General features: G+C 46.0%; 1 protein-coding gene across 1 annotated transcript; it reads left to right on the top strand.

The window, feature by feature from the left end:
* Positions 1–45,647: 45,647 nt before the first annotated feature.
* On the top strand, positions 45,648–111,630 carry LOC147960960 (uncharacterized). The gene is made up of 4 exons (XM_087533602.1): positions 45,648–45,870; positions 45,962–46,093; positions 108,096–108,574; positions 111,306–111,630. The coding sequence occupies exons 1-4, from the start codon at positions 45,648–45,650 to the stop codon at positions 111,489–111,491; spliced, it is 1,020 nt and encodes a 339-aa protein (XP_087389728.1). The 3' UTR covers positions 111,492–111,630.
* Positions 111,631–144,179: the final 32,549 nt, after the last annotated feature.

The following is a 144,179-nucleotide window of genomic DNA, read 5'->3' as shown; positions in this document are numbered from 1 at the left end:
CGCTATGAGGACGCTGCGGAAGACACTGATCCCGACTACACAACCCCTAGTGGCGTCGGGGATGACACCACTGATGGTGCCGCCGGGGATGCCACCACTAATGATAGCAGCACACGCATAGATGGCAGCCAAATGAAGAGGCAACGGAAGGACCGGTGTCCGAACGTGCTCGGCACTGTCAAGGAGGAATTTACTGAAGTATCCTCTAGTGGGCATTGAACGGCGCCCAAAGAATTAGTCAGCGGGTACGCAGGACAACTCAGGTGCATTCTCCAGAGCACCGTCTCGATCAACACCGAGAACCTAAGGCATCGTGACCGAGGGAATTTGCGCAACCTCCTCTTCACGAAGTTGCACAAACGATACAAGTTCCCCGATGACTTCGCAAACACACGCCTCTCAGGGAATAGTGCCGCCCTCACGAAGATGAGCACGACCCTAGCTACTTGGAGAGCCGCGGTGAAGAGAAGGATTCTAAGAGGTGATAGTTATGAGAAGATCAAGGAGACAAATCCTTCGATCAGCGAAGCTGACTACCTGGAGTTCAAGATCAAGTGCGAGAGCAACGCATCAGCAGAATCAAGTCAGTGGGGGAAAGATATGCGGGACTTGAAATTAGGGGTCCACAAACTCGGTCCCAGCGGTTACAGAGTGGCAGAACCTATATGGGACAAGGAGGACACGGAGCGTGCCGAGCAAGGCCTGTCGCCCCTCTTCGATAAATACCGTGACAAGCAGACCAGGAACTATGTCAGGGCCCGGTACAAGGTGGACCCGGTAACAAAGGAGCTTACCACGGATCCGAAGACCAAGGCGCTTGAGCTTGTTCTGGTAAGGAATACACCCCCGCGTAATTAGCTCCATATGGTTGCATTTTAATTAATGAAGCCAAATTTCTAAATGGTTCATGTTCCTTCCGCAGGAAACTGAAACCAGTAGCGCTGGGTTGTCTCAGAGCTCCCATTGGGACACCACTTTAAATAGGGCACTAAACGTAATGAAACACAAGGATAAGTTTAGTAAGCCATCATCAGCTGGTCGTGTGGCCGGCAAAGGCTTGTCCACGAAATGGTCAGAATATTATAACACTGGGTGAAAGGAGAGAAAGACCAGCTCGGAAAGCCAGGAGTGCGAGGTTCAAGAACTCAAGGCAAAGTGGCGCGGATTCCTAAGATAGTCGAAGAGCAAGTGCGAGACCAACTGGGAGCGACGATCACCGCCATTATGCCTACCTTGCTTGAGGGGCTGCAGGCGTGGATTGCGGGTGGCCAACAGGGGCTGCCCCCGATTCCCAGCTTCACGAGCAGCAACTCGCACAACGCACCGGCGCCATTGGTGTTTCCGGCGGAGGCGACGTTGGTGTCTCCGGCGCTGGCGCCGGCATTGGAGCTTAATGCACCCGGGTGTGGGAAGAATACGCTGGCCGGCACCTCGGCAGCAAGTGGCCCCTCCGTCACTTGCACGCCCGCCGTTGGCGGTGCCTCGACATTAGCTAAGCTCGACACCATCACGGTAACTAAGCCTCGGTCGATGACTTCATCTCCTTGCCTTTGACTGGGCATCCTTGACGCCCTACATGTTTTCGCAGGGCACCGCCGATGTTCCATGCACTCTCCTGCACTTCGTGGACGGCGAGTTGATCGATGTTGCCAAGGCCAGAATCATTCAACCGGGCAACCGTGTGTTCCACGGTAATCCGATGCCACCCACCGTGTATAGGGTTCAACTGGTTCGGGTGCTGCGGGGCTGCGATGACTTGTTACCACCGTATCGACCCCTTGGGGCCGACGAAGATGATGTGAGGACCCTTAGCGCCTGCATAAGCTGGTCCATGCTTCAGCCGAAGAGCCAGATTCGTTTGGGGGCGGGGGACACCACCCCACAGACAACACCGCCGGTCGTGCCGGCGCCAAGCCATGGCAAGACCGCCACAACGCTACCGCGGTCAGCTGATCTGGGCTTGCATATGGCACAAGATCCGGATGACGACGACAGTACATTTACCAACATCGATAAGTACTTCAACGAACATGGGTACGGTGATGAATTCTTCGGGCCTCCTTCTCAAGAACCCAACCCTGCAAAAGACGATCGCGATCTAGCTGGCACTACAAAAAAATACACTTCTGTGATGATACGTGTTTGTCATAGTAGGTCGCTTTTTTGTCATGCATGTACATCCATGACAAATTTATGATAGAATGAAGATAGTCATACTTGTGCTGTCGTAGAAGTGTTCCATGACATTACCAAAATTATCATCACGGAAGTGTCCACTTCCATGACGATAAATCGCGTGTCACAGAAGTGCTTTCGTCAAGGGTGACCGACACGTGGCATCCACCATAACGGAACGCCGTTAAGCTATCGGGTCGGGTTTTGGATCCGATAACCCGTTAACAGCCCCGACCAATGGGAAATTTCCACGTGTAAAATTCTTATTGGCCGGACGAAACACGTGTCAGCTCGTCAGTGGGTCAGATCGGCGCCTATGATACGTTGACACGTGGCACGGCCCAACAGAGGCCCATTCCTGTGAAAAGGCCGGCCCGTTTGACTTGGTCAAAAGGTGGCGGGCTGGCCCATCTAAAGCATGTTAACGGCGTATTCGCATATAGCCCATTTACAGCCCGCTAACCCAAGGCCCGTTACGCCCTATCCGAATTAGGCCCAGTAGCGTCATCTGGGCCACCCAATATGATTCCAGCCTGTTTTCACTTCTGGCCCATGTATGGCCCATGACGTCTTTCGGCCCAGATGAGGCCCTATGTAACTCTTGACCTATTAACGGCCTGTGGTGAAACTGGCCCGTAATGAACAATGTATCACTTTACACCCATTAATGGCCCGTGGCGAAACTGGCCCGTAATGAACAGTGTATCACTTTATACCCATTAACGGCCCATTATTCCGTTGGGCCATTTCCAGCCCATGTTATCTTTCGGCCTTCTCAGAGCCCATTTATTCTTGGGCTCATTTCCAGCATTCATTTACTTACGGCTAGTTACTGTCATTTTCTGCTTGTGGGCCAAATTCAGCCCGTGGTTACAGTCGGCCCGTTTGTGGTCTGTTAATACGTTGGGCCGTTTTCATAGCGTCATCAAATACGGCCTATTAACGATGGCCCGTTATGGTCAGCCCATAAACGGACGATTCCAACTCTAGCCCGTTTACGGCCATAATGCGGCCTGTTATTGGCCCATGTTTGGCCATCGATGATACTGCCCGTATAAGGCCCATTGATGGTACGGCCCGTAGAAGGCCCATTGTTTCTACAGCCCGAAAAGGCCCACTGTTTCTACGGCCCGTAGGAGGCCCAGTGTCACTACAGTAAATATTAGCCCATGGTTATTGTGGCCTAGTTTTAAAAAATAGGTTATTGCAGCCACTAGCAAACCGCGGAAAAAGAACTGCAATGACTAGAAGCAAACAAATAAACAAGACAACAAGGAAATAAATAAGCAAGCAACTTACGCTAGGCTATCACGGCTATCAAACATATTACATCCACTGGGCATCAAAGTTCGCCACTGGTGCAAATAAACGCGCCGACAAAAGAAAATACAAAACTAAGAGCACTTCAGAAGGCACTAGGCTTCGCTAGGTCGCCCCCCCAAACAGCTGAAGAAGATGAGTAGACCTCAATTGTGTCAACGATAGATGCATCAACACTAGATTTAAGGCATCATGGTGCGCACGGCAGTCCTCTGACATCTTCATTGCATCTTTGACTTCAAGTCGGAGCTGAGCTGAAGCAAACCTTTCCGCTTTAAGTTGAGACTGAAGAAGTCGAACTGATTGAGGCAGTGACTGCACAGAGGTCGTCTCACACCTGCTGGTGAGTAGCTTCAATTCACTGTCTTCATCAAGACAGGACCTTGGGTGAGTAGCTCTATGCGCTCTGGTGAGTAGCTCTATGCGCTCTGGTGGACCAGAGCGCATAGAGAAATACTATTCTTTCCGGTCTCTCCATATGTGGCTCACATGCATTTCGAAACTAAAGTAGGAACATTTAGCTAACCAATTAAACGTCTCTCAGTTTTACTAATATCAGCAATAATATCAGATATGAATTTGTACAACTAAGATTGTTTAGCTCGATGGGTGGAGCAGTGCTATTACGACATGAACCACGTAGGCTGATTGTGGTCATCATAAAATGGGGAAAACATAAGCATGATGAGTACAGTGTTGACCGTGGCAGTGGGATGGCAGATCTGAAGCTGCAAACCACGCAAAGGGTAGTTAGCAACTGATGTTTGCTTTGAAATAACAACTAAGATTTGGTATGGACAAGAAAGTACGGTCAACAAGTGACAAAGAAATGCAATTATGCTGTCTCTCTATATGTCGCGACATGCATTTGGAAACTCAAGTGGGACCTTTAGCTAACCAATTAAATGTGTCGGTTAACTAATATCAGTATCATATCACAATCATATTTGAACAACTAAGCTTTCGAATATTGTGTGTTGTGTTGTTTAGCTTGAAGGGTGGAGTAATGCTAGTACGACAGAAAGCACCTACGCAGATCATAGTAGAGTAGATAAAAGGGGAAAACCCTAAGCATCAAGAGAAAAATTAGGAAAGTGGAACTAGCTGGACCAGTGGGTGGCACACATGCTTTTCGAAACGAATATAGGAACATTAGGTGACCAATTAAACGTTCTTTGTTTTAGTGATATGAGCATCATATCAGATTCGTATTTCAACACGTAAGCTTTGGGTTGAGGTCTTGAGTAGCAGTGCTAGCATGACACGAAGCACCTACGATGATGGCAGTGAATATAAAGGGGGGAAACCATAAGCTTTACGAGTATAGTGCCCGTGCCATGGCGGATCTGAAGGTGCAAACCGAACAAAGCTACTTCGCAACCAATGTTTGCTTTCAACTAGCCACTACGATTTGGTACAGACAAGAAAAGTACAGTAAACAAATTACGATCTATTTTCTGGGTGAGATCAATAACTTAAGCACATATGGAAGAGTACCACCTCTCTTGCGACGCCGTGTAGGCCTATGCTGATACGTTGAGGGTGGTGCGGGTGCGATGGCTGTCGGTGGCGGGGAAGAAGACTTTAGATGGCAGACGGCCGGGTCGGGGGATATATCCTGTTGCCGTGGACGAGTCGGTCGTAGGAGAGGCAACGAAAAGGTGGACGACGGCGCCGATGAAGCGAGAGGAGGCGATGAAAGGATGCTGGTCCAGCACCGTGGATGAGAGACGTCCATCTCTTGCAGTGGACGATGGGGTAGGGGTAGCGGCTCCGGCAAGGTGGAGGATGGGGTGGCGGACGGAGGAGGCTGGCCGCAATGCGGAGGTTGTCGTGCCGCCGACGGTGTATGAATGGGGAAATGGAGGGGAGGGGGGATCTCAAACTTTGGGACGGGCTTCTCTGAAATGGGGGAAAGTTACGAACTTATCCCCCGTTTAAAATTTCGGACATCGCGTCGGTTGGGGATAGGACGGTAATCTCGCATCTCCCAAATATTTGCCGGTAACTATTTCGGGCGAGGAGAGGGTGTTTTGCCTCCCACGGTTGGCTCCCACGATGTATGAACGGGGTTGACAGGTAGGGCGGTTGTGTCACATTTGATGGAAGTTACACATCTGCCCCTATTTAAAATATTAGCCTACATTGATTTCGGGCGAGGAGAGGGTGTTTTGCCGCCCACGGTTGGCGCCCATGGTGTATGAACGGGGCTGACGGGTAGGGCGGTTGTGTCACATCTGATCGAAGTTACACATCTGCCCCTATTTAAAATATAAGCCTACACCAATTTCGGACAAGGAGAGGGTGTTTTGCCGCCCACCGTGTATGAATGGGGAAATGGAGGAAGAGACACATGTCTTTCGGACGAGCTTGAATCAAATGTGTTTTGCCGCCCATGTTTGGCGCCCACCGTGTCTGAATGGGCTCAGAGGCCGTCATGTCACGTCTGATTGAAGTTACTAGTCTACCTCTATCGACAGCAGTGTAAATCTTGTCGATAAGGATGTCAAGTGTCAGGGGTAGATAGTAATTTCCATCTCGCAAACACTTGGTTCGAGCAGCCCACAAATTATAGTGGGTGTTTAGCCGCTTCGTTCAAAACTTGGGACAATTAGCATTCACGTTTGCCCTGGGACCTGGCAAACTAAATTGAAATCCAATTTGTATTCGATTATGAATATCCATAGATAATTATATGTTTTGTTATTTATTTCTTCAAAACCACAACAAAGATTTATTCCACCTTTATATATGATTATGATTTAGAAATGTCGTGATCTTCGAATTCAGTAGGTTGGATACACTCTGAGTCAAACAGTTATTTCATCCAATAAAATATGCTCACACGACAAACAGTTCACCTTATGGCAATCATACAAGTTTTGAGGATTACCTCGCCTAAAAAATTCGGATCATTACAACACATGGACAACATAGGGGGTCTTGCAACATAATCCATTCAGAGACATGACACAACATGCAAGTACAATAATCTAATGAAAATTTCAACTGGTATCTAAAGAAGAACCGGGATTATCTTGGGCTTCAGATAGCAGAAACAACAGGACCTCCTCCATCTTCAAATGCAACATTCTTACTTCCTCCAATTCTTGGGTTGCTTGCATAATGCGTGCCGCTAATTCCGTAATTTCCAGCCTCAAGATAAATATTACCTCATTCATGGCAGCCACACCATCTCTTTCTGCCTCTAGTAGAGCCTCAAGCACTATAATATCTGTGCTCAGACTGCTCTCTGGCACTGTTTCGTCTGAACTGGTACCATCTGGTAACATGGATGGCGCACTGCTTCCACAAATAGATTCTGGGGTTGTACATTGTGTCCTAGTGTGAACGGCATCCTGAAAGGTTTCCGCTGGACATCAGTAAGAGATAGTTATCGTATGATCCAGGCAGTAAGCTTACATGGTAAACGACGGACGAATTATTGCCGAGCATGGCAAACTATATTTAAATGGTTCAAAGCAGCATCAGCCGAAAAGAAATTAAAATGGTGAGATGAAACTAGGGATGTAAGTGGCAAATAAACGAAATCCGCCAGTCCCATCTAGTTAGTTTTTGCTACCTCCCTAGTTCATTTCCCTCAAAAAAACAAAAACTCTTTTGAACTATCATACCACTAGTGGACTTTAATCGGGATTAAACCGGACCCAGTTGACATCCCTAGTTGAAAGGCAGTGTACAACCGCTATATTTAAGTTGCCAAGGCATCTAAGCAGTTGAAATAATCTGAGAAAGCACTTAACAGTGTGGCCTCATATAAACTATGAAGACAGTCTTGTGATGAAATTGAGAGGAAAAGTTAAGGACTCAAATGAAATAGGCATGCATTTATTTACGATAGTACAGTAGGCACTGCTGACATATTGGCCAACTCAGGTATAGCGTAACAACAAATAAGCATTCGAATCAAGCAATACAGCAAAGCAGACAAACTGAACTATTTGTAATTCGGTAGGATTACACGTTGAGGGCACAAGCCAAGAAAGCAGCCCACTCGCATTACATTTCACATGTACTAAAACACACTGGCTTACCATATGTTGCTGTGAAGCCTAGCTGCTGTTGCAATGTTCTTTGAAGATATTGTCAGCATCCCGTGGTTGCAAATCTAGTTGTTGTAGTTCATTCTGCACCATCTATTTAGGTAAAATTAATTTTAATCGCATGCACTGGTCCGAATTGATCATCAATGGTTCATCTAAACTAATGAAAGAAGGGTGTGTGCATACACGACAATACTCCCTCCGATTCTTTTTACTTTGCGTATAACTTTTTCTTAGTTTTCTCGTATTAGTCTGCGTGTTGCTGATTCCTAGCGCTGGTTTCCTTTGTGCCCCACCCCATCCACCTCTGCCCTAATTAATTGGCAAATTAGTCCAGAAAAATTAAACCAGTTCCCTCCTTGGTATGCGGGTCAACAGTTATGCGCGGAGTATATAGAATCGGAGGGAGTATATCTGCTTCCCTCTATTTTTATGCTTGTTCGAGGTGCCATCCCCAAAAGAACAAATATTTTCCTTGGGGTTGGCAGCTCCATAATTAATAGAAGCATCAAATTAGTCATGCAACTTGGGAAGATCAAGAACACACAAACAAGTAATGAACAAAGGCTCGGAGCAGTGATGTAATAGCTAGCATCAGAAAATGTAGGGTAAAACGAACAAAAAGCAGCAGAACCACATGCTAGTTTGCTGATGTGTAATTAAGCATAGAGAACATTAAGCAGTCTGATGGAACCACTAGGTGGCATCAGAACAAAACTAAAGCATATTAACTATATGTGCACTGGTATGTAATTTAGCACATGTAACATGTTCACTGCCAGAAGTATGGCCCTACAGGTGCAAGCAGAATAACGCGTCTCATGAAAAAATGAATGATGCCCTGAAGAAATTCAAAGGTGCGGTGCTTATGCTAGGAAAGTGAACGTAGGCGCCGGCCGTTGGATAATAGTACCTGATTCTCGACGGCGTATGGGTATCGTTGTCATACTTTATAGCTAAGGATCATCGATGGTGCTCGTGTTGCGGTTGAGTTTGGGCCAGCTATCACCGTCGCTGAAGTGGCTCCGGTGCTACGGTTGTGGCGCCTGTCGACATATAAGAAAGCTCATCTGTGGTAAGTGAACAGTTGCACGATAAAGAGAAAAACCAAAGGAGTACAAATTGAAATAACCTGATGAGGCTGCGGCATCAGTAAAGCAGGGCCAGTGGAGTTGAATATGGCGTCCGTGGAGCAGGTCCGGTGCAGTGGACGAAGGCTTCGGCGGGCGCGTTATACAGTGCTTTCAGTGAGGCAGATTTGTTGCGAAGGACGAGGGCTTGTATGAAGGGCTAGCGAAGGGGCGGACGAGGGAGTCAGTGAAGGGCCTACGCTGTGGTGGACGAGGGTGCCGGTTAAGCAGATCCGGTGCGGTGGACCATGATGGTGGTCAAGGAGATCTGGAGCGGTGGACAAGCCAATCGCTGAAGCGGCTCCGGTGAAGTGGTGAGTTGGCAGTTGGGGGTTCCAAGGTGCGGAAGGTAGATCCGGCGGGGTGTGAGCTCCACCGCTGCGGCGGAGGACTAGACTCGGCGGCTTGCCATGGTTCGGGGGGGGGGGGTCGGGGAGGGGAAGGGGAGGGGCTCTGGGGAAGAATGTTGGGGGCAAAGAGGGGAAAACAATGGAGTTACCAAAGCAGCCCTTTTCCGTTCATGTGGCAGGGGTAAAACAGGAATATCACAGGGCTAAACTTCCGGGCGCGTGATATTTCGATGTGAGCAGGAAGTTTGAAAGCTTTTGGCGCCTAAAATTATAAGTATTCTGCTCTCATACGGCCTACTATGATATCATGGCCGACAATTTGTTTGTTTTGCACGCAAAAAAATGTGCATGTTTTGAAAATCAATGTCTCCAACTCGAAACTTAGATTGTCCATTCAATTCAAATATGGATCATTGAGCTACTACAAGCAAATACCATCATACGGTCCAATTCAAATGAAATTCCAAATGTGTTTATCCTAAATATGATGACAAAAGCAAAAATGTGTATGTGTATGAATAAAGTGGATGATTATAAAGTTTGAACATGCCCGTATATGTATATCTCTAGGTTTGATATATGAATTTGAAATCACGAAATCCCGGCTTGAAAATGTACCTCCGTTTAAATGAATTACAAAAGCTAATGATGGAGTCGAATTCCAAAATTCCAATCTTAGGTTTGTAATTCTGGTACATCAAGGTATATCACGCATGTTCAAAAGTATCATTATCTCATAGTACAAACTGTGAAACAAATTGATCAACCATGAGTGCACAATATCTCAATTACACTAAAGTCCCTCAAATATAGACACCTCACTCTTTATCTGAAGTCAACCCCCCCCCACCACACACACACACACACAGAAGTCGTTCTCTCCCCCAAACACGAACACACGAGCACATTAACACCCCTCTCTTGTAAAGTATGGACCCCGACATAGGTCTCTATTACTTTGTCTCTCGGGCATGCACACATCTCTTCCCTCACTCTCTAGGTCTCCCGCTATCTCTCTTACCCAAGCACATGCACTATGTAGAGTGTATATTTCCCATACACACAAAACGTCGCCCCCAAACGTCTATCTCCCTAGTTATGTGGTTCTCGCGCACTCACTTCACACACCACCCCCACTACAAACAAGCACACTTTGTATCCTTGTGCACCACTCTCCTCTTTCTATCTCTTCCACATGCGGACCCGCCCCAACTCCTTCCCTGTATACATATATGTCGTGACTCTTTGCATAGCTCCCTAATGTATAATCGTTCTCGATTTCACACATTGTTCTCCACACCATCTATTCTAGCTCTCTCATGAAGTCCCTATCACACACACGATGACTCACTTCCCTTGCATCTCCGTTCATAGGCCAATTTCGGACAACATCAACATTGTCTCCCTATCTATACGCCGTTTATGGACACAAACGACCCCTCTCGCCCCCTCTCTTCCTCTCTCTCTCTCACCCCTCTGCCTCTCCCCCACACACACTCGATGTCTCTTCCAAATAGTCTGCTCCCCCCGCCCGCACCCATGCTATGTCGCTACTACACATGTCACACCATTCCCCCTTCCCTTATACTAGGTTTACATCATCAGTGGTCTCTCTACTCCACATACACTCTCTCCCTCTCACACACAAACGCGTGCACAAACACACACAGACACGCACAAACACCCATTTACCTGGATCCTCATCTCTCCTCATGTCTGCATGTGTATCTCACACACTCACTCTCTAATTATGTATATGTGTCTCCACGTTACACAACACAAAGCCCCATGTACATGTCTCTCTCTATCCTCCACACACATAGACACAAAGAATCTATTATCATTGCCTCAGTCTCTAACATATCACACACGCACTCTCTCTCTCTCTCTCTCTCTCTCTCTCGCAAACATGCTCAACATGGGTTTCCCCGTGAATAACTTACCATCTATTCATGAACAGTCATGGCAGTACGGCGAACACGAGACGTGAAAAAGAATAAATCTACACGTGCTTAGACCACCTAGTATGACTACTAGGACTAGAGCAAGCCAAAAAGCGCGCCGCCGTCACCCCCTTCTTGTCGGCGACGGGAAAATCTTCATTTTACACAGTCGAGAAGTCATTGTGCTAAGGCCCCACATGCCGAGGCGTTGAATAGAATGTAGATGCTAGTTTACGGAAGCAAGTATCGATAATACGTCTGTATCTCCATACTTATAATTCTTCTCTTATAAAAAACCGAGTTGGTGATGATGGTACGTGTGCCATCTTGCAATATAGACCGTCCGATCTATATCTGACGGATGGAAATTAAACTAAAAGATACCTGCACCCCTCTCCACATTTGCAGACAAGGCCTTCCCTCATTCATCCTCATCTCCAACAAACCTAATTGTTGAGCAATTAAGAAAGGAAGCCTCTGGAACAAACTGGCCTGGTGGCCGCTGCCGGCATCGTCAATCCCCATGCCTCCGCTCAGTTCGACCACCAACCACCACCACACCCCACTCCTCTTTACCTTATCTCATATTTCTCAAGATATCATTAGTTTTTACACATGGGATTACTCCCGCAAGGGTCAATCACAACAAGTGTTTTATAAAAAATGCATCTTGATGTTCCGTGCAATGCACGGATCTTGCTAGTACTCCTACACAAGACTAAGTTGGTGATGCTGGTGTGTCTGCCATCCGTCGTTTTTGACCATTAGATCTACATCTAACGATTGTGAGGTAAGTTGTTGCCTTTTCTCACCAACATCCCACTTGTCTACCAATTTGCAGAAAAACCTATAATTAGTATCTTAAAACCAACCACATCCCTCCCTGACCTCACCAAAACAGCCCAAGGAATATATTCTAATTGAAACATAATATATCTCTAGTGACATATGTATATCAAAATTAGAGTGTTTCGTACCAAGTTTGAGAATAAGTATTATTCTAATTATGATTCGTTGCAACAGACATGAACATTGCTAGTATTTCCAACCATGCATTTCTTTTCCTAGTATTCCATAGTTTCGAGTTTTCCATCAAGATATTAGTCACTCATGGTTGATATTTACTTTCAATCATGTACACATATGCACTATGTAACTAGCCTTGCTTATTGGCTTCCAAAGCTTAACTTTCACTCCTACCTACAATATGTAGAGTATTTAACAAAAAACTACCACTTTCAACCAGCCCTAGGAGGAATCTATTGTACAAAAAATAGCAAAAACATACCCAAAATTTCTTAATCCACGCCAAAAACTACCTAGTACTCCTACCGATTAGGTTCATTTAAACCCATTTATGACAGGGTTGGCCCACATGTCCGTGCTGACGAGGCAGCTTAAACCAACACATTTTGTTTGACCGTTGACACGAGGGACCCACATCTGACCTTCTATCCTGTTATTCCCCCTCAAATCATTATTTTTCCTGAACATTACTTCAAACAGTACTGATGCATGTTCGTCGGTGGCGCCGGTGATGAGCGAGTTGGCCGCCCCTCCGCCGGACAGGCCGGACGCTGCGCTGGCCTCCACACGGGTTGGCAGGCTGGCCCGAGCATGACTCATGAGCGAGCAAGCCGCCGCGCTGGACTTCACTCAAGCCAGATGGCTGGCCTTAGCGCGGCGCGCGCGAGCAAGCCGCTGCACTGCCTTGTCAATCTAGCTAGCAAACCTTGCAGACAAGCAGCTGGACGGAGCTATCTTGGTTAGCTAGCGGCCGCGAGCGCCGGACGGAGCTGGCATCCGGGCTGCCGCAACATGGGCTCCGCACCGCCGGCGGTTTTGACCTCGCCTTCTGCCGGTGATAGTAGCTGCGTCCCATGGCCGAGGATGACTAGGTGGACGGGCCGGAGGTAGGAGGTCACTCGAGGATTTTTGTTGGTAAGAGCATGTGCAATGGTTGATAAGGTAGTCTTATCTTAAGTCTGCCACGTATGCAAGTGGTAGTAGTTTCTTGGCATTTTAGTGGTTTCTTGCATTATTAGAGCAAGTACAATAGAGCTGAGTCAGCGGGCTATAAGAAATAAAATACTACTACATGTTGGCTATAAGATGGGCTGTAGATGACATGGCACTGGCTTATAGCCAGCAACTGGCTATACTATTAACCATGCTCTTAGTGGTTTCTTGTAAGGAACAATGTACGTACTACTAGCGACAAAAGGCGATTCTAGGTTGCGTTGTACTCAAACGAGTACTATTAGTGGTCGCGGGAGTGCATACCTCGTTTTGTGGGTTCGATCCCGGCCGAACGCATGGCGGCCTTTTTTTAAAAATAGTACTACTACACTTCGCTGCGAGCCAATATTTTACACGGGTAGTTTGGTTTTTGAAGTCACACGGACGTGCGGCCCCACAATCTGGGTGCACTGGACAGCCTAGCCACGTGAACGGGTTTTCCTTCCCAGCATCCCGTGGCTCGCGTGCTCGCCCTAGCCGCACCTCTCTTGCAGCTTCCAGCTAGTAGCATATTTAAACTAGCGCCTCCCACTTAATCCCGAGGAGCCGGAAAAGCCTGGTGGGGCATTGGGAACTGTGCAATATGGCTTTGTACGTAAAGTGCTCTACTACTACTCTGTAGCTTGTGGCTTTGCATGCATGGACTTCACTCCATTATCGGCTCTACTATAAAAGAAATTCCTCTTGCCGTGTTTTTTTTGAAACGGAGGCAAAAGCTTTGCTTCATCTCATTCATAAAGAAGGAACTACTAACAAAGTTCGATGAGATCCATTACACCTCCACAAATGGAAGCGAAAAGCCTAGTCTCGCTGTATCAAATAACTCAAATGTTCTGCCCCCGCAGTAACCATTGCTGATAAACAGGCTGCTAGTGTGTGTGTGAGAGGAGCGGCTGAGTAGGCCAGCTACATGAGAGCAGCGGCTGAATAGAGCACCGAGAGTACCCACTAGGGCACTACGCATGTGTACTTCCCCTGCATTGATAGTATAGCGATGGTTCTAGAGAACAGTAGTACCCTCCACTTCCTACTATAGCTCCTTGGCCCTGAGACTCAAGAGTTCAAAACTGGTGCACTATACTAGACTATACTAGAAGTACAGTACATCGCACTACTAGTTGAGAAAAGTAGTACTAGTACTGCTACAGTACGAGTACGTACTCCTCCGTCACATAATGTAAGACGTTTTTTGACACTAGTTGGCGTGTACAAAAAATGGCAAAAACATACCAAAAATTTCTTAATCCACGCCAAAAACTACTACCTAGTGCCAAAAATTTCTTACTAGTGCTATTATTTACAGTATAATGCAATCCCATAACGTTCCATAATCCCTTTCTTTCAAAAAAAAATCACTTCTGGAGAGAAGATTGCTATATCCACGCGAGCTTCTCATAGGCCAGCGCCACCGCATGCAGTCATGTGAGAGAGAGGGAGACATCCATGCAGCATGCAGAGAGAGAACGCGGGCGGACAGCCAATGGGCTGCATGGGGCATTTATAGCTGCTAACTCCTCCCATCCATGCGCCAAGGGTATTTCCGTCCAGAAAGCATGCAGCGAGCCCCTGCCTTGTTATCCGGGTCTGCTCTTATGCGCAGAGTAAAAAGAATCGGAGGGAGTACTAGTAGTAAATAATAGCCTCACCCCTTCGCTGAGGAATGATCTATAGTTGGAAGGGACGAGGCCCTGCGGTTACTATGCTCTTATCTCCTCCTCGCCAGTTCCCCTCCCCCCGAAGAGAAGGCAGTTCATCGCTGCTCCCATGGATTTGCCAGGCGGTTCTCCTCCTCATCGGGGCTGGGAGACCTTGGATGACGATCCTGTGGGAGAAATCGCACGCCGCTCCGACATCCTCAACGCCGCAAGACTCGGTGCTTCCTGCACCAACTTTTTCAAGACGCTGCTTAAACAGGCCATGCTTGTTGGTCTTCCATGCATCCTCGAGGAGAAGGTTCTTCTATGGGACAATCCTTCGAACAGACCACCGCTCCCTGGCCATGGTTGCACGTTGATTCTGCTAGAGTTGCCGACGTTGAGAGGTAGTCGGATTTTGTCCGATGAGCAGGTCAGTAATGGAGTTTGATCATGTAGTACATAGTTATTCCATTTCCATCCCGTAATTTCTCCGCTGCCCACCATCTTATATATAGGTCTGGGTCGGTGCCAATGAAGATTGGCTTTTATACCTCCGACTGGATACCACCATCATTTTTCACAACATCCACAACAATGCGGCCATTCCGGTAGACCCATTCTCCACCACTGGAATCGGCCTTCCGGACTGGCTGGGCAAGAATACGTATGATGATGCCTACATGAGATTGAAGAAGATAGCAATTGCGGACCCGCCGACAAAGCAACGCGGCTACGATGATTACTATCTCATCCTGGTGTTCGACATAAGGATTGCCATCAATGCAGGAGGCAGTAACGACAAAGGCTGGCGCATGTTGGCGGCGGCATATTTGTACCCCTACATGTTCGAAGACGCTGTGCGCCATCTAGGCCGCATCTTCGCGGTGACAAGCCAGGGGACTTGTTTCATATGGTTGACATCCTACGGTACGGGAGATTACAAACGGAATACACAAACCATCATTTGCATCCCTAACGGTACTCCATTATTTTGCATGGACCAGTCATCCCCCGATCAAAATAAGATCGCCGATCCTGGATGTGCATTTGCATCCGCGATTCGATCTAACCTGGAACCTTGTAGCTGACTTTGGCATATTGGGATCAACTATCTTAGCAGTCGTTACCCATGGTACCACTGATGTGCAACATGGTCACATAATCTACCACGATCGGATAGTCACCATCTACCCAGGTATTCCATTTTTTAACCCTCTTGCCTTCTCTTTCATTGTTGTACTAGTAGTATACTTTGTAGTACTAGTAGGAGTACTTTTTACCTTGGAGGACGCGTATAGCTAGCTAGGCCCTTGAAGACTTGAACCCACTAGCTGCCACCATTTTTTTCCAGGTCTTACTATCTCATCCATGTAGCCAAGAGTGGCTATATATAATAAGCCGGTTATTTTACCTCCTCTATACCGGAGTAGTACTATTTGCTGCACAGTATTACTGACCGCCACATTTGAGCACAACATTATTATGCATGGACCTTGACTATGTACGTCACCATGTGTCTAGATCTGGGATGCCGCGTGTACCAGATGAACGGCGCCGAGTTTGACCCCCGTGATGCTACATGGGTGCCGAGGAACACTCTTGGAGAGTACTCGCTTTTCATCGGGGACAGCTACCCCATTGTGAAGCGGATGCCACCTTCCATGCACGACACGGAAGGCCTGCCGTTCATGAAGCATGGTTGTGTCTTCAGTGCGCACTGCCGGATGAACGACATGCTGGGACACGCTATCCCTGATTTATGCCGCTTCAGCTTGGATGAGTCTCCATCGTGTGGAACCGGACTAGAAAGCTGCGACAATGATTCCCGTTGCCCACCGCTATGGATTGTGCCATCCATGAAGAACACCTGGGACTGGAACCTGGAGGAGGACATGTAGCCCATCTATAACGTGTAAATGGAGTATGGTAATTGTGAACGGTAGCGCCGTGAATATATATAGACTAGTCGTGCACAAATTTATCACATGAGTTGGAGATGAACTTGTGTGGCATACTGGCATTTGTCCTTTAGAATTTATTACTAGTAAATGTGTTATGTGTACGTGCAACTTGTGTGGTTGTTGCACGGGCTCCAACACGCTCTTTGAGAAAAAAAGGTGGCACAGCTTTGGATATACGTGGCGTGGCGGCATCATACAGTAGCATCGTTCTCTATAGTTGTACTAGTACACTCCTACTAGGACGACAACTCCAATAAAACCTTGCGCTTGGCTCTTTGCCTCTTCGGGAGGTTCAACAGTTCGTACTCGTGTGAACCTTGCACTTGGCTCTTCGCCTCTTCGGAAGGTCCAACAATGATGATACTACAGTACATTATGCTTCTGGCAATCTGACACCGATTGAACTGCTGCACGTCCACCGCGAGGGCGAGGGCAAGGGAGAGGGAGAGGGAGAGGGAGAGGGAGAGGGAGAGGGCGATGTAGTCAAAACCCTCTCCTCGTCCTGCGAACCACCGCGCGTGTGGGCGAGGGAGAGGCGTAGTCAGCAAGCTTCTCCTCGTTCGGTGAGTTGACGGGACACATCAAAGCAGTACTAGTACTAGTAGTAGTAGTCCATAATGCGTCCTTTCCGATTAATATGGCTTAATTTGAAACGAGAAAAATACACTGGCGGTCAACGTATGTAACAGTACACTCTTTACGGTCACTATATATAGTTTTGCGGCGATTATGCGATCACTAGCTCATCGTAGAGCACCGTATTGCTCCCTACTGACCGGCCACATAGTCGACGTGGAACTTTGTTGACTGGTTAAATTGTCACCTGGTTTCTGGGTCCCACCTGTCAGTTGGCAGAGCAAAGAAATCAGTTAAACAAAACTTTACGCAGGTGCGACACGAGTCCAACCCTTGCGCGCGAACCGCCCTGGCTGTGTATGTGAGTGCACGGACGTGTCCTCCCTCGGTCTTCCAACAAAGAGTGTACTACATGATGTACATCTACACTTCCAATGTGTTTAGCCTTTAATCTAAATCGATATTGATTGACTAATGCACCAACTTGTGCTGTAGGTATAGGCTACATGTCTATCCTTAATTACAGCATGCAACGGCCTTCATTTAATCTTCTTATCTCAATGGTCGCATGCACACATAAGTCTGCTACTTTTGGGCGTTAATTATGCCCTGGTCAATGTGTAAATCTCTAAATGTACAGTCTTTCATGGACGTAGGGAGTAGGTTGAGCACTTGAGCGTGAGCGTGTGTGTTGCGTCGTGTGCTGTGTGCCGCATGGGTGCGTGAGTGTTGCGTGCGTCCATGTGTACGTGCGAGTGTTGCATGCTGCATGCATGCATGGGGCTTACTCCCTCCCATTGACATGTTCATATTTCCAACTTCCTCTGTTCCCTCCATATGGTGATACTCCCTCTGTTCCCAAATAGTACGGAGTAAAAGCCTCCCTCTGTTCCCAAATACGAAGTATTTGTCTTTCTATAGATTTCAACAAGTGACTAGGTACGGAGAAAAATGAGTGAAGTGAGCGTAGAGGCATAGGGATACTGTAGAAAGGAAGTCCTCACGGTCCATTTATTCCCCATCTCGGTCAGAGAGAACTATTCAACTAGTCTCTTCTTCTTCCTCCTCTCTTCCCCATCGTCGGCCGCACACCATTTACCCCCGCTCACTGCTCGCCCGCCCGTGCCATCTTCCTTGGTAGCTCGCGCGTACCATATCCCCCCGCTCACTGCTCGGCCACACGAGGAGAAGCTTCTTCGCTCGCCCGCCCGAATCCACTTCCCCACTGGCTCGCAGGCACCGAAAACCCCAATGGCAGAACCGACTGACACGCAGAGCGGCGATTGGAATTCCCTCCCCGATGTTCTCTTGGAGCAGATCTGTAGTCGCATGGACCTACTCAGCACCGTCCGTCTGGCCGCATGCTCGGTGTCTTTGTACCGTCTACTCATCTGCAACCGGCCGACTCTTTTCAAGACACCCTGCTTGCTGATGCTCGATCCTCGTAGGTGGCCCGGACAGGGACTTAACGATCCTACGGAGGTTGCCGTGGTGCCCCTCGACATGCTACCACTACCCGTCCACCTGTCCTTCATGCGCGGCCACTACTGGGTGGGCATGAAGGCCAACTGGATCGTCCTCATCCACCACACCGGTAGTCCGTGGCGTCTCGTGGATATCTATACCCAGCGAGAGATCACCCTTCCATCATTGGATACCGCCGCCATCAAGCCTCGCGGCCCGCCGGACACTCCTGCCTACTACGCACGAGACACGTCAAGCTTTTGGCTCGACCTCTGTTTGCAGAAAGTTTTAATCTGCGAAGTGCCCACACCATCAGAAGACTACATGGATTACAAGCTCATAACCTTGTTCAACAAGGGATTAGTCTATCTGGAATCCGGTCGCCATACATGGTTATGGCTCATCATCAATCCTGTTGAGGAAACATTTCTGTCTGATGCTATAGTGCACGATGGCATCGTTTACGCGGTCGACGCACAGATTGGCTACCTATATTGGTGGAATCTATCGTCGTGTAATTGTTCTATCTCATCTCATCTTTACCTTATGAATACGACTGCCTGTTCATTTGTTACAAATTTAGAATGCATAGCATGTCTATAACCACATCATTGCTATATGTTCCTCTCATTTCCTAGAATTTTATGACCACACATGTTATTGTTATAGTTGATATGAGAACAATTGGCAGCTAATGATTGTTAGAATACATATTATGAGCATAACATCATGATTGCTATATGTTACTCTCGTTTACAAGATTTTTATAACAACGCATGTTATTTCTTAGAGTTGATATGAGAACAGTAGTAATAAGTGCTATGGTAGAATATGAGTAGGCACTATCATAGCTGTTTTCCTCTCATTGTTACATGATGTTTGAACCATGACATATTGCTAGAATATGAAAGCCATTGGCTTATTTTTTTAACTTGGGGTATGATTATGACCACAGCATTGCAATTATGTGTCTATGATATGTGTCACTATTATAATAATCTTAATTCCACACATACTCTGAACATGATTTTTTATTTTTGTCCTTTTGGTCTCCAATTTGAATTGTTGCAGCAGACGCAAATGCGCTGGCCTTCATGATTCCAGGACCTGGAATCATACCAGCCGATGGGTGGTGGTTTATCGCTCGTTTAGCTGACGGCGGTCATTTGATGATCATTCGCACGTACCAAATTGACCAAACCATTACATCAAACCACATGCAGTACAATGCGTGGGGCATTCGTGACATTGATGGCTATGGCTGCTTCGTGTTCGAGAAAGATCCCAGCTCTGTTGGGCCAGGCGTATTCAACTGGAGGTGGGTTTACAGCCTCGGCAACCACTCCTTGTTCCTCGGGCTCAATTATCCAATCATCCAACCAATCATCGATCATATCACCGGCGATGATTACTGTGCTATGTAACTTCCATTCATGAGGGGGGCTGTGTTTACACATCATACCATGGGTTTCATGAATCACCATATCCAGAGATTTTTCGACACAGCTTTTTGCCAGATAATCTTCAGTGTGTGAAAGGCATCAAGCTTCCATGCGATGGATGGCTTTTGCAAACCCGACATGCGGTAATGTGGTTCATGCCGACAGCAAATATGCACAACTTGATTCGTGCTGATATCTAGATTGAGCCATGTATTCCTCTTTTGTTGGATATTATGTACTGTTGTTAGTTTGAATCACTCCTCTAGTTTGAAGGATAGATACCTTCCTGGGATCAAGTGCATCCTAACTCACCTGTGTAGGATGTACTGATAATGATGATGGAGATGCTGTGCAGAAGCCATATATATCAGTTAGGCTTCAAGTGCGTACTTGTTAGTTAAACCTATGTATAAATTGTGACACTAAATACGACTAGTAAGTAGTACAGTAGCAGTACTAGTATATGTTGGTCAAATTATTCATCATGTCCACACATTGAATTGACGTGACAACACGCTGCGCGTGAGGTGACACAAGAATCTCGGCGGCGTGTTCGGGTATTCTGGACTTCAGATTTGGAGTACCACTTATCTTTCGAAATCTTTCATCATTCACTTAAAACAGTCAATTGATCATACATTGAGTACCATATAACTGGAATTACCGATGCAAGCAAAGAAGGATTGGCCCGTGCTGCCGGCTGGCGTCAAGTTCGATCCCACGGATCAGGAGCTGATCGAGCACCTTGAGGCCAAAGTGAGTGCTGACAGCACGAGATTTTAGTCTCTCATCGATTTGTTCATACCAACCATCGACAATGAGCACGACATATGTTACACCCAACCTGAGAAACTTCCAGGTAAGACACCGATCGGCCGTCTACTTGCACAAACATATTCCTTTGTTTATAGCTCTATTTTTCTTTTTAGACGCAGACCTGGTGAAGCAATTACAATTTGACAGTTAATAAAAAGTGAAACAAGTGACTGCAACATGCCAAAGATGTTATGAAAATGCCAACTAGGTACACTAAAACATGTATTCCACAATACTGCAGGTATCACACTGAGTGGCCTAAGGAAGCATTTCTTCCAGCGCAATTCCAAGGCGTTCAAAAGGGGCGCGTGGACACGTCGCAAGATACAGTCAGAGTACGGCATGCACGCGATGTCGCACAAGACCGGCAATACCTTGGCGGTGATGGTCAACGGCCGGCAGACGGGCAGCAAAAAAGGTTCTGGTGCTGCACACCAACAAGAACTTCGACCAGCAGAGGACCAACTGGGTGATGCACCAGTGCCACCTCGGGGATCTGGAGCAAGAGAAGGAGCGGGAGCTGGTCCTGTGCAAGATTTTCTACCAGACGAACACTAGGGCCAGGAGTAAAAAGATTATAAGTTAGTTTGGTATTTGTAGTTGTACTACCTTGTCGTCCGCAAGTTGGTATTGTTGTTAACGATCTTTTGGTATGAACTTGCATTTGCTTCCAACCATCATGCCGAGGGTCGACGTGGATATAAAGCTGAATCATTTGTTTCGAAACGAATTTTTAGGCACCTGATTTTTATTTGATGGGTAGCATAAGCACCCGCCGTTCGAATTCCCAGTTCTCCAATTTTTTCGAAACAAGTGCATGCACCTATTATCATGATAAAAAAACAATATCCGTGCTGCATCCCAGTTATCAGTCTGTACTTGTAGAATTCTCTCGTTTATTGAGCACGTATATTGTTTTTTCAGGTCGAGCAAGTTTCAACTGGGCTGTAGATTGCCCAGGGTTGTTTTGTTTTTAACAGGCCCAGCCCATGACGACAACAGGGCACAAAGATCCAGCAGGTATCTACTGGCCTCTGGCCCGCCAACATTAGTTATATTTTGTCTTACAACATCCGCTGGCAGTTTTTTTACTGAATCAAACACACAGCCCAGTTCTATTTTCCTCTTGAAACACATGTCCTACATCCGTTTTCTAATCTCTACCTATAGTTTTACTAGTTCATATACACGTATCATTATATTGAGAACACATAAAATTCCCTCTTCATATTTACATCCTTATTTTTGTTGTTTTTTCCCACCCAGCGCTGATTTTTTTACCACTGGTTTTCCCTTAAACTAACTAAATTGTCCCACGTCTTATTTGCTTACAAAAACAAAACGATTTTTTGGCAAATCAATAAGTTCTTAAAAAATGTTTATCATTTCGGGATTACAACAGTTCGGACTCCAACGAAATATGCAAAATAAGGTTGGACTTTTTGACCGTGGTCCTGGGTAGAAAATGGGCTGTAATAAATTACTTAAGAATTAGCAAATGGGCTGCAAATTATAAAAAATAGCAAATGGGCTTTATGTTGTCTGCCACAGATTTGGAGGCTGACTTGTGGGCCTACTAAGTTCATGCGTACACAAGGTTTCTCAAAAAAGAAACTTAGTCAACAATCGACTCTACCATCGTCAGACCGTTAGATGTCAATCTAACGGTAATCGTGCTTCTTCAGTCTCTGATCTTCCTGCCCCAGCCGCCCAAACCAGCGCCATCAGAACCGCCTGCTCCAGCCTCCCGTGGCCGGCAGTGCTGCCGGGAAGGCCTCACAGCCCCATCACACTCGCATCCCTGGCCTGTCTATCCCTCTACTCACCCACACCTCCTGTTATTTTCCGGCAACGGCAGCCGAACCAGTCAACCCTTGTACTCTCCTCCGCGTGGGCAGCCACTGCCGTGTCTTCCCCGGCTCCGTGCCGTTCCCTTCGTAGGCCTCGCCGTCGTCCACCGCCCTGGTGCTCTCGGCGCGGCGTGGTCAACGATCTCCATCCAACGGCCGTAGTGCTTCTTCAACCTCTGGTCTTCTTGGCCCAGCCGTCCAAAGCAGCGTCGGTTGTGCCGCATGCTCCTGCCTCCCGTGGCCGGCTGTGCTGCCACGGAGGCCTCACCGTCCCCATACTACTCCCACCACTGGCCAGGCCATCCCTCCACTCACCCACTCCCCCTGTTATTCTGTGGCAACGGCAGCCTCACACCGCAGCCAAACCAGTGAACCGTCATACTCCTCTCCGCGTGGGCATCCACTGTCGCGTCTTCCCTGGCTCCGCGTCGTCCCCTTCCTAGGCCTCGCCGTCATCCACCGCCGTGGTGCTCTCGGCGCAGCGTGGTCAATGTGGTCAACGACCAACTTCCATCGGAAGAGTACTGTACATGGAGAGGCTGACAGCTCGCTCCACGGCAGCCGCAAGGAAGTGCCTCCTTATTACGCGCAAAATAATTATTCCTCCACCTGACAGCAGGGATCCACCGGACGAGCCACCAGTATTTCGTGGAAAAAACTTTTCCCCCTGACTGCTGGGACCCATCGGACGGGCCACCGTATTTCGCGAAAAAATGTTTGCCCCTGACTGCTGGGACCCACCGGATGGACCACCGTATTTCGCGAAAAAAACGTCCCCCCTGCTGTTAGCTCGAACCCACCGGAAGTGCCTCCTTATTACGCACAGAAAAATGAATACTCCCCCTGCTAGCTGGGACCCAACATGGTGGGAGGCTGACTTGTGGGCCTACTAAGTTGACGAGGATGGAGGGCTTTGTCAACTTAGTCAATATGAACGATTCTAGCTCCAGTAACCGTACGATGTCCATCCAACGGCCGTAGTGCTTCTTCAACCTATGGTCTTCTTGCTCTAGCCGCCCAAAGCTGCGCCGGTCGTGCCGCGTGCTCCTGCCTCTCGTGGCCGCTGTGATGTCGTGGAGGCCTCACCGCCCCCTACTACTCCCACCGCTGGCCCATGCTATCCCTCTACTCACCCACACCCCCTATTATTCTATGGCGACGGCAACTTCACGCCGCAGCCGAACCAGTGAACCCTCGTACTCCTCTCCGCGTGGGCATCCACTGCCGTGTCTTCCCCGGCTCCGCGTCGTCCCCTTCCTAAGCCTCGCCGTCGTACACCGCCTTGGTGCTCTCAGCGCGGCGTGGTCAATGTGGTCAACGACCGAGTTCCATCGGACGAGTACTATATGTGGAGAGGCTGACAGCTGGGTCCACGGCCACAACCCAGTTTTTTGTGATTTGCCAAGTAAGTCACTTTGTCAGGCCTGTTGGGCTGCAAATCTTTCAAGACAAGGAGAGCTTCATTCGGCTGGCCGAGAAAATGGCCCATTAGTAATGAGAAATGGGCTGTACATTTTTAAAACACATCAAACCGACAATTAGTTTAAAATATCTTGTTTTTCATTTCGATATTTTAAATTACATTAATTTTTATCCATGGAGAATTTGTTGGATTTTATATTGATATACATTTATTTTTAAAATCAGTTTGAATGTGAGTCAAAATTTCGGGATTAAAAACAGTTCGGACCGCATCAAAATATGCAAAATTTCGTTAATTTTTTAACCATGGCCACAATATGGGCTGTAATGCTAACAAAAAGAATATGTGCTCCAAAAAACCTTAAGAATTAGCAAATGCACTGTAAATTATTAGAAATAATGGCAGATGGGTTGTATGCTATTTTCCACAGATTTGAGGCTTTCCTAAAAAAAGGTTGACGCATAAGCAGTGACTGTTGGATGTCCATCGAACGGCCGTCGTGCTTCTTCAATCTCTGCTCTTCCTGCTCCAGCCGCTCAAACAAGCGCCGGGAGGACTGCCTGCTCCCTCCTTCCCGCGGTCGGCTGTGCTGCCGCACAGGCCTCACTGCCCCACCGTACTCCCATCGCTGGCCTAGCCATCCCTCTACTCACCCACACCTGCTGTTATTCTCCGGCGACGGCAAACGAACCAGTAAACCTTCGTACAGTCATACTCCCCTCCACGTGGGAAACAACTGCCGAGTCTTCCCTGCCTTCGTGTCGTTCCCTTCCTAGGCCTCGCCGTCGTCCACCGCCCTGGTGCTCTCGGCGTGGCCTGGTCAATGTGGTCAACGACCGACATGCATCTGAAGTGGACTGTACATGGAGAGGCCGACAGCTGGGTCCATGGCCGCACGCAAGGAAATGCCTCCTTATTACACGCAAAATAATAATTCCTCCACCTGACATCAGGGACCCACCGAAAGGGCCTCTATATTTCGTTAAAAAAATGTTACCGCTGCTGACAGCTCGGACCCACCAGCTATATCTTCGCACGCAAGGAAGTGCCTCCTTATTACGCTCAAAAAATGAATACCCACCTGCTAGCTGGGACCCACCTTGGTGGGAGGCTGACTTGTGGGCCTACTAAGTTGACGGGGATGAAGGGCTTCTTCAACTTAATATGCACGATTCTAGCTCCAGTGACCATACGATGTCCATCCAACGGCCGTAGTGCTTCTTCAACCTCTGGTCTTCTTGCTCCAGCCGCCCAAACCAGCGCCGGTCGTGCCCCGTGCTCCTGCCTTCCGTGGCCGGCTGCATTGCGCGGAGGTCTCACCGCCCCATACTACTCCCACCGCTGGCCAGGCCATCCCTCTACTCACCCACACCCCCTGTTATTCTGCGGCGACGGCAGCCTCACACCGCAGCGAACCAGTGAACCCTCGTACTCCTCTAGACGTGGGCATCCACAGCCGCGTCTTCCCCGGCTCCGCGTCGTTCCTTTCCTAGGCCTCGCCGTCGTCCACCGCCCTGGTGCGCTCGGCGCGGCGTGGTCAAGGAACGGCTTCCATCGGACGTGGACTGTACGTGGAGAGGCTGACAGCTGGGTCCACGGCCGCAGCAAGGAAGTGCCTCCTTATTACGTGAAAAATAATTATTCCTCCACCTGACAGCGGGGACCCAATGGACGGGCCACCATATTTCGCCCCCCTGACTGCTGGGACCCACCAGCTACATCTTCAGACGCAAGGAAGTGCTTGACAGTCGGGACCCACCTGGTCAAAGCATACATAGCATTGTCATTCTGGTCGCGAACGTGTACGTACATATATACTGGTCGATGTAGAGGCGCGCACGTGTCATAGTAGAGGCGCGCACGTAGCATGTACACGTACATACAGCGGCCAGGGTGCAAGAAAGAAAATATGGCCACATATGTGTACATACAGGCGGGTTCTCGAACGCCTACTCGCGCATACGTACGGCCAGGGCTCGTGTACATGGCTGGGTCAGAACAGAGAAATAGCGTCGTCGTCGTGTTCATGGAGAGGCAACGGAATGCGTCGTGTTCAAGGGGAGGCAACGAAATGCGTCGTGTTCATGGGAAGGCAACGGAATGCGTCGTGTTCATCGGGAGGGCTTGGACGGAACAGGCGATGGAAACGAGGCCTGGCGTACCGCAGAACGGAGGAAACGGCCTTGTGTTCGGCCGGCCAACTTCGAAACAGGATCCTGTTCATCGGGAGGGGTCTGGCGTACTGCAAAACGGAGGAAACGGACCTCCTACGGTCGAAACGGGGGTCCTGTTGATCGGGAGGGGTGTGGCGTACCGCAGAACGGACGAAACAGACTTGTGTTGGAGCGCTATGGTCGAAATGGGGTCCTATTCATCGGGAGGGGTGTGGCGTACCGCAAAATGGGACTCCACGGGATACTGTTCATCTCCACCGTCGACCTCCTCGAGCCTCCACGGGCTCCTGTTCATCCAGCCTCCACGGGCTCCTGTTCATCCAGCCTCCACCACGCGCTACTCCACCAGCTACTGTTCAACCACCCCTCCACCGTCTACTGTTCATCCAGCCCTCCACACCACGGGGTCCTGTTCAGCCACCCCTCCACGGGCACCCCTCCACCGTCTACTGTTCATCCAGCCCGCCACACCACGGGGTCCTGTTCAACCACCCCTCCACCGTCTACTGTTCATCCAGCCCTCCACACCACGGGGTCCTATGCATCCACCCCTCCACGGGCACCCCTCCACCGTCTACTATTTATCCAGCCCTCCACCACACCACGGGGTCCTGTTCATCCAAAGGCAACGACACCGCTCACTGTTCATCCAACCCCCCCCCACCCCCGCAACGCTCACTGTTCATCCCATCGATCGACTTCAGTTAGCAGCAGTAGCGAAGGAATCGCTCGATCGGGTTCAGTTAACAGCCATCGATCGATCTCTCGGGTTCAGTAACACGTATCCTGCAGTGCAATCGCTCGCATTCAGTTAGAGCCCAACGCCTCGCTCGGGTCCAGTTAGAGCCAACGCCTCACACACACGCGCGCGTACGTGTACGAGAGAAACGCGCATTTCTCGGCCCCCGACCTCCCACCGTAACCGGGAACTCCCCGAAATTTTCCTCCCCCTTTCTTCTACCACGGTTTTTTTCGTCATGGACAGCCCAAAGAATGTCATGCAGCTGCGTCTCCGGCCCGCCCGGGACGAAAAGCCCATTTTCTGTCATGATTTTTTGTCATAGAAGTAGGATCCCACCACATCTATGATGATACCAGGTTTTGTCACAATTATCGTCATAGAAGTGTCATATGTATGACAGAAAAAAATTTCGTTCGGCCCAAAATGTCACGGATGTGTCTTTTTTTTGTAGTGTGGTACCGCGGAGAAACCCAATTGCAATAGGCATCGTCTGGCGTTCAGTTCCCAGGAGACGCCTCCAGCTGCCGCCTTCACCAAGCCTTAGATAGCCGAGGTGCGAAATATTATCAGCCCCAACACACTCAAGAAGGTGGTCTCTGAGCAGAACTCGATCCCATTACAGCAGAAGAAGCAGAAGGGACAGAAAAGAAAAAATAACAAGGGTGCAAGCCAGCCGGCACCGAGTACGATCCATGCTCAGGACGGGCCACCTTCACCTAAGGATATCTCGAGGAGGGTGCATGTGGCGGGTAGGCCGATGCTACCGACTAATCTGCTCAATGCTGCAACCGGTGCTATGCGGAGTCTGCATGACAGTGTTCTTTCTATGGAGAAGCGGCGTCTCTCCGAGAATGATGTGGCATACCTAGTTTTCGTGGCCAAGGTGCCAGAGGGAAAGGGCTTTGTCGATAGCACCATCGGGGGTATGATCGTCCTGTGGTTTGATGACATCTTCGCTATGTTTAACCTTCATCTACTACAGTACACCTTCATTCGGCTATTTTCGCTCAATATGGAGATGCAGATCATTAGAGACAAGACCCCAGACATCATGATAGTCGACCCCTTCTACATGCGTGCCAAGATCTTGGGCAGCGCTGGGGACCGGCAAGTCACGAGTTCATACCTCAAAGGCGTCATTCAGGCGAACCCAGATAAGGATAACTTCCTCGTGCCTTACGTCCCCGAGTAAGCCATCCCCTCACCACCCCGTAACATATATTTTTCTAGATTTTGATCATTCTTTTATTTTTCTAACATTCCATGTTTTGTGCAGTGGCACACATTGCACACTCATCCTCTTAAGCCCGAAATATTCCATGGCCACGTATTTCAACTCGGACCATCAGTCGAAGAAAGACTACACAAATATCAAGAAAGTTCTTGATGATGCTCTCCCCGGCTACGCCAAATCTGGAGGCCCCTTTAGGAGGCCAATTTGTAGGTACGACAAGCACGTGTTCACCCACATAATGACGTTCACCTGCGTCAAGCAGCCGCCTGGCAGTCAGAAGGATGCCTACTACGCCCTCCATCACATGCGGGCGATCATACGAGACCATAATCACCTTCTTCTACCAACTAATCTCAAAGATTGGGCCGCACGCTTGTCGGCAATCCAGGACGCGGACATCAGACGAGAATTCTTTCGCATCCAGTCGGAGTTTGCGGAAATCATCTATCTAGATGTCCTTCGTTCCTCGGGGCAGTTCTACCTCAAATATCAACCGTCCAACAGTGAAATAGAAACAACGCTACAAATGCAGGCTGACAACGATCGCGATTTCATGACCATCACGAAAGACGGCGGCTTCATCCATGCTCCGGTCCCTGAGTCAAGTCGAAAGTAATGATTCTATGTAGTTCTGAAATATCAATTAGCTCATGTTGTAATTAAACTTTAATGAACTTGTGTGTATCTTTAGTTTGGACAGTCGTTCAACTTATATGTAATCGATGCTATTTATTAGTAGGACCATGAATCGTGCTATTAATGTGTTGCTTTTCTCCTCCGATCCTTTTGTTGCATACTTATATACTGCTTATATATTGTCTGTGAATTGCTACTAAGGTTTTGTTTGTCTAGTGCATAGAGTTGCCGTCGTATGTCGTGTACAAGGGTAAGGTTCCCGGAATCTACGGTGACTGGGAGGAGTGTCGGAGACAGGTTCACTGTTTCAGCGGTAACAATTACAAAGGGTACACCACTAGGGCAGAGGCGGAAGCTAGATACGCGCGCTATCTAGCGGGAGAGAGGAGGGAGCGGAGGAGGAACCGGATGAAGACCAGTTTCATCGCGATGATGCTCATCGTGACCGCAGCTCTCTTCTATGTGATGGTAGTTTAGATGATCGATATCGACTTTGTAATGTGATGACAAACTCGGCTAATATATATGATGAACTTTGCTAATGTCTCGAGACCTAAACTTGGCTAATGTTTGAGCTTTGTTCGCCATTTCGAATTTGGAGACTAATATGATGAATTCTATTGTGTGATGTTTATATTCTGTGCTATGTAACGTATTTTGTAACCTGTGCAAATACCAGAAAAGCAAAAAATAATAATTCCTAATATTCATAGAGTGGCGCACCATATTGAGCATTAGTGGCGCACCAAGGCTAAATACCATTGGTGCATTATGGGGCATAGTAATGGCACACTTAGGGGCATACGTGAAGGTAAATATGGCCCCCTAGGAGGCATAGTAATGGCGCACTGTTGGAGATAGTAATGGCGCACTACGTGGTGCCCCACTATTATCTGAGATACTAATGGCGCACCAGAGGTGCGGCAGTACTATTTGTTACTAGTGGTGTGTTAATAGTGGTGCACCTATAGTGCGCCATTAATAGCAAAAATAGGTGCGCCACTAACAACCTTTTTTCTAGTAGTGTCGCGATGTAGCTCCCTGTTTATTTTGATATGTTCCTAGAGAAAAACTAAGTTGAAAGATGTTAGTAGCAATGATGCGTATTGGATCCGTGATCTGAGGATTATCCTCATTGCTGCACAGACGAATTATGTCCTTGATGCACCGCTAGGTGACAGACCGATTGCAGGAGCAGATGCAGACGTTATGAACGTTTGGCGAGCTCGCTATGATGACTACTTGATAGTTTAGTGCACCATTGTGGCTTAGAACAGGGACTATAAAAATGTTTTGAATGCCACGGAGCATATAAGATGTTCCAAGAGCTCAAATTTGTATTTCAGACTCATGCCCGAGTCGAGAAGTATGAGACCTCTGACAAAGTGTTTTTCCTACAAGATGGAGGAGAATAGCTCAACCAGTCAGCATGTGCTCAGAATGTCTGAGTACTACAATCACTTGAATCAAGTGGGAGTTAATCTTCCAGATAAGATAGTGACTGGCAGAGTTCTCTGGTCACTATCACCAAGTTACTAGAACTTCGTGATGAACTATAATATGCAAGGGATAACGGAAACGATTCCCAAGATCTTCGTGATGCTGAAATCGACGAAGGTAGAAATCAAGAAAAGCATCAAGTGTTGATGGTTGACAAGACCACTAGTTTTAAGAAAAGGGCAAAGGGGAGAAGGGGAACTTCAAGAAGAACGGCAAGTAAGTTGCTGATCAAGTGAAGAAGCCCAAGTCTAGACTAAGCCTGAGACTAAGTGCTTCTACTGCAAAGGGACTGGTCATTAGAAAGCAGAACTGCCCCAAGTATTTGGCGGATAAGAAGGATGGCAAAGTGAAAAAATGTATATTTGATATACATGTTATTGATGTGTACTTTACTAGTGTTTATAGCAACCCCTCAGTATTTCATACTAGTTCAGTTACTAAGATTAGTAACTCGAAACGGGAGTTGCAGAATGAACAAAGACTAGTTAAGGGTGAAGTGACGATGTGTGTTGGATGTGGTTCCAAGATTGATATGATCATCATCGCACACTCCCTATACTTTCGGGATTAGTGTTGAACCTAAATAAATGTTATTTGGTGTTTGCGTTAAGCATGAATATGATTTGATCATGTTTATTGCAATACATTTATTCATTTAAATTTAGAGAATAATTGTTGTTCTGTTTACATGAATAAAACCTTAAATGGTCATACACCCAAGGTGAATGGTTTATTGAATCTCGATCGTAGTGATACACATATTCATAATATAGAAGCCAAAACATGAAAAGTTAACAATGATAGTGCAACTTATTTGTGGCACTGCCATTTAGGTCATATTGGTGTAAAGCGCAAGAACAAACTCCATGCTGATGGGCTTTTGGAATCACTTGATTATGAATCATTTGATGCTTGCGAACCATGCCTCGTGGGCAATATGGCTAAAACTCCGTTCTCCGGAACAATGGAGCAAGCAACTGACTTATTGGAAATAATACATACTGATGTATGTAATCCGATGAGTGTTGAGGCTCGCGGCGGGTATCGTTATTTTCCGATCTTCACAGATGACTTGAGCAGATATGGGTATATCTACTTGATGAAACATACGTCTGAAACATTTGAAAAGTTCAAAGAATTTCAGAGTGAAGTGTAAAATCATCATAATAAGAAAAATAAAGTTTATGCGATCTGATCATGGAGAAGAATATTTGAGTTAGGAGTTTGATCTTCATTTGAAACAATGCGGAACAGTTTCGCAACTGACACCACCTGGAACACCACAACGTAATGGTGTGTCCGAACGTCATAATCGTACTTTATTAGATATGGTGCAATCTATGATGTCTCCTACCGATTTATCACTGTCGTTTTGGGGTTAGGAATTAGAGACAGCTGCATTCACGTTAAATAGGGCACCATCCAAATCCGTTGAGACGACACCATATGAACTCTGGTTTAGCAAGAAACCTAAGCTGTCGTTTCTTAAAGTTTAGGGCTATGCTGCTTATGTGAAAACGTTTCAACCTGATAAGCTCGAACCCAAATTGGAGAAATGCGTCTTCATAAGATAGCCAAAGGAAACTGCTGGGTACACCTTCTATCACAGATCCGAAGGCAAGATATTCGTTGCTAAGAATGGATACTTTCTAGAGAAGAAGTTTCTCTCGAAAGAAGTGGAGTGGGAGGAATGTAGAACTTGATGAGGTAATTGTACGTTCTCTCGAATTGGAAAGTAGTTCATCACAGAAATCAGTCCCAGTGATTCCTACACCAATTAGTGAGGAAGCTAATGATGATGATCATGTAACTCCAGATCAAGTTACTACCGAACCTCGTAGGTCAACCAGAGTGAGATCCGCACTAGAGTGGTATGGTAATGCTGTTTTGAATATCATGTTACTTGACCATGACGAACCTACGAACTATGAGGAAGTGATGATGAGCCCAGATTCCACGAAATGGCTTGAGGCCATGAAATTTGAGATGGGATCCATGTATGAGAACAAAGTATGGACTTTGATTGACTTGCCCGATGATCGGTGAGTCATTAAGAATAAATGGATCTTCAAGAGGAAGATGGACGCTGATAGTAGTGTTACTATCTACAAAGCTCGAATTGTCACAAAAATGTTCTCGACAAGTTTAAGGTATTGACTACGATGAGATTTTCTCACTCATATTGATGCTTAAAAGTCTGTCCGGATCAAGTTAGCAGTTGCCGCATTTTATGAAATCTGGCAAATGGATGTCAAAACTGTATTCCTTAATGGACTTCTTAAAAGAAGAGTTGTATATGATGCACCCAGAAGCTTTTGTCGGTCCTAAAGGTACTAACAAAGTGATCAAGCTCCAGCGATCCATCTATGGACTGGTGCAAGCATCTCGGAGTTGGAATATATGCTTTGATAAAGTGATCAAAGCATATGGTTTTATACAGACTTGCAGTGAAGCCTGTATTTACAAGAAAGTGAGTGGGAGCACTACAACATTTCTGATAAGTATATGTGAATGACATATTGTTGGTCGGAAATAATGTAGAATTTTCTAGAAAGCATAAAGGAGTGTTTGAAAGGAGTTTTTCAAAAAAAGACCTCGATGAAGCTGCTTACACATTGAGCGTCAAGATCTATAGAGATAGATCAAGATGCTTGATAAGTTTTTTCAATGAGTACATACCTTGACAAGATTTCGAAGTAGTTCAAAATGGAACAGTCAAAGAAGGAGTTCTTGCCTGTGTTGCAAGGTGTGAAGTTGAGTAAAGACTCAAAACCCGACCACAGCAAAAAATAGAAAGAGAATGAAAAGTCATTCCCTATGCCTCAGTCATAGGTTCTATAAAGTATGCTATGTTGTTTACCATTCCTATTGTATACTTTAGCATCTTTCTGGCAAGGGAGTACAATAGTGATCTAGGAGAAGATCACTGGACAGCGGTCAAAATTATCCTTAGGGGACTAAGGAAATATTTCTCGGTTATGGAGGTGATAAAAGAGTTCATCGTAAAGAGTTGCATCGATGCAAGCTTTTTACATTGATCTAGATGACTCTAAGTCTCGATCTGGATACATATTTAAAGTGGGAGCAATTAGCTCGAGAAGCTCCGTGCAGAGCATTGTAGACATAGAAATTTGCGAAATACATACGGATCTGAATGTTGTAGACCCATAGACTAAACTTCTCTCACAAGCAAAACATGATCACTCTTTGGGTGTTAATCACATAGCGATGTGAACTAGATTATTGACTCTAGTAAACCATTTGGATATTAGTCACATGGAGATGTGAACTAATCACATAAAGATGTGAACTAGATTATTGACTCTAGTGCAAGTGGGAGACTGAAGGAAATATGCCCTAGAGGCAATAATAAAGTTATTATTTATTTCCTTACTTCAAGATAAATGTTTATTTCATGCGACATTGTATTAACCGGAAACATAATACATGTGTGAATACATAGGAAAAACAGAGTGTCACTAGTGTGCCTGTACTTAACTAGCTCGTTGGTCAAAGATGGTTACGTTTCCTAACCATAGACATGAGTTGTCATTTGATAAACGGGATCACATCATTAGGAGAATGATGTGATTGACTTGACCCATTCCGTTATCTTAGCACGATGATCGTTTAGTTTGTTGCTACTACTTTCTTCATGACTTATACATGTTCCTATAACTATGAGATTATGCAACTCCTGAGTACCGAAGGAACACTTTGTGTGCTAGCAAACGTCACAACATAACTGGGTGATTATAAAGGTGCTCTACAGGTGTCTCCGATGGTGCTTGTTGAGTTGGCATAGATCGAGATTAGGATTTTTCACTCCGATTGTCGGAGAGGTATCACCGGGCCCTCTTGGTAATGCACATCACTATAAGCCTTGCAAGCATTGTGACTAATGAGTTAGTTGCGGGATGATGCATTACGGAAACGAGTAAAGAGACTTGCCGGTAACAAGATTGAGCTTGGTATTGAGATACCGACGATCGAATCTCGGGCAAGTAACATACCGTTGACAAAGGGAACAACATATGTTGTTATGCGGTTTGACTCGTAAAGATCTTTGTAGAATATGTAGGAACCAATATGAGCATCCAGGTTTCGCTATTGATTATTGACCGAAGACGTGTCTCAGTCATGTCTACATAGTTCTCGAACCCGTAGGGTCCGCACTCTTAAAGTTCTGTGACGATCGGTATTATGAGTTTTTGTATTTTGATGTACCGAAGGTAGTTCGGAGTCCCGGATATGATCACGGACATGACGAGGAGTGTCGAAATGGTCGAGACGTAAAGATCGATATATTGGATGACTATGTTCGGACACCAGAAGTGTTTCGGGAGGTTTCAGACATATAGCGGAGAACCGGGGGATTATTGGAACCCCCCGAGGGATGTAATGGGCCTATTGGGCCTTAGTGGAGAAGAGGAGGGGCGGCCAGGGCAGGCCGCGCGCCCCCTCCCCCTCTAGTCTGAATTGGACAAGGAGGGGGCGCCCCCCTTTCCTTCCTCCTCTCTCCTTCCCTTTCCCCTTCTCCTAATCATAATAGGAAAGCAGGAGTCCTACTCCCCGGGAGTAGGACTCCCTGCTTGGCACGCCCTCCTCCTCGCAGGCCGCCTCCCCCTAGCTCCATTATATACGAGGGCAGGGGCACCCCAAAGACAGACAAGTTGATCATTGATCCCTTAACCGTGTGCGGTGCCCCCTCCACCATAATCCACCTCGATCATATCATATCTGTGCTTAGGCGAAACCCTGTGTCGGTAGCAACATCATCACCATCATCACGCCGTCGTGTTGAAGGAACTCTCCCATGAAGCTCTGCTGGATCGGAGTTCGTGGGACGTTATCGAGCTGAACGTGTGCTGAACTTGGAGGTGCCGTGCGTTCGGTACTTGGATCAGTCGGATCGTGAAGACTTACGACTACATCAACCATGTTCTCATAATGCTTCCTCTTACGGTCTACGAGGGTATGTGGAAGATACTCTTCCCTCTCGTTGCTATGCATCACCATGATCTTTCGTGTGCATAGGAAAATTTTGAAATTACTACGTTCCCCAACACCACCATCCTTAGTTTTGCTAGAATTCTTCGACTCCCTTTTATTGCTCGTCCCCAAGTGTTGTTCTTTACTGGTACTATCTCCAGAAGTTGCCTTCTTTCGATCGTCGGGTGCCCTCAACTTTGAACCAAACGGGAGATCTCCTTTCTCATCCCGTTGTCTAGGAGTTGAACCGTATAGGTCCAAGTGCCCCAGCCGGCCACAAGAGAAGCATGTGAGGAATGTTTTCATATTGTATATCATATGGATCTTGTTTCTTTCTCTTGGCCGACTCAATCACAATCCTCCTAAGAGGTTTGTTCACATCCACTGTCACCCTCGCCCACAGGTAGTGAGGGAGTCCTGGATTAGGGGGTGTTCGGGTAGCCGGACTATACCTTCAGCCGGACTCCAGGACTATGAAGATACAAGATTGAAGACTTCGTCCCGTGTCCGTATGGGACTTTCCTTGGCGTGGAAGGCAAGCTTGGCGATGCGGATATTCAAGATCTCCTACCATTGTAACCGACTTTGTGTAACCCTAAGCCTCTCTGGTGTCTATATAAACCGGAGGGTTTTAGTCCGTAGGACAACTTCATCATACAACAATCATACCATAGGCTAGCTTTTAGGGTTTAGCCTCCTTGATCTCGTGGTAGATCTACTCTTGTACTATCCATACCATCAATATTAATCAAGCAGGACGTAGGGTTTTACCTCCATCAAGAGGGCCCGAACCTGGGTAAAACATCGTGTTCCTTGCCTCCTGTTACCATCCGGCCTAGACGCACTGTCTCGATGGGCATGATATAGCTCTGCCGCCGAACAGCGCCTTGGAGGCCGCACACGCATCGCTTCCAACCATTGATTCGGAGCCTACTGCGCCGATCGAGGATCAGCGGTTGGACGCTGCCTCAGGGGCTGCGATCTCAGAGGCGATCGAGCCGAACTCCAACCCCGCACTCCGCATGGCCCGTGACTCCGAGGAGCCGGATTCGTCTCTGAACTCCAAGCCCCCCGTGCCCCTGCCGATTGAATCCGATTGGGCGCCGATAATGGAGTTCACCGCCGCGGACATCTTTCAACACTCGCCCTTCGGCGACATCCTGAATTCTCTAAAGTCTCTCTCTTTATCAGGAGAGCCCTGGCCGGACTACGGTCAGCAAGGTTGGGATACGGATGATGAAGAAATTCAAAACCCACCCACCACCCACTTTGTAGCCACTGTCGACGACTTAACCGACATGCTTGACTTCGACTCCGAAGACATCGGCGGCATGGACGACGATGCAGGAGACGAACAAGAACCAGCACCTGTAGGGCGCTGGAAGGCCACCTCGTCATATGACATATATATGGTGGACACTCCAAAGGATGGATATGGCGATGGAACAGCGGGGGACGATACCTCTAAGAAACAGCCCAAGCGCTGGCGTCAGCGGCGCCGCTCTAAATCCCGCCAAAGCAAAAATGCTGATTCGGCACGGGAGATAATACTACTCCAGATAGCGCCGAAGAACACCCCCTCCAGCAAGATTCAGCACAGGAGGACAGAGAAGCCAGCCCTCATGAGAGGGCGGCAGACCAAGAGGTTGAGGACGATAATTATACGCCCCCCTCCGAAGACGAGGCAAGCCTCGACGACGACGAGTTCGTCGTGCCAGAGGATCTCGCCGAACAAGAGCGTTTTAAATGCAGGCTTATGGCCACGACAAGCAGCCTCAAGAAAAAGCAGCAACAGCTTAGAGCTGATCAGGATTTGCTAGCTGACAGATGGACTGAAGTCCTTGCGGCCAAAGAGTATGAACTCGAACGCCCCTCCAAGAGTTACCCAAAGCGCAGGCTGCTACCCTGACTAGAGGAGGAAGCACCTACATCACCAGCGCATGACATGGCCGACCGGCCACCTCGTGGCCGCGACAGAGAGGCCTCTTGGCCCTCCACTCAAGCCATGCCTCGACACCGCGCCAAGCATACTAAGGCACGGGAAAATGCGCCCGACCTGCGCGACATACTGGAGGACAAGGCAAGGCAAACAAGATCGATCTACGGATCGCGCAGGCGCCCCACGGCACATGACGGTGATCGTCACGCCGGATGCAATAAATCCGGCCAGGCCAAACTCAAGAGACGAAGCTCCTTCGAGCTGCGTCGTGATATAGCCCAATACAGAGGTGCCGCACACCCACTATGCTTCACAGATGAAGTAATGGGTCATAAAATCCCTGAGGGCTTCAAACCCGTAACCATCAAATCGTACGATGGCACAACAGATCCTGCGGTATGGATCAAGGATTATCTCCTTCATATCCACATGGCCCGCGGTGATGATCTACACGCCATCAAATACTCCCACTCAAACTTAAGGGACCGGCCCGGCATTGGCTTAACAGCTTGCCAGCAGACTCAATCGGTTCTTGGGAGGACCTGGAAGCCGCATTCCTTGACAACTTCCAGGGAACTTATGTGCGACCACCGGACGCCGATGACCTAAGCCACATAATTCAGCAGCCAAAGGAATCGGCCAGGCAATTCTAGACACGGTTCCTAACAAAGAAAAACCAGATAGTCGACTGTCCGGACGCAGAGGCCTTAGCGGCCTTCAAGCATAATATCCGTGACGAGTGGCTTGCCCGGCACCTGGGACAGGAAAAGCCGAAATCTATGGCAGCCCTCACGACACTCATGACCCACTTTTGCGCGGGAGAAGGCAGCTGGCTAGCTCGCAGCAACAATTTAAGCAAGAACCCTGGTAATTCGAATACCAAGGACAAAAGCGACCGGTCGTGTCAGAACAAAAAAAAGCACCGCGTTAGCAGCGACAGCAACGAGGATACGGCAGTTAATGCCGGATTCCGAGGCTACAAATCCGGTCAACGGAAAAAGCCATTCAAAAGAAATACTCAGGGCCCGTCTAGTTTGGACCGAATACTCGACCGCTTGTGCCAGATACATGGCACCCCTGAAAAGCCAGCCAATCACACCAACAGGGATTGTTGGGTGTTCAAGCAGGCAGGCAAGTTAAGAGCCGAAAACAAAGACAAGGGGCTGTATAGCGACAACGAGGAGGAGCCCAGGCCGCCGAACAGCGGTGGACAGAAGGGATTTCCCCCGCAAGTGCGGACGGTGAACATGATATACGCAACCCACATCCCCAAGAGGGAGCGGAAGCGTGCGTTACGGGACGTATATGCGATGGAGCCAGTCGCCCCAAAGTTCAACCCATGGTCCTCCTGCCCGATCACCTTTGATTGAAGGGACCACCCCACTAGCATCCGTCACGGTGGCTTCACCGCATTGGTTCTAGACCCAATCATTGACGGATTTCATCTCACAAGAGTCCTCATGGACGGCAGCAGCAGCCTGAACCTGCTTTACCAGGATACAATGCGAAAAATGGGCATAGATCCCTCGAGGATCAAGCCCACCAAAACGACCTTTAAAGGCGTCATACCAGGTGTAGAAGCCAACTGTACAGGCTCAGTCACACTGGAAGTGGTCTTCGTATCTCCGGATAACTTCTGAAGCGAGGAGTTAATCTTTGACATAGTCCCGTTCCGTAGTGGCTATCACGCACTGCTCGGGCGAACCGCATTCGCAAAATTCAACGCGGTACCGCACTATGCATACCTCAAGCTCAAGATGCCAGGCCCTAGAGGAGTAATCACAGTCAACAGGAACACTGAATGCTCCCTCTGAACGGAGGAGCACACGGCAGCGCTCGTAGCAGAAGTACAAAGTAGCCTCTCTAGGCAGTTCTCCAGTTCGGCCTTCAAAAAGCCGGACACTGTCAAGCGCGCCCAGAGTACCCTACAACAAGACCGCCTGGCACGTTCTGAGCTAGCATAGCAATGCGGCCCCAACCCTAGCCCTCGCGATATAGCGAAACCAGTGCTTCGCGTACATAACTACGCTCTTGAAATACCATGGGCACAGGGGAAGGGGCACTATCACGGCATGCCCGAAATACGGCTTAAACCGCACCAGGGGCTGCCGGATTCTTTTTTTTTCTTTTTTTCTCTTACTCTCAGGACTCCATACTTCGGATGACCCGTTCGGCAATTCAACTGCCGCACAAATGATGCAAGATCCAGGAAAGAAAACAAGCCACGCCGCATTATGGAACTCCCAGGTGGTCTCTATTGCGAGCAGTATACCTATTTTTAATACAATTCCGCGGCCTGCCCCTGGCCAGGACATGTTAAATAGTCCAATTTCTTTTGTTTATCGCACTATTTGTATCGTTCCGCTTTCATAGCAGCCTTTCTATAAACAATGCATAGCTTTTTGTCTATTTTTTGCATTACCCTCTGTTTATATATATGTTTATCAATAACATGTTGCATCCGTACACTGTGGTACGGCAAAAATACGCCAGGGGCTTCAGTACCCATCAATATGGCGTGAGAAGTCCGTACACTTTCGCAAGTGCGGCACCCTGAACTTATAGCACTATATGCATCGGCTCCGAATCATGATTTGGGTCAATAGTTGGGTTTGCCCGGCTCCTATGTTTTGGTGCCTTACGTTCCGCTATATCGGCTAAGGTAGCACTAGGAGAACTACTGCGATTGTGCCCCAGTTGAGCTGGGCTGAGCACCTCAGTAGAGAAAGCTAAAACTGACCGTCATGATGAGGCGAGAGACCGGTCGCTGTTCGAGAGGTTTTTCGAGTCCTTAAAGACTTATGCCGCTTCGAGCGAGGAACCGGCTTTGTCCGGCCAAGGCGTGGATAGCGCCCCGAACTCGGTCTTCCGAATACTAGGGGCTTTGCCGAAATTTAAAATTATAGAGTTCTATGGCTAAGTGAGAGTGTTCAAGCATTATAGTCTGATTGCCTTATTCGTTGTGCTGAGCGCCTCCCTCGACGGACCCAATCATGGGAAAAAGAGCGCTCAGGTTTATCTCGAACACCCCAGCACTAGTGGCATGGGGGCAGAAGCCGACGACTGGCCATCTCTCAATTTTTTGATAAACGGCCGCACAGAAAGTAATATTTTAAATTCAAGCATTGCTTAGCGCATATGAACAAGTTTTCAGTGCACAGGATAACACGAGCGAGTTCATTCAAAAATTACACCCTTGGTGCATTCATCCGCCATAAGGCGGGCACCGGCCAGAACATCCTTGTAATAGTTCTCGGGCTTGCGATGCTCCTTCCCCGGCGGCGGCCCGTCCCTCACAAGCTTCTCACCGTCCAGCTTACCCCAGTGCACCTTTGCACGGGCAATGGCCCTACGGGCACCTTCGATGCAGACGGAGCGCTTGATGACCTCGAGCCTTGGACAAGCCTCCACCAGCCGCCGCACCAGTCTGAAGTAGCTCCCAGACAGGGCCTCTCCAGGCCACAGCTGAACTATGAAGCCCTTCAAGGCCTGCTCGGCTGCCTTGTGGAGCTCGACCAGCTGCTTCAGCTGGTCGCTCAAGGGCACAGGGTGTCCGGCCTCAGCGTACTGAGACCAGAACACCTTCTCCGTCGAGCTGCCTTCCTCGGCTCGGTAGAATGCGGCGGCATCGGATACGCTGCAGGGAAGATCTGCGAATGCCCCTGGAGAGCTCCGGATTCGGGTAAGTAACAAGTAGTTTACTTTTATATGTCTGCTTTGCATAGAGAATGCCTTACCCGCAGCTATCTTTTTCACCGCATCCAATTCCTGGAGGGCCTTCTGGGCTTTGGCCTTGGCAGATTTGGCAGTTTGAAGGGCCGCAGCAAGCTCGGACGCTCGCGTCTTTGAGTCGAGCTCCAAACTCTCATGTTTTTTCATGAGAGCCTGAAGCTCTTGCTGCACCCCACCGACCTGCGCCTCAAATTTCTCCCGCTCGGTGCGCTCGGTGGCCGCTCTCTTCTTGGCCTCGGACAGCGCCTGCTTGAGGGTCGCCACCTCAGTTGTGGCCCCTACAATAAGCAGTATACTCCTGTTATTTTTTGCGATTGCATCTTCTTATAGGCATTTTTTCTATAAGGTATCTCTTACCTTCTTTCTCCTCGAGCTGTCTTTTGGCAAGGCCAAGCTCTTGCTCGGTCCGCTCGAGGCCCTGCTTCAGGGCACCCACCTCCGCAGTCAGTGCGGCGGTGGCCAGCAGCGAAGCCTGCATACGTATATTGACTCCTTTTTAGTTAGACTCCCGCGATATTTAATAGATCCTCTATTCGGCTTTTCTTTCCGAACACCAAACAGAGCATCAGGGGCTACTGTCTATGCGGTAATATTTTTACATATTTCTACTTACCTCGAAGCCTGTTAGAAGGCTAGCACAAGCTTCAGTAAGTCTGCTTTTGGCGTACTGAACCTTCTGGACCACCGTACTCATGATGGTACGGTGCTCCTCGTCGATGGAGGCGCCCTTAAGCACCTCCAGCAGATTGTCCGGCGCCTCTGGTTGGACGGAGGACGCCAGCTCAATAGGCTTGCTCCTCTTGGCAGGAGTTCGCCTGCCGCGGTCCGGAACCGTTGATGATTCCGGCGCGGTGTCTGGCTTAAAGCCAGACTTGGAGCCCTGGGGGTCTTGTCCCCTTTACTCCTGGAGTCCGGGAGGTCGCCTCGCGGTTCCTCCTGGACCACCTCCTCTTGCCCCGGAGCTTGTCGCGACGCCACTTCAGCGTCATCCGCAGCACAGGGGAGGCAGCGGGCGAAACTGAATTCACGTCCGATGAATCCAGGGAGCCGCTCGACGACTCGTCGAGCCCGTCCTTGGGCGGGCTGCATGATTATATTCGACATTAGGGAAAGCTGCGCAACAAAAGGAATATCATGAGTTACTCTGGTATCCGAACACTTATGATTTCGCCGGACGCTTGGCCTTGTCCGGCCACTCCTCTTCGTCCTCATCGGCGTCGGGGGCGTAGTCCGGTGGAGGGGTTTTCCTCTTCTTGGACCCTTCAGCCTCCCCTACTAGGGCGCCCTTCCTCTTCTTTCCTCCCCCCGCTGGAGGGGGAGAGGTCTCTTCTTCCTCCTCCTCGTCTTCACGGGAGGAGTGCGTCTCGGACTCATCGGACGACGAGTCCGACACCACCATATGTCGGGAACTCTTTCGAGTCCCCGTGGCCTTCTTCTCCGGCACCACATAAGGTGCCGGAACCAGCAGCTTCACTAGGAGAGCAGGGGCTGGGTCTTCGGGCAAGGGAGCCGGACAGTTAATCAGTCCGGACTTCGCCTGCCAATCGTGTCAAAGGTGAGGGAGTTTAGATCCCACATAGAGTCAAACTATGAAGAAGACTTAACATCCTGTAAAAGATGAAAATATTTTACCTTGCCAGCAGGACGCTGCGAGCTGAATCCGCGGTCTTCGGAGGCGGATGTGGGAGCCTCGGCGCCTTTGGTTAGCCCCTTCCAGACATCTTCGTACGTCGTGTCGAAGAGCCTGCTCAGAGTTCGGTGCTGCGCCGGGTTGAACTCCCACAAATTGAAGTCCCGTTCTTGACACGGAAGGATCCGGCGGACAAGCATGACCTGGACTACGTTGACAAACTTGAGCTCCTTGTTCACCAGGGACTGGATGCATTTTTGCAGTCCAGTCACCTCTTCTTCGTCGCCCCATGACAAGCCCGTCTCCTTCCAGGACGTGAGCCGCGTAGGGGGTCCAGATCGGAATTCAGGGGCTGCGATCCACTTCGGATCACGTGGCTCGGTGATGTAAAAACACCCTGACTGCCACCCCTTCAAGGTCTCCACAAAGGAGCCCTCGAGCCATAGGACGTTGGCTATTTTTCCCGCCATGGCAGCTCCACACTCCGCCTGGTTGCCGCGCACCACCTTTGGCTTGACGTTGAAGGTCTTGAGCCAGAGGCCGAAATGGGGGCGGATGCAGAGGAAAGCCTCGCACACGACGATAAACGCCGAGATATTGAGGATGAAGTTCGGGGCCAGATCGTGGAAATCTAGGCCATAGTAGAACATGAGCCCGCGGACATATGGGTGGAGAGGAAAACCCAGTCCGCGGAGGAAGTGGGGAAGAAATACTACCCTCTCATGGGGCCTTGGGGTGGGGAGAAGCTGCCCCTCCTCAGGAAGCCGGTGCGCGATGTCTTTGGACAGGTATCCGGCCTTCCTTAGCCTTTTGACATGGCCCTCTGTGACGGAGGAGACCATCCACTTGCCTCCCGCTCCGGACATTGTTGGAGAAGGTTGAGGTAGGAAGTGCGGGCTTGGGCGCTGGAGCTCGGGTGCGCAGAAGATGGATAGGCAAAGGAGGAAGAAGGCATAGGTAAAAAGGTGGATCCTTATCCCCTTATATGAGCGGATGCGACTATGCGTCCCCACCAGCCTAGTAAAACTCGCTTGCGTCCCAAGCGCCATGATAAATGGCGCGGTTGGGTTACCCACGTCCGTATTGATGAGAATCCCGTAAATGGGGGACACAATCTCTGCTTTGACAAGACGTGCCAAGGAAACTGCCTCGCAAAACACGCTGAGGTGGAAAAGTGAAAATGATTCAAATAAAGGCTTGGCCGTAGTGTGATGTCACGCTACGGAATATGTCAACAGATTAGATTTGTGTTAATATTATTCTCTCTGTGGCAATACATGGAAACTTATTTTGCAGAGCCGGACACTACTCTTGGTGTTTACAAAGTTTTATGAAGAATTTGGAGGAGGAACCCGCCTTGCAATGCCGAAGACAATCTACACGCGGGACTCGTCGTCATTGAAGCCTGGTTCAGGGGCTACTGAGGGAGTCCTGGATTAGGGGGTGTTCGGGTAGCCGGACTATAGCTTCAGCCGGACTCTAGGACTATGAAGATACAAGATTGAAGACTTCGTCCCGTGTCCGGATGGGACTTTCCTTGGCGTGGAAGGCAAGCTTGGCGATGCGGATATCCAAGATCTCCTACCATTGTAACCGACTTTGTGTAACCCTAACCCTCTCCGGTGTCTATATAAACCGGAGGGTTTTAGTCCATAGGACAACTTCATCATACAACAATCATACCATAGGCTAGCTTTTAGGGTTTAGCCTCCTTGATCTCGTGGTAGATCTACTCTTGTACTATCCATATCATCAATATTAATCAAGCAGGACGTAGGGTTTTACCTCCATCAAGAGGGCCCAAACCTGGGTAAAACATCATGTTCCTTGCCTCCTGTTACCATCCGGCCTAGACGCACAGTTCGGGACACCCTACCCGAGATCCGCCGGTTTTGACACCGACAGGTAGCCTCCAATATGATCAAAGTGTACTGACGATGCATCTTTATCAATCTGTGTTGCAATTACCTTTCCCTAGGCATCATCACGCAAATTGTATGGCAGATTCATTATCCTAGCCCACAACTGGAGCTGATCAAAACTTGCTTCATCCGGCCGCATACAGTCCACAAATTCAGATAGGATCACTGCATGTTTACTGACATGCCACGACGACCCGTTCCAAATCTGATCATGATCACGTTGGGACTCGAATTTAGCCACAAACTTGTTTTCCCCAATGGAGCGGAATTGCAATCAACGAGGATTTCCCCATGCCGGACGGAGAGCATTGGTTATGGTTTGAATATGGAGCAGATTACGGCAAAGTACCTTCCCAGCCAATAGCCACTTCTCCGACGCACCCTTCTCTCTGTCATCAATGACTTGAGGTGTTGTCTCCTCATATTTTATACCAATCTTTCCTAGAGCCTCCTAAAGCCGAGCCCTAGCTTTTCCTGGCGAGTCAGGAGTCGCCGTCCCCTTGCCATGGTCAGATGATGCCATCTTCCCTCGTAACACGTTGTGCTCCACCGATCAGATCGACGAGCGCTGAAAGTTTCCACTCGAGCCCTAATCGCCGCTGCCGCCAAGGAGGGGGTTTAGGGTTTCGGGGAATCGGGCCAGCTACTTGGGACGCACCACTGCCCACATAAGTGTATTTTGCTAACTAGCTTCAGCCTCGAGAAGTGATGCACCTTTCTTGTGTTTTTATTTTTCTTTTGTTTGTCGAAAAATCCTTGTATATGCTGCTTGTAGTTGGGTGTGACCGTGTGAGCTATGGGCATGCATCTTATGGTGATTTTATATTAGAGGAAAAATACAAGTATTTATACATAAATAAATGAAAAAAATATTTTTCTTGCACACATAAAACCGTAATGCAATTACGCGTGTGGATCGTGTTACTCTCTCATAGTCTAGGTTTTTAGGCTGCTCATCATCTTGGCTTCGGCGACAATGACGACGTTGAATAAAGATTCTTTGGATCCATCCCTGACGAGGCCTTCAGTCCTATGGATGGGGGTGAATTTGGCAAACAGTCTGTTCAAGCAAGTATGGCATGGCGGCGGCGACATCAACATTGGTGGATCTGTGTCCTCGGGCTCCGCCGTTGCAATGGCGTTTGCTCTAGCGTCACCGCGGAGCTTGGGAGGTAGTCCAGGAGCAGATGCAGACTGTGGTCTGCATCGGCGACATTTGGAATACGATACATGTGTTTGGTTCGTGGTTCGTGGATGGTAGGTATGGTCTCCTGCTTCGGCGAATGGCAGATCTGGAGTTCGACGGCGTGTCCGGGGTGTTGCCCCGGTCTGATTCGTTCAACGACAATGGCTTCACTTTTGGTGAGCTACCTTGGAGGTTTGAAATGCTACATATCAGTGATGGATCCGCGTCGAGCTGGGGTAAGGAGGTGATCCGCCATTTATTTCTTCGGTGGCTGCTATGGTGGTGCCGAAGCCAGGTGACGGGTGTTGGTGTGGAGCTCAGAGATGTTCTGCTATCTTTCCAGTTTTGTTATGTTGGTCCATATGTGACTTGTACTTTTATATTTATAATATGAATGAGACACGTATTACCATGCAAAACAAATTATGTGCAACCATCGAGTTTGCAAACAATGATACAGTAAAATAAAAAGGAAGATAGAAATTAATAAATTACACACATATCGGGACACCACACACATCTAATCCTTCTGTACTGTTAAGTTGGTGCACTTGCAGTTACATGTGATGTGTAGTACAAGCAGTTGCACGTCGAGGCAAGCATGCAACTATATTGCACGATTTGTAATAAAGAAACAATACACTCCCATGTAGGAAAGAAAAAACAAACGAAAACCAAACACATAAGTGAAAAGGAAGAAAGAAAAATAATAGAAAATTGCAGTTACAGTCACATTGAAGCACATGTAGTTGCACTTGGGGGACGACGGGTCGGAGCATGACACTTGCAGTTGCGTCTCTAGTGGTAGACATGCAACTGCCCTTCCCCTTGATAAGAAATACTTGAGGTCGCATGGCTAGTCACAAACATGCAACTGCCCCTCGCAACTGCCTGTCCCCGACAAAACACCACAAAGTTGTTGTTGGGGCTGACAGCTTGCAGTTGCATGCTTAGTGGCAGAAATGCAACTGACCCGTCCCCCGATAAAACACCATAGACATGTTGGGAAACGTAGCATGCAATTTCAGAAATATTCCTACGCTCACGCAAGATCTATCTAGGAGATGCATAGCAATGAGAGGGGGAGAGTGTGTCCACGTACCCTCATAGACCGAAAGCGGAAGCGTTTGACAACATGGTTGATGTAGTCGAACTTCTTCTAGCTCCAACCGATCAAGTACCGAACGGACGACACCTTCGAGTTCTTGATCTAGCAAGGTGTCGAGGTACTAGATGAGTTCCGTCAGCACGACGGCATGGTGGCGGTGATGGTGAAGTCATCATCACAGGGCTTCGCCTAAGCACGGCGAGAATATGACCGGGGTGTAAACTGTGGAGGGGGGCACCGCACACGGCTAACAGTTGATGTAGTGTCGTTGTGAGGTGCCCCTCCTCACATATATATAGGTGGGAGGGGAGGGGAGCAGCCAGGGTGCCCTAGGGATTGGCCACCACCCCCTAGGGGCCCTGCCATGCGCTGCGCCCCTTTCCTTTTATACGGAAGGGGGAAGGAAAGAGGGGAGAGGGGTAAGGAAGGGGGAATCCTATTCCCTCTTTTTCCTTTCCTCCTCCCCTTTCCCTATCCACTTAGGCCGGCCTGCTATGGGAGCACACCAGCCCCTTATGGCTGGTGCATTCCCTCTCTTGGCCCATAAGGCCCATAACTTTTGTCGGGGGCACCCGAAACACCCTTCGGTGACCCGATAAGTACCCTATACACTCCAGAACACTTCCGGTGTCCGAATACCATTGTCTTATATATATATATATATACACTAGCAAATATGCCCGTGCGTTGCAACGGAAAAAAGATACATCAAGGTAGCCCAGTAGAAAATATGCCCGTGTGTTGCAACGAAAAAAAAGATACATCTTACCACAATAAGCATGGCCTAAACCACATAGAGGGCGTCAAGGTAGCCTAGCCGGAGACACCGTGCCGGCATCTAGGGGAACACAACTCCTGAAAACCTGAGCGGATAGAGTTAGTCACAAGGCCGCATACAACGAAGGTGAGAGGATTCTCCATAAAATAAAATGATGAATTTACACCAGTGGAAGGCTTTGTGGAGGACAAACGGCGTCGGTCGGGAATGTCGGTCGACATCAGGGTTTACTCAGAGAGAGGCAAAGAGAGACAACGGCGTAAGAAGAAATTTGAGGTAGAAAGAGCATGCATGTTGTGTATGTGAAATGCTTGTGTTTGTGCCTTGCTCAAATCATGCAAAATAGCCATTAGCAAAATAATACGTGTGTTGCAAAGGATTAAAAAAATAGAGATTAGTCATAGTTATTGCTCCGCGAGTTTTCTACCGCTTCGCCTGGTTGACAACGTGATGCAACTGGATATGGGTATGCTAGCACAGTAATGCACACCAAGATGGTCGTCCTTGGCATCGTCGTTCTTGGATGCCCCGACATCTGGGCTCCTCGGCCACAACATCTACCAGCCCATATCAAGGTGAGCCAACGCCGAAACGCCATTGGAACACCTCTACTTTGCTGGATCGCGTCGCCTCCTTAATGGCTAAAGGACAACAACGTTTGCACCATATGTACTCACATTGAAAATTTTAGCTAGTTCCTTCCTACCTCCGTGTCCACTTCATCAGAACAGCACCATATGTAAGAACCACCTCAAGCATCAACCATCTGAGCCAAGTGTGCATGTACGTCTTGGACGATGAATTGAATGGAGAAGATTGGACGTACGCCAACCCATCTGATTGTCGCGTGTATCTGCATAGGAAGAAAAATATTGCACTCGGCTTCGCCAAGTTGAGGAGACGAAAGCAATCAAGAGACGAAAGCTTTCTCTGCGTCGCCGCATCATCACCATGGCAGCTTGGCGTCTCTCCTCGACGTGGCGGCGACAGTGCTGGTTACGCTCCTTTTTCTTAAGCCACTCTTACACAACAGCCCCAACTTGATCCTCTCCGGCATCAACTTCACCGCCATGGCTAGGCTAATCGACGTTTGTGGCGCTGCCAAGCTGTTGAAGGTAGACAAGCTGATTTGCTAGCGTTCATCGCTGCATTATTTGGTGTGCTCCTCGTTTCCACCAAGATCTGTCTGCCGTGGCTGTCGGGGTCTCACTATTCAAGATCATGTCCATGTGAGGGAAAACAACTTGGAAATTATAGTATGTAGGGAAAGAAGACTCCTATGGCGATCGGCTTGGCTCGACGATTTGAATTCTAGATCGTTTCGTGGGAGTTCCTTTTCGTGCCCTATTGGGTTTCCTGTTTGTGTGCCAGTTTTTTTTGAGACAATGTTCCTGCGCCAGCTATTGGCAAAAGCTTAAAGAAGAAACAACATAGGCTAAGGCCCAGGTGCCAATAGGCCCAATTAGCATGCGACATAAGGCACGATCGATCGAACACGAGGGTGGCACGATCGAGCGAACGTCAGGGGTGGAGTGCGGGTTGATCATTATAAATTTCAGGGACTTTTTCTTAAAAACTCGGTGACGATGAACCTGGAGACTCAATCCATGCTTTATTATTAGGGAGACATATATATATATATGTGTGTGTGTGTGTGTGTATCAATCTTTACCTCTTGACCATTTCGAGAATCCTCGTCATGTCCGTGATGTCATCTAGGAATCCAAACAACATTCGGTCACCAAATCACATAACTCATATAATATTATATCGTCATCAAACGTTAAGCGTGCGGACCCTCGAGTTCGAGAACTATGTAGACATGACCGAGACACCTCTCTGGTCAATAACCAATAGCGGAACCTAGATGCTCATATTGGTTCCTACATATTCTATGAACATCTTTATTGGTTGAACCGTTATGACAACATACGTTATTCCATTTGTCCATCGGTATGTTACTTGCCCGAGATTCGATCGTCGGTTGTAGCGACCCGACCTCAGATGGTCAAGTCTCTGTGCTTCAGTGTCATCCCTGGATCGGTAATGCGGACACACACAGTACTCGAGGATTTATAACAGAGTAGCAATCACACATTTATTACATCGAAAAGTCTAAAAGAGAACTTATTACAATAATATGGCTTAAGGCCATCTAATGCGATAACAGCGGAAGGCTTGGAAGATAAGGTGAGTCCATCAACTCCAACGGCATAGCTGAGCTGCACGGCAACGACCTAACGAACCTTACTCCTCGTCTGAAAAGTCTGCAACATAATACGTTGCAGCCCGAAATCGGGTCAGCACATGGAATATGCTGGCATTATAACACAGTAGAGCAGAAACAGAATAATACTATCACTACATGCATATATGCCTGGTGGAAAGCTGTATGGTTATAGTTTTTGCGAAAAGCCAATTTTTCCCTACAACAAAGGAATAGATTTTAATTTAACTATCATGGTGGTTGAAACATCATTGAGAAGGTAACCCCAACTCAATCCCAATTAAAGTGATTAACAACCCAACAGTATTAATTAAACATGGTGAGATACATGTGATAACCCAAGTACTAGATACTCAAGAATTGTCCATAACCAGGGACACGGCTAACCATGATTAGATTGTACACTCCGTAGAGGTTTGCACACTTTTCCCCACAAGACTCGATCGCCTCCGTTGGATTTCTCGCACTACATGGTGTTTGAGAAACGGATGACTGTGACACAATCTTTCAGAAACGTTAACTCTCTACTCCGGGTAGACCATACCAAACCTACAAAACCCACTACCTACTGATCTACCTCTTCAAGAGCTTCACGTAACTTACTCAACTATGCTAGAGCCCATAATAGCTTGTGGCTGCACACGGAAGTTTCTAGCATGAATCATCTCAGTTCCCTTTGAGCCTGGGTGGCGGCCCATAGGAAGATCACATGGGTACCCCGGGATTTCCAAAAAATACAGACAACACTGGGTTCCCCAGGTGCCTCAATCCACCCAGTTGTTTGATTAAGTTGCCACCTTAAGTTGAACCATTAATTAACAATCTCACATCTGACATGAATTTCACTCAAACCCAAACCACGTCTACGAGCATAGCATAGCAATATAAGCAATACGTAGAAGTAACTCCCAAGGGTTTGAATATAACAGGGCAATAGGTTCTACTTCAGCAACTACTTCCCAACCCACAAGTTAATGACATCCTAATCATGCAATGTTTGAGGATTGGAACTAATGCATAAAAACTGGGTAATAATGGGATATGATCAAAGTGTTACTTGCCTTGCTGACGATCCGCGAACCCTAGAGACTCGTAGTAACACGCTTCGCACTCCGGAAATTCTATCGCAAGCAAGCAATAACATACATAAGTAACAAGCAACGAAGCACAAGCAAAACTCAAATAAGAGAGGTTGACTAGAAAGTTCAACTTAAGAACACCGGTACGCAAAAACAATCAAATCAAACGAAGCAACGAAAGTCAAACAGCGAAAGAAAACCACTTCGTTTACTAATTTGAACTTAGGTCAAATTTTACAGTAGCAAAAACTTGTTTGAGTTGATTAACTGGAAAGAGGGTTTCGAGACGAAACTCCAGGCACTTGAATCGCCTGATTCCGATAAACGAGCGGAAAGATAAACAGAAATTAAGATCAGATCAGAAATCGCGATCAGAAAAATCGCAGAATAAATCCGAGAAAAAGAAAAACGACGAACAGATTAACGAATGAACGTTCGTTATTTGGATCTAAACGAAGAACGCGTTCGTTAAAACGAATGAACGAGCGAACGCTCGCTAAATAAATAAACCTGAGAAAAACTGATCTATTTAAAAAAACGAAAACTAGGGTTTTGAGAAAAAATAAACCGAACGGGTTTTTTTTAAGAAAAACTGGCGGTTGGATCCGGCGGCTACCTCCGGCGAGGGCTTGAGCGGCGGGGCGGTGGGGTGCGGCGGTGGCGCGGGCGGCGGGCGGCGGCGTCGGCGGGGCTCGGCTGTGGCGAGAGGCGCGGCGCGACTCGGGGCGGGGTGCGGGAGGCGGCGATGGTGGCGGTGGGGGGGTCGGGCGGCGCGTATATAAAGGGGGCGGGTGGGCGGCTTGGAGGAGGGGGCAAGGCGGCGGCGACGGAGTTTGGCTCGGACTCATCGTCCGACTCAGCCGCGGCGGCGGCGCGCAGGAGGCCGCCGCGGCGGCTCGGGCCGGCCTGGCTCGGCTGGGCCCTAGGCCTAGCCGGGCGCGGGATTTTTTTAATACCGCCGACAGAAGAAATATCCTAGAAAAATAAAAAAAATCTAAAAATTCCAAAACAAATTTTCACCGTCTAAATAAAATATTTAGGACGGGTTGAACATTTTCTTGGCCCTAAAATGAAATTTTGAAAACATGCAATTTTTCTAATGCAAATAAAATCCGAATAAAACCAAATAAAATCCAATAAATGATTTTAATATTTTTCCTCCGATATTTCAATTATTTTGGAGAAGTCATATTATCTCCACTCATTTGATTTAATATGAAATATTTCTCGGAGATAAAAATTATTAAAATCAAGTCCTCGTTTCATTATTTGATAAAAATCAAATATGAAAACTGGAAAATCCCCAACTCTCTCAGTGGGTCCTTGAGTTGCTTAGGATTCGAGGATTGCGGAACGGAAATGCAGTAAATCATGATATGCATGGATGATCTATGTATAACATTCCAAATTGAAAATTTGGGATGTTACAAACCTACCCCCTTAAGATGAATCTCGCCCTCGAGATTCGGGTTGGCTAGAAAATAGGTATGGGTGGTCCTTGTGGAGATCATCCTCTCGTTCCCAGGTAGCTTCATCCTCGGTATGATGGCTCCACTGAACTTTGCAAAACTTGATAACCTTACTGCGGGTGACTCTGCTGGCAAACTCAAGAATCTTAACTGGCTTCTCCTCGTAAGTCAAATCACTGTCCAGCTGAATAGCCTCCAAGGGTATTGTATCTCTTAATGGTATATACGCCATCTCAACATGACACTTCTTCAGCTGTGAAACGTGGAACACATTGTGGACTCCTGAAAATCCCTCAGGTAACTCCAACTTGTAGGTAACTTCTCCCATCCGTTCCAAAATGCGATACGGTCCTACAAATCTCGGGGCTAACTTTCCTTTAACTCCAAAACGTTTCACTCCTCGCAAGGGTGATACTCGCAGATATGCTCTATCTCCAATTTCGTAGGTTACCTCCTTGCGTTTTGAGTCTGCATAACTCTTCTGCCTGGACTGAGCAATCTTCAGTCGGTCTCGGATCAATTTTACCTTCTCCTCAGATTCTTTAATCAAGTCTGGTCCAAACAACTGTCGGTCTCCTACCTCATCCCACCTCAATGGTGTTCTGCACCTGCGTCCATCCAGGGCTTCAAACGGTGCCATCTTCAAACTGGCTTGGTAGCTATTATTGTATGAGAACTCTGCATACGGCAAATTGTCATCCCAACTAGATCCATAATCTAGCGCACAGGCTCTCAACATGTCCTCCAAAATTTGATTGACTCTCTCAGTCTGTCCATCTGTCTACAGGTGAAACATTGTACTGAACTCCAATCTCATTCCCATAGTCTGGTGTAACTGATGCCAAAACTTTGAAGTAAATTGTGTTCCTCGATCCGATACGATGGTCCTCGGAACTCCATGCAGACATACGATCCTGGACATATAGATCTTGGCCAACTTTGCACTTGTATAGGTGGTTTTCACTGGGATGAAGTGAGCTACTTTGGTCAAACTATCAACTACTACCCATATGGAATCATATCCTGCTATAGTCCTGGGTAATCCGGTGATAAAGTCCATGCCAAGTTTATCCCACTTCCATTCGGGTATCGGTATAGGCTATAACAGTCCTGCTGGCTTCTGATGTTCTGCCTTAACTCTCTGACATACATCACATACGGCTACATACTCGGCAATATCCTTCTTCATACCAGTCCATCAGAAACGTTCCTTCAAATCCAAATACATCTTGGTGTTTCTGGGTGTATCGAGTATGGTGAGTCATGGGCCTCTTGAAGTATTAACTTCCTGATCTCCTGGTTATTGGGCACATAAACTCGGTCCTCAAACCATAGGGTATCGTGCTCATCTTCACGAAAACCTTTGGCCTTTCCTTTGCCCATCTTCTCCTTTATCTCGGCAATCTCTTTATCATCTTTCTGAGCTTCCCGAATCTTGTCCAGCAATGTCGACTGAACCTCCATTGTGGCAATGAACCTCCTAGGTACAATCTCTAATCGAAGTTCCATGATGTCCTTTGCTAATTCCTTCGGCAGTCCCTTACTTTCAAGGATATTAGCATAACTCTTCCGACTCAATGCGTCTGCTACGACATTGGCCTTTCCTGTATGATAGTGTAGCTTCATGTCATAATCCTTTATAAGCTCCAACCATCTCCTCTGCCTAAGGTTCAGCTCCTTTTGGGTGAAGATGTACTTAAAACTCTTGTGATTCGTGTACACATCACAACGGTTTCCAATAAGGTAATGTCTCCAAGTCTTCAATGCATGCACTACGGCTTCAAGCTCCAAATCATGCGTAGCATAATTCAACTCATGAGGTTTTAGTTGTCGTGAGCCATACGAAACAACTCTTCCATCCTGCATAAGCACAAATCCAAGTCCTAAGCGAGAGGCGTCGCAATACACTTGGAACTCCTTATGTATATCTGGCAGTACTAGCACTGGGGCTGTAGTCAAACGTTTCTTCAACTCCTGGAAACTTGCTTCACAATCTTCTGTCCATTTAAACTTGGTATCCTTCTTCAACAGTTCAGTCATTTGTTTTGCAATCTTGGAGAAATTCTCAATGAATCTCCGGTAGTATCCTACGAGTCCAAGAAAACTGCGGATCTCGCTAACTGAGATGGGTGCCAACCATTCAGTGACTGACTGAACCTTGCTGGGGTCTACTGCTATACCTTCTCCTGATATAACATGTCCAAGGAATCCGACTTCCTTAAGCCAAAACTCGCATTTGCTAAACTTAGCATACAACTGGTGTTCCCTGAGCTTCTCGAGAACTAAACGAAAATGCTCTTTGTGCTCCTCCTCGTTCTTTGAGTATACCATGATATCATCAATAAACACCACAACGAACTTGTCCAAATACTCCATGAACACCTTGTTCATCATGCTCGTGAAATAGGCAGGGGCGTTAGTCAGTCCAAACGACATGACCGTGTACTCGTATAATCCATATTGCATTGTGAACGCCGTCTTTGGTATGTCCTTCTCTCGTATCTTCAACTGATGATACCCTGATCGTAAATCGATCTTTGGTAACACTTTAGCTCCTTGCAACTGATCAAACAGATCGTTGATCATCGGTAGTGGGTACTTGTTCTTTATCGTCACTTCATTCAAGGCTCGATAATCAACAACCATCCTTAGGGATTTATCCTTCTTCTCAACCAAAAGTACTAGGGCTCCCCAAGGTGATGAACTTCTTCGGATGTATCCTTTCTCCAATAACTCCTTGATATGTTTCTTAATTTCTTCCAGATCATTTGCGGGCATCCGATAGGGTCTCTTGAATATTGGTCCTGTACCTGGCAACAGCTCTATCAGAAACTCAATGTCTCTGTCCGGTGGCATGCCTGGTAACTCATCTGGGAAAACATCCGGGTAATCCTTTACTACCGGCACTTCCTCCTGACCAACTCCCGTAAGGGCATTCACATGGCTCCTTTTTGGCACATGCCTAGACACATACTTAATCCTTTTTCCCTCTGGGGTGGTGAGATAAATCAACTTACTCGCACAGTAAATGCTTCCTCCATACTTTGACATCCATTCCATACCCAATATCACATCCAATCCTTGCGACTCCAAGATAATTAGGTCGGACGGAAACACATGTGTGCCCATGGTTAAGGGTATCTGGTCACACCATCGGCTAGCCATATATTCTGCTCCGGGTGAACTCACTAAAAGAGGGGTCCTAAGGGTTTGGGTTGGTAGTTTAAACTTATCCACGAATCCCCTTGATATGTATGAATGCAATGCACCAGTATCAAAAAGAACAAGAGCGGTAAATGACTTAACCAAAAACTTACCTATTACCGCGTCCGGCTGCTCTTCAACCTCCTCCACGTTAACGTGGTTCACTTGTCCTTTGTTGAATGGATTGGGCTTCTTCCCAGCGCTTCCATTTCCGTTTCCATTCCTTCCTTCAGGGCAATCATTGGCATAGTGCCCTGTCTTCCCGCACTTAAAACAAGTAACCTGACTTAAGTCTCTTTTGGCGGGAGTGGACGGGTTGGAGCGGTTCTGATTGCTGTTAGCTCCGTTCCCATTCCCATTCTTAGCACCACTGTGGTTATGTGATCCTCATCCAGTGTGAGTGTGACCGCCATGGTTGTGAACAAGTCCTCCCGAGTTCGGGGTTAGGCGAGGCTTCTGCTGAGCTCCTGAGTTATACTTCCCTTGTCCATACTTTCTCTTGCGGCTCTCAATCTGCTGTTGTTTCCCTTCAATCATAAGAGCCTTATCTACCAACTCATGGTAGTTGTTGAAGGTTGCTACCATCAACTGCATGCTCATCTCATCATTCAGCCCTTCCATAAACTTCTCCTGCTTCGCGGCATCTGTGGCCACATCATCAGGGGCATAGTGTGATAACTTGCTAAACTCATCCACGTACTGAGCCACAGTACGGTTCCCCTGGCGTAGGTTGCGGAGCTGCCGCTTCTTCATCTATATAGCTCCAGTTGAGACATGGGCGGTGCGGAAAGCTTGCTGAAACTGGTCCCAACTGATGTTGGCTACAGGAAAAGTGGCTGTGTAATTCTCCCACCATGAGGCTGCTGGTCCATCCAATTGATGTGCGGCAAAGCGCACCCTCTCAGCAGCTGTGCAACCTGCGGTGGTCAACTCCCTTCCAATACGGCATAGCCAATCATCAGCAACTATAGGCTTGGTGCTATTGGAAAATACCAGCGGCTGTAACCTTAGAAAATGGGCTAGGTTGTCCATTGGCGGTGGGTTGTTGTTGTTGTTGTTGCCCTGGTTTTGAACTAGCAATTGCATCAAGGCATTCTGCTGCTGGATCAACTGGGTGAGCTCCGGCGGAAAGGCAAAACCGGTGTCACGTCTCAGAGGCATCTGATGGGTTTAGATGGAAGAGATTAGAATAGAAAAGGGGTCTAATGAGAAAGCACTACCCATATGCACATGAGACAAACACAATCATTTCACTCAATCAATCAAGCAAGGGCATACAAATGGTCTAGAACTATCGCAAAAGTGCTCACTACTACTACATACATGGGGAAAATACTACTAATAGTTGGTGGTCATCTAGAAATTTTGATCGGTGGAAGACTCCATGATGTCCGCTCCTGCTTCGTCTTCAAAGTCATCATCACTAGGGTCGGAGTCGGTGTCGTCGATGATGATGTAGTTGTCCGGGCAAGTGGAATCGTCGTCTTCTACTCCCGGTGCTGGTCCTCCCACGAATACTCCGATCTTCTTGACTAGGTCGTCATTCTTCTCCAGTAGGGTCTTGATTTCCTTCTCATATCCATTGCGGGTAAACTTGAGTTCTTCCTCTAGCTCGATGATCCTAGTCTTCGCCTTCTTCAAGTCCATCATGTCCGCACACATCTGGTTCTCCTGACGTCGAATTTGCTGGTTTAACTCCTGGATGAAAGCTGCAATGGATCTATCCTTCTTAGTGCTGATTACTTCCCATTGCTCGTCTCGGCGCCCACATATTTGGTAGATAGTGTCCTGAAGATCCCCGTGATACACTTCTCCAATGCATCCCATGGTGATGTGAGCTGCCATACTCTTTCCTAAACTCCAGGTTGGTATGTCGAAGGAAAATTCTATGGGTTTAGAGGTTGGCGAGAACGTACTTCCTGGAACTTGTACTTGAATCATCCAGCGCTCTTCTTCTGGTAAAGTGGCGTTGTACGTCCCGGTGAAGCTTGGTATTCCAATGTTCAAGTACCTAGTGACTTCCTTCAAGTGGCGTCCAAAAGGTGTGTCTTCATCCGGTTGTGCAAACTTGTTCTTCATCTCCGTCATCCTAAAGAGTAGAAAATGGAGAGGAGTCAGAAATGAGAAGAGAAGTGTGACCTAGGGTTTATCTTAGTGGTCGCGTCCTACACTCAGCGTGTGCTCTGATACCATCTTGTAGCGACCCGACCTCAGATGGTCAAGTCTCTGTGCTTCTGTGTCATCCCTGGATCAGTAATGCTGACACACACAGTACTCGAGGATTTATAACAGAGTAGCAATCACACACTTATTACATTGAAAAGTCTAAAAGAGAACTTATTACAATAATGTGGCTTAAGGCCATCTAATGCGATAACAGCGGAAGGCTTGGAAGATAAGGTGAGTCCATCAACTCCAACGGCATAGCTGAGCTGCACGACAATGACCTAACGAACCTTACTCCTCGTCTGAAAAGTCTGCAACATAATACGTTGCAGCCCGAAATCGGGCCAGCACATGAAATATGCTGGCAATATAACACAGTAGAGCAGAAACAGAATAATACTATCACTACATGCATATATGGCTAGTGAAAAGTTGTATGGTTATAGTTTTTGCGAAAAGCCAATTTTTCCCTACAACAAAGGAATAGATTTTAATTTAACTATCATGGTGGTTGAAACATCATTGAGAAGGTAACCCCAACTCAATCCCAATTAAAGTGATTAACAACCCAACAGTATTAATTAAACATGGTGAGATACATGTGATAACCCAAGTACTAGATACTCAAGAATTGTCCATAACCGGGGACACGGCTAACCATGATTAGATTGTACACTCTGCAGAGCTTTGCGCACTTTTCCCCACAAGAATCGATCGCCTCCGTTGGATTTCTCGCACTACATGGTGTTTGAGAAACGGATGACCGAGACACAGTCTTTCAGAAACGTTAACTCTCTACTCCGGGTAGACCATACCAAACCTACAAAACCCACTACCTGCTGATCTACCTCTTCAAGAGCTTCACGTAACTTACTCAACTATGCTAGAGCCCAAAATAGCTGGTGGCTGCACACGGAAGTTTCTAGCATGAATCATCTCGGTTCCCTTTGAGCCTGGGTGGCGGTCCATAGGAAGATCACACGGGTACCCCGGGATTTCCAAAAAATACAGAAAACACTGGGTTCCCCAGGTACCTCAGTCCACCCAATTGTTTGATTAAGTTGCCACCTTAAGTTGAACCAATAATTAACAATCTCACATCTGACATGAATTTCACTCAAACCCAAACCACGTCTACGAGCATAGCACAGCAATATAAGCAATACGTAGAAGTAACTCCCAAGGGTTTGAATATAACAGGGCAATAGTTTCTACCTCAGCAACTACTTCCCAACCCACAAGTTAATGACATCCTAATCATGCAATGTTTGAGGATTGGAACTAATGCATAAAAACTGGGTAATAATGGGATATGATCAAAGTGTTACTTGTCTTGCTGACGATCCGTGAATCCTAGAGACTCGTAGTAACACGCTTCGCACTCTAGGGATTCTATCGCAAGCAAGCAATAACATACATAAGTAAAAAGCAATGAAGCACAAGCAAAACTCAAATAAGAGAGGTTGACCAGAAAGTTCAACTTAAGAACTCCGGTACGCAAAAAGAATCAAATCAAACGAAGCAACTAAAGTCAGACGGCGAAAGAAAACCACTTTGTTTACTAATTTGAACTTAGGTCAAATTTAAAGTAGCAAAAACTTGTTTGAGTTGATTAATCAGAAAGAGGATTTCGAGACGAAACTCTAGGCGCTTGAATCGCCTGATTTCGATAAACGAGCGAAAAGATAAACAGAAATTAAGATCGGATCAGAAAACGCTATCAGAAAAATCATGGAATAAATCCGAGAAAAAGAAAAATGACGAACAGATTAACGAATGAACGTTTGTTATCTGGATCTAAACAAAGAACGCGTTCGTTAAAATGAACGAACGAGCGAACGCTCGCTAAATAAATAAACCGGAGAAAAACCGATCTATTTAAAAAAATGAAAACTAGGGTTTTGAGAAAAAAATAAAACTGAACGGGTTTTTTTAAAGAAAAACCGGCGGTTGGATCCGGCGGCTACCTCCGGCGAGGGCTTGAGCGGTGGGGCGGCAGCTCGCGGGGCGGTGGGGTGCGGCGGCGGCGCGGGCGGCGGCGGCGCGCTGCAGCGGTGACGGCGGGGCTCGGCGGCGATGGGAGGCGCGGCGCGGCTCGGGGCGGGGTGCGGGAGGCAGCGATGGTGGCGGTGGGGGGGCTCGGGCGGCGCGTATATAAAGGGGGCGGGGTGGGCGGCTTGGAGGAGGGGGCAAGGTGGCGGCGACGGAGTCCGGCTCGGTGGCGGCGGCGGCACGCGCAGGAGGCCGCGGCGGCGGCTCGGGCCGGCCTTGCTCGGCTGGGCCCTAGGCCCAGTCGGGCGCGGGATTTTTTTTAATACCGCCGACAGAAGAAAATTCCTAGAAAAATAAAAAAATCTAAAAATGCCAAAACAAATTTTCACCGTCTAAATAAAATATTTAGGACGGGTTGAACATTTTCTTGGCCCTAAAATGAAATTTTGTAAACATGCAGTTTTTCTAATGCAAATAAAATCCGAATAAAACCAAATAAAATCCAATAAATGATTTTAATATTTTTCCTCCGATATTTCAATTATTTTGGAGAAGTCATATTATCTCCACTCATTTGATTTAGTATGAAATATTTCTCGGAGAGAAAAATTATTAAAATCAAATCCTCGTTTCATTATTTGATAAAAATCAAATATGAAAACTGGAAAATCCCCAACTCTCTCCGTGGGTCCTTGAGTTGCTTAGGATTTCGAGGATTGCGCAACGGAAATGCAATAAATCATGATATGCATGGATGATCTATGTATAACATTCCATATTGAAAATTTGGGCTGTTACATCGGTATCTTAATACCTAGTTCAATCTCGTTACTGGCAAGTCTCTTTACTCGTTCTGTAATACATCATCCTGTAACTGACTCATTAGTCACTTTGCTTGCAAGGCTTATTATGATGTGCATTACCAATAGGGCCTAGAGATACCTCTCCGATACTTGGAGTGACAAATCCTCATCTCGATCTATGCCAACCCAACAAACACCTTCGGGGATACCTGTAGAGCATGTTTGTAATCACCCAGTTATGTTGTGACGTTTGATAGCACACAAGCTTTTCCTCCGGTATCCGGGAGTTGCATAATGTCTTAGTCGAAGGAATATGTATTTGACATGAAGAAAGCAATAGCAATAAAACTGAACGATCAATATGCTAAGCTAACGGATGGGTCTTGCCCATCACATCATTCTCCTAATGATTTGATCCTGTTATCAAATGACAACTCATGTCCATGGTTAGGAAACTGATGACCCACAAGTATAGGGGGTCTATCGTAGCCTTTTCGATAAGTAAGAGTGTCGAACCCAACGAGGAGCAGTAGGAAATGATAAGAAGTTTTTAGTAAGGTATTCTCTGCAAGCACTGAAATTATCGGTAACAAATAGTTTTGTGATAAGGTAATTTGTAACGAGTAGCAAGTAATAAAGCAAATAAGGTGCAGCAAGATGGCCCAATCCTTGTTGTAGCAAAGCACAAGCCTGGACAAACTCTTATATGAAGTAAAGCGCTCCCAAGGACACATGGGAATTATCGTCAAGCTAGTTTTCATCACGTTCATATGATTCACGTTCGGTACTTTGATAATTTGTTATGTGGGTGGACCGGAGCTTGGGTGTTGTCCTTACTTGGACAAGCATCCCACTTATGATTAACTCCTATTGCAAGCATCCGCAACTACAACAGAAGTATTAAGGTATACCTAACCATAGCATGAAACATATGGATCCAAATCAGCCCCTTACGAAGCAATGCATAAACTAGGGTTTAAGCTTCTGTCACTCTAGCAACCCATCATCTACTTATTGATACGTCTCCAACGTATCTATAATTTTTGATTGTTCCATGCTATTATATTATCAACCTTGGATGTTTTATATGCATTTATATGCTATTTTATATGATTTTTGGGACTAACCTATTAACCCAGAGCCCGGTGCCAGTTTCTGTTTTTACCTTGTTTTAGAGTATCGCAGAAAAGGAAAATCAAATGGAGTCCAATTGACATGAAACTTCACGGAACTTATTTTTGGAAGGAAAGCAACCCGGGAGACTTGGAGTCCACGTAAGGGAAGCAACGAGGAATCCACGAGGCAGGGGGGCGCGCCCACCCCCCTGGGCGCACCCTCCCCCCTCGTGGGCCCCTCGTGCCCCCCCTGACGTACTTCTTCCGCCTATATATCTCCATATACCCTAAAACGATCAGGGAGCACAATAGATTGGGAGTTCCGCCGCCAGAAGCCTCCGTAGCCACCGAAAACCAATCTAGACCCGTTTCGGCACCCTGCCGGAGGGGGCAATCCCTCTCCGGTGGCCATCTTCATCATCCCGGTGCTCGCCATGATGAGGAGGGAGTAGTTCTCCCTCGGGGCTGAGGGTCTGTTCTAAAACAGCTGTGTGGATTAAAAACCGGATTAACTTGCCAAGTTAAACCGGCCTTTGGGGGCTATGCTGCAGAAAGTTATCTAATTTTTTCAAGATGAGTCTTATCTATTATTGGCGACACGCCATTGCAAGGATCAATGATGGTATGCTTGAAGTGTTACAAAGACCCGTTTTGTGATTAATAATCATAAAACGGCCCTTGGGGGCTACTTGGGATAGTGTTTCAGCTATAAATCAATATACAAAGGGAGAAGAATTTACCTCATATCGCTCTTTCATCAAGTTTACCAAACTGGCTTCATAATCCTGGTTTGAATGCAGACGGTTCAAGAAGCCGGAATGAAGCTCATCAGTGTTAAGATGAGCATAGTTTGATAAGTCGCTGCTCCATTTACCTTTATTCCTAGCAATTTGCTCTTCTTTGGCACTATGCTGAGCTAAAATAACGGGATGGCCAGGAGAGCTTTGACCTATTCCAGTAATAATAACGTCATCACCTTGGCCTTCAGGATTTTTGGTGGATGATGATGGAATTTCAGTGTCTTTCATCGGACTGGCCCGGTTTGGTTCTGCCGTTTTTGTATCGGGTGCGGCAGGCTCAGCATCTGTTGGTTCGTCGGTATGTTGGCCTTCAAGGGGCGGATCATCAAAAGTAGTTTCAGGATGGGGGCCTTCCGGTTCACCAGTCTGTTCCGGTTCACCTCTTGGTTCTTCTTCTTCGGCGACAGGGTCTTCTGGCGGATTGGTGACCCGAGCTTTCTTACTGGGTTTGGCTTTGGCCCTGAAAACAGAATAAAAAAGGATTAACATCCTATTCAAAGGATGTAGGGCGCGTTGAAAGGAAAGGTTTTTACAACTCACCCGGCCACAGTTTTCAAAGGGGGGAATTGAGTTGCTGTCGATTCACCAGAAGAGGAAGGAGGTGTCACCTGATAATTTGAATCGGATGGATTAAGAGGCTGTCTGAAATAACCTGCCTTGGGGTAAGAATGGTCAGAAGTAGGAGAGACCTCAGACCGGCGCTTCTGAACCGGAGTGTCAGGTAAACTGGTTGAAGTGACCTGTTGGCCACTGTGCCGAGTTGTCCGACGAGCTTCATGCTGTTGAGTCTTCAAAATAAATGTTGGATCCAAGTGAGCAAGAGGATGAGAAAAGCTTACTTTCCGGATTGCTTGGCGACTTTTTTGTGTTAGCATAGAGTCTGAACCGGAGGAAAGGGTAATTACCTCTGCGTCATCAGCTTGACTAGCTTCTGCATCCTCCTGAGGAAGATCATTGTTAACAAGATGCATAAAAAGAGAGCCAAGTGAGTCAAGTTCTACCTCAACTTCTGGATCATCGGTATCATCATCAAGCTCCATATTAATCCGGTCAGCCGTTTTCCGCTTTGACGTTCGTTTTAAGGCTTTGGTCTTTGGGCGGGATGGCTTGACCGCTTTGTCTCCAGTTGGCTTTGCCGCTTTCTCTATGGATTTCCGTTCCCAGAAGGGGCCATCACCCTATATATATATAAAGAAGAAGGGTTACAGATTTTATAAGTTAAAGATATTAGAGATGAAGAGGAAGTGTAATGCTTACAGCAGGCAGTTTGTTCTTGGCATAGAAGGGACTCAGACCGGTTTGACTACAGACTAGTTCCGATTCATTCAGAATCTTCTTTACACCTTCAGTAACTTCTTCTTCAGATAATTGGATGTTGCAATGGCGTTGAGGGTCGTCAACTTCACCGGTATATTCACACATTAAACCAGGACGCCGGCTTAGCGGCAAGATACTCTAGGATATCCAATAGCGCACAAAATCCACGCCTGTTAAACCGTTTTCCATAAAGGCCTGGAGCTTGGCGAGTTGAGGAGCGTATTTCACCCTTTCTGAAGAGCTCAGGCGTTGTGGCATTGGGTGAGTATTGGATAGTCTGTGATCACGAAAGCTGGGGAGGAGATTTTCATCCTCAGGCGAAGTGTCTCTGCAATAAAACCATGTTTGGTTCCATTCCTTTGGGTGACTATGATGTTTTTCATGAGGAAATTCTACTTCTTTCTGCTTCTGAATCGAGACACCACCAAGTTCTGTGTTCAGGCCATTTACAAACTTTGTGCGCCGGTTTAAGTGAAAGAAATCCTGGAACAGTTCTGCAGTTGGTTCTTCTTGTAAATATACTTCACAGAAGACCTGGAAGTTTCATAAGTTGGAAACTGAGTTGGGACCAATATCTTGTGGATGCAGTTGGAAGCTGGCAAGCACATCTCGATAAAACTTTAACCCTGGCGGTTTGAAACCACGGCCTATATGGTCAACAAAGACCACCACCTCGCCCTGCCTTGGGGTTGGAGGATTTTCTGTTCCTGGTACTCGCCATTTGATCTCAGTTTTCTTAGGTAGAGAGCCGATGCCAACCATCTCATTCAATTGAGCCTCAGTAACCCGGGAACGAGCCCAGTTGCAGGCAGTGAATTGTTTGGCCATTGCAAAGCAAACAAACTGAAAATGAAAGGCCGGTTTATAAATTACGCATGATTATATACAAGAGACAAGGGAGTAAGAAACATACTGATATGTGAAATGGTACAACCCGGAGACTAATGCAATAAGAGAAAAAGGGTATACTAGCATAGGATTGCTCTGACACTGTTAAACCGGAGCATAATTATGAAGGTAAAATGCTCCTCCGGTTTATCAGAGGGCTAATGGCATAGACTGTTTATACAAGGTCAAACCGCCTATATTGGTGCGAGGAGAAACGGATCTCACAGGAACATAGAAACAGATCTCATAGTGACATATAAAACATTCGGATCTAAGATAAGACAGAAAAGCAAAAATAATTGGATCTTGAAGGGGTGCAGAACTGAAGCAATTTATGATAGACTAGATCAGTTCTTTGTGCATAAGGATTTGTGATGACCATGGTAGGTTAGCTACGGCAAGAGATACGTCAAGCATGAAGTGTTCATCTACATACTAAAGGAAGAACAGGGAAGAACAGCACTGAGAACTTCGGAAGAACTGCGAAGAACGTCGAAACCCTAGAACAGATCTGTGGCAAAAAAAAGCAGAGAACTTACTAGAGCTGGTGAGGAAGCGGAAAGGCGCCGCAGTATTCTGGTGCGTTCAGGGTGATGCAGCGGCTAGGGTCGGAGCAGAGGCGATGGTCGACGGTGGCGGCGGAGCTCCAGAGGCTGAGCGGCGCAAGGAAGACGACACAAAGAGGCACGGGGGAGGGGGGGAAGGTGAAAATGACCCCTCGGCCCTATTTATAAGGTGAAGTGATAAAACGGCAAGCACGGGAATCGGGGAGCCCAAAAAATGGATAAGTTAATAAAGGTGTCGCCTCGATGACTGAATATATATTAAATGAAGGTAATCTCCGACATCAACGAATGGATGACATCAGGGCGGTTTGTCATAATTTTGAAATATGATGTCATGGCTGTTTACAAGATCAAAGTGAAGATAGGAGAGAAGATTTTTTCTAAGTATGGAAGATTGACATGAACAAGTTCAAACCAATCTGGGGCCTAATGTTGGGGATATTACTACTGGAGGTAAACCGGCCTTATGTAGCCAGATTGACTCTTTGAAGATTAGAAGCCCATGAAAATGTGAGGATAATGGCACTTTAAGGAAGGCCCAAGGCCCAAATGCGGGTTATAGCCTGTAAATGTAAACCGACCTAGTCAAATAACTTGTATGATTAGATAGAGAGAATAGAGACCGAACCAGACACGTTTATGATCCGGCTTCGGGGCTCTGTAGTCCGGTGGGCCTCAACCTATGTATATAAGGGGACGACCCGGCCACGGTTTAAGGACAGACAACAACAACTTGAGAGCTAGACAAAGCGGATTCACTCCCTGGCCTTCGAAACCCTAGCAATACAAATCACAACTAGACGTAGGCTTTTACCTTCCTCGAAGGGGCCGAACTAGTATAAAATTCCCCGTGTCCCTTGTCCGGTTTAACCCCTTAAGCTAACCCATAGCAATGGCTCCACGACTAAGTCCTTTCATGAGGACATCTGCCGTGACAAATCCACGACAGCATCCATAGTACGAAAGTACTGTGCGATGGAAAGTGCCTGGAAAACCGAAATAAACTTCTGGGATAATCCGGCCCTGAATACAAACCCATTCCGAAACAAAAGGGTGCATTATCACAATACACCCGGGTCAACTTCCAAAAAGCAAAAACCCTCTACAGGGTATGGAACCGTACTGGAGGGATGTCTCAACGGACCCTGCAAAATTCACAGTACAGCGGATACAATACCAACGCACAGCCTTAGAGCATGTTGTATACTCCGGCAGGTGGCCAAAAGTGGTGAGGATCTACTTCTCCCAAATACCACAGAGCACCATCCCGTGGATAACAATATGGTGTTAACGGTCTTTGAGACCTTCGCGTCAAATAATAGATGCAAGCAAACACTTCGCATCATGGCCGAAATCTGCCACATAGCAGCAATAAATCCATGGAGTGACACGGCTATTACCTTCAATGCCAGTGACGAACCTAAATTCCGAACAGCCTGAGCACCAGCCGCACTAGTCCTCAGTTCAATCGTGGACGGCTTTCGACTCACCAAAGTACTCATGGACGGCGGCAGCGGATTAAACCTCATCTATGAGGAAACTCTTCAAAAGATGGAAATAGACTGGAACCGCATTGAGCAAAGTAGCACAACCTTTAGAGGAATCATCCCCAGTCGAGAAGCACGCTGTGCTAGGAAAATCACACTAGATGTGGTATTCGGCACGCCGGATAATTACAGGTCCGAAGAAATTACAATCCAAGTGGCCCCGTTCAGTAGTGGTTATCACGCTCTTTTAGGACGGGAGGCATTCACAATCTTCCAAGCCATGCCTCATTACGGGTACATGAAGCTCAAAATGCCCGGGCCCAACGGAATAATCACTCTTGCCAGCGATCCGGACACAACACTCCGCGCCGAAAACAAAACAGCCGCATTGGCCCTCGAGGCATTATCCGAAGCCCTCTCGGCCGAGGAATTAACCACGCTACGCTCCATAGTGGACAGGGACAACGTGATACTCGACAAGAGATCCATGTCCACCTCTTTTAAACCAGCGGATGAAATAGTCAAATTCCATGTCCACCCAACGGACCCTACAAAAACAGCCTCCATCGGGGCACAGCTAAGCCTCACTGTGGACGCCGCACTACGAGAGTTCCTGCGCGAGAACTGGGACATATTCGCCTGGCGTCCCTCAGACATGCCAGGAATCCCACGCAGGCTGGCCGAGCATAGCCTCAATATCCTAAAGGGATTCAAGCCGTTCAAGCAAGGTCTTCGGCGTTTCTCTGAACCTAAGAGACAGGCCATGGGAGAGGAACTGGCCAAGTTATTGGAGGCCGGATTCATCAAAGAAATAAAACACCCGGACTGGCTAGCAAACCTGGTGATGGTACCAAAGAAGGACAAATCCTGGCGCCTTTGTGTCGATTTCAAAGACTTCAATAAATCTTGCCCAAAGGATCCCTTCCCCCTCCCACGCATCGATCAAATCATTGATGCTACCGCAGGACACGAGTCATTGTGTTTCCTTGACGCATACTACGGTTACCACCAAATCAAGATGGCGGAGTCCGACCAAGCCACAACGGCATTCATCACACCATACGGTCCCTTCTGTTTTAACACAATGCCTTTTGGGCTCAAGAACGCCGGCGCAACATATCAGCGCATGATTCAGACATGCCTGGAGAAACAAATCAGCAAAACACTAGAGGCATACGTAGACGATGTGGTTGTTAAAACCAAACACGTTGACTCTTTGATAGATGACTTGAGGCTCACATTCGACAACCTCCGAACATATGACATCAAGCTCAATCTGGAAAAATGCGTTTTCTCGGCGTACCAGCCGGAAAGCTCCTGGGTTTCATTGTCTCCAGTAGAGGTATCGAAGCTAATCCGTCCAAAATCCGAGCTTTGTCACAGTTGGCTACACCAAAAGACCTCAAACAAATCCAGAAGTTAACTGGATGCGTGGCGGCTCTAAGCCGCTTTATCTCCCGCTTAGGAGAAAAGGCTTTACTCCTTTATCACCTTCTTCGGCGCACCGAACACTTCGAGTGGACGGACGCTGCCACAGCCGGATTGTAATAAATAAAGGCCATTTTGGCAACCAACCCAATCCTGGCCGCACCAAACATTGGCGAACCAATGCTGTTGTACATTGCGGCAACTCATCAAGTTGTAAGAGCGGTGCTCGTCGTCGAACAAGAGGCTGTCGGACATAAATTCCCTCTTCAAAAGCCGGTATATTATGTATCCACTGTCCTCACTCCATGCAAATCATGGTACCCACATTATCAAAAGATAGCCTATGCGGTATTCATGGTGTCCCAGAAGCTACGACACTACTTTCAAGAGTGTTCGATTACGGTAGCCTCGGAAGTGCCACTTAATGATATTATAAACAACCGCGACGCTACGGGCCGGATTGCCAAATGGGCCATTGAGCTCCTCCCGTTCGACATAACATACAAACCTCGACGAGCCATTAAATCACAAGTTTTGGCCGACTTCGTCGCCGAATGGACGGAGGCCGAACTCCCTAAAGAGTACGACGCATACTCCAACTGGATCATGCACTTCGACGGCTCTAAAATGCTGGCCGGTCTAGGGGCTGACGTCATCCTGACATCCCCAACCGGGGATACCGGTCAGTACGTACTGCAAATATTGTATACAGACTCCAACAATGCAGCCGAATACGAAGCTCTGTTGCATGGTCTTCGGATGGCAGTCTCCATGGGCATTCAACGCCTGGAGGTGCATGGGGATTCAAACCTCGCAATATCCCAAATAAATGGAGACTTTGACGCCAAGGATCCGAAAATGGCGGCGTATCGAAACACTGTCCTAAAAATGTCAGCTCTGTTCGAGGGGCTCGAATTTCACCATGTGGCTCGGGAAAACAATCAGGCGGCGGATGTCCTCGCCCGCATCGGCGCAAAACGCGATACGGTCCCCCAACATATTTTTGGAAAGGCTGTTCAAGCCATCCGTAGTATGGGAAGGAGACACCGGTAACAATAGTCCGGACCCGGCCAAAATTCCCGATACCGAATACTCTGACACAATCGGAGGCTCTGCCACCGAAATAACACCTTCAGCCAACGTAATAATGGCCATTATTGCCCCGTGGACAGAACCATTCCTGGCCTACCTAACTAGATAGGAACTTCCGGAGGACCAAAATGAGGCACGCTGCATAGTGCGGCGATCCAAGGCCTACAGGGTCCATGAGGGAGAATTGTACAAAAAAAGCACTACCGGAGTCCTTCAAAGGTGCATCTCCGAAGAGGAGGGGCGGAATCTTTTGGCAGAAATTCACGCCGAACTCGGCGGTCATCACGCCACAACCCGGGCCCTTGTAAGCAAGGCCTTCCGCACAGGATTCTATTGGCCAACAGCCCGGGCAGACGCACATGACTTGGTCCAACGTTGCGCCGGTTGCCAGCTCTTTGCAAATCAAAGCCACATGCCACCCACCGCTCTCCAAACAATCCCCATTACATGGCCCTTTGCGGTCTGGGGGCTTGACATGGTTGGACCCCTTGAAGGGGGAACCCACAAGAAAAAATACTTACTAGTCATGGTGGATAAATTCACCAAATGGATAGAGGCCAAACCTGTTAAAACAGCCAAATCCGGACCAGTGATAGACTTCATATCCGGGGTTGTACACCGTTATGGCGTCCCCCACAGCATCATCACTGACAATGGCACGAACTTCACGGCCGACGAGGTAAAACTCTGGTGCAGCAAAATGGGCATCAAGCTCGATTATGCTTCAGTCTATCTCCCACAAACCAATGGTCAAGTCGAGCGAGCAAACGGTCTTATAATGAGCGGAATTAAACCCAGATTAGTGCGTTCCTTAACGGAGTCTGACACGCACTGGGTAGAGGAGCTCTACTCCGTACTCTGGGGGCTGCGGACCACGATGAATCGTAGTACCGGATATACACCGTTCTTTATGGTGTACGGTGCAGAGGCAGTCTTGCCCTATGATATAATTCATGACTCACCTCGAGTGCGCATGTACGAAGAAAGATAAGCCGAACTCGATCGGCATGACAGTCTGGACACCTTGGAGGAGGAGCGCGATGTAGCCAAAGCTCATTCCGCATTTTATCAGCAACAGGCTCGCAGATACCAAAGCAGAGAAGTACGGGCCAAAACTTATAACGTTGGCGAACTAGTTCTACGCCTGTCGGACAAGAAAAAGAACAAGCTCGAGCCCAAATGGGAAGGTCCCTTAATTATCGACCAAGTTCTGACCGGTGGAGCATACCGACTGCGGGATGCATCGACTAGTCGACTCGAGCCGAACCCATGGAACGCGGCCAGGCTCCGAAGATTCTACGCCTAGCACCGGACTCTATGTAAGTCCCCTCCCTTTGTCCATTTTCTGCATATACATTATCTATCTCTTTCTTTCTTTCTCATTTATCTAGGCCTTCAAGGGTCACCTTTTGCCTCGCTTGTACATTACAGATGCTCTAGCCGCACTCTTCATACATGGGGGCTTCTCTCACAGAAGCTTAAATTATTTATCTAGGCCTCACGCCCAACACATGTGTTATACTTCCGCATGTAGCTTTTTTCACCATTATATGCATCGATATGACTTAAGTTTTGGCCAAGATGGGTTGCCTGGCTCTTGTATTTATGCCCTATGTTCCCGTTAATTTGGCTAGGGCATAAGGGGAGCACCTCTGCGATTGTTACTGCCGGGTCAGCCAGATGTGTACCTGAGACTGGATGAAGCCGAAAGCTAGCGTTCTTAAGGGAATATTCGGTCGGTGAACAAAAGATGATTTTTATTTTCCATATCTGCCCCCAGATGCTTTTTCTGCGTTTCTTATCACAGTCCGGACATGCACTTTAGGGCATGCTTACCCAGGGAAAGGAACCCTTAACGGAACTATTCTCCTTGGAAGATGTTTCTTACTACCCATGTAATATAACATAACTAGTTGGGCACTTGTCTGATAAAGCACTAATGACCCCTACGCCTGGTCTCGACGCATACCCCGGTTTTATATAACTGAGCGGGTATTCGGATTCACTCCGGACTATCGGGCCTGGAGGTTGAAGCGAAAAAGTCCGCAATGACAAATGATCTACAATCTGGCTAGAAGGCATTGTACATGTCACTTTAATTACATAGTCATGCGGACTGACTAAATTCCTCCTCTATACCATCCAAGAGGCGGTCCAGCTTACAATCCTGTTGAGAATACTTTGCGGCTAATTCTACTTGCCCATAAACTAAGCTAACGGGGATCACTTTTCCGTCGGGCCCCACAGGTCCATCCTCGGCCATGTGATTTGGGTCTGCCTTAGTATACTGCGTCTTCACCACGGCCCAGGCTTCTCTAGCACCCTGTCGGCAGGCTGATATCTTCCATAAATGGAAGCACCGCCATGCTCCCTTCTGCTTCTCCGCAAGATCTGCAACGCCTTCTGGCAGGGAGACGGATGGCCACAAGGCCTGGTCAACGCCCTGCATCACCTGCCGAACTTGTTCGTGCAGATGTGACAGCTCGGATAGAAGATCACCCGCAGACCCGGGCATTTCCTCTGCGGGACGACCCGTCAGCATACCTACAGACATAACGCTGTTAGACAGCTTCTTCGCCGAACTCCTTTAAAAAGGATTCGTCCAAACACTTACTGAAAATGCCGCGCCGAAGCCGCTTATTCTCCTTCTCGGAGATCGCAAGCTGGCTCTGAACGTCTTTTAGTTCCACGTTTAGCTTAATGTTGGCATCTTGGAGATTGTTTTTCTCCAGCACAACCTTACTCAGCACGCGTTTGCCAGCCTCTAGCTGTCGCATAACATGCTGGTCCCCCGGACTTTCTCCAGATTCATCTGCAAAATCAATTGTTAGATCTGCAGACACGCCACACACTATATGGTAACCACCAATCTTTAAAGTAAATGTTACCAGCGGGAGGTTTATTCTGTTCCTGCAATGCGGAAAGAGCGGCCCCCAGTTGGGTCTTGCATTCCTCCAGCTCCTGGGACAGCCTAGTATTCTTCTCGGTAAGAACCTGCACATTAAAGATGATCCTCAAATCAGTTCTGCTAACTCTTTCAAGTCTCAGGGGCTACTGATACATATAAATCGTCAGATTTACTCACACGTACATCCTTTACATACTGATCCATGGCTCTGGCTAGACCATCGTGAGCAGCACGGAGGTACGCCTCTCCAGAATTGAAGGCGTCGAACGCCTCTGGTGAGAAACAAGCGTCGCGTAGTACGGCCCTGCGGCACCTATGATTCATGGCGCTTTCTACTTCTGAGTTTGTAGCGGATAATCTATCCGCATCCTCTGTAGGGGGATTATCCGACGCCTGCCCCATATCGCCTTCCGCCTCCATGTCCGGTCCAGACGCCCGACTAGTGGAAGCTTGATTGGCAGCATCGCCGAACATATTCCGGCGAGCGTTCTTTTTGTTAAAGAAATGCGGGCATCATTACATTTTGAGAAAGACGACAACCATGGAGCGGGGTTTTCCTATACCTTTGCGTCGGCGTCTCCGTCCTAACCGCCTTCCTTTTTGGCCTACCCGGCCTCGGTACCTCTTGTTGGCGAGTTGCCGCGGGTTCGGCAGAGCGTCCCGAATACCTTCCCTGTAAAAGATGCCATGTGTATATGGTGGTTGAAGTGCCTAAAAGGAGATCCTAGTTTTGGAGTTGGGACTTTTTGATTTTTCTTACCAGCGATGCAAGGAGCAGTCCGGGATAGTCGGCCGTAATGGCCACTAGGGCATCGTCGCAGCTTAACTGATAGAACTGCCGGTCTATCAGTTCCACGGAGGTAAGCGGATCTTCTTCAAGTCCGGAGTCGAGGGCCCAGTCACGGTCCTCTAGTTGTGGAGAAGGGCTGCTGACCTCCTTTATGGCATTTTGCAATTCCTGCCGCAAAATGGCAAGGTGAATACTAATGACTAAGAATGCGGGAAAAATGGGAGCATGGAGATATAACTTACCCAGCTTGGAGGATTGTACATGGAGAATCCATCCCGTGGCTTGATACGGGTGAACTCCTCTTCCTCACCCTTGAACAGTTCGGACAAAATCTTCGCTAGAGCGACAGCATTGTCTGGACCCTTACGCCCCCAGCGGGTGGCGTCATCCGCCCCGTTATAACACCACAAGGGGTGCCCACGATATTGAAGTGGATGCACTCCTCGCATTATGCAAATCGACATAACTTCGATTATTGTCAATCCTGGGGGCTTGATCCGGTTCATCACATAGAGGACTTCTCCGTTGTCTTCGGCCTGGGGGCTCCGTGGGCACCAACTTCGGCGCTTCTTCAGAGGAGCATTGTCGAACTCAGGAAGACCCCGCCGAACAGGGTCCGGAAGGGGGACATCCTCCATATAAAACCATTTTGAAGCCCAGTCTTCGGACGGCTTCTTAGGGGTACCGGACGGGTATCCGGTATCGGCGATGCGCCATATTTCGGCTCCGCCCACTTGATAAAGTGATTCCCTCTGTGTGCGAGGGACAAGGCAGAATAGCCTTTTCCACAGCTCGAAGTGAGCCTCGCAGCCTAGGAACAACTCGCAGAGGGCAACATAGCCGGCGATATGAAGAATGGAGGCAGGGGTGAGATTGTGTAATTGGAGGCCGTAGAACTCCAAGAACCCTCGGAGGAACGGATGAATTGGAATTCCAAGTCCCCTTAGTAAATAAGGGACAAGGCAGACCCGTTCCCCCAAGGAGGGACAAGGAAAGCTCTCCACTTGCGCCCCGCCATTGTAGGTGGCAAGCCTGGCTCGAACGGGCACCATATACGCCGGAGGGAGAAATCCCTTAGTTTGCAGCTTGACTAATCAACTATGCGGGACTAAACACCTCTCCCAATCGCCGGGCTTAGGGCTACAGGGGCGGGAGGAGGAGCTGCGGAGGTCGGCCATGCTGGAATGGATCTTTCCGAAACACGCTCTGATGAACTCTCGCTGGGGGAGGATGGTATGGATCGGATCTAAGAATCCCCATTCCTTTAATAGACAATTTATTTATCTGGCTAGGGGGTTGAAGGTAAAAACGCCCTAGCGCCTCGTATTCGTTCGACGCGTGGGAGAAAGCCCTTATTGGGCACAGAAGCCAAGAGGTTCAACATTTATGGAGCCGGACACTGCTTACGAACACTTGAAAGTTGGAGAGGAACCCCCCTTGCAATGCCGAAGACAACACTGCGCATCGGACTCATCGTCATTGAAGCCTGGTTCGGGGGCTACTGAGGGAGTCCTGGATTGGGGGGTCTCCGGGCAGCCGGACTATATCCTTCGTCCGGACTGTTAGACTATGAAGATACAAGATTGAAGACTTCGTCTCGTGTCCGGATGGGACTCTACTTGGCGTGGAAGGCGAGCTAGGCAATACGGATATGTATATCTCCTCCTTTGTAACCGACCTTGTGTAACCCTAGCCCTCTCCGGTGTCTATATAAACCGGAGGGTTTTAGTCTGTAGGACAAGATACAATCATACCATAGGCTAGCTTCTAGGGTTTAGCCTCTCTGATCTTGTGGTAGATCTACTCTTGTACTACCCATATCATCAATATTAATCGAGTAGGACGTAGGGTTTTACCTCCATCAAGAGGGCCCAAACCTGGGTAAAACTTCGTGTCCCCTGCCTCCTGTTACCATCCGCCTAGACGCACAGTTCGGGACCCCCTACCCGAGATCCGCCGGTTTTGACACCGACATCCATAAAAAAACGAGAAGGCCCAAAAAAATGAGAGAAAAAAAGAGAACGGACAATGCTAGTATCCCTTGCCACACTTGTGCTTCAAAATAGCACCATAATCCTCATGATAGAGAGTCTCTTGTTTTGTCACTTTCATATACTAGTCGGAATTTTTCATTATAGAACTTGGCTTGTACTTTCCAACAATGGGCCTCCTCAAGAGCCTAGGTCTTCGTGAGGAAGCAAGTTGGATGCACACCCACTTAGTTTCTTTTTGAGCTTTCATACATTTATAGCTCTAGTGCATCCGTTGCATGGCAATCCCTACTCCTTGCAATGACATCAATTGATGGGCATCTCCCTAGCCCATTGATTAGCCGCGTCGATGTGAGACTTTCTCCTTTTTGTCTTCTCCACATAACCCCCTCATTATATTCTATTCCACCCACAGTGCTATGTCCATGGCTCGCGCTCATATATTTCATGAAAGTTTATAGGTTTGAAATTACTAAAGTATGAAACAATTGCTTGGCTTGTCATCGGGGTTGTGCATGATGAGAGCATTCTTGTGTGACGAAAAGGGAGCATGACTAAACAATATGATTTTGTAGGGATGAACTTTCTTTGGCCATGTTATTTTGAGAAGACATGATTGTTTAGTTAGTATGCTTGAAGTATTATTATTTTTATGTCAATATGAACTTTTATCTTGAATCTTATGGATCTGAATATTCTTGCTACAATAAAGAGAATTACTTAGAGAAATATGTTAGGTAGCATTCCACATCAAAAATTCTGTTTTTATCATTTACCTACTCGGGGACGAGCAGGAATTACGCTTGGGGATGCTGATACGTCTCCAACGTATCTATAATTTTTGATTGTTCCATGCTACTATATTATCAACCTTGGATGTTTTATAAGCATTTATATGCTATTTTATATGATTTTTGGGACTAACCTATTAACCCAGAGCCCAGTGCCAGTTTCTATTTTTACCCTGTTTTAGAGTATCGCAGAAAAGGAAGATCAAATGGAGTCCAATTGACTTGAAACTTCACGGAACTTATTTTTCGAAGGAAAGCAACCCGGGAGACTTGGAGTCCACGTAAGGGAAGCAACGAGGAAGCCACGAGGCAGGGGGGCGCGCCCACCCCCCGGGGCGCGCCCTCTACCCTCGTGGGCCCCTCATGGCCCCCAGACGTACTTCTTCCGCCTATATATCTCCATATACCCTAAAACGATCGGGGAGCACAATAGATCGGGAGTTCCACCGCCAGAAGCCTCCGTAGCCACTGAAAACCAATCTAGACCCATTTCGGCACCCAACCGGAGGGGGCAATCCCTCTCCGGTGGCCATCTTCATCATCCCGGTGCTCTCCATGATGAGGAGGGAGTAGTTCTCCCTCGGGGCTGAGGGTATGTACCAGTAGCTATGTGTTTGTTCTCTCTCTCTCATGTTCTTGAGGTGGTATGATCTTGATGTGTCGCGAGCTTTGCTATTATAGTTGGATCTTATGATGTTTTCTCCCCCCTCTACTCTCTTGTAATGGATTGAGTTTCCCCTTTGAAGTTATCTTATCGGATTGAGTCTTAAAATATTTGAGAACACGTGATGTATGTCTTGCCGTGCGTATCTGTGGTGACAATGAGATATCACGTGATTCACTTGATGTATGTTTTGGTGATCAACTTGCGGGTTCCGCCATGAACCTATGCATAGGCGTTGGCACACGTTTTCGTCATGATTCTCTGGTAGAAACTTTGGGGCACTCTTTGAGGTTCTATGTGTTGGTTGAATAGATGAATCTGAGATTGTGTGATGGATATCGTATATTCATACCCACGGATACTTGAGGTGACATTGGAGTATCTAGGTGACATTAGGGTTTTGGTTGATTTGTGTCTTAAGGTGTTATTCTAGTACGAACTCTAGGGCTGTTTGTGACACCTATAGGGATAGCCCAACGGATTGATTGGAAAGAATAACTTTGAGGTGGTTTCATACCCTACCATAATCTCTTCGTTTGTTCTCCGCTATTAGTGACTTTGGAGTGACTCTTTGTTGCATGTTGAGGGATAGTTATGTGATCCAATTATGTTATAATTGTTGAGAGGACTTGCACTAGTGAAAGTATGAACCCTAGGCCTTGTTTCCTATCATTGCAATACCGTTTACGCTCACTTTTATCATGCGTTACCTTGCTGTTTTTATATTTTCAGATTACAAAAACTATTATCTACTATCCATATACCACTTGTATCACCATCTCTTCGTCGAACTAGTGCACCTATACAATTTACCATTATATTGGGTGTGTTGGGGACACAAGAGACTCTTTGTTATTTGGTTGCAGGGTTGCTTGAGAGAGACCATCTTCATCCTACGCCTCCTACGGATTGATAAACCTTAGGTCATCCACTTGAGGGAAATTTGCTACTATCCTACAAACCTCTGCACTTGGAGGACCCACAACGTCTACAGGAAGAAGGTTGTGTAGTAGACATCACTTATCACTTCCCAATGCCCTCCTCTAGGCCCAAACAATGGTGAAGTGTCATGTAGTCGACGTTCACATGACACCACTAGATTAAAGACAACATACATCTCATCAAAATATCGAACGAATACCAAATTCACATGACTACTAATAGCAAGACTTCTCCCATGTCCTCAGGAACAAACGTAACTACTCACAAAGCATATTCATGTTCGTAATTAGAGGGGTATTAATATGCATAATGGATCTGAACATATGATCTTCCACCAAGTAAACCAACTAGCATCAACTACAAGGAGTAATCAACACTACTAGCAACCCACAGGTACCAATCTGAGGTTTAGATACAAAGATTGGATACAAGAGATGAACTAGGGTTTGAGATGAGATGGTGCTAGTGGAGATGTTGATGGAGATTGACCCCCTCCCGATGAGAGGATCATTGGTGATGACGATGGTGATGATTTCCCCCCCCCCCCCAGGAGGGAAGTTTCCCCGGCAGAACAGCTCCGCCGGAGCCCTAGATTGGTTCCGCCTCGTGGTGGCAGAGTCTCGTCCCGAAAGCTTGCTTATGATTTTTTCCTCGACGAAAGACTCCATATAGCAGAAGATGGGCATCGAAGGGCCACCAGGGGGCCCACAAGGCACGGGGCATGCCCAGGGGGGTAGGGTGCGCCCCCACCCTCGTGGCCGGTGGGTGGCCCCCTTTGGTACTTCTTGCGCTCGGTATTTTTTATATATTTTGGAAATAACTTCCGTGAAGTTTCAGGAATTTTGGAGCTTTGCAGAATAGATCTCTAATATTTGCTCCTTTGCCAGCCCTCAATTCCAGCTGCCGGCATTCTCCCTCTTTATGTAAACCTTGTAAAATAAGAGAGAATAGGCATAAGTATTCTGACATAATGTGTAATAACAGCCCATAATGCAATAAATATCGATATAAAAGCATGATGCAAAATGGACGTATCAACTCCCCCAAGCTTAGACCTCACTTGTCCTCAAGCGGAAGCCGAAATCGAGAAATATGTCCACATGTTTAGAGATAGAGGTGTCGATAAAAATAAAATACGGACATGAGGGCATCATGATCATTCTTAGAACAACATCATATATATATTGTCATATGATCTCTTATGCTAAAGTAACAATTCAATCACAATTTCAAGTATGAATCATAAACTTCATTGAGAACCAACAAACTCTAATCTCAGTCATTGAGGCAATTGAAATTTATCATAACATAGGAAAGAGTCAATATAAGAGCTTTTCAGCAAGTCCACATACTCAACCATCATTTAGTCTTTGACAATTGCTAACACTCACGCAATATTTATGGGTATGGAGTTTTAATCGGACACAGAGAAGGATAGGGGCTTATAGTTTTGCCTCCCAACATTTTACCTCAAGAGTAATGTCAACCATAATAGTTCATGAAAACTCACATCCAATTAGCTATATATATCTGGATCTTTCCAACACATTGTGCTTGCCAAAGGATAAAATGTAAAAGGAAAGGTGAAGATCACCATGACTCTTATATAAGGTAGAAGATAAAAGTAAAAGATAGGCCTTTCGCAGAGGGAAGTAGAGGTTGTCATGCACTTTTTTGGTTGGATGCACAAAATCTTAATGCAAAAGAATGTCACTTTATATTGCCACTTGTGATATGGACCTTTATTATGCAGTCCGTCGCTTTTATTTCTTCCATATCACAAGATCGTATAAAGCTTATTTTCTCCGCACTAATAAGTCATGCATATTTAAAGAGCAATTTTTATTGCTTGCACCGATGACAACTTACTTGAAGGATCTTACTCAATCCATAGGTAGGTATGGTGGACTCTCAAGGCAAAAACGGGTTTAGGGATATTTGGAAGCACAAGTAGTATCTCTACTTGGTTCAAAGGAATTGGCTAGCATCATAGGTGAGGGAGTCCTGGATTAGGGGGTATCCGGACAGCCGTACAATAACCTTTGGCCGTACTGTTGGACTATGAAGATACAAGATTGAAGACTTCGTCCCGTGTCCGGATGGGACTCTCCTTGGCGTGGAAGGCAAGCTTGGCAATACGGATATGTAGATCTCCTTCCTTGTAACCAACTCTGTGTAACCCTAGCCCCTTCCGGTGTCTATATAAACCGGAGGGTTTAGTCCGTACAATAACAACAATCATACCATAGGCTAGCTTCTAGGGTTTAGCCTCTCTAATCTCGTGGTAGATCTACTCTTGTACTACCCATATCATCAATATTAATCAAGAAGGAGTAGGGTTTTACCTCCATCGAGAGGGCCCGAACCTGGGTAAAAACATCGTGTCCCTTGTCTCCTGTTACCGTCCGCCTAGACGCACAATTCGAGACCCCCTACCTGAGATCCGCCGTTTTTGACACCAACATTGGTGCTTTCATTGGGAGTTCCTCTGTGTCGTCATCATCAGGCTTGATGGCTCCTTCGATCATCGTTAGCGATGCGGTCCAGGGTGAGACTTTTCTCCCCGGACAGATCTTCGTATTCGGCGGCTTTGCACTGTGGGCCAATTCGCTTGGCCATCTGGAGCAGATTGAAAGCTACACCCCTGGCCATCAGGTCAGGTTTGGAAGTTTAAACTACACGGCCGACATCCGCGGAGACTTAATCTTCAACGGATTCAAGCCCTTTCCAAGTGCGCCGCACTGTCATGATGGGCATGATTTAGCTCTGCCGCCGGAAATGTTTAGGAGATCGCACCTGCAATCGCTCTGACCTTCAATTCGGAGCCAACTGCGCCATCCAGGGACGGGTGGTTGAACCCCGCCATGAAGGCCGCAGCCTCGACGGGGATCGAGCCGAACACAAACATTATCATCCGCGAGGCCCGTGACTCCACATTGCCAGACTCTCCTCCGCACTCTGAACCATCCGCGCCTCTGCCAATCGAATCCGATTGGTCGCCGATCATGGAGTTCACCGCCGCGGATATCTTTCAGCACTCGCCCTTCGGCGACATACTGAACTCACTAAGGTCTCTTTCCTTATCAAGAGAGTCCTGGCCGGATTATGATCGGCAGGATTGGGATGCGGACGATGAAGTAATTCGACGCCCACCCACCACCCACTTCATAGCCACTGTCGATGATTTGACCGACATGCTCAACTTCGACTCCAAAGATATCGACGGTATGGACGACGATGTAGGAGACAAACAGGAACCAGCGCCTACAGGGCACTGGACAGCCACCTCATCTCACGATGTATATATGGTGGACACACCCAAAGGAAACGATGACGAGGAACGGGAGGACGCAGCGAAGGATCGTTCCCTCGAAAAGCAGTCAAAGCGGCGGCGCAAGCGCCGCTCCAAACCCCGCCTCGAGAAACAGCGGTCATATAGACCCAGCCACAGAGCAGGGCGAGCCGGCGGACGACGAACATGGCATCGAGAGATCGTCCGAACAAGGCAATTTGGATAATCAAACCAAACAACCCATCCCCAGCGAAGATAACAGTCCGGATGACCTCACGCCAGACAAGTTCCCGGAGCAGAAGAACCTCCATCAAAGGCTCATCGCCACTGCGCGTAGCCTGAAAAAGCAGAAGCGGAAGCTGAAGACTGCGGAAGATGCACTCAGAATCAGATGGAGCAAAATACTCAACACCGCAAACAAATATGGCGGCAGTCGCCACACAAACAGCTACCCGAAGCGAAAGCTACTGCCCGAATTTGATGAGGAGGCCTTAGAGCCCCCCCTATCAAAAAACAAAGCAGCCATCCGGTCGGATAGACGACCTCACGGTCAACATAGAGCGGCACACGGCGCCGCACACAAGCCAGCACGTGATCCACACAAGGACTCGCATCAAAGAGATGGCCCAACCAGATCTATCTATGGGCCAAGAAAGCACGCTCTTGCAAGCAATGCAACATAACAAATATCTAAACACCACGGCACACCCAAATACAGGGGTGCCGCACACCCCCTATGTTTCACTGATGAGGTGTTGGACCATGAATTTCCAGCGGGATTCAAACCCGTAAACATAGAGGCATACGACGGAACAATAGACCCTGGGGTCTGGATTGAGGACTACATCCTCCACATCCACATGGCTCGAGGAGATGATCTGCACGCCATCAAATACCAACCCCTCAAGCTCAAAGGGCTAGCCAGGCATTGGCTCAAAAGCCTCCTCGAAAACACTATTGGAAGTTGGAAAGAGCTCGAGGACGCCTTTCGGGCAAATTTTCAAGGGACCTATGTCCGACCACCGGATGCAGATGATTTAAGTCATATAACTCAACAGCCCGGAGAGTCAGCCCGAAAACTCTGGAACAGGTTCCTTACTAAAAAGAACCAAATAGTCGACTGTCCGGACGCCGAAGCCTTAGCAGCTTTTAAACACAGTGTTCGAGACGAATGGCTCGCCAGACACCTCGGCCATGAAAAGCCAAGAACAATGGCCGCATTAACAAGCCTCATGACCCGCTTTTGTGCGGGCGAGGACAGCTAGTTGGCAAGATGCAGCACCAGCGACCCAAGCACATCCCAAGTCAGGGATGGAAACAGGAAGCCACGATGCTGCAAAGACCAGCGCCGGAATAAGGAAACCAGCCCGAAGAGCTCGACAGTTAACGCCGAATTCAAAAGCTCTCGGCGGGGTCAGCAAAAGCTGCCTCTCAAGGATAACAGGGACGAACTGTCCAGCTTAAACAAAATCCTGGCCAAGATATGTCAAATCCACAGCACCCCTGGTAAGCCTGCAAATCATACCCACAGAGAATGTTGGGTCTTCAAGCAATCCGGCAAACTCAATGCCGAACGCAAGGGGATGGATACACCAAGTGAAGACGATGATGAACCTCACAAGCAAAGCACTGGGGAACAGAAGAAATTCCCACAAGAAGTCAAAATAGTAAACGTATTACACGTGACAAAAGGAAGAAACAAAGTGGCGCCCACAGAGATACGTGACATGTGGCCTATCACAACAGAGTTTCGCCACTGGTTGTCCAAACCAATCACCTTCGACCATTGGGATTACTCCGGAAGTATCCGGCATGCAGGCTGGCCTGCCTTGCTATTAGACCCGATGATTGATAGATACCACTTTATGCGAGTCCTGATGGACGGCGGCAGCAGTGTGAACCTGATATATCAGGACACGGTCCGCAAAATGGGGGTAGACCCAACAAAAATTAGCCATAGCAATATTTCCTTTAAAGGAGTAACACCAGGCTGAGGGGCTCGTTGTTCGGGCTCCCTCCTACTAGAAGTCACATTCGGCTCCCCCGATAACTTCCGTAGCAAAAAGCTAACCTTCTACATCGCTCCGTTTAAAAGTGGCTATCAAGCACTACTGGGACGCGACGCTTTCACCTGCTTCAACGCAATACCGCACTATGCGTCTCTTACGCATAAGATGCCCGGTCCACAAGGCATCATTTCAGTAAACGGAAACATTGAGCGCTCCTTGCGCGCGGAAGACTGTGCGGCTGCTTTAACAGCCACACACTAAACTGCCTCACCAACCAGAGCGCCTAATAGGTCGTCAAGACCACGGACACGGTTGGACGAGTCCGGCGTAAATATTTAATTGTTAAAGGTTTGATGGTTATACACCCCTATACAAGGGGCTCCACGCATGTAAACAAGCAGCAATAAAACTCAATTCTTCCCACCTTGAATCATACTTTGTTTACTTAGTATAACATACATTTTGCACGACTACTTTTTCAACTAAGTTCCTTACTTTTCCAGATGAACATTGTGCTACACCCGTCCAGGATACGGCACAACGGAGACACAGGCGCAGACATGCAGTAGGGACCCGTTCTAAGGATTCTTTTCAGATTAAGACCCTGCGTAAACCTTTTTCACTGTCTCTTATTGATACACATCCCCCGGATTCTCAGCGCAACTAAGAAGGAGGTTGGCATCTTGGCATGTGGCCACGTCAGAATAATGCACGTACCTGGACACTAGGGGCTTATTACAAAGGGCGCTTCGGCCCGTTTAAAATCACAAAGACCGAATACCTTAGGGAGTGTCCGGCGTCGCGAGTTTGGCCTTATATGCATCAGCTCCGAATCATGTCTTTGGTCAAATGTTGGGTTTGCCTGGCTCCTGTGTTTTGTTGCCTTACGTTCCGCTCTATCGGCTAAGGTGGCACCAGGAGAACTACTACGATTGTGCCCCGGTTCAGCCAGGGGAGCACCTCAGTAGAGAAAGCCGAAAACTGTCTGTCATGATATAGCGTGAGACTGGTCAACCACTCGATGACCTAGTGGAATCTTCGGGATTCCTCCGCCTAAACAAAGGGCCGTTTCCCGGCCAGCTACACACGCGCCCCGAATTCGGGTGAGCGCGGAGCCACCAGGGGCTATATAGTAGCCCCACTATCAAACTCCTATGGCTAAGTGAAAGTGATAAAGCATTATAGTCCGATTGCCTAGTTCGCTGCACTATCACCTCCTTAATGGACCAAGACGTTGGATCAAGTGTGACAATGCGTCTTCTGTGAACACCCCCGCATTATGTGCGTGGGGGCTGAAGCCGACGACTGCCATCTTTCATGTTATATATACATCTACATAAATGGCCGCACAAGAGGTATCATAATTCTTGCAGGCACAAGTATAAAAAGCTTCTACATTTCAGCAAAATATTGCTTTCAATGAAAATACATGTTATTCGAACATAATATCCTTCGAGCACTGCGTCTCTATTGAACGAGCGCCCTCCAGAACTTCTTGAAAGTAGTGCTCGGCAGGTACTTGGCTTCCGTCCGAATCTTGGGCTGCAACGGCGGTGGCCTCCATCTCCACCCAGTATGTCTTGACACGGGCAAGGGCCATCTGCGCACCCTCCACGCATGTTGACCTCTTCATCGCGTTGATATACGGCACCGCACCAAGGAACTGCTGCAACAAGCTAAAATAATTGTTCGGCTTTGGCCTTCCCGGCCACAGATGATCCACGACATACCTCATAGCAAGTCCGGACAACCTATTCAGCTCGGCCCATTCGGCCAACCGATCAGTCAATGGAAGCGGACGCTCTGGATTGTTGAATTGTGACCAGAATAGCTTTTCGACTTCGCGGTCCTTTTGATCTCGAAAGTGTTCGGCCGCATCAGCAGCACTCGCCGCTAAATCTAGGTATGCGTCCGCCTAACTCCACATCCGGTCCAACGGAGCATATTTAGGATCTCTGAACTTCATCCGCAGCATAAAGGGCTTCCTAGCCGCGATATCTCCGGCTTGACGCAGCTCCTCCTTCATCGCTCTCATCGCAGAACGAGTTTCCTTGGCCGCCGTCGTGGCCTTCTCCAGGTCTGTCCGCTTCGCCCGGTCTTCCTTCTCAAGAAGCTTGCAGCGGTCAGCAGCGTTCTTCAACTTCACAGTCATCTCGGCCATTTCCTCCTTGCTTCGTCAGTGAGCAGCCTATTCGGCTTTTAGCTCCTCAAACGCCTTCAGGGCAGCCGCATCGCTTTTCCTGGCTTGTTCTTTGGCTCGGGCAAGCTCTGCCCGAAGGTTCTCCATGGCGGCAGCCCCATCTGCATTAAGCACACACGTTATAAGATACTGGCATCAAGCTCCTCTTACCAGGTGTCTCCGGAGAAATTACATACCTTGTGCCTCGTCAAGCCGCTTGTTGACAAGCGCGATGTCAGCATCTGCCACGTCAAGTTGCCGCTTTAGCTCGGCAAATTCATCAGTCCGGCTGGCCATCAGACACTTCGCCACCTGCATATCAAGGCGGTAAAATTTAACCTGGGGCTATGATCCTCTACGTGCCGTCGTCTTCGACAGCACCTAGAGTCTCAGGGGCTACTATCTATATAGAGCGCATCTTAAAGTATGCGGTACTGTCAAAAGGTACATCATTTCACGTACCTCAAAGCCTGTCAGTAAACTCATGACAGCTTCATGCAACCCGCTCTCCGCGGACGAAATCCTTTCAATTATCGTACCCATCAACGCACGGTGCTCTTCTAAGATAGACGCCCGCCCTAGCAGATCCTTCAGTACCTCCGACCATGCACCAGGCGGTGCCGGACTCGTTCGATTGCTTCTTCCAGAAGCCGGACACAGAGGGCTTCGGGTGGCCATGTGACTACCTTCTGGCCTTGCTGGATCAGGAGAAACCCTCCGCGACGACACCTCGGGGTCGCCCGCCTCATGAGGCGGTATGGCAGGGGGAGGCATTCCGCTCTCCATCATCTCTGGAAGAAGATCCCCCGAAGACGAGCTCTGCTGAGAAGGGCTAAGATCCGAACTACAAGGTAAATTTTTGGTTATTTTCCTCGGAAGTGAAGCAAGGATTTCTCTCATTATTAAACACCCTTTTACTTATGGCTCGATGGAGGGCTGATCCCCTTGAGGACAAAGTACGGCCGGGGTATCCCCTGGCACAGGACCCTCTGACGAAGACTTCTTCCCCCGCTCTGAGATCATTGTCTCCGGGTCTTCAGAGGCGGTCCTCTTCTTCCCCTGAGGAGAGGAATTTTCGATTCCTCCCTTCCGGACCACCTCCTCCGCGGAGGCAGTAGCTTCCTTGTTCCCCCTTCATTTTCTTCTAATGGCACGACCTCCAGCATCCTGGCTAACACGGGATCTGGTGAGGTCTCAGGAAGGGGGGCTGGACACCTGATTAACTTCGCCTTCGCTATCCACTCCTGGTTCAAGAACAGCTCTTTTAAAGGCGATGTGGCGATAAAGGAACAGATAGCGTGTCCGGGAACAGGGCTACTTACTTGGGTATCTGAGCGATTGCAGCTCAGACCTGCATCCTCAGTGATGTCCGGACACATTATTTGTGGTCTGAAGAACAACTTGTACATCTCTTCGTGCGTCATGCCAAGGAAATGTTGAATAGCTCGCGGTCCTTCCGGGTTGAATTCCCACATGCGAAGGGGCCGGCATTTGCAAGGTTGGACTTAAAGAACTAGCATAACTTGCACTACCATAACCAGGCTGAAATCTCTCTCAAAGAGATCTCGGATACGGCTTTGCAGTATTGGCACGTCCTTGGCTGGACCCCAGCTCAGCCCCTTGCTGATCCATGACATCAGTTGTGGTGGGGGGCCTGAGCGAAAGATGGGGGCAGCTACCCACTTGGCACTTCAGGGAGCTGTGATGTAGAACCACTCCCGCTGCCACAGTCTGGACACCTCTAGGAAGCAACCCTCAGGCCATGGAGCGTCAGCAATTTTGCTTATTAAGGCGCCTCTGCATGCTATGTGCTGCCCCTCGATCATCTTCGGCTTCACATCAAGGTATTGAGCCACAGGCCGAAGTGAGGGGTAATGCGGAGGAAGGCCTCACATACGACGATAAATGTCGAGATGTGAAGAAGGGAATCCGGGGCCAGATCGTGAAAATCTAGCCCATAATAGAACAAAAGACCCCTAACAAAGGGATCCCGAGCGAGGCCTAGTCCTCAGAGGAAGTGGGAGACGAACACGACGCTCTCGTTGGGTTCGGGAGTAGGGACGACTTGCCCTCGGGCAGGCAGCCGATGCGAAATTTCAGCGGTCAAATATCTGGCCTCTCTCAACTTCTTGATGTCCTCCTCCATGACGGAGGAAGGCATCCACCGAACTTGAAGGTTGGATCCGGACATAGTTGAAGGTCCGAAGTGCCTAAACCTGAGTTTTGGGTGTTGGAACTCCAGGCGGGAGGTGGATTCGATTAAGATCGAGAGGAAAAAGCCTTGTCCCCTTTATAAAGAGGGTGAATATCAAGCATCCTTCTCGTGGTCGTTTGGGACTTGCCTTCGATCGAGGAGATATACCAACGGGCACGATTGGGTTACCCACGTCCGTATTGATGAGAATCCCATAATAAGGGGACACGATCTCTGCTTCGACAAGACGTGCCGAGGAAACCACCTCGCAAAACGCACTGAGGTGGGACAGTAAAAAATGATTCAGGCTTGGCTGTGGTGTGATGTCATGCTGCAGAATACGTCAGCAGATTAGATTTGTGAAAATATTACTCTCTCTATGATGGTATGTGGGACTTGTTTTGCAGAGCCGGACACGATCCTCATGTTCAAACATCTTATATGAAGTATTCGGAGGAGGAACCCGCCTTGCAATGCCGAAGACAACCTGTGCACCGGACTCATCGTCATTGAAGCTTGGTTCAGGGGCTACTGAGAGAGTCTTGGATTAGGGGGTGTCCGGACAGCCAGACTATAACCTTTGGCCAGACTGTTGGACTATGAAGATACAAGATTGAAGACTTCGTCCCATGTCCGGATGGGACTCTCCTTGGCGTGGAAGGCAAGCTTGACAATACGGATATGTAGATCTCCTTCCTTGTAACTGACTCTGTGTAACCCTAGCCCCCTCCGGTGTCTATATAAACCGGAGGGTTTAGTCCATACAATAACAACAATCATACCATAGGCTAGCTTCTAGGGTTTAGCCTCTCTGATCTCGTGGTAGATCTACTCTTGTACTACCCATATCATCAATATTAATCAAGCAGGAGTAGGGTTTTACCTCCATCGAGAGGGCCCGAACCTGGGTAAAAACATCGTGTCCCTTGTCTCCTGTTACCGTCCGCCTAGACGCACAGTTTGGGACCCCCTACCCGAGATCCGCCGGTTTGACACTGAAAATAGGGAAAGGCAAGCTCAACATGTTGGATGATCCATGACAATATAATTTATATCAAATGAAAGAAAACATAACCCATTACGTTGTCTTCCTTGTCCAACGTCAACTCTTTATCATATCATACTTTAATGAGTGCTCACAATCATAAAAGATGTCCAAGATAGTATATTTATATGTGAACCTCTCTGTCTTTATTACTTCCTATTAATTGCAATGATAACCAAAACTATGTTTGTCAACTCTCAACATCTTTTATTCATCATACTCTTTATATGTGAGCTCATTACTCTCCATAAGATCCATATGATCTATTTATTTCTTTTTATTTCTTCTCTTTTATTTTATTCCCTCAAGATCATAGTTGTCGGTGTCAAAACTGGCGGATCTCGGGTAGGGGGTCCCGAACTGTGCGTCTAGGCGGATGGTAACAGGAGACAAGGGACACGATGTTTTTACCCAGGTTTGGGCCCTCTCGATGGAGGTAAAACCCTACTCCTGCTTGATTAATATTGATGATATGGGTAGTACAAGAGTAGATCTACCACGAGATCAAGAAGGCTAAACCCTAGAAGCTAGCCTATGGTGTGATTGTTTTTCGTCCTACGGACTAAAACCCTTCGGTTTATATAGACACCGGAGCGGGCTAGGGTTACACAGAGTCGGTTACAATGGTAGGAGATCTACATATCCGTATCGCCAAGCTTGCCTTCCATGCCAAGGAAAGTCCCTTCTGGACACGGGACGAAGTCTTCAATCTTGTATCTTCATAGTCCAGGAGTCCGGCCGAAGGTATAGTCCGGCTATCCGGACACCCCCTAATCCAGGACTCTCTCAATAGCCCCTAAACCAGGCATCAACGACGACGAGTCCGGCGTGCAGATTGTCTTCGGCATTGCAAGGCGGGTTCCTCCTACAAGTAATTCATAGAAGATTTTGAACACAAAGGTAGTGTCCGGCTCTGCAAAATAAGTTTCCACATATTGCCATAGAGAGAATAATATTTACACAAATCTAATATGCTGACGTGTTCCGTAGCATGACATCACACCACGGCCAAGTCTTTATTCGAATCGTTTTACTGTCCCACCTCAGCGAGTTTAGCGAGGCGGTTTCCTTGGCACGTCTTGTCAAAGCAGAGGTCGTGTGCCCTTATTCCGGGATTCTCATCAATACGGCGTGGGTAACCCAACCGCGCCATTGATTACGGCGCTGGGAAGATAAGCGAGTTTTACCAGGATGGTGGGGATGCATAGTCGCGTCCGCCCATATAAGGGGATAAGGATCCACCTTTTCATCCACGCCTTCTTCCTCCTTTGCCTATCCATTTCCACGCTCTCGAGCTCCAGCGCCCAAGTCCGCACACCCCACCTCAACCTTCTCCAGCCATGTCTGGAGTGGGAGGCAAGTGGATGGTCTCCTCCATCACGGAGGGACACATCAAAAAACTGAGGAAGGCCGGATACTTGTCTAACGACATTGCGCACCGGCTTCCCGAAGAGGGGCAGCTCATCCCCACCCCTAGGCCCCATGAGAGGGTGGTGTTCCTCCCCCATTTCCTCCGCGGACTGGGTTTCCCTCTCCACCCATTTGTCCGGGGGCTCATGTTCTACTATGGCCTGTATTTCCACGATCTGGCCCCGAACTTTGTCCTCAACATCTCGGCGTTTATCGTCGTGTGCGAGGCTTTCCTCTGCATCCGTCCCCATTTCGGCCTATGGCTCAAGACTTTCAATGTCAAGCCAAAGGTGGTGCACGGCAACCAGGCGGAATGCGGAGGCGCCATGGTGGGCAAGATACCCAACGTCCTATGGCTCGAGGGCTCCTTCGTGGAGTCCCTAAAGGGGTGGCGATCGGGGTAGTTTTACATCACCGAGCCGCGCGACCCTGAATGGGTCGCAGCCTCCGAGTTCCAATCCAGACCCCCTACGTGGCTCACCTCCTGGAAAGAGATGGGCCTGTCGTGGGGTAAAAAGGAGAGCTGACCGGACTCCAAACATGCGTCCAAACCCTGGTGGACAAGAAGCTCAAACTTGTCAACGTAGTCCAGGTTATGCTCATCCGCCGGATCCTCCCGTGTCAACTACGGGCTTTCAACCTGTGGGAGTTCGACCCGGCGCAGCACCGAACTCTGAGCAGGCTCTTCGACACGACATACGAAGATGCCTGGAAGGTGCTTTTCAAGGGCGCCGAGGCCCCCGCATCCGCTACCGAGGATCGCGGATTCAGCACGCAGCGTCCCGCTAGTGCGGTAAGCTGTTTTTACCTTTTACAGGGTATTAGTTTTTCATAGTTTGACTCCATGAGGGATCTAAGCTCCCTTACCTTTTACAGGATTGGCAGGAGACGTCCGGACAGATCAACTGTCCGGCTCCATTACCCGAAGGCCCAGCGGACGCTCGCTTGGCGAAGCTGCAGGTTCCGGCACCCTATGTGGTGCCGGAGAAGAAGGCCAAGAAGAAGGCCACGGGGACTCGAAAGAGTGCCCGGCGCCTGGAGGTTTCGGATTCATCATCCGACGACTCCAAGACGCATTCCTCCCATGAAGACGAGGAGGAGGAAGAAGAGACCTCTCCCCCTCCAGCGGGGGGAGGGAAGAAAAGGAAGGCCGCCCCAACTGGGGAGGCCGAAGGGTCCAAGAAGGGGAAGACCCTTCCTCCGAACTACTCCACCAACATCGATGACGGCGAAGAGGAGTGGCTGCACAGGGCCAAGCCCCTGGCGAGATCGTAAGTATTCGGACACCAGAGCAATTCATAGTGTTCCTTTCTTGCACAGCTCCTCCTTACGCCAAATATGACTATGCAGTCTGCCCAAGGCCGGGCTCGACGAGTCGTCGAGCGGCTCCCTGGATTCATCGGACGTGAATTCACTTCCGCCCGCTACCTCCCCCCACCCTACGGACGATGCGAGGTGCTATCCCAACAGGTTCCAAGCCAGGAGGAGGTGGTCCTGGAGGCGCCGCAAGGCGACCTCCCGGACTCCAGGCGCAAAGGGGATGAAACCCCCTGGGGCTCCGAGTCCGGCCTTGAGCCGGACACTGCGCCGGAACCTTCGATGGTTCCGGACTCCGGTAGGTAGCCTCCTTCCAAGAGGAGCAAGCCTACTGAGCCGGTGACCTCCGTCCAACCGGAGGCACCGGACAATTTGCTGGAGGTGCTTAACGGCGCCTACATCGACGAGGAGCACCGCACTATTATGAGTGCAGTGATCCAGAAGGTTCAGTCCGCCATGAGCGGACTGACTGAAGCCTGTGCCAGCCTTCTAACAGGCTTTGAGGTAAGTAAAGAATATGTAAAAATATTACCGCATAGAAAGTAGCCCCTGATGCTCTGTTCGGCGTTCGGAAAGAAAATCCGAATAGAGGATCTAATAACATTCGCAGGAGTCTAACATAATCAAGTCAATATGCGTATGTAGGCTTCGCTGCTGGCCTCCACCGCACTGACTGCAGATGTGGATATGCTGAAGCAAAACCTCGCGTGGTCTGAGAACGAGCTTGGCCATGCCAAGAGGCAACTCGAGGAGAAGGAAGGTAAGTAATACCTTGCGCAAGTATATAGAGAAGATGTGGTTGCAAAAAATGACAGGATCAACGTGCTATTATAGGGGCCACGACCGAGGTGGCAACCCTTAAGAAAGCGTTGTCCGAGGCCGAAAACAGAGCGGCCACGGAGCGCACAGAGAGAGGGAAGCAGGAGGCGCGGGTGGAGGAGGTGCAGAAAGAGCTCCAGGATCTCGTGAAAAAACATGAGAGTTTGGAGCTTGACTCAAAGACGCAAGCATCTGAGCTTGCGGCGGCCCTCGAAAGCGCGAAGTCTGCCAAGGTCGAAGCCTAGAAAGCCCTCCAAGAAATTGAAGCGATGAAGAAGATAGCGGCGGGTAAGGCATTCATTATGCAAAGCAAGCACGTGAAAGTGAATTACTTGTTACTTATCCGAGTCCGGAGTTCTCCAGGAGCATTCGCAGATTTGCCCCGCAGTGCGTCCGATGCCGCCGCCTACTACCGATCCGAGGAGGGGAGCTCGACGGAGAAGGTGTTCTGGTCTCAGTATGCTGAGGCTGGACACCTGGTGCCTTTGAGTGACCAGCTAAAGCAACTGGTCGAGCTCCACAAGGTGGCCGAATAGGCCATAAAGGGCCTCATCATTCGGCTTTGGCCTGGAGAGGCTCTGCCTGGGAGCTACTTTGGGCTGGTGAGGTGGCTGGTGGATGCCTGTCCATGGCTTGAAGTAATCAAGCACTCCGTCTGCATCGAAGGTGCCCGTAGGGCGCTTGCCCGTGCTAAAGTGCACTGGGGCAAGATGGATGCGGAGATGCTGGTGAAGGACGGGCCGCCGCCGGGCAAGGAGCATCGCGTCCCGGAAGCGTATTATGAGGGCGTCCTGAAGGGTGCCCGCCTTATAGCAGATGAATGCTCCAAAGATGTAATTTTTGAGTAAACTCGCATTTGTGATCCTGTACACTGAAAACTTGTTCATATGCGCTAAGCAATGCTTTTGAATTTAAAATATTACCTTCTGTGCGGCCGTTTATCAAATTTGAGAGATGGCGAGTCGTCGGCTTCTGCCCCCATGCCACGAGTGCTGGGGTGTTCGGGATAAACATGAGCGCTCTTTTTCCCATTCTTGGGTCCTTCGAGGGAGGCGCTCAACAAAGAACAAGGCAATCGGACTATAATGCTTGAACACTCTCACTTAGCCATAGAATTCTATAATTTTAAATTTCGACGAAGCCCCTAGTGTTCGGAAGACCGAGTTTGGGGCGCTATCCACACCTAGGCCGGACAAAGCCGACTCCTCACTCTAAGCGGCATAAGTATTTAGGGACTCGAAAACCTCTCGAACAGCGACCAGCTCTCGCCTCATCATGACGGTCAGTTTTAGCTTTCTTTACTAAGGTGCTCAGCCCAGCTCAACTGGGGCACAATCGAAGTAGTTCTCCTAGTGCTACCTTAGCCGATATAACGGAACGTAAGGTACCAAAACATAGGAGCCGGGCAAACCCAACTATTGACCCAGGACATTATTCGGAGCCGATGCATATAATGCTATAAGTTCGGGGTGCCGCACTTGTGAAAGTGTTCGGACTTCTCACACCGTATTGTGGGGTACTTAAGCCCTTGCATTATTGGCCGTACCAAAGTGTACGGGTGCAACATGTCATTAATGAACATATATTCGTAAAAAAGAAAGAGTAATGCAATAATAGACGGAAGCTATGCATTGTTTATTTGAAAAAGCTGCGATCAAAGTAGAACGATACAAATAGTGCAATAAGCAAAAGATGGGACTATTTAACATGTCCTTTCTAGGGGCGGGCTGCGGAATGGTATGTGAAACAGGTATACTGCTCGTTATAGAGACCACCTTAGAGTTCCATAGTGCGGCGTAGCTTTCTGCTCCCCTGGTTGTTGTATTGTTTGTGCGGAAATTGTACTGCCGGACAGGCCTTCCGAAGAGTGGAGTCCTAAAAGTAAGAGAAAATGCAGAAGTCGGCAGCCCCTAGTGCGGTTTAAGCCGTGTTTCGGGCGTGCCGTGGTGGTGCCCCTCCCCCTTTGCCCATGGTATTTCCAGAGCATAGTTATGTACGCGCAACACTGGTTTCGCAAGTTCGCGAGGGCTGGGGTTGGGGACGCATTGCTACGCTTGCTCAGAACATGCCAGGCGGTCTTGTTTTAGGTTACTCCGGGCGCGCTTGACGGTGTCCAGACGTTTAATGGACGGACTGGAGAATTGCCTTGAGAGGCTACTTTGTACTTCCGCTGCGATAGCCGCCGTATGCTCCTCCGTTCGAAGAGAGCGTTCGGTGTTTCCATTGACCGTGATGACTCCTCGAGGGCCTGGCATCTTGAGCTTGAGGTATGCGTAGTGCGGCACCGCATTGAACTTGGCAAATGCGGTTCGCCCGAGCAGTGCGTGATAGCCACTGCGGAACGGGACTATGTCGAAGATTAACTCCTCGCTTCGGAAATTATCCGGAGATATGAAGACCACTTCAAGTGTAACTGAGCCTGTACAGTTGGCCTCTACACCTGGTATGACGCCTTTAAAGGTCGTTTTAGTGGGTTTAATCCTCAAGGGATCGATGCCCATTTTCCGCATTGTATCCTGGTAAAGCAGGTACAGGTTGCTGCCGCCGTCCATAAGGACTCTAGTGAGGTGAAATCCGTCAATAATTGGGTCTAGAACCAATGCGGCAAATCCGCCATGACGGATGCTAGTGGGGTGGTCCCTTCGATCAAAAGTGATCGGGCAGGAAGACCATGGGTTGAACTTTGGGGCGACTGGCTCCATCGTGTATACGTCCCTTAGCGCACGCTTCCGCTCCCTCTTGCGGACGTGGGTTGCGTATATCATGTTCACCATCCGCACTTGTGGGGGAAAACCTTTCTGTCCACTGTTGTTCGGCGGCCGGGGCTCCTCCTCGTCATCGCTATGCAACCCCTTGTCTCTGCTTTCGGCATTTAACTTGCCTGCCTGCTTGAAGACCCAACAATCCCTGTTGGTGTGATTCGCTGGTTTTTTGGGGGTGCCATGTATCTGGCATGAGCGGTCGAGTATTCGGTCCAAACTGGACGGGCCTGGAGTATTTCTTTTGAATGGCTTTTTCTGCTGACCGGGTTTAGAGCCTCTGAATCCGGCATGAACTGCCGTATCCTCAGCATTGTCGCCGTTAATGCGGCGCTTTTTCTTGTTGCGACGCGACCTGCCACTGCTGTCCTTGGTATCCGAATTACCAGGGCTCTTGGTCATGTTATTGCTGCGAGCTAGCCAGCTGTCTTCTCCCGCGCAAAAGCGGGTCATAAGTGTCGTGAGGGCTGCCATAGATTTCCGCTTTTCCTGTCCTAGGTGCCGTGCAAGCCACTCATCGCGGATGTTATGCTTGAAGGCTGCTAGGTCCTCTGCGTCCGGACAGTCGACGATTTGATTTTTCTTGGTTAGGAACCGTTTCCAGAATTGTGTGGCCGATTCCTCTGGTTGCTAAATTATGTGGCTAAGGTCATCGGTGTCTGGTAGTCGCACATAAGTGCCCTAGAAATTGTCGAGGAATGCGATTTCCAGGTCCTCCCAACAACCAATTGATTCTGCTGGCAAGCTGTTAAGCCAATGCCGAGCTGGTCCTTTAAGCTTGAGTGGGAGGTATTTGACGGCGTGTAGGTCATCACCGCGGGCCATGTGGATATGGAGATAGTCCTCGATCCATACCGCAGGATTTGTTGTGCCATCTTATGATTCGATGTTCACGGGTTTGAAACCCTCGGGGATTTGATGATCCATTACTTCATCTGTGAAGCATAGTGGGTGTGCGGCGCCACTGTATCGGGCTATATCACGACGCAGCTCAAACGAGCTTTGTCTACTGTGTTCGGCCCGGCCTGATTGACTGTATCCGGAGTGACGATTACCGTCTCATGCCGTGGGGCGCCCACGCGATCCGTAGATCGATCTTGTTTGCCTTGCCTTGTCCTCCATTATATCTCGCAGGTCTGGTGCATTTTCCCGTGCCTTGGTATTTTTTGAGCGGCGCCGGGGTGCGGCTTGAGTGGAGGGCCGAGAGGCCTCTCTGTCGCGGCCACGGGGTGGCCGGTCGGCCGCATCATGCGCTGGTGAATGTAGGTTTAGGTGCTTCCTCCTCTAATCGGTGTAGCAACCTGCACTTTGGGTAGCTCTTGGAGGGGCGTTCGAGTTCATACTCTTCGGCCGCAAGGACTTCAGTCCATCTGTCGGCTAGCAAATCTTGATCAGCTCTAAGCTGTTGCTGTTTTTTCTTGAGGCTACTCGCCATGGCCATAAGCCTGTGTTTGAAACGCTCTTGTTCGACGGGATCCTCTGGCACGACAAATTCATCGTCGTCGAGGCTTGCCTCGTCTTCGGAGGGAGGCATATAATTATCGTCCTCGACCTCTCTGTCTGCCGCTCCCTCATGAGGGCTGGCTTCTCCATCCTCCTGTGCTGAATCTTGCTGGAGGTGGATGTCTTCGGCACTGTCCGGGGTGTTAGTATCTCCCGTGCCGGAATCACCGTTTTTGCTTTGGCGGGATTTAGAGCGGCGCCGCTGACGCTGGCGCTTAGGCTGCTTCTTGGAGGGGTCATCCTCCGCTGTTCCATCGCCATTGCCTTCTTTTGGGGTGTCCACCATGTATATATCATACGACAAGGTGTCTTTCCAGTGCCCTATAGCCGCTGGTTCTTGATCGTCTCCTGCATCGGCGTCCATACCGTCGATGTCTTCGGAGTCGAAGTCGAGCATGTCGGTTAAATCATCGACAGTGGCTACGAAGTGGGTGGTGGGTTGGCTTTGAATTTCTTCATCATCCGAATCCCAACCTTGCTGACCATTGTCTGGCCAGGGCTCTCCTGATAAAGAGAGAGACTTTAGTGAATTCAAAATATCGCCGAAGGGCGAGTGCTAAAAGATGTCCGCGGCGGTGAACTCCATGATCGGCGCCCAATCGGGTTTGATCGGTAGGGGCGCGGAGGGTTTGGAGTCTGGAGAGGAGTCCGGCTCCTTGGAGTCACGGGCTTCGCAGAGAATAGGGCTGGTGTTCGGCTCGATCGCCGTAGAGATTGCAGCCCCCGAGGCAGTGTCCAACCACCCATCCTCGATTGGCATTGTTGGCTCCGAATTAAGGGTCGGAGCTGATGTGGGTGCGGCCTCCAGGGCACTGTTCGGCGGCAGAGCTAGATCATGCCCATCGTGACAGTGCGGCGCGCTCGGCTGTGGCTTGAATCCTTCAAAGATCAAGTCTCCGCCGAGGTCGGCCGTGTAGTTCAAACTTCCAAATCTGACCTGATGGCCAGGGGCGTAGCTTTCGATCTGCTCCACATGGCCAAGCGAATTGGCCCGCAGTGCAAAGCCACCAAATACGAAGATCTGTCCGGGGAAAAAATTCTCACCCTGGATCGCATCGTCGTTGATGATCGAGGGAGCCATCGGGCCTAAAAGTGACGACACAGAGGAACTCTCAATGAAAGCACCAATGTCGGTGTCAAAACCGGCGGATCTCGGGTAGGGGGTCCCAAACTGTGCGTTTAGGCGGATGGTAACAGGAGACAAGGGACACGATGTTCTTACCCAGGTTCGGGCCCTCTCGATGGAGGTAAAACCCTACTCCTACTTGATTAATATTGATGATATCGGTAGTACAAGAGTAGATCTACCACGAGATCAAGAAGGCTAAACCCTAGAAGCTAGCCTATGGTGTGATTGTTTTTCGTCCTACGGACTAAAACCCTCTGGTTTATATAGACACCAGAGAGGGCTAGGGTTACATAGAGTCGGTTACAATGGTATGACATCTACATATCTGTATCGCCAAGCTTGCCTTCCACACCAAGGAAAGTCCCTTCCGGACACGGGACGAAGTCTTCAATCTTGTATCTTCATAGTCCAGGAGTCTGGCCGAAGGTATAGTCCAGCTATCCGGACACCCCCTAATCCAGGACTCCCTGAATAGCAAAATAATAAAGCCCTTGACTTAACACTAATCTTATTATATATAGCTCACGGACTCGATTACATAGAAGGATCATAAAGCAAAACTCACAACTAGATCATACTAAAACTTTATTCTACTAGATCAAGATATTAACAAAAAGGATCAAACTAAGAAAAACCGTAAAGATAAAAGTGATGGTGATATGATACCGGGGCACTCCCCCAAGCTTGCAGTTGCCAAGCAGAGTGCCCATACCCATGTGATTATGTCTCCTTGTTTGTTGGTGAAGAATATGATGGTTTTGTTGATGGCGTAGGCTTCTTCCTTAATTTGCGCTTGAGGACAGAATTTTGATCCCTCAGGTCAGCAATCTCCTGCTCCAATCTTAATATCTTTTTGCATAATTCCTGCTTGTTTTCCTGCAAGAGGCAAAAAGGGATAAACTCAATCTTAAGTTTCTTTTCTCTATCAGGGAGGCTTGACTTTTTGAACTCCACATGCATGTCCCCAGGTTGAGGTAATGGGACTTCATCTTCATATGAGCTCGTCTCCTCCTTTCCCTTGGGTTCATAGACCTCTTCTTCTTCCGTAGTCCAACCACAATGTTCCACATCACCATAGACCTTAGGACCTGCAAGGTGATCAGGCACAAAGCTTTCTCCTTTCGAATCCTGGGATGACATGTTGCTCTAATCTGCAGCAGGACAGCTCGAAACAAAGACAAGAGATATTTGCGTGATACAGGAGTCAAAACCTTCGGGAGATTATATAATGAATTTTTACCGACAAAAATACGTGTCGTGTACGAAAACGGAGTCCGGAGAGCACACGAGGTGCCCACGAGGCAGGGGGCGCGCCCAGGGGGGTAGGGCGTGCCCTCCACCCTCATGGTGGCCTCGTGTCCTTCCTGGACTGCTTCTTATTTTTCTAAATATTCCAAAACGGAGAAATATTGCCATTAGAACTGTTTTGGAGTCGGTTTACTTACCGTACCACATACCTATTCCTTTTCGAAGTCTGAAACGTTCTGGAAAGTTTCCCTGATGTATTCCTCTGGGGTTACGGTTTCAATAACATTGGTTTCAACATTTATAAGATTACCTGAGATATAATGTGTAATTCTTTGACCGTTCACCATCTTCGGATTTGTGCCTTCGAAGTTGTTGATTTTTATGGCACTGGAACGATAGACCTCCTCGATAACGTAAGGACCTTCCCATTTAGAGAGAAGTTTTCCTGCAAAGAATCTTAAATGAGAGTTGTATAACAATACATGATCACCTACATTGAACTCACACTTTTGTATCCTTTTATCATGCCATCTTTTAACTTTTTCTTTAAACAGTTTGGCATTCTCATAGGCTTGGGTTCTCCACTCATCAAGTGAGCTAATGTCAAATAACCTCTTCTCACTGGCAAGTTTGAAATCATAATTGAGCTCTTTAATGGCCCAATATGCCTAATGTTCTAGCTCAAGAGGTAAATGACATGCTTTACCATAAACCATTTTATACGGAGACATACCCATAGGATTTTTATATGCAGTTCTATAGGCCCATAATGCATCATCAAGTTTCTTGGACCAATTCTTTCTAGATCTATTAACAGTCTTTTGGAAAATTAATTTGATCTCTCTGTTACTCAATTCTACTTGACCACTAGACTGTGGGTGATAAGAAGATGCAATTCTATGATTAACGTCATACTTAGCAAGCATTTTACGAAAGGCACCATGAATAAAATGTGAACCACCATCAGTCATTAAATATCTAGGGACTCCAAACCTCAGGAAAATAACTTATTTAAGCATCTTAATAGAGGTGTTATGATCAGCACTACTAGTGGGAATAGCTTCTACCCACTTAGTAACGTAATCAACAACGACTAAAATATGTGTATACCCGTTAGAGGAGGGAAAAGGTCCCATATAATCAAAGCCCCAAACATCAAATGGTTCAATAACAAGTGAATAATTCATAGGCATTTCTTGACGTCTACTAATATTACCAATTCTTTGACATTCATCACAAGACAAGACAAACTTACGGGCATCCTTGAAGAGAGTAGGCCAATAAAAATTGGATTGCAATACCTTATATGCAGTTCTATCTCCAGCATGGTGTCCTCCATAAGCCTCGGAGTGACTGTAACGCCCGGATAATTTAGCTACAGTAACCCTCCACTAATGATGCCAAGTCAAAACTACTATGCCCTAAGAAAAACAATTCAGAAATATTTCAAACCAAAATTCAAATTTAAAGTAAAGTCAAACAATAAATATTTTTCAAATGTCAAAACAAAAATGTTCGCGTTATTCTATAAATTATCAACAATCTCGCTATAGGAGCAGGGAGCCGTGGCGGGCATCCATGGCGCCCCGGCCAGGTGCCGGCTATCCCGCGGCTCCCCTTGTTGGTTAAGGGCGCCCCCAGCAGCCTCCGTCCCCTTTGGAACCCTAGCCCCCAAATCCCCCATCTCCCTCTCCCTCGCCCGCTCTCTTCGCCCCGCGCGAGATCGCCGCGTCACCACCACTGCGTCGTCGTCACCACGACCAACGAGCTCTCCACCGCGGGAGAACCTACCAGGAGCCCCGCGTCGCTCGTCCACACCGTCCTCGCCTGCAAGCTCGAGCCGCGGAGGTCGTCAGCGCCGGATCAGGCATCTTCCCCTGTTTTGGACGCCGCCATCCCGCCGCGTCGTTCAGCTCCTCTGGTCCTCCCCGAGCCTCTCTGGCCTGTCCCCGGCCTCCCCGAGAATACCATCCGCCCCCTGGTGAGCTCCTCTCCCCATCCCCCTCTTTTCCTTGCTCGATCCGTCACCGTATCGTCGTCCTCGTGAGCCTGGCCGACATGGCCGACGCTTTGCGTCGGAGAGCAAGCTCGCCCGCCCATCCCCGCAACTGCTCCTCGCATTGCGCCTATAGCAGCTCCTCATCGCGCCTTGCCTTGCGCCCGGCTGCGCCTCGACGCACGCGTCCGCCCCCGCGTTGCCGTGCTCCCAGCCGCCCTTGCGAGCCGCCGCAGCCTGCTCTTGCACTGCTGCTGCTACTTACTTCTCTACTTGTTGTTGCTAAGCGTTGCTACAAGCGCTGCTGCTGCATCCTACTACTGCCGCTGCTTATTGTACTTTGTAGTTACTAGCTAGCTTTTCTAGTTTTACAATGACTAACACTCTAGACAGTCCCTAAACGGTGGCTAACCAACTACTAACTTGGCAAAAATAATATGAGTAGAAAGTTTGCATGACGAACTCCATTTTATCCCACTAGACCAAATCCCTTTGATGCCTGGATTAAATCCTATCAAAATCGCAAAATGCTTTGTTTTGTTAAAAGGGAACAGAAGTAACTCCTAGCTACATGATTTGTGTGTGTACTCTGTAGATGTGTGTACAGCGTGTGTGTGGCTGGTGTGCCCATGTGTGTTGAGCTGCCCCAAAGCAGCGTGTGTGTGAGTGTGTGTGGCTGATGTGCCATGTGTGTGGAGCTGCCCCAAAATTAGTTTAGGTCTAATTTAAATAGATGGATTAGTTTTAGGATTATTTTTGCTCCTTAGCTAGTTTTATTAGTGCTAAGTTACTCTAGTAGTAGATGACATGTAGGCCCTCTTTTTAAATAAGTTAGGTTTAGAGTCTATGACATGTGGGCCACACCTATCCTTTTGACGAGACGAATCGGTGGTCAATTCAGTTTAAGCTAAATATAATAATTCTAGAATATTGTTAAAACTTTAGAAAATTAATATAAAACAATATGTAACTCGGATGAAAAAACTTTGTACATGAAAGTTTCTTAGAACGACGAGACGAATCCGGATAAGCATCCCTTCCGTCCGCCACGCATCCCTAGCATAGCGAACACGCAACTTCCCCCCTCCGATTCATCTGTCCGAAAACGCAAAACACCGGGGATATTTTCCCGGATGTTTCTCCCCTTCACTGGTATCACCTCATACCGCGTTAGGGCACCCCTAGCACCGCTACTTGTCATGTCATGCATCGGTATGCATCTATTTGCATTGTATTCAGTGTTTCTTCCCCCTCTTCTGTCGGGTAGACTACGAGACTGACGCCGCTGCTGGTGCCTCGATCGACTACGTTGTTGACGACCCCTACTTGCCAGAGCAACCAGGCAAGCCCTCCCTTGATCACCAGATATCGCCTACTCTTCTCTCTACTACTTGCATTAGAGTAGTGTAGCATGTTACTAGTTTCTGTTAATCCTAGCCTGATGCATAGCCTGGCATTGTTGCTACAGTTATTGATACCTTACCTGCAATCCTAAATGCTTAGTATAGGATGCTAGTTTATCATCAGTGGCCCTACATTCTTATCCGTCTGCCATGCTATACTATCGGGCCGTTATCACTCGGGAGGTGATCACGGGAATATACTTATATACGAATTATATGATACCTGTGGTGACTAAAGTCGGGTCGGCTCGTAGAGTACCCACGAGTGATTCACGGATTGGGTCCAAAAGGACGTTTGTCTACACGGCCCTCTGAGTGAACCTTTGTGGCAGAGCAACAGGGTAGGTTGAGACCACCTAGGAGAGAGGTGGGCCTGGCCCTGGTCGGCGCTCGCGGTTACTTCAAAATAACACGCTTAACGAGATCTGGGTATTTGATCTGAGTCTGGCCACTTGCCTATACACACTAACCAACTACGCGGGGACAGTTATGGGCACTCGACGTCGTGGTATCAGCCGAAGCCTTCTTGACGTCAGCGACTAAGCAGCGCGCGCCGGGTTGGACTGGAACGCCTGCTCTTGTATATGGGAGGCTAGGTCTGCTCGTCGGCCGCGTACGCAACGTGCAGGTGCGCAATGGGTGATGGTCCCAGACCCTTGCGCCACAGGATTTAAACCGGCGTGCTGACCTCTCTGTTGTGCCTAGGTAGGGCTGCGACGTATTGATCTTCCGAGACCGGGCATGACCCAGAAAAGTGTGTCCGGACAAAGGGGATCGAGCGTGTTGGGAAATGTGGTGCACCTCTGCAGGGAAGTTATTCTATTTGAATAGCCGTGTCCCTCAGTAAAAGGACGACCCGGAGTTGTACCTTGACCTTATGACAACTAGAACCGAATACTTAATAAAACACACCCTTCCAAGTGCCAGATACAACCGGTGATCGCTCTCTCACAGAGCGACGAGGGGAGGATCACCGGATAGGATTATGCTATGTGATGATACTTGGTGAACTTACCATCTATTCTCTTCTACATGCTGCAAGATGGAGGTTGCCAGAAGCGTAGTCTTCGATAGGACTAGCTATCCCTCTGTTATTCTGGCATTCCGCAGTTTAGTCCACATATGCTACCCCTTTTCCATTTGATACCAATGCATACATATGTAGTGTAGCTCCTTGCTTGCGAGTACTTTGGATGAGTACTCACGGTTGCTTTGCACCCCCTTTTCCCCTTTCTATATATGATTGTTGCGACCAGACATTGGAGTCCAGGAGCTAGATGCCACTGTCGATGACGACTGCTACTACTCGGGAGGCGCCTACTACTACGTGCAGGCCGCTGACGACGATCAGGAGTAGTTTAGGAGGATCCCAGGCAGGAGGCGTGCGCCTCTTTCGATCTGTATCCTAGTTTGTGCTAGCCATCTTATGGCAACTTGTTTAACTTATGTCTGTACTCAGATATTATTGCTTCCGCTGACTCGTCTATGATCGAGCTCTTGTATTCGAGCCCTTGAGGCCCCTGGCTTGTAATATGATGCTTGTATGACTTATTTTATTCATAGAGTTGTGTTGTGACATCTTCCCGTGAGTCCCTAATCTTGATCGTACACATTTGCGTGTATGATTAGTGTACGATTGAATCAGGGGCGTCACAAGTTGGTATCAGAGCCGACTGCCTGTAGGAATCCCCCTTCCACACTCCTTGGCCGAAGTCGAGTCTAGACATTGCAAAACTTTTACTAACATGGTTGTGTGCCTTACGGGCCCACATCACCATTTGGGTGGTATTAGGATATTTTACTCCTCGATCTATACTCTGGGACTATGATCTCTCTTCTATTCGGGTTAAATGATTTTACTAAATCTGACTCTAGGTTCTCGTAACTACTCCTCCCGAAGAGCCCCTTCTCACAAACGATCGTCTACTGCACCAGAAGATTTTGAAAATGCTCTTCGATCATTCCCGAGACCCTTGTGCCCTCTGCTTTTCAATTCCCTACTACCGATATATCCATATGGGTAACGACATACACTTTTTGTTCATACAATTACTCTGAGTTTCTCTTGTTGTTACAAGATGCATCGAATTGCTCTCTGACTTTTAGGAATCCCTTGTACCACTGCCTTGTAGCTCCTTGTCGTAGAAATACCCCTACGGATAATTCCTTGCACTTATCAAGTATCCACTCATTCCCAGTTGTTCTTGTGTTTTGCAAAAGACTTTGAAATAATATTTGATCTTTCGAAAATCCTCAACCGCATGTTATTCCTGGAATTCTTGCATACTTGCATTCCGGTTAATTCCATTGGTCTCGCAATTTAATTTAAAAACCTTTGTGATTGTCATTCTGATCCTTTTGATTCAACATGTGTGTGAATGCACACAATCATCCGTTGTTCCCTGGAATTTATCCTTCCGATTCAGACGTCATTCCAGACATGAGCTGGATCTCGACCACTCAAATCGCCATTGATTGTACCCCTAAGGCTATTCAATTTATCCATCCCTAATCAGAGCATTGCTTCTGGTCCCTTGTCTTGGAATTCATAATTCCTTTGCATTTGAGCTTTGATTAGTTAGTTGTTTCTATAATCCGATGCACATGCATTCCTTCTTCCTTTGATAGAGTACCGATACTCAAATCAACTCCTTTGTAGACCACTAGGCCTCTTGTTGGATTATTATCCGACGGTGTCCATCATATTCAAGTAACCTTGTGAGCCTTTCCACGGATATATAAAGCCTTTGGTAAATTGTATCCTATGCTTTCTCAACCATGCTCTGTTTTCGAGTTGGTGGTATTTACTGTTGAAGCTTGTGGTATATGTTTCCACGATACCCTGACGGGTTGAACCTATGCCTTATTATGTGTGAACTCGAAGGTTTTCACGAGTCATACTCTTCTGGTATTTTGCTAGATAAAATTTCTACACTACAACTTCATCAAAAGCGAGAAGTAAAATTAAAGGTTATGCATGGAAGAAGTGGGAGTCGACCTTGAGCCTTTGCGTTCATGCCAATGGACCCAATGTGAAACTTATCATCGAAGCTTCTTGTAAATGATAATAATCCCCTTGTTATAAGTTCGTCCTGTATCTATGTTTGGTCATTTGCAATCAAGGTTCCGACCATATTTTCTCCTTAATACCATTTCTCGGACAAGTTGGAGTACTTGTCTTGTGCAGATCATTGAACCTGTCCAACCTTTACTTTGATCTACTGTCGAGTATTACACTATGATATCTTGATAATATCATGGGACTGCATAACTTCTTATGGGTTCTTCATTAACTGTTATTTCTCACTGATTCCAATTTTTCTGGGTTCTGGGCTGTCGTCAACCGAGAACACCGATATGTGAACCGATTCAGCATTCTGGCTTGATAACCCTAATTAATTTTCATTGCTTATGAGTTTAATAATCCTTCAAGTCATTCCTAGCCTGATCGGCTATACCATTATTGGGCTAATTTTTAACTGTGCTACCTGGTCCTTCTTCACGGAGCACAAATTTCGACAGTGAGCTAATCTTACGTCGATCTTCCTTGTCATATTATTTCTCCTTGAATAGCAAACTTGATTTCAAGTTTGTTTCATACCCATGGTTCTGATAACTTTCGCTTCACCCTTCCTTTTGCTTGATGTCATTGATGATCGATTATATCCTCATGAAACCCCCTCGACAAGTGTGTCGTGATCATCATCAACATTTTGATCCTTTCCAGGATATCAATTGAATTCATGATTAGAAGTACCATCCTTGCCCTCGATGATTTGTATTATCATCGAACAATTTATTGCCTTCCGTTCAACACAAACTTGTTCGTGTTTCGTGATATACCTTGAGACCCTTGCTATCCAGCATTTGTTCTTTACCTGGGAGCATTACCATCTTTTATGTCAAGAATGTCGTGAGAATTTCACCACCTCTTAAGAATTCTTGATACAAGTGATACTCCTTGCCATATCCGTTCGCTCCTTGGTCCCCGTGATGTTTCTAACCGGAAAACCGACAATTGAACCATGTTGTGCGACTTCAAAACTTCTAGCAACCCTATTGCTTTCAAGTTAATGGTCGATATTTCATTATTAGACCATTGGGTATCGAATCACCATTCTAACATTGATCATGCTACGTAAGCCCATATTTTTGGGTGCACCTTACAACCAACATTTAACTGTGTATGTTTTCCTCGAGCATACCTCATTATATCATTTGATCTGACAAATGTTATCTCCTTGTTCACATAAGTGTGGAAATCCATCTTTTGAAAATCTCAATGAATTGTCGCTGAGTTCATCAGCTACCTCCTCGTCCTCTCCTTGGTTAAATGATGAACTCTTTTTTCAGAACTCGCTTCCATAGTTTGTTTCCCGAGAATTCTATAATGTCGTCTCGTCAATTGTGTTGCACCTCTTCTTCTCACGCATCCTGAGTCTGAGGTATCTTGACCCCAATCAGATCTGAATTTCGGTCAGATATGATGGTTGGAACATATTTCCAGGAGTTACGACATCTTTACGGGACCCGTTAAGGTGATGTCGTGCCTACCACACCTAACCAGAGGCCCTATTGTTATAGATTCCTTTTCCGCAAGGTTATCCATTCTTCCATGAGGAAATTGTAAGGCTTATTCTATAAATTGTTCCTGATGGATCCAATGTGTATCCAAAGTCTGATCTTTACCCAGTGACCATGTCAATGCTATCTCGAAGCTTGTCTGTGGTACTCCGATTTTTCAATAAGAACATTTGAAGCACAATTCTAAATTTTATTCATCAATTATCCAAACACCGTTGCATGTGTAATGTCATGAAATTTCTTTCCCCCTTACCTAAAGAGTTATCTACATTATATCCTGTCATGGATATCATGCTCTGCTTGTCCTTGGGAAGGATATACCCTTGAAATATGTGTTTAAACACATTTTCCTTCCCGTTGTTCTGTTTAATCTGATAATCATATTTTCTTTTCCATTGGTTGGTTTAACGTTGCTTGTGGTTTATAAGATCTAAGCAGTACTATTCTCCTGCTTTTGTAAACACCTCGTTCTACAATTATGTCAGAAAGACCCTATTACTTTTGTTGATGACATTTTGGTAACCACCGATGGACGCGAACTTTGCCTACTGGTCCGCCTCGTTCAACGAGCATGAAAATGGTTCTCTTCGACCCTCGCCCATGGTACCGACGTTGTTGCCGACATAATCGACAGGCTACCCTCTGACATGTCTTGCTATCATGACCGTGTAAGACGTCATCGCCTTCCTACTTTTAACCCACATGGTGGTCCCATAACCCACAGTTCCACAAGATCAAAACCGGACTCTCCTGCACATCCCCCGGTTTCCCAAGTTGTTCCTCATGTGTGGCCTCGTATGTAGTTCACGGGCCACCTTCCTAGTGATTTATTCTGGTAACAAACACAATACTTAATCTCGTTGCTCTGGACCCCTATCGCACTTTGTTTCAGGCATTGAACAATTGCCTCCCCGCTCGAAACTTCCCATGATACCTCCTTACTTTGCTCTCAATATTTTATGAAGTTTCAATTCGAGAGTTACTTTCCGACACCTTCCCCGATGTTATCAACCAGATGGTCAACCTTGCAGAGGTCCGTTCTCCTAAAATACCCACCCCTTATTCTGTCGTAAGTACGATGGAGATCCTGAAGAAAGGATGTCGGCTTCATCATGATGACCTGGAGCAGAGAAATAAAGACATCAATGTAATGGATCGACCTCTTAGAGAAGAGCAACCATGACCGAGAAGACTCGTTAGAATTTCATAACCAGATCTTTCCCCCTTACAACACCTCTTAAATCTCGGGACGAGATTTCTTGTAGTGGAGGAGAATTGTGATGCCCGGATAATTTAGCTACAGTAACCCTCTACTAATGATGCCAAGTCATCACTACTATGCCCTAAGAAAAACAATTCAGAAATATTTCGAACCAAAATTCAAATTTAAAGTAAAGTCAAACAATAAATATTTTTCAAATGTCAAAACAAAAATGTTCGCGTTATTCTGTAAATTCCTCTGATCATTGACATGTTGAAACCAACTTCATCTGGGTCACAAATAAATTCTTAGGAAATTAATAAGTGGTCTAGCAGCAAATAAAATGGTCTTTTCAAAATAAATGATTATTCATACAATTCAAATTGACCTCAAACTTTGTGAGCCTCCTCAAAATATTGCATAGAATTTAGATGCCCATTTTTCACATTTAACAAAAATCACTTAGTTGCTAAATTAAATAAAAGTAGAGAATAAAATAGGAAAATAGAAAACAAAACCTAACTACTGTTGGGCTGGACCTCAAGTGTGCAAGAGCAGGCCCAGTCCAACTGGGGTCATCCCCAATCTCGCTACAGGAGCAGGGAACCATGGCGGACATCCATGGCGCCCCGGTCAGGTGCCGGCTATCCCGCGGCTACCCCTGTTGGTTAAGGGCGCCCCCAGCAGCCTCCGTCCCCTTTGGAACCCTAGCCCCCAAATCCCCCATCTCCCTCTCCCTCGCCCGCTCTCTTCGCCCCGCGCGAGATCGCCGCGTCACCACCGCTGCGTCGTCGTCACCACGACCAACGAGCTCTCCGCCGCGGGAAAACCTACCAGGAGCCCCGCCTCGCTCGTCCACACCGTCCTCGCCCGCAAGCTCGAGCCGCGGAGGTCGTCATCGCCGGATCGGGCATCTTCCCCTGTTTCGGTCGCCGCCATCCCGCCGCGTCGTTCAGATCCTCCGGTCCTCCCCGAGCCTCTCCGGCCTGTACCCGGCCTCCCCGAGAATACCATCCGCCCCCTGGTGAGCTCCTCTCCCCATCCCCCTCTTTTCCTTGCTCGATCCGTCACCGTATCGTCGTCCTCGCGAGCCTGGCCGCCATGGCCGACGCATTGCGTCCGAGAGCAAGCTCGCCCGCTCATCCCCGCGCCTCTGCTCCTCGCAGTGCGCCCATAGCACCTCCTCGTCGCGCCTTGCCTTGCGCCCGGCTGCGCCTCGACGCACGCGTCCGCCCCCGCGTTGCCGTGCTCCCAGCCGCCCCTGCGAGCCGCCGCAGCCTGCTCCTACGCTGCTGCTGCTACTTACTTCTCTACTTGTTGTTGCTATGCGTTGCTACTAGCGTTGCTGCTGCATCCTACTACTGCCGCTGCTTACTGTACTTTGTAGTTACTAGCTAGCTTTTCTAGTTTTACAATGACTAACACTCTAGCCAGTCCCTAAACGGTGGGTAACCAACTACTAACTTGGGCAAAAATAATATGAGTAGAAAGTTTGCATGACGAACTCCATTTTATCCCATTAGACCAAATCCCTTTGATGCCTGGATTAAATCCTATCAAAATCGCAAAATGCTTTGTTTTGTTAAAAGGGAACAGAAGTAACTCCTAGCTACATGCTTTGTGTGTGTATTCTGTAGATGTGTGTACAGCGTGTGTGTGGCCGGTGTGCCCATGTGTGTAGGGCTGCCCCAAAGCAAAGTGTGTGTGTGCTGTGTAGGAGTGTGTGTGTGTGTGTGTGATATTTGTGCAGCGTGTGAGTGTGTGTGGCCGATGTGCCATGTGTGTGGGGCTGCCCCAAAATTAGTTTAGGTCTAATTTAAATAGATGGATTAGTTTTAGGATTATTTTTGCTCCTTAGCTAGTTTTATTAGTGCTAAGTTACTCTAGTAGTAGATGACACGTAGGCCCTCTTTTTAAATAAGTTAGGTTTAGAGTCTATGACATGTGGGCCACACTTATCCTTTTGACTAGTCAAATTGACTTGGTCAATTCAGTTTAAGCTAAATATAATAATTCTAGAATATTGTTAAAACTTCAGAAAATTAATATAAAATAATACATAACTCGGATGAAAAAACTTTGTACATGAAAGTTTCTCAGAACGACGAGACGAATCCGGATAAGCAGCCCTTCCGTCCGCCACGCATCCCTAGCATAGCGAACACGCAACTTCCCCCTCTCCGATTCATCTGTCCGAAAACATGAAACACTAGGGATATTTTCTCGGATGTTTCTCCCTTTCACCGGTATCACCTCATACCGCGTTAGGGCACCCCTAACACCGCTATTTGTCATGTCATGCATCGGTATGCATCTATTTGCATTGTATTCACTGTTTCTTCCCCCTCTTCTCTCGGGTAGACTACGAGACTGACGCCGCTGCTGGTGCCTCGATCGACTACGTTGTTGACGACCCCTACTTGCCAGAGCAACCAGGCAAGCCCCCCCCTTGATCACCAGATATCGCCTACTCTTCTCTCTACTGGTTGAATTAGAGTAGTGTAGCAGGTTACTGCTTTCTGTTAATCCTAGCCTAATGCATAGCCTGGCATTGTTGCTACAGTTATTGATACCTTACCTGCAATCCTAAATGCTTAGTATAGGATGCTAGTTTATCATCAGTGGCCCTACATTCTTGTCCGTCTGCCATGCTATACTATCGGGCCGTTATCACTCGGGAGGTGATCACGGGCATATACTTATATGCAAATTATATGATACTTGTGGTGACTAAAGTTGGGTCGGCTCGTAGAGTACCCGCGAGTGATTCACGGATTGGATCTGAAAGGACGTTTGTCCGGACGGCCCTCTGAGTGAACCTTTGTGGCGAAGCGACAGGGTAGGTTGAGACCACCTAGGAGAGAGGTGGGCCTGGCCCTGGTCAGCGTTCGCGGTTACTTCAAAATAACACGCTTAACGAGATCTGGGTATTTGATCTGAGTCTGGCCACTGGCCTATATGCACTAACCAACTACGCGGGGATAGTTATGGGCACTCGACGTCATGGTATCAGCCGAAGCCTTCTTGACGTCAGCGATTGAGCGGCACGCACCGGGTTGGACTGGAACGCCTTCTCTTATATAAGGGAGGCTAGGTCTGCTCGCCGGCCGCGTACGCAACGTGCAGGTGTGCAATGGGCGATGGGCCCAGACCCCTGAGCCATAGGATTTAAACCGGCATGCTGACCTCTCTGTTGTGCCTAGGTAGGGCTGCGACGTGTTGATCTTCCGAGACCGGGCATGAACTAGAAAAGTGTGTCCGGACAAAGGGGGTCGAGCGTGTTAGGAAATGTGGTGCACCCATGCAGGGAAGTTAATCTATTCGAATAGCCGTGTCCCTCGATAAAAGGACGACCCGGAGTTGTACCTTTACCTTATGACAACTAGAACCGGGTACTTAATAAAACACACCCTTCCAAGTGCCAGATACAACCGGTGATCGCTCTCTCATAGGGCGACGAGGGGAGGATCACCGGGTAGGATTATGCTATGCGATGATACTTGGTGAACTTACCATCTATTCTCTTCTACATACTGCAAGATGGAGGTTGCCAGAAGCGTAGTCTTCGATAGGACTAGCTATCCCCCTCTTATTCTGGCATTCTGCAGTTCAGTCCACATATGTTACCCCTTTCCCATTTGATACCGATGCATACATATGTAGTGTAGCTCCTTGCTTGCGAGTACTTTGGATGAGTACTCACGGTTGCTTTGCTCCTCCCTTTTCCCCTTTCTATATCCGATTGTTGCGACCAGACGTTGGAGTCCAGGAGCCAGACGCCACCGTCGATGAAGACTGCTACTACTCGGGAGGCGCCTACTACTACGTGCAGGCCGCTGACGACGACCAGGAGTGGTTTAGGAGGATCCCAGGCAGGAGGCCTGCACCTCTTTCGATTTGTATCCCACTTTGTGCTAGCCATCTTATGGCAACTTGTTTAACTTATGTCTGTACTCAGATATTGTTGCTTCCGCTGACTCGTCTATGATCGAGCTCTTGTATTCGAGCCCTCGAGGCCCCTGGCTTGTAATATGATGCTTGTATTACTTATTTTATTCGTAGAGTTGTGTTGTGATATCTTCCCGTGAGTCCCTAATCTTGATTGTACACATTTGCGTGTATGATTAGTGAACGATTGAATTGGGGGCGTCACAGTGACACTTGTGTAGAATTTGTACCTGTTCATGCTCAGGTACACAACGTCTAATAATACCATCTACTCCTTCTTTATAAAGATGTGGGTCATCCCAAAAGTAATCACTACTAGAAAAAGGGTCATTAGTCTCGGTTCATAAGGGCCTTTAGTCCCGATTTTTGAACCGGGACTAAAGGGTCGTTACTAAAGCCCTCCCCCCTTTAGTCTCGGTTTTACATGAGCCGGGACTAAAGGCCCTCCACCTGGCCGCTAGCTAGAGCTCCACCAGCTCCACCTTTAGTCTTGGTTGGTAACATCAACTGGGACTAAAGGTAAAAAAAAATTTGAATTTTTTTTCACGATTTTCAAATTTCTGAATTATTTTATAATTTAATCTCTAATCACCCACCCCTCATCACTGCTCAATTTAACCTCTAATCTCTAATCACCCCTCATCACTGCTCAATTTAACCTCTAATCTCTAATCACCCCTCATCATTCTAAATCATCTAACTTCTCGACCGGTCGCCCATCCCTCTCACTACACCAGCCTGAGCATGCTTAACTTTCGGGTTCTATTCTCCTTCGTTTCCAAGTCTGCGCTTGTTGTTTTCCTAACAATAGTAAGATGTCAATCCTATTAACCCTCGGGAGTTTAGCTTGAGCATGAAGTCACACATTTCACTGTTTGAGTTTGAAACTATTATTGTACAAAACAATAATTATTTAGTAACACTAATATTTCTTGAATAAATAGTTTGACCATAGTTTGACCACAGTTTGACCAGATTTAACCAAAATTCAAAAAAACCGAAATAATTATTTAGTAACACTAATATTTCTTGAATAAGTAGTTTGACCATAGTTTGACCATTGCTAGACCACAGTTTGACCAGATTTGACAAAAATTCAAAAAATGAAATAATTATTTAGTAACACTAATATTCTTGAATAATTATTTAATAACACTAATACTTCTTGAATAAGTAGTTTGACCATAGTTTGACCAGATTTAACGAAAATACAAAAAAACTGAAATTTGAGCATAACTTTTTTTCCTTTTAGAATTTGAGAATTCTAAAAATTTGTAAACAAGCCGTAGGCAGTCAAAATCGGAAGCGGATTTTTGTTCTGAACATTTTTATATATTATACGTTTTTTTCCGACATCGTATGCAAAAGTTATAGCCGTTTTACATTTTCCCTACATTTTTTGCAAAACATGTCCAAATTTATGTTTTTAAATTTTCCTAACTAGTAGATGTAGTAATATAACTACCTCTCGAAGGATTTTATCTTTTGAAGTTTTTATCATTTTCTTTTGCTTTTTTCAAAACAAAAAAGGCGATCCACAGGGGGGGTAGAGTTTGAAAATGGGACCTTTAGTCCCGGTTTGACACACAAACCAGGACTAAAGGGCATCGCACCCTTTAGTCTCGGTTCGTGTCTCAAACCGGGACTAAAGGGCTCAGGTGAACCGGGACTAATGCCTTAGCTGCACGAACCGGGACCAATGCTCACATTAGTATCGGTTCGTGACTGAACCGGGACTAATGTGAATATTGCCCTGTGACCAAAGCCCTGTTTTCTACTAGTGAATGTCTCAAATCATAGAAGAACTTTTTCTTTTGCTGGTATGTGAAATTAGGTGGTATAAATTTAGCAACAATATAATTAGCATAATCAGCATACCATTGAGCAGTACGAGAAGCATTTATGACATTTAATTGTTCATCAGGAAAGCTATCATCAATATGTAGTGGGTCATCAAGAATATTCTCTAACCTAGACAAGTTGTCTGCAACGGGGTTCTCAGCTCCCTTTCTATCAATAATATGCAAATCAAATTCTTGTAGCAGGAGAACCCATCTAATAAGTCTAGGTTTAGCATCTTTCTTTTCCATAAGGTATTTAATAGCAGCATGATCAGTGTGAATAGTTACTTTAGAATCAACAATATAAGGTCTGAACTTATCACAAACAAAAACAACTGCTAAAAATTCTTTTTCAGCAGTAGCATAATTTCTCTGGGCATTGTCTAGAGTTTTACTAGCATATTGAATAACATTTAATTTCTTATCAACTCTTTGCCCTAGAACAACACCTACAGCATAATCACTAGCATCACACATAATTTCAAAGGGTAAATTCCAATCAGGTGGCTGAACAAATAGGTGCAGAAATCAATTCTTTCTTAAGTATTTCAAATGCTTCTACGCAATCATCATCAAAGACAAAAGGAATATCTTTTTGTAATAGATTAGTCAGAGGCCGAGAAATTTTTGAGAAGTTCTTAATGAACCTCCTATAAAAACCGGCGTGACCAAGGAATCTTCTTATACCTTTAATGTCCTTGGGACATGGCATCTTTTCAATAGCATCAACTTTAGCTTTATCAACTTCAATGCCTATTTCAGAAATTTTATGCCCCAAGACAATACCTTCATTAACCATAAAGTGGCATTTCTTCCAATTCAGAACAAGATTAGTTTCTTCACATCTCTGCAAAAATCGATCAAGGTTGCTCAAGCAATCTTCAAAAGAGGGTCCATAAACGGAGAAATCGTCCATGAAAACCTCACATATCTTTTCATAAAAGTCAGAAAATATAGCCATCATGCATCTTTGAAAGGTAGCAGGTGCATTACATAAACCAAAAGGCATATGTCTATAAGCAAAATTACCGAAAGGGCAAGTAAAAGTGGTCTTTGCTTGATCATCATCTGACACAGGTATTTGAGAAAAACTGGAGTAACCATCTAGAAAGCAAAAATGTATATGTCTGGATAACCTTTGTAGCATTTGATCAATAAAAGGTAAGGGGTAAAGATCTTTTTAGTAGCCTTATTTAATTTGCGGAAATCAATTACCATCCTATAACCTGTAATAATTCTTTGCGGAATCAATTCATGTTTATCATTAGGAACAACAATAATACCTCCCTTCTTAGGGACACAATGGACAGGACTTACCCACTGACTATCAGCAACGAGATAAATTATACCTGCCTCAAGGAGCTTTAATATTTCCTTTCTTCCCACTTCTTTCATCTTAGGATTCAGCCGTCATTGGTGAACAATAACTGGTTTGGCGTCTTTCTCCAAATTTATTTTGTGTTGACATAGAGTGGGACTAATGCCCTTAAGATCATCAAGAGTATATCCAATAGCAGCACGTTGCTTCTTCAGAGTTTTCAATATTTTTTCTTCTTCCTGCTCTGAAAGGTTAGCACTAATAATAACAGGATATATCTTATTTTCATCAAGATAAGCATATTTAAGAGTATCAGGTAATGGTTTAAGCTGAAACACGGGATCACCCTTGGGTGGAGGAGGATCCCCTAGGATTTCAATAGGCAAATTGTGTTTCAGAATGGGTCCTTGTTTAAAGAATACTTCATCTATTTCTCTTCTTTCATTCATAAACATATCATTCTCATGGTCTAGCAAATATTGTTCTAAAGGATCATTAGGAGGCACAACAATAGAAGCAAGACCAATAATTTCATCTTTACTAGGCAATTCTTCATCACTGGGTTGTCTACAAAATTTAGAAAAATTAAACTCATGAGACATATCATCCAAACCAATAGTAACAACATCCTTCTTGCAATCTATCTTAGCATTAACAGTATTCAAGAAGAGTCTACCAAATATAATGGGACAAAAGCTATCTTGTGGGGAACCAAGAACAATAAACTCATCAGGATATTTAACCTTCCCACACAAGACTTCAACATCTCTAACAATCCCAATTGGTGAAATAGTATCTCTATTAGCAAGCTTAATGGTAACATCGATATCTTCTATCTCGGCTGGTGCAATATCATGCATAATTTCTTTGTATAAGGAAATAGGTATTGCACTAGCACTAGCACCCATATCACACAAGCCATGATAACAATGATCTCCTATTTTAACAGAAATAACAGGCATGCCTACCACAGGTCTATGTTTATCTTTAGCACCAGGTTTAGCAATTCTAGAAGTCTCATCACAGAAATAAATAACATGCCCATCGATATTATCAGCCAAGAGATCTTTAACAATAGCAATATTAGGCTCAAATTTAACTTTCTTAGGAGGTGTATAAGTTCTAATATTACTTTTACGAACCACAGTTGAAGCTTTAGCATGACCCTTTATTCTAACAGGGAAAGGTGGTTTCTCAACATAAGCAGTGGGAACAACAGGATCATCATAAGTCATAGTTTTTTCTTCAACTTTAATAAGTGCAACTACTTTTGTTTCAATGGGAGGATTATATTTAAACCACTTCTCCTTAGGGAGATCAACATGAGTAGCAAAGGATTCACAGAAAGAAGCTACTATCTCAGAGTCAAGTCCATATTATAGTGCTAAATTTACGGAAAACATCGGTATCCATAAAAGATTTAACACAATCAAACATAGGTGTTATACCTGACTCCTTACCTTCGTCGAGATCCCAATCTTCAGAGTTTCGTTTAATTCTCTCCAATAAATTCCATTTGAATTCAATAGTCTTCATCATAAAGGAACTAGTACAAGAAGTATCGAGCATGGAGCGATTGTTGTCAGAAAGCCGAGCATAAAATTTTAAATAATCATTTCTCTTGAGAGCTCATGATTGGGGCGTGAATATAACATTGACTTAAGCCTCCCCCAAGCTTGAGCGATGATTTCTCCTTCGCGAGGCCAAAAATTATATATATAATTACGATCACGATGAACAAGATGCATAGGATAAAACTTCTGGTGAAATTCCAATTTCAATCGCTTATAGTCCCATGATCCCATATCATCACATAGCCTATACCATGTCAATGCATCTCCCTTCAAAGATAAAGGGAAGACCTTCTTCTTGATAACATCATCGGGCATATCTGCAAGCTTAAATAATCCACAAACTTCATCCACATAGATTAAGTGTAAGTCGGGATGCAATGTTCCATCTCCTGCAAAAGGATTAGCTAGCAGTTTCTCTATCATACCCGAAGGAATTTCTAAGTAAATATTTAATTTTCAGTAGGTCCAGTAGGTTGAGGAGCAACTATTTTCTCTACCGGTCGGGGTGAAGATACCCCGAACAAGCCCCTCAAAGGATTACTTTCCATAGTAACAAGTGACAGTAAATTTCAGCACACTATATAAATTTTTTCCTTACCAAATTCCACCTACCAAAGGCACGACTATTTTCTCTACCAAAGGTGCAACTATTTTTCTACCGGTCGGGGTGAAGATACCCCGAACAAGCCCCTCAAAGGATTACTTTCCATAGTAACAAGTGACAGTAAATTTCAGCACACTATATAAATTTTTCCTTACCAAATTCCACCTACCAAAGGTGCTTCACTCCCCGGCAACGGCGCCAGAAAAGAGTCTTGATGACCCACAAGTAGGGGATCTATCGTAGCCTTTTCGATAAGTAAGAGTGTCGAACCCAACGAGGAGCGGAAGGAAATGATAAGCAGTTTTAAGTAAGGTATTCTCTGCAAGCACTGAAATTATCGGTAATAGATAGTTTTGTGATAAGGTAATTTGTAACGAGTAGCAAGTAATATAACTAAATAAGGTGCAGCAAGATGGCCCAATCATTTTTGTAGCAAAGGACAAGCCTGGACAAACTCTTATATGAAGTAAAGCACTCCCGAGGACACATGGGAATTATCGTCAAGCTAGTTTTCATCACGTTCATATGATTCACGTTCATATGATTCGCGTTCGGTGTTGTCCCTACTTGGACAAGCTTCCCACTTATGATTAACTCCTATTGCAAGCATCCGCAACTACAACAAAAGTATTAAGGTAAACCTAACCATAGCATGAAACATATGGATCCAAATCAGCCCCTTACGAAGCAACGCATAAACTATGGTTTAAGCTTCTGTCACTCTAGCAACCCATCATCTACTTATTACTTCCCAATGTCCTCCTCTAGGCCCAAACAATAGTGAAGTGTCATGTAGTCGATGTTCACATGACACCACTAGAGGAAAGAAAACATACATCTCACCAAAATATCGAACGAATACCAAATTCACATGACTACTAATAGCAAGACTTCTCCCATGTCCTCAGGAACAAACGTAACTACTCACAAAGCATATTCATGTTCATAATCAGAGGGGTATTAATATGCATAATGGATCTAAACATATGATCTTCCACCAAGTAAACCAACTAGCATCAACTACAGGGAGTAATCAACACTACTAGCAACCCACAGGTACCAATCTGAGGTTTGGATACAAAGATTGGATACAAGAGATGAACTAGGGTTTGAGATGAGATGGTGCTGGTGAAGATGCTGATGGAGATTGACCCCCTCCTGATGAGAGGATCATTGGTGATGACGATGGTGATGATTTCCCCCTCCCGAAGGGAAGTTTCCTCGGTAGAACAGCTCCGCCGGAGCCCTAGATTGGTTCCGCCAAGGTTCCCCCTCGTGGCAGCGGAGTCTCGTCCCGAAAGCTTGCTTATGATTTTTTCCTCGATGAAAGACTCCATATAGCAGAAGATGGGCATCGGAGGGCCACTAGGGGGCCCACGAGGCAGGGGGCGCCCCCCACCCTCGTGGCTGGTGGGTGGCCCCCCTCTGGTACTTCTTGCGCTCAGTATTTTTTTTATATTTTGGAAATAACTTCTGTGAAGTTTTAGGACTTTTGGAGCTGTGTAGAATAGATCTCTAATATTCGCTCCTTCTCCAGCCCAGAATTCCAGCTGCCGGCATTCTCCCTCTTTATGTAAACCTTGTAAAATAAGAGAGAATAGTCATAAGTATTGTGACATAATGTGTAATAACAGCCCATAATGCAATAAATATCGATATAAAAGCATGATGCAAAATGGACGTATCAGAAACCTTAACCATCTTTGATCAACGAGCTGGTCAAGTAGAGGCTCACTAGGGACATGGTGTTTGTTCATGTATTCACACATGTATTTAGGTTTTCGATCAATACAATTCTAGCATGAATAATAAACCTTTATCATGAATAAGGAAATATAAAATAAAAACTTTATTATTTCCTCTAGGGCATATTTCCTTCAAGAGATGTAATCAGTGGCGACACTTGTTCCTGCATGCCTAGTCACAAACATGCAATTGCCCCTCATTACAAAGTGCTACTCATGAGCTACGTTGGGATTTCCTCGAAAAGAAGAGGATGATGCAATACAGTAGAGATAAGTTTTCCCTCAGTTAACAACCAAGGTTATCAATCCCATAGGAGAACCACGCAACACCTCGTTAGCAATACCTACACGTAAAATAACAAATACTTGCACCCAACGCAAACAAGGAGTTGTCAATCCCTTGGCGGTTAATTGCAAGGATCAAATCTTGTAGTGATAGATAGATAAACAAAAAAAACAAAATAAAATAAAGTAAATAAAATTGCAGCAAGGTACTTTTGGATTTTAATATATAATAAAAATTAGACTCGAGGGACATAGTTTTCACTAGAGGCTTCTCTTTTGAAAATAGCATACGGTGAATAAAAACATTACTATTGGGAAATTGATAAAAAAGCAAATAATCATGACGATATCCAAGGCAATGATCATGTATATAGGCATCACGTCCGAGACAAGTAGACTGACTCCTACCTGCATCTACTACTATTACTCCACACATCGACCGCTATCCAGCATGCATCTAGAGTATTAAGTTCGTAAAGAACGGAGTAACACCTTAAGAAAGATGACATGATATAGACAAAGTAAACCCACACATGAATAAACCCCATCTTTGTATCGTTAATGGAAATGATACAAATATGTGTCATGTCCCTTTCTGTCACTGGGATTGAGCACCGCAAGGTCGAATCCATCACAAAGCACCTGTCCCATGGCAAGAAAATTCAATCTAGTTGGCCAAACCAAATCAATAGATCAAAGAGAAATACAAAGCTATAACAATCATGCATAAAAGAGTTTAGAGAAGACTCATATAATATTCATGGATAATCTGATCATAAACTCACAATTCATAGGATCCCAATAAACACACCGCAAAAAGTCATTACATCGAATAGATCTCCAAGAACATCAAGGAGAACATTTTATTGAAGATCAAAGAGAGAGATGAAGCCATCTAGCTACTAGCTATAGACCTGTAGGTCTGTGGTAAACTACTCACACATCATCGGAAGGGCAGCAAGGTTGATGTAGAGCCCCTCCGTGGTCGATTCCCCCTCCGACAGAGTACCGGAGAAGGCCTCCAGATGGGATCTCGCGAGAACAGAAACTTGCGGTGGTGGAAAGGGTATTTCAGGTGGCTCTCTGATGTCAGGGGAATATTTGAGAATTTAAGAGACGGAATTAGCACAAGAGGTGCCACGAGGGGTCCACAAGCCTGGTGGCGCCGCCCCTCAGGTGCGCCTCCCGAGCTTGTCGCTCCCTCGTGGCTCATTGGTTCTTCTCCCGAACCTTCTAGGGTCTCTTCTGGTCCAGAAAAATTAATCCAAAGTTTTTTCTCCATTTGGACTCTATTTGATATTGATTTCTTGGAAAGACAAAAACAAGCAAAAAACAGCAACTAGCACGAGGCACTAGGTTAATAGGTTAGTCCCAAAAAATGATATACAGTTGCATATAATTGGATATAAAACATCCAAGATTGATATTATAATAGCATGGAACAATAAAAAAAATTATAGATACATTTGATGTGAAATGCTACCTATGATGTTCATCATGTAATTTCTCTTGGTGGTATGAATATTAAGATCAGAATGATTCAAAGAAATAGTCTATAGTTTGATATAAAAACAATAATAATAAAAGCATACTAACAAAAAAATCATGTCTTTCAAAATATCAACGCTAAAGAAAGTTATCCCTACAAAATCATATAGTCTTGTTATGCTCCATCTTCTTAACACAAAGTAGTTATCATGCACAACACCGATGACAAGCCGAGCAATTGGTTCATACTTTTTAAAGCGCTTCAGCTTTTTCAACTCTCATGCAATAAATGAGCACAAGCCATGGATATAGCACTATGGATGGAATAGAGTATGATGTTGGAGGTTGTATGGAGAAGACAAAAAAAGAAAGTATCACATTGACGAGACTAATCAATAGGCTATGGAGATGCCCATCAATTGATGTCAAGGAGTAGGGATTGACATGCAATAGATGCACTAAGAGCTATAAGTGTATGAGAGCTCAAAAGTAAAACTAAGTGGGTGTGCATCCAACTTATTTGCTCATGAATAACTCAGGCATTTGAGCAAGCCCATCATTGGAATATACAAGCCAAGTCCTATAATGAAAAATTCCCACTAGTTATATGAAAATAAAGCATAGGAGACTCTCTATATGAAAAACATGGTGCTACTTTAAAGCACAAGTGTGGAACGGATAGTAACATTGCCCCTTTTCCCTTTATCTCTCTCTCTCTTTTCTATTTTTGTTGTTGGGCTCTTTTTGGCCTCTCTTTTTTTGTGGGCTATTTTTGGCCTATTTTTTTATTTCCTCTCTTGGGACAATGCGCTAATAATGAATATGATGATCATCATACTTCTATTTACTTACAACTCGAAAGAAAATTACAACTTGATACTATAACAAAATATGACTCTATATGAATGCCCCTGACGGTGTACCGAGATGTGTAATGATCTAGCGTAACATGTATAAAAAATATAAACGATGACTGAGCCACAAATACTATGTTAGCTATATGATCATGCGAAGCAATATGACAATGATGATGTGCGTCATAATAAAACGGAACGGTGGAAGTTACATGGCAAGATATCTCGGAATGGCTATGGAGATGCCATAATAGGTAGGTATGGTGGCTGCTGTTTTGAGGAAGATATAAGGAGACTTATGTGTGATAAATGATATGTCTCCAATGTATCTATAATTTTTGATTGTTCCATGCTATTATATTATCTATTTTGGATGTTTTATATGCATTATTATGTTATTTTATATTATTTTTGGTACTAACCTATTAACCTAGAGTCCAGTGCCAGTTCCTATTTTTTCCTTGTTTTAGAGCTTTGAAGAAAATGAATATCAAATGGAGTCCAAACGGAATGAAACTTTCGCGATGATTTTTCTTGGACCAGAAGACATCCAGAGGACTTGGAGTACACGTCAGGGAAGCCACGAGGCGGCCACAAGGACGGAGGGTGCGCCTAGAGGGTAGGGCGCACCCCCTCCCTTGTGGGCCCCTCGTGACTCCACTAACCTATTTCTTCCACCTATATATTCTCAAATATTCCCAAACCAACTAGGAGAGCCACGAAAACACTTTTCCACCGCCGCATCCATCTGTACCCGTGAGATCCCATCTAGGGGCCTTTTCCGGCGTCCTGCAGGAGGGGGATTCGATCACTAAGGGCTTATACGTCAACACCATTGCCCTTCTGATGATGCGTGAGTAGTTTACCACATACCTACGGGTCCATAGCTAGTAGCTGGATGGCTTCTTCTATCTCTTTGATTCTCAATACCATGTTCTCCTTGATGTTCTTGGAGTTCTATTCGATGTAATACTCTTTTTTGTGGTGTGTTTGCCGAGATCCAATGAATTGTATATTTATGAATTCTTATATGCATGATTTGATATCTTTGCAAGTCTCTTCGAATTATCGATTTGGTTTGGCCAACTAGATTGGTTCTTCTTTGCAATGGGAGAAGTGCTTAGCTTTGGGTTCAATCTTGTGGTGCTTGATCCCAGTGATAGAAGTGGAACCGACATGTATTGTATTGTTGCTAGTGAGGAGGGTTTTCATCACATTGCTTGAGTTTATCCTACTACTTCATGTCATCTTACTTAATGTGTTACTCTGTTCTATGAACTTAATACTCTAGATGCAGGCAGGAATCGGTCGATGTGTGGAATATAGTAGTAGATGCAGGCAGGAGTCGGTCTACCTGATACTAAAGGAAATATGCCCTAGAGGCAATAATAAAGTTATTATTTATTTCCTTATATCATGATAAATTTTTATTATTCATGCTAGAATTGTATTAACCGGAAACTTAGTACATGTGTGAATACATAGACAAACAGAGTGTCCCTAGTATGCCTCTACTTGACTAGCTCGTTAATCAAAGATGGTTAAGTTTCCTAGCCATGGACATGTGTTGTCATTTGATGAATGGGATCACATCATTAGAGAATGATGTGATGGACTAGACCCATCCGTTAGCTTAGCACTATGATCGTTTGGTTTATTGCTATTGCTTTCTTCATGACTTATACATGTTCCTATGACTATGAGATTATGCAACTCCCGAATACTGGAGGAACACTTAGTGTGCTATCAAACGTCACGACATAACTGGGTGATTATAAAGATGCTCTACATGTGTCTCCGATGGTGTTTGTTGAGTTGGCATATATCGAGATTAGGGTTTGTCACTCCGATTGTCAAAGAGGTATCTCTGGGCCCTCTAGTAATGCACATCACCATAAGCCTTGCAAGCAATGTGAGTAATGAGTTAGTTGCGGGATGGTGTATTACGGAACGAGTAAATAGATTTTCCGGTAACGAGATTGAACTAGGTATGAGGATACCGACGATCGAATCTCGGGCAAGTAACATACCGATGACAAAGGGAACAACGTATGTTGTTATGCGGTTTGACCGATAAAGATCTTCGTAGAATATGTAGGAGCCAATATGAGCATCCAGGTTCAGCTATTGGTTATTGATCGGAGATGTGTCTTGGTCATGTCTACATAGTTCTCGAACCCGTAGGGTCCGCACGCTTAACGCTCGATGACGACTTGTATTATGAGTTATGTGATTTGATGTATCGAAGGTTGTTCGGATTCCCGGATGAGATCACGGACATGACAAGGAGTCTCGAAATGGTCGAGACGTAAAGATCGATATATTGGAAGGCAATATTTGGACATTGGAAAGGTTCCGAGTGATTCGAGTATTTTTAGGAGTACCGAAGAGTTACGGGAATTCACCGGAGAAGTTATGGGCCTTAATGGGCCATACAGGAAAGGAGAGAAGGGCCTCAAGGGGTGACGTCACTGAGCTAGCATGCCATCATGCTGACGAAACTCTCCCTCGGCCTCAGCTAGATCTAGAGTTCGAGTGACGTCACTGAGCTAAACTTGTGCAGATCGCGAAGGTGTCATGCGTTCGGTACTTGATCGGTTGGATCGGGAAGACGTTCGACTACATCAACCGCGTTACTAAATGCTTCCGCTTTTGGTCTACTAGGGTACGTGGACACACTCTCCCCGCTCGTTGCTATGCTTCTCTTAGATAAATCTTGCATGATTGTAGGAAAATTTTGAAATACTACGTTCCCCGATAGATACATACGTGATGCCTATATTGATGATCATTGCCTTAGACATCGTCATAACTTTGCGCTTTTCTATCAATTGCTCGGAAGTAATTTGTTCATGCACCATAATATTTTCTATCTTGAGAGAAGCCTCTAGTGAAACCTATGGCCCCCGGGTCTACTTTCCATCATGTAAGTTTTCGATCTACAATTTTAGTTTCATATTTACTTCCTTTGCAATATTTTACTTTCCGTTCTATAAACCAAAAATACCAAAATATTACTTTACTACTTATCCATCTCTATCAGATCTCACTTTGCACATAACCTTGAAGGGATTGACAACCCCTTTATCGCGTTGGGTGCAAGTTGGTGTTTGTTTGTGCAGGTATTCGGTGACTTGTGCGTTGTCTCCTACTGGATTGATACCTTGGTTCTCAAAACTCAGGGAAATACTTACTCTACTTTGCTGCATCACCCTTTCCTCTTCAAGGGAAAAACCAACGCAAGCTCAAGAACTAGCAGGATGAATTTTTGGTGCCATTGCCGGGGATATCTACGCCAAGTCAAGACATACCAAGTACCCATCATAAACTCTCATCTCTTGCAGTACATTATTCTTCATCCGCCTCTCGTTTTCCTCTCCCCCACTTCTAAAACGATTTTCGAAAAGATTTGCCTTCTCTTCGCCCCTCTCCCATTCGTCTTCTTCGCATGCCTTTTGTGTGCTCGTGTGTTAGATTGCTTGCTTGTCACGATGACTCAAGAGAATACCAAACGGTGTGACTTTTCCAACACCAATAAAAATTATTTTATGTGTACTCCGATTACTCCCGCCACTAATGCGAAATCTAGTGAAATTAATGCTGCCTTGTTGAATCCTGTTATGAAAGATCAATTTTCCGGCCTTCCTATTGAAGATGTCGCATCCCATCTAAACAATTTCATTGATTTGTGTGATACGCAAAAGAAAGAAGATGTGGATAATGATATTGTGAAATTGAAGCTATTTCCGTTCTCACTTCGAGATCGTACTAAAACTTGGTTTTCATCTTTACCTAAAAATAGTATCGATTCATGGAATAAGCGTAAAGATGCTTTTATTTCCAAGTATTTTCCTCCCGCTAAGATCATCTCCTTTAGGAACGATATTATGAATTTTAAGCAACTTGATCATGAACATGTTGCACAATCTTGGGATAAGATGAAATTGATGATACGAAATTGCCCTGCGCATGGTTTGAATCTGTGGATGATTATACAAAGTTTTTATACCGGATTAAATTTTGCTTCTAGAAATCTTTTAGATTTGGCCATGGGAGGTACTTTTATGGAAATTAGTTTATGAGAAGCTACTAAACTTCTAGATAATATTATGTTTAATTATTCTCAATGGCATATCGAAAGATCTTCCACTAGTAAAAACGTGCATGCAATTGAAGAGATTAATGTTTTGAGTGGAAAGATGGATGAGCTTATGAAATTGTTTTCTAGCAAGAGTGCTCCTATTGATCCTAATGATATGCCTTTGTCTACTTTGATTGAGAATAATAATGAATCTATGGATGTGAATTTTCACTACTAGAAAAAGGTTAATTAGTGGCGCACCTTTTTTGGCCATTAATGGCGCACTACAGGTGTGCCACTATTATCATGCCATTAGTAATAAAATAGTAATGGCGCACCTATAGTGCGCCATTACTATGCCTATGTGGTGCGCCATTACTAACAATTTTTTTTCAATTTTTTTATTTTTTTTCAAAAAAATTCAATTTTTTTCATTTTTTTCTTAATCTCGGGTCACTATGACTCAATCTCGGGTCAATATGCTTAATCTCAAGTCAAATCACACTCTGTGGTCAAACTTCCTGGAAGGTCACCCATCCTCACACTACTCCAGCCTGAGCACGCTTAACTTCATAGTTCTATCCAACCCCAACACCAGCTCACTTCACAGGCACTTATTGATATATCTATCATATCAATCCTATTAAACCTTGTTGATGTCTAGGACTTTGTTCATGTTCATGAGTGTGATGAAATTTTGAAAAAATATTTCAAACTTCCCTGTCATATTATGTATCATATTTTGAAAAAAAATTACAAATTTTTTTTGAAACCAATTTTTTTCTGTTACTAGTGGCACACCTAGCAAATGGTGCGCCACTAGTAAGTTTGATTTTTTTTTTATTTCCCCCCTCTAGATCTTAAAAGCCCCGTATCTTTCATTCAGTTAGGTTTTTGGGGATTTTGAAGATGTTGAACAGGGTTCATATGTAACTTTTCGAGTAGATGATTTTTCATATAAAAAACTTTTAAATCCGAGTTCGTATGCAAAAATTATGCCCATTTTACTAAATTCCAGAGAGATTTTGCAAATAAAGTCAGAATTCATATTTGTAAATTTTCCCAACAACTAGTCCACATATCACATGGGAAAATTATTTTCTTTTATTTTTTTGACATTTCCATCATTTTCTTTTATTTTTTCAAAACTGAAAAGGCGGTCCACGGGGGGTGTGCATTTAGCACCAGGGTTACTAATGGCGCACCTGATGTGGTGCACCATTAGTAGTTTTTAAAAAAATTGTTAGAAATGGCGCACCATGGGATAGTGCGCCATTACTAGTTAAAACTAGCAATGGCGCACTGTCCACTGGTGCGCCATTATTAACAAACTTTTTTTATTTTTTTTTCAAAACTACTAATGGCGCACGGTGGGTGTGGTGCGCCATTACTATGTCAACTAGTAATGGCGCACTATCCCATGGTGCGCCATTACTAACAAAATTTTTTATTTTTTTTCAAAACTACTAATGGCGCACCACACACCAGGTGCGCCATTAGTAATATGTCAATAATGGCGCACCTGTATCTGGTGCGCTACTGCTATATAGCAGTGGCGCACCACATACATGGTGTGCCATTAATGTCCGTATCATCTATAGCCCTTTTCCTAGTAGTGTTTGTTGGTAGGAACAATTTTTTAATAACGCGTATAGAGGTAATTTTAATCTTAGGTCGTTCCCTAGTAATTCCTCTAATAATTATGGTAATTCCTATAACAACTCTTATGGAAATTTTAATAAGATGCCCTCTGAATTTGAGAATAGTGTTAAAGAATTTATGAGTTTGCAAAAGAATTTCAATGCTTTAATTGAATAAAAATTGCTTAAGATTGATGATTTGGCTAGGAATGTGGATAGAATTTCTCTTGATGTTGATTCTTTGAAACTTAGATCTATTCCACCCAAGCATGATATCAATGAGTCTCTCAAAGCTATGAGAATTTCCATTGATGAGTGCAAGGAAAGAACCGCTAAGATGCGTGCAAAAAAAGATTGGTTTATAAAAGCGTGTTCTTCTAGTTTCCGTGAAAATAATGATGAAGATCTTAAAGTGATTGATGTGACTCCTATTGAATATTTGTTTTCCAATATAAATATTCATAAATATGGGACTAGAGATGAGTCAAATTTAGTTAGAAGCGTCCCAATGATTTGGAGTTTTTAGATCTTGATGCAAAAACTGATAAAACTGGGATTAAAGAGGTCAATACTTTAGGTAGTGATGAACCCACTCATTTGGATTTCAAGGAATTTAATTATGATAATTGTTCTTTAATAGATTGTATTTCCTTGTTGCAACCCATGTTGAATTCTCCTCATGCTTATAATCAAAACAAAGCTTTTACTAAACATATCGTTCATGCTATGATGCAATCCTTTGAAGAAAAGATTGAATTGGAAGTTTCTATCCCTAGAAAACTTTATGATGAGTGGAAACCTACTATTAAGATTAAGACTAAATATTATGATTGCCATGCTTTGTGTGATTTGGGTGCTAATGTTTCCACGATTCCAAAATCTCTTTGTGATGTCCTAGGTTTCCGTGAATTTGATGTTTGTTCCTTAAATTTGCATCTTGCGGAGTCCACTATTAAGAAACCTATGGGAAGGATTAATGATGTTCTTATTGTTGCAAATAGGAATTATGTGCCTGTAGATTTCATTGTTCTTGATATAGATTGCAATCCTACACGTCCTATTATTCTTGGTAGACCTTTCCTTAGAACGATTGGTGCAATTATTGATATTAAAGAAGGAAACATTAGATTTCAATTTCCGTTAAGGAAAGGCATGGAACACTTCGAAAGAAAGAAAATTAAATTGCCTTATGAATCTATTATGAGAGCCACTTATGGATTGCATGCCAAAGATGGTAATATCTAGATCTATTCGTGTTTTATGCCTAGCTAAGGGCGTTAAACAATAACGCTCGTTGGGAGGCAACCCAAATTTATTTTTTGTTTTTACCTTTTAGGTTCTATTTTGAAATAAATAATTCATCTAGCCTCTGGTTAGATGTGGTTTTGTGTTTTAATTAGTGTTTGTGACAAGTAAGACCTTGGGATAGCTTACGGTGATAGTTGATTTGATCGTGCTGAAAAACAAAAACTTTTACGCTCAGGAAAACAATTCTCATTTTTAATAGAAGCGCGATAAAAATACAAATTCTTTGTGCAGAAGATTAATAAACAAATTTCTTAGGTCGTCCTAATTTTTAAGAATTTTTGGAGTTACAGAAGTATTCGAAATATCCAGATTGCTACAAGCTGTTCTATTTTTGACAGATTCTGTTTTCTATGTGTTGTTTGCTTATTTTGATGAATCTATGGCTCGTATCAGGGGGGTATGAACCATGGAAAAGTTGGAATACAGTAGATATTACACCTATATAAATAAATAATGAGTTCACAACAGTACTAAAAGTGGTGATTTATTTTCTTGTACTAACGGAGCTTATGAGATTTTCTGTTGAGTTTTGTGTTGTGAAGTTTTCAAGTTTTGGGTATGGATTTGATGGACTATGGAATAAGGAGTGGAAAGAGCCTAATTTTGGGTATTCCCAAGGCACCCCATGGTAATATTCAAATACAACCAAGATTCTAAGCTTGGGATGCCCCGGAAGGCATCCCCTCTTTCGTCTTCATCTATAGATAACTTTACTTGAGGCTATATTTTTATTCACCACATGATATGTGTTTTGCTTGGAGCGTCTTGTATGATTTTTAGTCTTTACTTTTTAGTTTGCCACAATCATCCTTGTTGTACACACCTTTTGAGAGAGACACACATGAATCGTGATTTATTAGAATACTCTATGTGCTTCACTTATATCTTTTGAGCAAGGCTATTTTTCTCTAGTGCTTCACTTATATCTTTTTAGAGCATGGTGGTGGTTTTATTTTATAGAAATTTATGAACTCTCGTGCTTCACTTATATTATTTTGAGATTCTTTAAAACAGCATGGTAATTTTCTTTGGTTATAAATTTAGTCCTAGTATGATAGGCATCCAAGAGGGATGTAATAAAAACTTTCATATAAAGTGCATTGAATACTATGAGAAGTTTGATTCCTTATGATTGTTTTGAGATATGAAGATGGTGATATTAGATTCATGCTAGTGAGTAGTTGTGAATTTGAGAAATACTTGTGTTAAGGTTTTTGTGTCCCGTAGCATGTACATATGGTGAACCGTTATGTAACGAAGTTGGAGCATGAGATATTTTTTGATTTTCTTCCTTATGAGTGGCGATCGGGGACAAGCGATGGTCTTTACTTACCAATCTACCACCCTAGGAGCATGCGCCTAGTACTTTGTTTCGATGACTAATAGATTTTTGCAATAAGTATGTGAGTTCTTTATGACTAATGTTGAGTCCATGGATTATACACACTCTCACCCTTCCACCATTGCTAGCCTCTCTAGTGCCGTGCAACTTTTTCCTGTACCATAAACCCACCATATACCTTCCTCAAAACAGCCACCATACCTACCTATTATGACATTTCCATAGCCATTCCGAGATATATTGCCATGCAACTTTCCACCGTTCCGTTTATTATGACACGCATCATCATTGTCATATTGCTTTGCATGATCATGTAGTTGACATCTTATTTGTGGAAAAGCCACCTTTCATCATATTTTATACATGTCACTCTTGATTCATTGCACATCCCGATACACCACCAGAAGCATTCATATGGAGTCATATCTTGTTATAGTATCGAGTTGTAATTTTTGAGTTTTAGTAAAATAGAAGTATGACGATTTTCCTTTTTCGAACACTGTCCCATGTAAGGAGAAAAAAGAGATAAAAAGAAAAAGAAAGAAAGAAAAAAAGTAAAAAGGAAAAAAAGAAAAAAGAGAGAGAAAAAGAGAGAAGGGGCAATGTTACTATCCTTTTCCATACTTGTGCTTCAAAGTAGCACCATGATCTTCATGATAGAGAGTTGCTGACACAAGATTTTGGCACGGTCAAGAACTTAATTAATATGGCCTCAAATGGAGAATTGATCTACATAAAAAAGTTTTGTATTTTCAATATGAACATCTTTGAATTTTGGGCCATCGCCATCTGATCTCATCTCGAAGGCCGAAGTTGTGTCTGAAATACTGAGATTTTGTATTCAGAAAACTATTCGGCTGATTACACCCCCAAGACGGCCTCATATGGGAAAACATTTTACATGAATTATCTTAGTCTCATTGAAACAATCGATTTTGATATAAAAATCATATCCATCTGAGATCGTATGTAAAAGTTACGGCCACCTGAGTGCGTCATGGGGTAAAATTGGCGCCCCCCCCCATCAGACATGGTGGCTGATGGGTAGCACGAGCAACAACCTATTTTGCGTGAGCGATTCGTACCTGAAGGTGGCCTCAAATCGAAAAATGTTCAACATGTAAGGTGTTCATCTCGTTGAAATGGTCAAAATTTCTTTTGGGCCCATCTTCATCTGAGATCGTTTGTGGCCCGTGGGTCCTAAAAACCAAACTGATGTTCCAGACTTACCTAAGTCCGAGTTTGGTTAATTTTGGAAAGATTTGGACATGATTTGGAGTCCTTTCCTTGTACGGAAAGTCCATCTGCCTCTTATATACCTAAGGGTGACGGCGGATTGAACAAAACACAATCGATCAAATCCATCTACCACTTTTACCTTTACTTTTATCTCTCTCCCTTGTTCTTCTTCTTCCCCGTTCTTCACTTGTTCTTCTTGTTGTAGGGTGGCGAACTTCGAGGCCCTAGGGGCGATCAGGTCGACCTAGGGCAGTCCATAGCCGCCGTGCGCCCTCCAGGGTCCCTCCCGGGCATGTGGGGTTTTGGGTCCTCAAAAGCACACGCTGGATTGCTTGCGTACCGCGCTTCCGGACGGGTCTCCTTCAACGTGAGCTGCGGTGCATCACCCCCGGCGTCGAGGGTACATGGTGACGTGTTCATATGTACACACTTTTTAGCGACTCCGCTGGGGAAGATGCTTTGAACGGTCTCCAGTCCGTTCTTTCTATGAAGAGAGCGTCATCTAGGTTTTGCAATCTACAAAGGTAATATGAATACCCAATTCACTTATATAGATGCAAATGATGCATATGTTGTTGCTAGATCATTTAATAAGCATAATGTGTCGGCTAGCCCTAGTTTTATCAATCAAGCATCTAGTTATGCGCAACAGCCGATTCAGAATAATCTTCATGCTTCTACCTCGTATAATTTTAGCAACATGGAGCATATGTTTACTAACTCCCATACATCTGCAGCCCCACAAATCCATATGCCGATGAACAACATGATGCGTTCCGTTAATCAAGTTGAAACACCTCACATAGGAACTTCCGATAGTATGCAACAAAGTGTTTCACCTTTTTATTCATCGGCAACTAGCTTGCAATATGTTAATCAAAACATGCCAGTGGATAGGGGAATTGGCCATGCTCCCACTGGTAATCCGGCCAATTACCCTTAATCATCATATGCTACACCTCATGCTACTAATTTTTTGGCACCATATTCAACTATAGGTATTCATAATTCGTCTTCGCACCTTCACGGTAATACCCGAATAAGTGAACACTCTATAGGATCACATGTGTCTTCACCTAGTATCGTAGCATACAATGTTTTTCCTGCACAATTATAGAATTTCGGTGACATCTCATTACCGAAAGAGTCCAAAAGTGTCGGGGGCAATTCTATCCATATTGGGTCATTAAGAAAAATCTTACGTCTTTTTGGGACGAATGCAATGTTGTTCTACATGAATTAACAAAAGAGGGAAAGCCTATTAATTCTACTGCAATCCAAGCTAGATTATGCCAAAAAGAGAAAGCATTGGGTGTGGATAGAATTGTCAAAAAAGGTGGTGATTCGTATAACGAAGTTAATTCGGCTATTGAAAAGACCGAATCAAATATTACGTATGCCGAATCTGTTCTAAAAAACAGGACGACAATGTGTTGGGGAGCTATTCAAAAGAGGAACAACATATCATTCAAGTAACACAACCATCATGCTCTCCCAACGTGTTTGAAAAGGTATGTCTAGCAAGTGATTTACCTATCTTCTGATTTGGTCGCAACTTTATTTTTGATGCTTCTATAAGAAAAATTCTCATAAGTAATTTTGAAAGACCAATGAAGAAGGGAAATTTACTTGTTAGCAATAAACCTGTTATAGAGCATATCGGTCAACCTATTGTGCCATTTATAAAGACCGATAGTGACCTATTATTGCAGCCAAAGTTTTCCCCATTGCTTTATCAAAATTCATATCTAATTGGGTAGCTTTGCTTGTTTCATACTTGGTTTGCACTTGGTCTCAATTGAGAGATGTGTATTCTAACTATTTTCGTTTCAGAAATTTAAAGCCAAGGTCAAATTCTTTTGAGAAATCCGATGCTAATATATTATCTTATCCAAATACATTGGAGATAGGGTGCAAAACACAATGCATAGTTGAATGGGGATATTCCAAATTTGAACCATTCGTTTGCTTAACTCCAAAGCCGTTCGCACACCAAGATTGGCTAGAAAACAACAAGTATACCTTCAATTCAAGCATGTGTGATCAAATATTTGATTTGTTACTGAAAAATAATTACATTAGAGTTGTTGATCACCATGTGTAGCCATCAATCCAAGGACGAATGTATTGCAAGTTGCATGATTCCTCCAAGCATAATTTTGAGGATTGCAAATGCTTCGTCAAATAGTTAAATCGGCCATTGATAAAGGACGATTAGAATTTGTTGAAACACCAAGGGATGACCAGTCTATTCCGATTGGTCCTAATGGAAAAAAGTTTTTGAAGCGGCTGCTTCAAGACGATTCCTTTAAAGATGAGAAGGTAAAAACTACAGGTGATGGGATCAAGCTTTCAAGTAAAGAAGTTGTTCAAGAGCACAATGAAAATATTCTTGAAGGCATGAGTTCTATAGAAGGTACAGTGAAGACGCTAAGGACTGAGAGGCAACAAAACAATCCAAAGATCGATCCAAGAAAAACAAAAGGAGATAAAGTCCGCAATAAGCACAAGCATAAGAAATCCAAGGTCACTTTTGCACAGTTGTTAGATAAATATCAAAAGAAAAGTGAAGAGAATGGTGCTTATTGGCCGGGTAATGCAAAAGCGTCAAGATCACCCCCTAGGCGCAAATCCAAGGATCGGTATTGGCAAGAAGAGAATTTTAATGCAACGTGTTCATATCCTTATTTTGGGTGGCCAATGCCAATGCCGTGGATGCCTCCCTATCCTCATGTAGATCGATATTCATCATGGGGCAGGTATGATACAATGGCACATTCTCCATCATATTTTAGACCATTTCACCATTATTATGCAGCTCCAAGAAGATCAACGTTTAGTGAGCAGTCATATGTTCAAGACCGTTTCAATAAGAAAGAACCGGTCCAGAGCTCAAGAAAGAAGAAAGAGGTGATCAAACAAGTATATCGAGTTAAAAAAAGATGGTCGAAAGAGTGCCAATTCAGATTTGATCTTAAAAGATAAAGAGACAATTAAAGTGTTAACATTGGCTACTAAAGGCAATGAGATGAAGCAATCAATTGTCGAGAAGCAAAGTGCCAAAATCTGAAGAAAAGAAGTTGAAAGTGCACAAGAGCTCGAAAAGAGAAACATGGCATGGGTTCCCAAAGGAAATCATCAAAATAAGAGTGATGTGCAATGTTCCATTGCAAGGAGTGCGACAATGGTAAAGAAAAAGAGTGAAAATTATGAACGACCAAGACGAAGGTTTCAACGTCTTCGACGCACACATTATCCACATTCTCCAACTATGCCATTGATGCCGATGACATGGAATTCATCCTCAAGTATGACTGGTTACCCTCCATGGACTTATTTTGATCCATGGACACAATATAACTTCTTACAACATGCAAGGGTTTTACCTCATCACCATACATTCGATTAGCTGTATTTTGTTGCTAGTCAAAGTGGCTGATATATAACTATCGCCCTAAGCAAAGACATGGACGATACATAATTATCGCCCTAAGCACATATAAATGGACGATGGAGTGTTGACATCGTCCTTAGAACAAACTCTGGGCAAATTACTTTTTCGGCATCCAAGTTTTGCTGAAAAAACAGGGGGGCATGTGTTGACACCAGATTTTGGCATGGTCAAGAACTTAATTAATATGACATAAAATGGAGAATTGATCTACATAAAAAAGTTTTGTATTGTTGATATGAACATCTTTGAAGTTTGATCCATCACCATCCGATCTCATCTCGAAGGCCGAACTTGTGTTCGAAATACTGAGATTTTGTATTCAGAACACTATTTGGCTTATTACGCCCCCAAGATGGCCTCATATGGAAAAATATTCTACATGAATTGTCTTTGTCTCATCGAGACATCGATTTTGATAAGAAAATTGTATCAATCAGAGATAGTATGTAAAAGTTACGGCCACCTGAGTGCGGCCATGTCACGAGGTAAAAGTGGCGCTCCCCATCAGACATGGTGTGCGATGGGTAGCGCGAGTAACAGCCTATTTTGCGCGAGCGATTTGTCCCTGAAGAAGGCCTCAAATTGAAAAACGTTCAACACAAAAGTTGTTCTTCTGTCAAAACGGTCAAATTTTCTTTTGGCTAATCTTCATCCGAGATCGTTTGTGGCCTATTGGACCTAAAAATCGAATTGACGTTCTAGACTTACCTAAATCTGAGTTCGGTTAATTTTGAAAAGATTTGGACATGATTTGGAGTCCTTTTCTTGTATGGGAAGTCCATCCGCCTCTTATATACCTAAGGGTGACGTCCGATTGAAAAACACACAATCAATCAAATCCATCTACCACTTTTACCTTTACTATTATCTCTCAGCCTTGTTCTTCGTCTTCCTTGTTCTTCGCTTGTTCTTCTTGTTGCAGGGCGGCGAACCTCGAGGCCCTAGGGGCGATCAGGTCGACTGTAACATCCCAAATTTTCAATTTGGAATGTCATACATTAGAGCATCATGCATATCATATTTTATTTTGCATTTTGGTTGATCCTAGAAATTCTACGCAACTCAATGACCCACAGAGAGAGTTGGGGATTTCGTTATTTTCATATTTGAGTTTTCTCAAATTTTGAGAATAGGATCATTTGATTTTATTTATTTTATCATCAATTATTTCTATTACAAAAATATGAGAGAGGGAATAAAATGACTTTCCCAAAATAAAGAAATATTGAGGATTTAATAATAAAATCAAATAAGATTTTATTTCGGAGTTTTTCGGTGTTTTATTTGAATTTAGGAAAAAAGTGCGTTTTTCAAAATTGCATTTAGGTCCCAAATAAATGTTCACCTTGTGCGGCTTGATTTTAGAAGCCCGTGAAAATTTATTTCGGAATTTTTTGAGTCCGTTTAGTATTTCTGTTTATTTTTCTTCCGAGTGGAATAAAAAAAAGAATGAACCGACCTACGGGCCGTGTCCGACTAGGACTCCGGCCCGAGGGAGGGCTTTATAAGCCGGGGCAGCCCACCCCGAGGGAAACCCTAGCCAGCCGCAGCCCAGCCGCCGCCCCGCCCTAGCCGCCGCCGCGCCGCCGCCGTTGTCCGCCGCCGCCGCCGCCGCCGGATCCCGCCGCCGAGGTTCGTCGCGCCTCGTTTTCCGTGCTGACGTAAAAAAAAGAAAGAGAAAAAAAATTCGGCATTCGTCGTTTTTCTTTTTCTCGGATTAAATCCGCGATTTTTTTGATCGCGATTCCTGATCCGATTTTCGTTTTAGTATAACTTTTCGCTCGTTTATCGGAATCAGGCGATTGAAGCGCCTGGGGATTCGTCTCGAAACCCTCTATCCGTTTAACCAACTTAAACAAGTTTTGCTACTGTAAAATTTTCCCTAGATCCAGATTATTAGAACGAAGTTGTTTTCTTTCGCCGTTTTACTTTCGTTGCTTCGTTCGATTTGATTCTTTTTGCCAACCGGAGTTCTTAAGTTGAACCTTCTGGTTAGATGTCTTATTTGAGTTTTACCCGTGCATTAGATGAGTACTTATTGTATGCTTGTCTGTTTGTCTGCGATAGAATACCCGGAGTGCGCCGCCTGTTACTTCAAATCGTTAGGTTTCACGGATCATCAGCAAGGCAAGTAACACTTTGATCATACTTTCCTACTACCCAGTTTTATTGCATTAGATCAATCCTCACACATTGCATGATTAGGATCTAATTAAATTGTGGGATGGGAAGTAGATGAGGTAGTACCTATTACCTATTTATTATCAAACCTTTGGGAGTTACTTCTACGTTTGCTTATTATGCCATGCTATGCTAGTAGACGTGGATTGGGTGAGTGATATCCACGACAGATGTGAGATTGTTAATTTAATGGTTTATCTAAGGTGGCAACTTAAACACACATCTGGGTGGATTGAGGCACCTGGGTATTCCAGGACTTGCCTGTTTTCTTTTGGACCGCCACCCAGGCTCAAAGGGATCATGAGACTATTCATACTAGAAACTTCTGTGTGCAGCCACAAGCTATTATGGGCTCTAGCATAGTTGACTAAGTTGTGCGAACTCTTACAGTGGTAGACTAGCAGATGTAGGGGATGTAGGTGGTACGGTCTACCCGATCGTAAGGTGCTAGCGCTTCTGAAAGACTATGTCTCAGTCATCCGTCTTCTCAAACACCATGTAGTGCGAGAAACCAAACGGAGGCGGTCGAGTCTTGTGGGGAAAAGTGCGCAAACCTCTGCAGAGTGTAACAAACTAATCATGGTTAGCCGTGTCCCCGGTTATGGACATCTTGAGTATCTAGTACTTGGATTATCATGTGAATCTCAACATGTTACTCTAAATTAATTTTGTTGGGTTATGTTTAATGATGATGCTTAACTGGGATTGAGAATGCTGTCAGCCATTCTCAATGTTTAACAACCACCATGATAGTAATTAAATTTTATTCCTTTGAAGTAGGGAAAATTGGCTTTACGCAAAACTGTAACCATAGAGCTTTCCACCAGCCAAATATGCATGTAGTATAGCTGTTTCATTCCATTACTCTCTATGTGTTACCTTGCCAGCATATTCCATGTGCTGACCCATTTCGGGCTGCAACGTTAATGTTGCAGACTTTTCAGACGACGATTAAGGAGTTTTAGGTCGTGGTTCTATACTCAGTGATGCCGTTGGAGTTGATGGACTCACTTATCTTCCAAGCCTTCCGCTGTTATCGTTATTAGATGGCCTTAAGCCATATTTATTGTAATAAGTTCTCTTTTGAGACACTCGATGTAATAAGTGTGTGATTGCTACTCTGCTATAAATCCTCCAAGTACTGTGTGGTGTCAGCATTACTGATCCAGGGATGACACCGGAGCACAGAGATCAGACCGTTTGAGGTCTGGTCGCTACAGAGATGGTATCAGAGCACACGCTGACTGTAGGACACGACCACTAAGCAGAAGACCTAGATCACTATTCACTCTCTTCTCTTCTGACCTCTCATCTTTTCTATTCTTTAGGATGGCGGATGCAAGGAACAAGTTCACGCAACCAGATGAAGATACACCCTTTGGACGACACTTGAAGGAAGTCACTAGATACCTGAACATAGGAGTACCTAGCTTCACCGGAACCTACAACGCCACTTTACCTGAAGAAGAGCGCTGGATGATTGAAGTTCAAGTTCCTGGAAGGACGTTCATGCCAGTCACTGAGCCCATAGAGTTTTATTTTGATGCACCAACTTGGAGTCTAGGAAAGAGCATGGCAGCTCACATCGCCATGGGACACATTGGAGAAGTCTACCGCAAGGATCTCAAGGATACTATCTACCAGATTTGTGGGCGCCGAGATGAACACTGGGAGATAACCAGCACTAGGAAGGATATATCAATTGCAGCTTTTATCCAGGAGCTAAACCAGCACATTCGACGACAGGAGAACCAGATGTGCGCCGACATGATAGATCTGAAGAAGGCTAAGACTAGAATCAAGGAACTGGAGGAAGAACTCAAGGCTACACGTGAAGATTATGAAGAAGAAATTGAAGTATTGGTGGAGAAGAATGACGACCTGATCAAGAAGATTGGAATATTTATGGGAGGCCCTACACATGTGGAGGAAGACGAAGAACCCAAGGAGATTAGCCCGGAAGACTACATCATCATCGACGGCACCGACTTGGAATCAGATAGTAGCGATGATGACTATGTTGATGAAGCTGGAGCAGATATCATGGAGTCTGCAACCGAAGAATATTTCTAGTAGACCACCTCATCAGTAGTAGTAGTCCACCATGTAAATATAGTAGTCCGAGCACTTTTTCGATAGATAGATCGATTGTATGCCTTTGTTTGATTGAATGAAGTGAATTGTTTGCTTTTGCCTCATGTGCATATGGGTAGTGTTTTCTCTTTAGACCCCCTCTATTCTTATATCTCATCTTTTCTAAACCCTCAGATGCCTCCGAGACGTGACCCCGGATTTGCCTTTCCACCGGAGCTCACCCAGTTGATCCAGCAGCAGAACACATTGATGCAGTTGCTAGTTCAGAATCAGAATCAGGGGAACAACAACAACAACCCACCACCACCACCACCTGTTGACCACTTAGCCCATTTTCTTAGGCTGAACCCGCCGGTGTTTTCCAGTAGCACCGAGCCGATAGTAGCAGATGATTGGCTCCGCAAGACAGCTAGGGAGTTGACCACAGCAGGATGCACAGATGCGGAGAAGGTGAAGTTTGCCGCACATCAGTTAGAAGGACCCGCAGCATCATGGTGGGAGAATTTCACAGCCACTTTCCCAGTTGACACTATCACATGGGACCAGTTTCAGCAGGCTTTTCCTACTGCACATGTTTCAGCAGGAGCTATGGCCATGAAGAAGCATGAGTTCCGCAACTTGCGCCAAGGAGGAAGGACAGTTGGCCAGTATGTGGAGGAATTTAGTAAGTTAGCACGTTATGCCCCAGATGACGTCGCTACGGATGCAGCTAAGCAGGAGAAATTTCTGGAAGGACTGAATGATGAGTTGAGCATGCAGTTGATGGTAGCAACCTTCAACAACTACCAGGAGTTGGTAGATCATGTTCTTATGATTGAAGGGAAGCAACAACAGATTGAGAACCGCAAGAGGAAGTATGGACAAGGAAAGTACAATTCAGGAGCTCAGCAGAAGCCACGTTTAACCCCTAGACCGGGAGGACATTTTCAGCATACCCATGGAGGAGGTAGCTCGCACAATCACAATGGCAATGGAGGAAGCAACGGCCAGAACCGCACCAACCCCTCAACCCCAGCCAAGAAGGACTTGAGCCAAGTCACTTGCTTTAAGTGTTCGAAGACTGGACATTATGCCAACGAATGTCCTGAAGGCCAAAATGGTAATGGAAGTTCTGGGAAGAAGCCGAACCCTTTCAAAAGGGGACAAGTGAACCACGTTAGCGTGGAGGAGGTTGAAACTCAGCCCGATGCAGTAATAGGTAAGTTTTTGGTTAAGTCCTTTACTGCACTCGTTCTTTTTGATACTGGCGCATCGCATTCATACATCTCAAGGGGATTTGTGGATAAGTATAACCTATCAACCCAAGCCCTTAGGTCACCCATGTTAGTAACCTCACCCGGAACAGAGTATGTGGCTAGTCTATGGTGTGATCGGTTACCATTAAGGATTGGTAACTATGTTTTTCCCTCAGACCTAATAGTATTGGAATCTCAAGGATTGGATGTGATATTAGGCATGGATTGGTTATCAAAGTACAAAGGGAATATTGAATGTGCTAGTAAGTCAATTTTGCTTACCACCCCAGAAGGGAGAAGGATCAAGTATGTATCCCGGCATGTGCCAAAGAGGACTCAAGTAAATTGCCTAACAGGAGTTGTGCACGAGGAAGTACCAGTGGTAAGGGATTTCCCTGAAGTATTTCCAGAGGAGCTGCCAGGCATGCCACCGGATAGAGATATTGAGTTTTTGATTGAGCTATTGCCAGGCACAGGGCCAATATCAAAGAGACCATATAGGATGCCAGCAAAGGATTTGGTGGAAATTAAGAAGCAGATTAAGGAGTTACTGGATAAAGGATATATTCGCCCAAGTTCTTCACCTTGGGGATCGCCAGTACTACTAGTGGAGAAGAAGGATGGATCGTTAAGGATGGTTGTTGATTATCGAGGATTGAATGAAGTAACGATCAAGAACAAGTACCCACTACCAATGATCAACGATCTGTTTGATCGATTGCAAGGAGCTAAGGTATTTTCCAAGATCGATCTGTGATCAGGATACCACCAGTTGAAGATTCGAGAACAGGATATTCCGAAGACAGCTTTTACTACCAGGTATGGGCTGTATGAGTACACCGTTATGTCATTTGGTCTGACTAACGCACCTGCCTATTTTATGAACATGATGAACAAAGTGTTTATGGAGTTTTTGGATAAGTTCGTCGTAGTGTTCATTGATGATATCCTGGTTTATTCGAAGAATGAAGAGGAACATAAGGAGCATTTGCGTTTGGTACTTGGAAAGCTCAGAGAACATCAATTATACGCCAAGTTCAGCAAATGTGAGTTTTGGTTGAAGGAAGTAGGATTCCTCGGACATGTTATATCTGGAGAAGGTATAGCAGTAGATCCTGCTAAAGTTGAAACCGTGACCAAGTGGGAAGCCCAAACAATAGTTGGAGAGATCTGGAGTTTTCTTGGACTCGCAGGATACTACCGGAGATTTATTGAGAATTTCTCAAAGATTGCGAAGCCTATGACTGAGTTATTGAAGAAGGATACCAAGTTCATATGGACAGAGGAGTGTGAGGCTAGTTTCCAGGATTTGAAGAAATGCTTAGTTACCTCACCAGTATTGATCTTGCCAGACCAGACCAAGGATTATGAGGTGTATTGCGACGCTTCACGTCGAGGACTTGGAGCATTGCTTATGCAGGAAGGGAAAGTTGTTTCATATGCCTCAAGACAACTGAAACCTCATGAGTTGAATCATGCCATGCATGATTTGGAGTTAGCAGCCGTAGTGCATGCATTGAAGACATGGAGACATTTTCTCATTAGAAATCATTGTGAGGTGTACACGGATCATAAGAGTTTGAAGTACATTTTCACCCAGAAGGAGTTAAATCTCAGACAAAGGAGATGGTTGGAGCTTATCAAGGATTATGATATGAAATTGCATTATCATCCTGGAAAGGCTAATGTAGTAGCTGACGCATTAAGCCGTAAGAGCCATGTCAATACGTTAATGACGGGAGAAATACCCAAGGAGTTAGCAGTAAATCTTCGTGAACTACGTTTGGAAATAGTTCTGAGAGGCTATGTAGTAGCATTGGAGATTCAGTCAACCTTGATGGATAAAATCAGGGAAGCTCAGAAAGCTGATAAAGAGATTGCCACTATAAAGGAGAAACTAAGCAAAGGAAAAGCTAAAGGATTTCATGAGTATGAGCACGACACCCTATGGTTTGAAGACCGTGTTTACGTGCCCAATGACCCGGAGATCAGGAAGTTGATACTGCAAGAGGCACACGACTCACCATATTTGATTCACCCAGGAAATACCAAGATGTATTTGGATTTGAAGGATATTTTCTGGTGGACCGGAATGAAGAAGGATATTGCGGAGTATGTAGCAGTTTGTGATGTATGCCAGAGAGTAAAGGCAGAGCATCAGAAGCCAGCGGGATTGTTACAACGATTGCCGATACCCAAATGGAAGTGGGATAAGTTAGGCATGGATTTTATCACGGGATTGCCTAGGACTCGTTTAGCCTATGACTCGATTTGGGTTGTAGTTGATCGATTGACGAAAGTAGCTCATTTCATCCCAGTAAAGACCACTTAAACCAGTGCTAAGTTGGCAAAGATATACATGACCAGGATCATATGTCTGCATGGAGTTCCAAGGAGTATCGTATCGGATAGAGGAACCCAGTTTACCGCAAAGTTCTGGAAGCAGTTGCACGAAACTTTGGGAACCAGGATAGAATTCAGTACAGCTTTTCATCCACAGAGAGATGGACAGACCGAGAGAGTCAATCAGATTTTAGAGGATATGCTGAGAGCTTGTGCGCTAGATTACGGATCTAGTTGGGACGATAATTTGCCATATGCAGAGTTCTCTTACAACAACAGTTATCGAACCAGTTTGAAGATGGCCCCTTTCAAAGCTTTGTACGGAAGGAGGTGCAGGACTCCGCTGTCGTGGGACGAAGTTGGAGACCGCCAGTTGTTTGGACCTGACTTGATTAAAGAGTCTGAACAGAAGGTGAAGTTGATTCGCGATAGGCTCAAGGTAGCCCAGTCCAGGCAGAAAAGTTATGCGGATTCTAAACGCAAGGAGACAGTTTACGAAGTTGGAGATAGAGCTTATCTTCGAGTATCTCCACTTCGAGGAACAAAGGGTTTTTGGAGTTAAAGGGAAGTTAGCGCCACGATTTGTAGGACCATATCGAGTTTTGAAGCATATGGGAGAAGTGGCCTACAAGTTGGAATTGCCCGAAGGATTGTCAGAAGTACATGATGTGTTCCACGTTTCTCAGTTAAAGAAATGTCACGCGGAGATGGCTGACATACCGTTGAGAGATATAGTGCCTTTGGAAACTATTCAGTTGGATAACGATTTGACCTACGAGGAGAAACCAGTCAAGATTCTCGAGTTTGCCAACCGAGTTACTCGCAGCAAGGTTATTAAGTTTTGCAAAGTTCTGTGGAGCCACCACACGGAGGATGAAGCCACCTGGGAGCGAGAGGAAGATTTGCTCAAAGACCACCCTCACCTATTTTCTAGCCAACCCGAATCTCGAGGGCGAGATTCATCTTAAGGGGTGTAGGTTTGTAACATCCCAAATTTTCAATTTGGAATGTTATACATTAGAGCATCATGCATATCATATTTTATTTTGCATTTTGGTTGATCCTAGAAATTCTACGCAACTCAATGACCCACGGAGAGAGTTGGGGATTTCGTTATTTTCATATTTGAGTTTTCTCAAATTTTGAGAATAGGATCATTTGATTTTATTTATTTTATCATCAATTATTTCTATTACAAAAATATGAGAGAGGGAATAAAATGACTTTCCCAAAATAAAGAAATATTGAGGATTTAATAATAAAATCAAATAAGATTTTATTTCGGAGTTTTTCGGTGTTTTATTTGAATTTAGGAAAAAAGTGCGTTTTTCAAAATTGCACTTAGGTCCCAAATAAATGTTCACCTTGTGAGGCCTGATTTTAGAAGCCCGCGAAAATTTATTTCGGAATTTTTGGAGTCCGTTTAGTATTTCTTTTTATTTTTCTTCCGAGCGGAATAAAAAAAAAGAACGAACCGACCTACGGGCCGTGTCCGACTGGGACTCCGGCCCGAGGGGGGGCTTTATAAGCCGAGGCAGCCCACCCCGAGGGAAACCCTAGCCAGCCGCAGCCCAGTCGCCACCCGCCCTAGCCGCCGCCGCCGGATCCCGCCGCCGAGGTTGTCGCGCCTCGTTTTCCGTGCCGTCGTAAAAAAAAGAGAAAAAAGAAAGAAAGAGATTCGTCGTTTTTCTTTTTCTCGGATTAAATCCGCGATTTTTCTGATCGCGATTCCTGATTTGATTTTCGTTTTAGTATAACTTTTCGCTCATTTATCGGAATCAGGCGATTCAAGCGCCTAGGAATTCGTCTCGAAACCCTCTATCTGTTTAACCAGCTTAAACAAGTTTTGCTACTAGAAAATTTGGCCTAGGTCCAGATTACTAGAACGAAGTTGTTTTCTTTTGCCGTTTGACTTTTGTTGCTTCGTTCGATTTGATTTTTTTTGCCAACCGGAGTTCTTAAGTTGAACCTTCTGGTTAGATCTCTTATTTGAGTTTTACCTGTGCATTAGATGAGTACTTATTGTATGCTTGTTTGTTTGTCTGCGATAGAATA

This window comes from Triticum urartu, chromosome 7A, assembly GCF_056163025.1.
Source record: "Triticum urartu cultivar PI428250 chromosome 7A, HENAU_Tu73, whole genome shotgun sequence".
NCBI classification, from domain to species: Eukaryota; Viridiplantae; Streptophyta; class Magnoliopsida; order Poales; family Poaceae; genus Triticum; species Triticum urartu.
Note: the sequence above shows the minus strand (reverse complement) of the source record. Positions and strands in the feature narration are given on the sequence as shown.

Bases quoted from the DNA above. Each gene is read 5' to 3' on its own strand.
- LOC147960960 (XM_087533602.1), top strand. From the start codon at position 45,648: ATGACGACGTTGAATAAAGATTCTTTGGATCCATCCCTGACGAGGCCT. The intron at 46,094-108,095 runs GTAAGGAGGTGA...CTGGACCTCAAG, and splicing joins TGGATCCGCGTCGAGCTGGG to TGTGCAAGAGCAGGCCCAGT. The intron at 108,575-111,305 runs GTGAGCTCCTCT...TGTTGCGACCAG, and splicing joins AGAATACCATCCGCCCCCTG to ACGTTGGAGTCCAGGAGCCA.